At 43.8% G+C, this 144,179-nt stretch overlaps 6 protein-coding genes across 19 annotated transcripts in view; 3 read left to right on the top strand and 3 right to left on the bottom strand.

The window, feature by feature from the left end:
* Positions 1-11,146, bottom strand: part of maco1b (macoilin 1b) — a 96,573-nt gene extending 85,427 nt beyond the window's left edge. Inside the window, exons 1-2 of one of the 3 annotated variants that reach the window (XM_078237937.1) lie at positions 9,760-9,875; positions 9,507-9,626 (exon numbers count right to left, since the gene is read on the bottom strand). In XM_078237937.1, coding sequence (XP_078094063.1) covers positions 9,507-9,586 — 80 coding nt within the window. In that variant the 5' untranslated portion in view covers positions 9,587-9,626; positions 9,760-9,875. Of the gene's footprint in view, positions 1-9,506; positions 9,627-9,759; positions 9,876-10,951 lie in introns of those variants that run through there. The other 2 variants (XM_078237938.1, XM_078237939.1) reach the window with 2 other exon arrangements.
* A 45,987-nt stretch (positions 11,147-57,133) lies between these two features.
* On the top strand, positions 57,134-105,451 carry rhd (Rh blood group, D antigen). Its single transcript, XM_078237936.1, has 10 exons — positions 57,134-57,419; positions 61,462-61,648; positions 71,890-72,040; positions 73,893-74,040; positions 75,762-75,922; positions 79,709-79,846; positions 82,532-82,653; positions 86,437-86,510; positions 99,907-99,980; positions 104,062-105,451. The coding sequence occupies exons 1-10, from the start codon at positions 57,278-57,280 to the stop codon at positions 104,086-104,088; spliced, it is 1,224 nt and encodes a 407-aa protein (XP_078094062.1). The 5' UTR covers positions 57,134-57,277; the 3' UTR covers positions 104,089-105,451.
* A 1,864-nt stretch (positions 105,452-107,315) lies between these two features.
* Positions 107,316-126,208, bottom strand: tmem50a (transmembrane protein 50A). Its single transcript, XM_078237935.1, has 7 exons — positions 126,115-126,208; positions 118,311-118,410; positions 117,312-117,424; positions 115,335-115,402; positions 114,349-114,441; positions 110,292-110,352; positions 107,316-110,153 (listed from the first exon to the last, which is right to left on the bottom strand). The coding sequence occupies exons 2-7, from the start codon at positions 118,407-118,409 to the stop codon at positions 110,108-110,110; spliced, it is 480 nt and encodes a 159-aa protein (XP_078094061.1). The 5' UTR covers position 118,410; positions 126,115-126,208; the 3' UTR covers positions 107,316-110,107.
* Positions 126,209-126,282: 74 nt separating this feature from the next.
* Positions 126,283-127,556, top strand: snrpc (small nuclear ribonucleoprotein polypeptide C). Its single transcript, XM_078237933.1, has one exon. It carries the CDS (start codon positions 126,327-126,329, stop codon positions 126,810-126,812), a length of 486 nt encoding a protein of 161 aa, XP_078094059.1. The 5' UTR covers positions 126,283-126,326; the 3' UTR covers positions 126,813-127,556.
* A 287-nt stretch (positions 127,557-127,843) lies between these two features.
* mgst3b (microsomal glutathione S-transferase 3b) lies at positions 127,844-139,701 on the bottom strand. Its single transcript, XM_078237934.1, has 4 exons — positions 139,483-139,701; positions 131,333-131,455; positions 130,753-130,825; positions 127,844-129,181 (listed from the first exon to the last, which is right to left on the bottom strand). The coding sequence occupies exons 1-4, from the start codon at positions 139,636-139,638 to the stop codon at positions 129,081-129,083; spliced, it is 453 nt and encodes a 150-aa protein (XP_078094060.1). The 5' UTR covers positions 139,639-139,701; the 3' UTR covers positions 127,844-129,080.
* A 3,331-nt stretch (positions 139,702-143,032) lies between these two features.
* Positions 143,033-144,179, top strand: part of rsrp1 (arginine/serine-rich protein 1) — an 11,341-nt gene continuing 10,194 nt past the window's right edge. For all 12 annotated transcript variants that reach the window (XR_013500442.1, XR_013500443.1, XR_013500446.1 and 9 more), the window contains exon 1: positions 143,033-143,110. Coding sequence is in view for 3 of the 12 variants with exons in the window: in XM_078237930.1 (XP_078094056.1) it covers positions 143,037-143,110 (74 nt within the window). In the remaining 9 variants the exon portion in view is untranslated. The remainder of the gene's footprint in view (positions 143,111-144,179) is intronic.

Below are 144,179 nucleotides of genomic sequence, written 5' to 3'. Positions count from 1 at the left end.
ATGCGCCTGCAGTATCAAAATGGTCACAGGAACTGCTGGGACAACCTTTTCCTTTGCTTTATCTTTTGAAAATGTTAAATTTACGGGTACCCTTTAGCTACTGCTTTTTGGTTTATAATAATGAGCAAGATAAAGTAGTCTTTTATAAAAGAGTAAATGAATAAACTGAACTGCTTTGTTTGTCATAAGATTCCTACTAAATGGTTTCTATAAATTAATTTAAGTGCCTTACATCACAGTATGATGTTAATAATTACCATCCATCCACAACACAATTCACAAAATATCTCAAAACATATCGCTGTAGGAACAGCAATATATTATTTCTAGAAAACACAACAGAAATATGGACAGGGACTACAGAAGAGCATTTTACAAAATATCAAAAGGATATTAATCTGAAGTGTGATATTAACATTGGAAATATAGTACACACCCTTAGTGACAACAGTGAATAGTAAACAAAATAGTTATATCCTATAAAAAGAATGTTCACACGAATACTAAAAGAACATTTCTGTCACTGGTAATCAGGGTCACTGTATAATTAAAGAGCAAAGTATTGTAGATGCTGGAAATTTGAACAAAAATGCTGGACAAACTCAGATCCGACAGCTCAGTTCTGATGAAGGCTCACCAACCTAAAACGTCGAGTCTGCTTCTCTCTCTACAGATGCTGCCTGACCTGCTGAGTAGTTCCAACATTTTCTGTTTTTATTTCAGATTTCCAGCATCCGCAGTATTTTGCTTTGGTTTTATTGTATCATTCTATTCTACCAAATAAATTAAAATAAATTTAGTTTTGAGACTTAACTCCACGCACAAAACAAAATATAGATGCCCAGAAAACAAAATTGCATTTCAAGCAGCACAGGAAGCAAAATATTAATTCTATATGACACAGTATACAGACTGCAGCAACAGCTGTAACATGACAAGACAACAGCTAATGAGTTAATGTGTGAACTCAGCATTAATGATCAAATTGTAAGAGAACTAATTTAGGACTCCAGATCATACTGAAAATGGAGGTAAGAAACAATAAAAACTGTGGTAGAACAAGCTCATCATACCTCCTTACAAAAATACAAAAAAAAGAGGGAAAATATGATGCAAGGGTGGAAATGACTGCTTTTTCGCAAGCTCTGACACTACACAACTCATAATTATCCAATCCTGGAGTGTGTACTCTGTGTTATGTTCCTGGAAGTTAGGGTGACAGGGAGCCAAGTCAAGAAAATTCTTATTTGGTCAAGGCAGTGGGAGACAGCCGGGATGGGGTCTTGTTCAGTGGCAGTTTAGCTGGCTCACACTCTGACAATGTTGTAGACATCGGGATGATGACCGTCATTGAGTAAAGTTGTGGACAACAGTCTTGGTCTCCGGCACAAATCGTTGGTATTCACATTGATGAGCTGCAAGATATCCAAAAGAAAATGGATGAAGCGGAAGAAAAATTCCTTTCAGTCGAGAGAACAGTTTCCTTGGTGGAGGCACACCATCAGTCCTTGGAAATCCTGCTATATGGTATGTCAAAGATCCTGCTTAATTCAGCGAGAAGAGGCGTCAGTGCGCCCAATCTCCTGAGGGGAGCTGAGAATAAATTCCCAGCTGAATTTGAGAACTGGCTGCCATGCTTTCGCAATCTCTATTTGAGGGCTGGATATTTCAAGTTCAAAGAGGCATACTGTATCAGGTCTTTGACACCTGGGGTCGATTATGTACTTTAAATTGCTAGTCTTGCATTGTCTTGACCTCTGCGTTCATCGAGTAGGACTGGAGGTGGCCGGATGCAATGGGACCTTGCCACCTTCCAGAAGGCCTAGGTCTCTCTCTGCTGGGGCTTCTGAGTGACAACACAAAGGAGGTATACACACCTTGGTCAAACTGTGTATGAATCCGTGATACTGCTCATCAAGGCTTTGCCTTTAACGTCTGTGGATGGCTATATTATCCTGCAGTTCATCATTAATCCTGAATGACACCCCTTATGATTATAATCCTGATTTTGTGATGCCGTCTTTCATCCTGACAAAGCTGTTTGATATATGAGCACTGAGGCGTTTGTTGCCCGTTATCCTTTGAAAGCCAGGCATATCCATTTATTTATAATGGAATTCATCCACTGGTAAGCTCTGGCGGGTGGAATGGGGGAGACCTTAGTTTAGAATGTGCAACCTTTTACATTCAATCTTGGTCTTTCCGTGCAGTATCAGGGGAGCGGGGTGGCTAAGAGGGTCTTTCTTTTTATTTATTTTCTCATGGGATGTGGGTGCTGCTGGCTGGGCCAGCATTTATTGCCCATCCCTGAGGGCAGTTAAGAGTCAATCACATGACTGTAGATCTGGAGTGACATGTAGGCCAGACTAGATAAGGATGGCAGATTTCCTTCCCTAAAGAACATTAGTTGAACCAGATGGGTTTTTACAACAATTTTAATTCCAGACTTTTATTGAATTCAAATTTCATCATCTGCCTTGGTGGGATTCGATCCCAGGTCCCCACAGCATTACCCACGGTCTCTGGATTACTAGTCCAGCAACAATACCACTATGCCATTGCCTCCCTGCCAATCCTGTTTCTAGCCCTGTGTCAAATTCAAATCTTAGGGCCTTATGTTTGTAATATGGCGATACCTCCTTTGCTTGTGGATTGATAATGGGTCACCATCACTCTTTTGGGAAGCATGTTGGGATGGTTGTATGGCATTAGAGTTGTGCGATATTTAATTTATCCACTTTTTAATATTTTAATCCTGGCATTTATAATGGAGAGTTACATTATAGGGTATCCCTTTACTTTGATGATAGATAATGAATAGTACCACAGCAGGGTGGTGGGCTAGTGGTTTGGTATAGAGGTGGTGGGTATGGCATTACAAGTCCTCATAGTGGGTGAGGAAAACCCCCTTTAGAGCTATTGGTGTCACGCTTTTCTTTTCCTTTTGGTATTTTGGGGTCAAAGAATCCTTGTTGGTCTCCTGAGAAGGTAGACAGATCATGTATCTTGGAAAAGACAGTTTTATGGTCGTTGGCACCTCTGGCATAGCTGGAGTTAAGGAACATATTTATTGGCACATGGCCCAAGCGCATTTGGGGAATCCTTGGTTGTCTAGCCTCTCTTGGGTTGGTTTCCTATATTTCTCCTATGAGGTTATGTAGCTCATGCAAGAGCATACACTGTCAAGCCATGTCTTACATCTACAGTTTTATCCCAGTGTTCCTTTTTCTCCAAGGTTTCCTTTCATTATCTGGGTAAATGATATGGGCTCCAGACTGGTTATATTTAGTCCTACAGAGTTTTCGCCATCTTGTTGGGGAGGAGGATTGTATCTCCCCATTTGTGGATGTCTTGACAATTGTTTTGTTGTGAGCCCAAGCATAGTGCGAGAGTGCTTGGCTTATGAGGGTGTCAGCTGTTTTGAAAATTCATATTTGGAAGGTGTGGAGATTATACTCCGAATGGAAGGTATCCTGTTATCTGTGGGGCCCGAAGGCGAGTTTAGATACCTGAACTCTCTTTTATCTGCATTCTTCCAGTGAGGCTGTATCACTCTGCTCCCATTATCCTGTATTAGCGTAGAATAGAATCATAGAATCCTGACAGTGCAGAAGGAGGTCATTCAGTCCATTGAGTCTGCACCGACCACAATCCCACTCAGGCCCTATTCCCATAACCCCACATATTTACAATGCTAATTTCCCTAACACTAGGGTCAATTTATCATGGCCAATCCACCTAACCCACACATCTTTGGACTGAGGGGGGAAACCAGAGCACCCGGAGGAAACCCACGCAGACATGGGGAGAATGTGCAAACTCCACACAGACAGTGACCTGAAGCCGGATTGAACCCAGTTCTTTGGTACTGTGAGGCAGCAACGCTAACCATTGTGCCACCATGCCGCCCCAAATTTTGGCAGCGGTGGGCAGCATGTACAATGTCACACAACCTCTTGAGTTTGGGGTTGTATCCTGATGTTCCCCTCTTTCGGGGTATCCTTTCATTGTTTGGCGGTTTTGGGGTTCTGTTTTAGCCTTCATTTGTTGTATTTGAGCTCACAGGGACTCCCTTATGTTATGTCGCTCGGTCCTTGTTATCCTGTGGACTTGGGAGTGCTAGGTGTTCATGGCTTTATCCTGTTATCCCCCACTCTTTATAATATCCTTTCATTATACGTGTGAATGGAGGCACCAATCAAAATGAATTGTAATTGATAATCCAAACCTATTGTTATGATATTTGCCAGTCTTTTCTGCATATATGTGTGGAATGATGATTATTCTCTGCTGTTCTGGATTTCAGGTTTGTTGCATTATTTGGTAAAATGAAAATATTCAATAAAAACATTTTGAAAAACACAGAAAACACAATCATACCATTAACATGCTATCTCACAGGAAGCCTTTCAGCCCATCATGTCCCCGAAAAACTATTCCACTGCCTGTTCTTGCCCCATAGCCCGCCAACTTTTTTCCCTTTAAGTGTATTTCCAATTCCCATTCGGTCACTACATTCCAAGCCATAACAAGTCATTGCATAAAAGAACTCTTCCTCATCTCCCTCTGGTTCTTTTACCAATCAACTACAATTGATATCTTTGTACCAGCTGCCACTGCAATATGGATAAATAAAAAAAACGTCCAATGCAAGAAGTTCAACAGATTTAAGGGTGGGATCAATAATCACTGACAAGTTGCTTGCATGTAAGTAAATAAGAAGTTTTAAAAATCAAGACTTTATTGAAACCTGCATGAGGACACGCTGGATTTGAAAAAAAATAGATTTGTAACAGGTAAAAGAGAGAAAAAAATGTTGATGGAAAGATTATCAAGCTTTTTGTTGTAAAAAAACCAAAACCTGCAATACACTCTAATGCAAGGCCCAACATCTTGGAACCATTCTACTGTGGGGAAACTATGGGTAGGATTTTACAGCTTTGCTCGCCCCAAAACCACAAGATCCTGCCTGAGGTCAATGAATATTTCCATTATCCGTCCCTCGCCCACTCCAATTCTGTGGTGGGCGGGTGGTAAACATCCAACGTACATCTATGGGCCTGGTCTTTTTCTGGAGGAGGGCATCTCACTGTGTACCCGAGTAAACTGCCTCTTGCACTTTACAAGTCAGTAACATTTTGCAGCAGCAGGCAAGGGCAATGAAACATATTGGATCATAGTGAAAGGCAGGTCCATCAGTATCTTTCATTAACCAATGGTATTTAAGGACGTGAAAGAAACAGGGTCAGAGAAGGAGGGCGAATTAGAGTCCAATCAGGTAATGAAAGAGGAAGAGAGGTGGATTGAGAAAGAGAACAAAAAGTTCAAAAAGGGAAATAAATGCAAAAGTTACTTTTACATCTCTAACAATTAACTACATGGAGAAGCAGTTCAGATTTTCCCTTCCCTTCTCCAGAGAGGTCGATTGGCGCTCTATTGACAATGATCAATTGTTAAAAGATACTTACATTCCATCTCCAACTTTCAACAACAAGTTTAAAAGGAAAATGAATGTGCAAATCCAGCAAGTGCTACAAAGTAATGGAAGTCAATGGCAAGATGCTGTTTATGCACGGTACAATTCATGATTTGCTTCTCAATCCCCAAACTTGTTGATCTATTTGCTTATTAACAGCATGCATAGTTAACATGGCTTTTTCCAGCAAGGTCCAGCCCCATCCATATTTTTTCCTGACAGTTTGGATTACAAGCAAGAAAAGGCATCTCACTATCAGTCTGAACACGTTTAACTGGACCAAATGAACAAGCACTAACTATTCTATTCTACATGTCAAGTAAACCATAAAAAGTCTGTAGACCAGATTTTTTTCATGCATTGTTTAATAAAATTTATAGTTTAATAAATAACATGCACAAAATTACAGGTCAGAAGCTTAAATGATTTAAATTCATCCCAGCCTGAGGTTAACAAGTTAAAAGTTCCAACATATGTTTACACTGAAGTTGAAAAGGCTAACTATCAACCAAGATTCAATACAGCATAGTGATATGAACTCTGTGCCATTCCAGGAGGAAAATGAATGACCTGCAACAGTGTTGAATGACACTGTAAATTGGATGGAATGAACAATTTTCTTTTCTCCATGCACACCAATAGACAAAGAACTAAAATAACCTGATGTGTCTCCCTATGTGGGGGTCCCAGGTATGGCTCTCAAAATCATGGCATGCCAATGATATCTCAATCAAGAACTGTTACAATGAGAACTGACAAGCTAGCACCTTTGTATTTGCCACAGCATGGATACTGTTAGCGGGTGAATTTGCAATTCAAAGCATGCCACAGAGTTTGAATTTTAAAGACTTAAAACAAATTTACATTGCATTACTGTGGACAATAACACCACGCTGTAATCACAGCAATGTAGATTTTAAACAGTTAATCACTTCAACATTAGTGCAGTACCAAAAAGCCTTATGTATCTGCGTGCTTTAGAATCCCTTCAGTACAGAAGAGGCTATTTGGCCCATTGAGTCTGCACCAACTCTCTGGAAGAGCACCCTATCTAGGTCCCAACCCACTGCCCTAACCCATAATCCTGTAACACTTCACATCGATCATGGCCAATTCACCTAACCTGCACATCTTTTTCAACTGAGGGGGGAAACTGGAGCACACAGATGCAACCCACACAGACATGGGCAGAACGTGCAAACTCCACACAGTCGCCCAAGGCTAGAATTGAACCCGGGCCCCTGGCACTGAGGCAACACTGGCAACCATTGTGCCACCATGCTGCCAGTATAAAAACTAGATTCAAGTTTCCTTTAAGCCAACACCAACTTTAAGCTTTATTTAAGTATTTGTTTCACTGCAACTTTCTCAGGCAACTCATAAATTAATCTTACATGAATATTATTCATTACAAACACAAGAATCTCGGTATTATATATCACTACCATCATGAAGTTTTTTGGTCAAACCTTCTAAATGCACTCAGTGTCAGTGAAATAAATAGTCAAGGTTCCACAATTTTACTGCTGATGAATTCAAAGGTGCTTTCACACACACACCAATTTAATGTTCTGCTGTGATGCTATTGCTAGGTGTCAACAAGTTCAGGACTTCCAGCACCTAGTGGCTTCACATCCAAACACTAGAATGCAGTAAAAAAATTGTCTTCCAAAATTCAGAGAGAGGAAGAGAAGGGCTACTATAAAGCCGATTCAATTTATTTTTACACTAACTTGACATAACATTTCTGTCCCAGTTTGCAATATGTTCACTACATAATGGGCTAAGCTACCAATTAATTATATGGAAAAGATGTGCAAACTGTCACTTCTAGCTTTAACTACATTGGAACTAATTGAATTGCAGGTCATCAAACTTCAGTCTTTTCTGTTCTAAACCTTCACTGATATTTTCAAGCATCAACTAAAGTTTATTAGTCACAACTAGGCTTACATTAACACTGCAATGAAGTTACTGTGAAAATTCCCTAGTCGCCACATTACGGCTGGGACACTAAAGGCAGCATGAACTTTAGTTTATCCTTTCCACTTCAATACATTGCTGAAGTTTCTAATTTCGCCCAAATAAAACTTGTTTCTCGTTCACAGAATGTGACTTGTTACATTGCTTCCAATGGGAACGCAGTCTCTTAGATGATATCAAACCATCAGCACCATTAACCAAAAATTACAACTTTACACTATTGACAATCAGCTGTTCAAAGAACGCACTTAGATTTTAAAGGCTTAACTATTAACATCCACATATGTAGTGTCAATATTTAAGAACTGCAAAAATACAATTAAAAAGATATCAGTTGAAAGATCTCATATGTTGACAACAGCCTTTCTCAACTCTTACCTTAAAAGTGCAGGTCAGAGTTTCAAGGACACTAAATGTCACCTTTGTCAGTAATAGAAATCTCAGAGTCAGAAGGCTGTTCATGCCACACTCCAGAGGCTCGAGTACTTAATCCAAACTGAGACTCCAATGCAATACTGAGGGAGTGCTACACTATCAGAAGTGCCATGTTTCCAAACAGACATAAAACTGACATCCTCATGTGTGCATAAAAAAGCCTGTGGTACTATTTGAACAGGGGAGTTCTTCTGGTGTTCAGGCCAACATTTATCCCTCAACCAGTGCCCCCCCAAAAAGTCATTCACTTGACTACTGCTTGTGGGATCCTGCTGTGTACAAATCAGCTGCCATGTATCCCTCCACCTAACAGTAACTCAAAAAGTTAAGTTCAATAATAGACTTGCACCATTGTAGTTGTCACATATAAATATGTTTGACTGTAAATAATCATTTTCATAATAAAAGACTAAAGAATCAGGATTTCTAATTCCTAGCATTGCTAGGTAATATCAATTTTACAATTTTTGAACAACAAAGTATGAGAGAATGGGAGAAAGAATAAATTGATTTCATGGTACAGTTTACATTCCAAAAGGAAAATGAAGACATTAAAACAAGACATTTTACATTGACAAAAGATTGAAATTCCAGAAAGTTATGGTGTTCAACAACACTGACAATTATAACCCATAACATAGGCCTGCCCTGTACAAAACAAAGAACCATGTACAAAATGGAATTAAACATTATCTACGGTAGAAAGAGACAGCATCAATAAAAGTTGGGGGGGGGGGGGCGGTTCTGGGACTTATCTACTGGAATAACTAACAAAGGAAAAAAAAAATCACACCGCTGTGAACATTCCAGAAGAATAAGTGCCGAGGTGAAGTTACTTTCTTTTTAAAAAAAGAGAAAACTGGAATAGTGGATATAATTGTCCAAAATTGAGCACAGCAAATTCCAACTCCAAAAGAAGTTATGCAGCGTGTAAACTTAAAACAAAAAGAGAAAAAAATCCACAATTCAGTTGAGGGGGTGCATCAAAATTTCAGCTGCCAGGTCAGGCCAGGGACCATATTATGACAGCTCTGAGTGAAGTCTCTGAGAGACAGAGAGAGCAGCAACAGTAACCTCACTCTGCTCTTGATCACAATGTCACTGGCAAGAAGAACAAGCACAACAAGAGGCAGAGACACACACATGGCTGTTAAGTCCTCAGTTCACACACACACTATATATATATATTTCACCCAAAAAAAATGAATAAAAAGGGATGTTTCCAGAAAAGGAAACCACAAAAATAAATAATAAAAAAGGGATGTTTCCAGAATGCCTCGAGGAAGCAAAAGAAGAACATAATGCTGCTCCCCCCAAACAAGAACATAATGCTGCTCCCCCCAAACAAGAACATAATGCTGCTGCCCCACATGTCCCTCACCCTCCCCACCCCCCTCCCTCTCTATTACGGGAGTCCCAGGCTTGTGTGTGGCCTAGTCCAGAGGAAACACACCCAGAGCCAAAGCCGCCAAACGCTTCTCCGCTCCCCCCCCCCCCCCCCCTGCTCTCTCAAGAGGTCCAGGGGCAGAGTGGTGGCTCCTCCCGAAATAACAATAGTCGGTGGAAGGTTTGCACTTGGTGCTGTGTTTATTTTTTTCTCTCTCTCCCTTACCTGCCGTATATCCCCTCGGTGATCCTGTTCCGTTTTAACGGCCTCCTGATCTTGCTGCAATCAGCATTGCGCCTCTTCATTGTCCTTCGCTGCCTTTCCCCTCCTTCAACACACTTTCCTCTTTATTTTTTTACAAAAAAACAAAAAGAAATAAAAATTTCACATAAAAATTCGGCGGGGGGGGGGGTGGGGGAAAGGAAAAAAAATAATTAATTTGGAACGGTTTTCAGATCCTGAAGAGAATATTTCCCACCTCCCCGGCCCCCCCTCTCCTCTCGCTCGCCATCCGTTTTCTTCTCCCTTTCAAACAAAGAATTAAATCAAATGAAACCAACCCCTTTCGGTCCAAGCCAATATTTTTTTTTCTCTGGGCTGGAGGGGGGGGGGGGAGGGGAGGGGAGGAGAGGGAGGCCGGGGGGCGGGTCCTTGTCTGCCTTGTTCACTGTGATTAACGTGGGCGCTTGGCCAATCGGAGACCGCCGCAGTTGATTGGCAGGCCGCTCCACCAACCGGTACCGCGGTCACCCCTGTCAATCATCAGGGATGACCCAATAGACGGGAGGCAAAGGGCGGGGGGGCACTGGGAGAGACGTCAAGCTGTGTGGGGGGGGGAGAGAGAGGGAGACATTACGCATGCGCCAGGTTGTTGGGCGCACACGCATAAGAGACATTACGCATGCGCCAGGTTGTTGGGGGCGCACATACACAGAGAAGGGGATATGACGCATGCGTCATGTTGTTGGGCGCACAGGCTTAGGAGACATTCCGCATGCGCCAGGTTCTTGGGTGCACAGGCATGAGACATTACGCATGCGCTCGGTTGTTGGGAGCGCAAACACACACGGAAAGACTTCACGCATGCGCGCTTAGCGTCACACACAAGCTTGGTTGGCGCGGACGCCCAGTGGTTGGCGCTGTCCGTCAGCGGTGCCCAACCAATGGGCGGGAGCACGTCACAGTGGCAGGCAGGTTCGGTTGCGGTGTCGCTGGGAGGTGCATTGCCTGGGGGAGTGTGCGCAGGCTTCCACGTATGCAGATTGTGCCTCAAGTTACAGGCCGGGGGTTGGTGGGGCTAAAACTCAGTGTATGCAGCAAAATCAAATTAAATTAGTTCCCTGAATAGGAATGAATATTCATGCAATAATTAATTACATTTAATTTATAAATAATTTCATTATGCTCAACTATATCACGATGTGGAGATGCCGGCGTTGGACTGGGGTAAACACAGTAAGAAGTTTAACAACACCAGGTTAAAGTCCAACAGGTTTATTTGGTAGCAAAAGCCACACTTTTGGTAGCAAACGCTTCTCCGCTCCCCCCCCCCCCCCCCCCCGCTCTCTCAAGAGGTCCAGGGGCAGAGTGGTGGCTCCTCCCGAAATAACAATAGTCGGTGGAAGGTTTGCACTTGGTGCTGTGTTTATTTTTTTCTCTCTCTCCCTTACCTGCCGTATATCCCCTCGGTGATCCTGTTCCGTTTTAACAGCCTCCTGATCTTGCTGCAATCAGCATTGCGCCTCTTCATTGTCCTTCGCTGCCTTTCCCCTCCTTCAACACACTTTCCTCTTTATTTTTTTACAAAAAAACAAAAAGAAATAAAAATTTCACATAAAAATTCGGCGGGGGGTGGGGGAAAGGAAAAAAAATAATTAATTTGGAACGGTTTTCAGATCCTGAAGAGAATATTTCCCACCTCCCCGGCCCCCCCTCTCCTCTCGCTCGCCATCCGTTTTCTTCTCCCTTTCAAACAAAGAATTAAATCAAATGAAACCAACCCCTTTCGGCTTTTGCTTTGGCTTTTGCTACCAAATAAACCTGTTGGACTTTAACCTGGTGTTGTTAAACTTCTTACAACTATATCACACCAGAACCTGATCCAGGAGGTGGCATGGGTTGCTTGAACCTTTTTGTCAAAAGCAGCCTGGCAAACTATTTTTCTGCACCAACTACTTGGATATTATGGGTGGCACGGTGGCACAGTGGTTAGCACTGTTGCCTCACAGCACCAGGAACCCAGGTTCAATTCTTGGATCACTGCTTTTGCAGAGTCTGCATGTTCTGCCCGTGTCTATGTGGGTTTCCTCCGGGTGCTCCGGTTTCCTCCCACAGTCCGAAAAGATGTACTGGTTAGATGCATTGGCCATGCTAAATTCCCATTCAGTGTACGCGAGCAGGTGCCAGAGTGTGGCAACTAGGGGATTTTCACAGTAACTTCACTGCAGCGTTAATGTAAGCCTATTTGTGACACTAATAAGATTTTTAAAAAACTTAAATATTGGTTCACAAGTGAAATTAAAGCATAAATTAAAGGATAGTTTTATTTTAACAGTGGTGACATCTGACACAAGCTGTAGCTCTTCCAACTAACCCTTATTCTGCATTTGACACCCACATTTCTAAATCATTGCCTACACTTTTTAATGGGTAGTTTCAGGTGTGGACTGCAGTCTTCTGCATCTGCTACTTGAGCTGATGCCATGTTTTTTTTGTTTTGTAGCAGGTGTTGCTGACTTTCCTGGGGATGGGCAGACCACCAAAACTGTATTTAGACTTGTTTTGTGTGTGTGCTGCTTCAGGATTGTTTTGTGCATTCTGAATTGTGATTATTGAAAAAAAACAGAGGACACAGATTTGTCACTGGCGCCATGTGATTATTTTGGCTGCGTCTAATATGCATATCTATGCCAGGAAGTTTGGGGTTCCCTAAGGAGCCATTATATGGTTTCCCATGAGTATATTTTAATTGCTTTTCTCTCCATTGAGTCAATCTGTCTGTTATTCATGCAATGTGTGTCTGTTTCTCTTTTTTCACTGCATCAGCTGTAATTTGTTTAACGCTGTTCTATGTATTTTCTGCCCTAATCTGTTATTCTCTCTCACTGTCTTTTTGGAATCAGAAGTAGCTGAGGAAGTGAATACAGAGCAGCCAGAGTGAGCACCAGGTGATACGGAGTAGTGGAATCATCAGCACGAACATACATTTGGTCTACTGTGTTTGCACATGTTTTTCACATTCATCGCACAGTCTTCTGTTGGGATAAATGTTGGCCCGGCCTTGATTACAAGAGGTGTGGATAACTGTGGTGGTCAAAAATTTAATTGGAAAAATGTAAGGGGAATTAATGAAGAAATTGGAAAGAGTTAATGACAGAATTTTGTATTTATTAATCATGTAATACACTGGTTAAGAAAATGTTATACTGGCTAAAAGAAGACAACATTTATTTTCAAATGATCTGATTGGTGCAAGGTACCATCTAGTTAGTGAACGAATATCAGAAAAAGGCTCAGGGTATGCTTAACAGAGACTACTGGAAACAAGGCATCCAGGAACTTTCAAATGTTCGTTAACTATATGCAACTATTTTCAGGAATAGACAGGCTCCCTTCCAGGGGCACCTCCTTCTGAGTTGTACAGACATGTGATCTGACATCATTGATGATGTATACTGGCTATTAGCATAATAGCTATTAAGCCATTGTACTACATCCAGGGAGGAAATTGCGGGTCCCCTAGCAGGGATATTTGTATCATCGATAGTCACAGGTGAGGTGCCTGAAGATTGGAGGGTGGTAAATGTGTGCCTTTGTTTAAAAAGGGCTGCAGGGAAAAGCTGGGGAACTACAGGCCGGTGAGCCTCACATCTGTGGTGGGTAAGTTGTTGGAAGGTATTTTGAGAGACAGGATCTACAGGCATTTAGAGACTCAAGGACTGATTAGGAACAGTCAGCATGGCTTTGTGAGTGGAAAATCATGTCTCACAAATTTGATTGAGTTTTTTGAAGGGGTAACCAAGAAGGTAGATGAGAGCAGTCCAGTTGATGTTGTCTACATGGACTTTAGCAAGGCCTTTGACAAGGTACCGCATGGTAGGTTGTTGCATAAGTTTAAATCTCACGGGATCCAGGGTGAGGTAGCTAAATGGATACAAAATTGGCTTGATGACAGAAGCTAGTGGGTGGTTGTAGAGGGTTATTTTTCAAACTGGAGGCCTGTGGCCAGCGGGCTGACGAATGGCAGATGGAGTTTAATTTAGATAATTGCGAGGTGATGCATTTTGGTAGGTTGAACCAGGGCAGGACTTACTCAGTTAATGGTAGGGTGTTGGGGAGTTACAGAACAAAGAGATCTAGGGGTACAGGTTCATAGCTCCTTGAAAGTGGAGTCACAGGTGGACAGAGTGGTGAAGAAGGCATTCAGCATGCTTGTTTTCATTGGTCAGGACATTGAATACAGAAGTTGGGATGTCTTGTTGAAGTTGTACAAGACATTGGTAAGGCCACACATGGAATACTGTGTACAGTTCTGATCACCCTATTTTGGAAAGGATATTATTAAACTAGAAAAAGTACAGAAAAGATTTACTTGGATGCTACCGGGACTTGATGGTTTGAGTTATAAGGAGAGGCTGGATAGACTGGGACTTTTTTCTCTGGAGCGTAGGAGGTTGAGGGGTGATCTTATAGAGATCTATAAAATAATGAGGGGCATAGATCAGATAGATAGTCAATATCTTTTCCCAAAAGTAGGGAAGTCTAAAATTAGAGGACATAGGTTTAAGGTGAGAAGGGAGAGATACAAAAGTGTCCAGAGGGGCAATTTGTTTCACACAGAGGGTGGTGAGTGTCTGGAAAAAGCTGCCAGAAGTAGTAGTAGAGGCGGGTACAATTTAGTCTTTTAAAAAACATTTAGATAGTTACATGGGTACAATGGGTATAGAGGGATATGGGCCAAATGTGGGCAATTGGGACCAGCTTAGGGGTTTAAAAAAAAGGATGGCATGGACAAGTTGGGCCGAAGGGCCTGTTTCCATGCTGTAAACCTCTATGACTCTATCTCTCCCAAGTCTTTCATTCTTTCATTTCTTTCATTCTACTCGTTAACATTAACCATTTACACATCCTACTACCCCCTTCCCCCCACAGTCTCATGTGCGAATGGCGTAAATTTCCAACAGTATTCTTGACTCTTAGTGGATGTGTAGGATGTATATTCTCCATATTCTTCCTGGAATACACTTGAATCATAGAAACATTTGGCCCTGCTCCACCATTCATTTTGATCATGGCTGATCATCAAATTCAGTATCCTGATCCTGCTTTCTCCTCCAGTAGACCCGATATATCTTCCTTGAGTACAGTGTATGACCGTTTGTCTATTCCCTGTTTCTTCTTTTTTGTACCCTCTCTAAAGGTTATGCTGCTGGTTGCACTTTCTTGAGTGTAGGAGACCTGGTCAGCTTCTGTTCAGGTTTGCATGGCTGTAGTGTGTCTGCAATCTTCTGGTCCAGATGTTTCGTTGCTGTTGCTTAGGGGAGTTCGATGATTCCTGTGCCCTGAATGAAGTGTTGTGCACTCCCAATTCATTCAAGAATGAATCCGATGGACAAACAGAAGAATGAAGATTATCCTCAAGTGGAGTTACTGATACTTGAGTCAATACTGTGAGGGTTTGACTTTCTGCTTGTGATTGCTCAGCATGTGCACAGACTGCTTTAACGTCAGCGTGAGCTTACTGTTCGCTGGGCAATGGCATTTTGAGAGCTTCAGCAATGACAGCAACTGGAATAGAGTTGAATGTCGCCTCAGGTTTTGTGACTATATTGTGTTTAAATCAGTCAGGTTGTTGTTATGCTGTCTGAACTAGATTCAGAGAAGTTACACTTCCCCGCACCTCTGAGGTGTGTGAGAGACCAGTGCCTAGTACATCAACAGTGTCTGTCACCCCTTCATCAGTCCTGATGTCAGTGTTTGGCGAGTAAGCACTTTGTTCTGCACTTGTCTCACTGGCCATTGTCAGAGCTTCTGTTCCTGGTTTCTCTTGATTAAAGTCAGTACCCGCATCAGGTTTTACTATGTCATCAGTGTCTTTATCGGATTAGTCAGGTGAATTGGCATCCTGGTCACAGTCGTATGTGATATCTTGGGTATGATCCTCATCGCTCTCTCCTCAAAAATTGTGTAAGATTCAGAATTTCCTCCTCTGGCTGGTTCAAGCCTTTTTGAGTTGCCTTGGATTTCCATTGCATCTGGTACATAAAGAAGCTTTCTTTTTATTCATTTGTGAGATATGGGCATCGCTGGCTGGCCAGCATTTATTGCCGATCCCTACTTGTCCGAGGGCAGTTGAGCCTCAACCACATTGCTGTGGCTTTGGAGTCACATGTCGGCAAGACCAGGTAAAGACAGCAGATTTCCTTCTCAAAAGAACACTAGTGAACCAGGTGGATTTTTCCAACTATTGACGATGGTTTCCTGGTCATCAGTAGATTCTGATTCCAGATAATTTGGAATGCACATCTATACAGTCTATTATGAAAGTCAAACCTAACGTTGAAGGTGGAGGTTTTGAATTTCAACTCCTGATGGGCCTCAGAGCTATTGCACATGCTCATATTAACATTTTCGCCCAGCACAGCAGTGCAAGAAGAAAAAAAATCAGCATGAAAACTCAGGCCAGGTAACTGGGAGTGGAGCACCATTGAGATAAAGAGTCCCAGGCAGCAGACAGGGAGAGGTCCCAGAAGAAGACTCCTCGAGTGGGGGGACAGGGACAGGAAGAGATCCCAGTTCAGTTAAAAAGTAAGGAGCAAAGAAAAAGACCCCAAATAGGGAAAGGGCTGTCGGCAGCAGACTTTAAACGAAGGGAGTTCCAGGGAAGCCCTGGGAATTGAAGAGAGCTCAGGAGAAGCCCCGAAGATTCAAGATTATATCTGAAGATTGGTGACTCAGGCCATGAGGGCTGATGTACCCCTACGAAACAGTAGTGTTCAGCTCGGCACATCCGGAGAGCTTAAGTTGTGCTTGTGCATTGGTGTTTGAGTGTATACTCAAGAATCCAGGTGAACAGAAACTCAGAAGATGAGATTGAAATTCTGCGAGGTGGGCCATTGTTGATGCCATCCAATTTGGAGTGACCTTTGAAAAGAATTCCAAAGTTAGATCTCCAAAGGTTTAGAATGGAATCCTACATGAGAGAGAGAGAGAGACATTGTTTTAGTGAGATTGATGACTCACAGTGTTTACTGATGTCTGGTGAGTTGTTGAGCAATCCATGGACTCTGTCTTTGTCACATCTGCCATTTACTGTCTAGTATGGTGTGTTTGGCCACTTTTGGCTTGTTAATTCGCATGTAACTCATACTGACCCTAAATGTTACTAGATGGATATTGTAAATTGTTTATCTTTTTGACCTTGTAGAGTAAAGTTTATTTTTGTTTGTACAAAACCCGTGGAATCTTGTGGCTTTATTCACTGAGCAAGTGTCTTAAATCTCAAACTTTGTCACACTTAAAATGAAATGTTATTGGTCCCTAACTAGATCTTACCAACAGTTTGGGGGTCTGGCCAAGAACCATAGTTATGAATAACACTGAGAGTGTTGGAAAGCTCGCTTCCATTACATCAAAGTGTAGCAGGCATCTGCTCTTGCCCCTGCTTCTTGCTTTCAAAGCACAATCTCTGTCTCACTAATTGAACTGTCTTGGATAAAGTTAGCTCTTCTTTGGACTGCAGGAAGTCAGATAAACCATAATCAAGGATGATGTTCCTCCAAGGATTAAAATATGAATCAAAGACCTTAATAACCTCTTCATAGTTTGCTGTGCTCTCATTAATACCCTGTCTTTCTAGAATGTCATCTGCACTGCTACCAATGATATAAAGAAGTGTAGTAACCTGCTCTTTATCAGGGTTCTGTGCTAACCTGAAACGGTCCTATACCTGTTTATTCTGGGACATCAGCTTTTCCAGTGAGCTGCTTGGCCAGGGCCTTCCACCTGGTCAAAATTTGAGTAGAGGTCGGGATTTTTCCATGGTCATCTGTTACTTTAATCGATTGATTAGGATTCCGTTGATACTTTCCATTTTAATTCCTTGCTGCAGTCATTCCCTCACTTTTACATGCTCGATGACTTTTCCTTTCCAGACACCGGTAATTTCGTCAGGGATCCTTGTGATTCGGCTACTTTACCTCTGCCGCCATGAAGTAATATCAGAAACAGGCCCAGCGTGTGTTTAACAGAGGAGAGGGTACAGGAGACAAGGCATCCAGGAACTTGCAGATGTTTATTAACTCTATACAGGAACAGATAAACACAAGGTTCTTTTCAGAGGCATCTCTTTCTGAGTTCTAGAGACAAATTAGTAACATTACTGATGATGCATACAAGCTATTAACCCTTCATACTACAGTTAGCATGAACTAATATTAGGACCTGACTGATACACATAGAGCAGCAATGTAAGAACTTCATTACGTTAGTACAATTCAACCGAAAATGAGCTCCAGGTCAATATCAACTCCTTCTCTGAAGCATATGAGAAAATGGGCCTTTCACTAAACACCAGAGTAACTAAAGTCCTCCTCTAACCAACTCCTACCTTCTTACTTCAATGAGGATCAATGGCGAGTTCCTGGAAATTGTGGAGCACTTTCCATATCTTAGGACCTCTTCTAGAAGAAGGCAGACATAGACGACGAAATCTATCATCACCTCTGATGTGCCAGCTCAGCCTTTGGCTGACTGAGGTAAAGAGGATTTGAGTACGAGGATTTCTGAGGCCTTGGATTACTGTGTAGCAGTGATTCTCATGCTCCTCTATATGTCAGAAACTTGGACAATCTACAGCAGGCACTTCAAAGCACTGGAGAAGGACAATCAGCAATGCCTCTGCAAGAACCTCCAGATCCAGTGGCGAGAAAGTCAATCCAACAGCATTATTCGCTCCCAAACGAGCATTGAGGTATTAATCATTCAAAACCAGCTCCGCTGGGTGGGACATGTCACTTGTAAGCTTGATACCAGACTCCCGAAGTAACTGTTCTACACACAACTTTGCTGCGGCCAAAACCTTCCAGGAGGACAGCGGAAAAGTTTTAGTGATGTCTTCAAAGCGTCCCTGAAGAGATTAAGCATCCTCCCTGACTCATGGGAGTCCCTGGCTTGTGCCCGACCAAAATGGAGAAGGTTTATTCGGGAAGGCACTGAACACATTGAGAGACTTCGCTGGGAGCTCGCAGAGGTGAAGTTGAGGCATCCGGGAGAGAGTAAAAACCTCCAAACATCGGCTGTCAAGCATCACCTGCCCCACCTGTGGCGAGAGTCTGCAGATCACGAGTTGGACTTATCACCCAACTCAGAACCCATCGAAGCAGAGTGGAAGTGAGTCATCCTCCATCCTGAGGGACTGCCTAAGAGGGATTGCCTAAAACATTACAACAGGTGCACAGACACAATATAAATACTGACAAACAGCATTACTTAATTTGTTGGTGCATATGGTATCAAACAGAATAAATCTAAAACAATTTTTTAAAATGTCAGGGAACCTAAATAAGTTCTTAACTCCCAGCAAGTTGACATAATTTTCACCTTTAGCTCTTAGCTGAATCTTCACTCATAAAATTCCCCTCTGTTTGCAAAGTTTATAATTTGATTTGATTTATTATTGTCACATGTATTAGTCTACAGTGAAAAGTATTGCTTCTTGCATGCTGTACAGACAAAGCATACCATTCATAGAGAAGGAAAGGAGAGAATGCAGAATGTTCCCTGCCATAATGAGACTGGGACTATTTTATCAGTCACTAGCGCACATGGAGTTGGTTTTTCAGTGGGTGCTTTAAGTGACAGCAAATAAGATAAGAAGAGTTGATTGACTTTTGGGCCCATGTCTTCTTGACATAGGCTGAGGATTTGTAGAGTTTTCTCCGAGATGCAAAATCAGGCCTAAAAGCGATGTCCCAAGTTCTTGGTTGTTTGGAAAATGGCTGGCAACAGCCTCGCAAAAAAGTCCCTTCTGTTGCGCTACGGAACTAAGGTCAGGGATATACTAGAGTCCTCATTGCTGCTGACTGGGGGAAATGGTGGTCTAGTGGTAACGTTACTGGAATAGTAATCCAGAGACCCAGGCTATTATTCTAGGGACATGGGTTCAAATCCCACCAGGGCAGCTGGTAGAATTTAAGTTCAATTAAAGAAATTTGGAATTAATAGTGACCATGGAGCCATTGAAAATTGTTGTTAAAAACCCATTCGGGAAGGAAATCTGCCATCTTTTCCTCGTCTGGCTGGTCTGGCCTATACGTGACTCAAGACCCACAGCAATGTGACTGACTTCTAAATGCTTCCTAAAATGGTCTAGCAGGACAGTTGGAGATGGGCAAAAAATACTGGCCTCACCAGCAATGCCCGCATCCCGTGAAATCATAAAAAAAGCCACAAAACTTCAAGTATGGCAGGTGTTGTCAGTCTTGAAGGTTTACAACAGCAGCCAAAATTAGTACTCCACATCCAGGTATTTAGCTTTGCCATGGAGCAGGCCTGTTCCAAGCAGGGACTGGGCCATGGAAATGTCTTGGCCAACCAATTCAGATAGAGAATTTTGGACAGCTGCAGTGCAGGAGTGTGCTGGGAAAGTGTGCTAGGTGCAGGAAGATTCGTTCCAGCATTTATTTCTGAGGTGAAATAAAACAAGCAGGTACTTCATCATTTATAAATACATATTTTATAAAATAACATTAAATAAATCATATTATATGGAGATTTCGTTTCTTAAACATGATTTTCTTTAAAATTTTTATTCCATCCAAAAAACCAAAATCAAATTGAATCCAATTCATGGTCACCACATGAGGGACAAACAAGATCCAAGCTGACAAGGCAAGACATTGCATCCCATCTTGGACTCGATCAAACAAGATCCAAGCTGACAGGATGAGGCATTGCACCCCCTCCCGGGCTTGATCTAATGCTTCATTTTAGCCATAAGGCCGAGGTGGCTTTGAAAAGTTGCATCAGGCGGCGCCTCGGTTAAACCTCATCGGCTACTCTGATTCTTCACTCTACCCTAGCCTGGGGATCAACCTGCCTGATCATTGACTCTCCCCTGCCACCTGCTTGATCATGGTTTCACCCCTGCCAGCTAAGTTTCTTTAACATGAAAAATTACTGATGCATCCTATATAACAATGTAATGTAATCTTAAATTACGCCAGGTAAACTGTAATTAATGGACACATATTTACCATATTGAATTTAAACAAGTGTATATCTCTATTAAATTATTGGGCGGAGGAATTTAATATGATTGGATTAAAATAATATTTGCACTGCATAATTTCAAGGTTATCAATTACAGTTTAACTCATGCTTCCAAAAAAACTATAAATTACTGCTCATTCCTGTCACATGCTGCCAGGCAATTCCTGATCCAATGTTACTTCTTCTTGGAGAAAACTGTAACTGAGCTTAGTGCTGAATTTATACAAAGAACTTGGGAAATATATTTAACAAAATAGCCCAGTACCTTATCAGTCTATATCAGTGGAGGGCAGCCCATGACCCATCAGCGTTCTGAGTGTGGCTCATAAGACATTCTGTTGACCATTGCCCACGCACAGGGTTACCAGATTTCACTGTTTTCCACCCATGTTGCCTTTTTCTTACCGGTATCACTAAAGTGAGGGGCGTATGAAGTGAAATGTGTGCTGGATGCACTCATTCACTGTGAGAGCCATGCACTTCCTCTGCGTCCAATCAAGACACTTCCATGGTTCAATGGGCATGCCCTGCAAATTCTTGGTACGCAAGCGCAGTTAGCAAAATTACCCTGACCCGTCTTGGTTACGACACTGGTGCAACATAGAGGTTGTGCTTTTCAATGTTACTTTTGCTGGTAATTTAATTTGCCCTGATTATATAATGGATTGCTTTGTGTTGAAGTGGTGTGGTAAAGGAGAATCGAGTGCAACATTTTAAACGTTCAGAGGAAGAAGAAGTAGCCAAAAAGAAGAATATTGGTCACAGTCGATGACATTTCTATCAATATATGAACCATTAAGCATTTTCTATAGCTCCTTATGAAATATTCAGCATGTATTCAATGTTATTCATGGGGTCATAGTTAGTGCACATGGCCGATTTCAATCTTGTGACCCACTGAGATGAAGAAGGGCCATTCATGTGGCCCGCTTACTAGCCTAGGTGGCCTAGCACTGGTCTACATTACAGTGTTACGACTGCTAGGCATTATAGGGCAGTCATATTTTAAACTGTCTTCTTTAATTCAAGGTAAAATTAGTACTTGGGAGAGGGAGTTGGGATCTCATATGGGATCCGCCCAGAGACAATGCATATGACCTGCTTATTATGAGACAGAAACTCCAATTGAAAATCATTCAAAATAAGGTGCAAACTTTAACACCTGGACAAAGGCAAAAACATCTGGCCTTACAGACCCTTAAGAGGCAGTCAGACTCAAGATTTTGGGGGAGAAAACCAAAAACAGGTACTGGTATCCCAGGCAGAAGAAAAGGTCCACTTTTGAATTAACCACCAAGCAGAGAGCTGGTGAAGATGGAAGCCCTGATCAAGGAAACGGGAATTGTGGAGCATTAAAAACCTGGGAATCACCAGAGGATACCTTGCTACTTGGAAGTCCATTCAATTATACTCAGAAGATTGAGTGAAGGGAACCTTGGTTAAAAATACACTGGAAGATTCACCCTGATGGAGCATGGAGAAGAGGTCCTACTAAAGCCAGAGATCGAGATGTTGAAAGACAAAGATTTTACAATCCCTGCTGGCTAGGTATTTGTTGTGGTGGTTGGGGGGCTTGGTGGGCATGTAAAATATGTTGGGTGGCGAGCCCAGTACCTCCCACCCATCCCTGAGCTGACTCCCATAAAATGCTGGATAGGCGGGTACTGGCTCCCTGCCTAACATATTTAAGTGAACAATTAAAGGTTAATTAGGCTTGTCAGCAACTTTATTGACTGGGATAATATGCTGCCAATGCCATAATGCAGTTGGCATGGGCAGGCAGGCATTGTGGGGAGGCTGTTGTTCTGTGGCCTCGATGTAAAACCAGGGGAAGAAATGGGAGGCACCTAATTCAGTGGGAGGTGAGGGGGAGGGGGGGTCTCTGTTTGCACACCTCTTCTTCCTTCCTCGCCGCCTGCCCTCCAAAACCCTACATTTCTGCAGAGAAAGCAGTGTAATGTATAAATCTGGCTTGGGACTTTCAGTTGTTTTAAGACGTAAGTAAGGAATACCTTTTCTGTGGTTTAATGTACTAATTACCTACAAAGTAATGTTTAGTCATCAATGATTTTAGTTTTTTTGTTACAGTAAAAGACTTAAAACATGAAACCTTGGGTGAGTTTGTGTTGGAGATATTCGTACCTTCTAAAGCTATCGGTATCATCAGAGATTGTAACAATACACACTAACTAAAAGATAATACATTTTCCAAGTTTATGATATTACCAGAATTGCTCAGATAGATAACAACACATTAATTATATGTTCGTAATTTGATCTGCTATGGTTTTCACAAAGGTCGAATAGGTTGGTCAGTGGTGGGTTAACATGACCAAGAAGCAGAAGGATGTTCAGAAGAGGGGCAGGGGAAAAGAGAGCAGAGGACCAGGAGCTTGCTGAGGATACAGTTGGGAGAGAAGCAAAGGATAGGCAGGGTTTAAGGTGGTATGGAGAAGAGGGATTAGAGCACTGTGCGAAAGAACAGAGGAAAGGATTGGGTTGGAGGATAGGAGTCAACAGAGGCCAATGGAGAATGCACAGCAGTGAATCTGGGCTTGTGTTCTCACATTTGGAGGGATGGGGTGGTAGTGCAGGGGGTGAAATGGACATTGAATGGGAGCGGGACTAGTTGTTGCTATCTCTGCTCATTTGTAGGAGGTTATGATGGAGATGTATCTGGAGGCTTCCATTAAGTAAGTGTTGTTTGCTGCTATCCACTTCTTGGGGAGTAACGTTTGTGTTAGAGGGATGATGCTTAACTCTATCTCTGCTTGGGGAAGGGAGGAGGAGACAATAATTGCTTCTGTAAAGCATAAGGGTTGATTCAGCAATGTGGTTACAGTTTGATACAGAGAATGGTATCCAATCTATTCTCAGGAGTTAGGAGTCTGTTCAGTGGAGAGGTGGGAGGATGAAACAACTAATCTTGATAAGATATGTAAGCCTAGGGCTACCAAACTCAATTTCTGGTCATTGGGGCTCAGGTGGAAAAATACCTGATTTCTGCTCATTGGAGGGAAGGGGTTTGTTTTATCTACCTTTTGGTGCATGGTGCTCTGGAGAGCAGTATCTAATCTCTGCTCTAGAAGTGGCTTTGGGGTTGGATTTGTAGCTTGCCATGCTTTGCGTTTTCAAGATGTCTGTTTTTTTTGACCTGAAGGTCTGATAGCCAAGGATTATCCAATGCTGCTTGGGGAGTACAGGATTATCCATTACTTGCACCATTGCAGATTGGCCTATCTTTGTTCAATAGCGCTTTATGATCAAGACATCAGCAAAATTGTGTGAAGAGATGGAAATTTAAGCAGGGGTGAGGGGTATTTGTATTAATTAATTTTCATTTTACTACAGACTCTCTGAGCCCGTTTTAAACAATGTACCACTATCTATGTGGCTGCAAGCTTCCTGACAAGATTTTGGACTTGTTCAGTTAATTGTTTACCTAAGCATTTGTATTCAATAAACATTCGCTTGACCTTTCATGGGCAGTATCAGAATTTCTGAACCTGCTATATTTAATAGATTCCACTCATTTGCACTTATCCAAGGCCAAGTTCTGTTATTTTGTGTTTGTACTGGGTCTACTGAGGGTTTAGTAGTAATATAATGTGCGGCCCCATTAAACTGCACCATTCAGTCATGCAACGTTCCGTTCATAGAACCACCTGTAAGCGTGGTATCTTTTGAATCTTGAGACCTTGCCATGTTTTAATATATAATGACTTGTTGTTTGTGTTGTTATTTGTACTGTTTGGTGGCGTAATCATTAGGATGAATTATCACTTAAAATTCTAGAATGAATTTTGAGCTTGAAGCCAACATTATTAAAATGGAAGGAAAATATTGTCTGATCAATATTCCTTCAAATGCAGAAGCTTTTCACTACTCACTGATTATGTGTAGAAATATCAGAGGAAATAAAAATTATGGGCCTAACTTTCTGGCCCTTCCCATTGGTGGGATCTTCCAGTCCTGTTTCTTGGTGGCAGAAGGCGCGAGGTTTCCTGGTTTCCTGGTGACAGAGGGTGCGAGTCACAGAAATGCCATTGACTTTGGCAGGACTGGAATATGATGTCATGCGGGGTTGGGGGGTGCGGGGAGTGGTGGGGGGGAAGCTATATATGTTTTTCCTGGTACAGCACCACTATGAGGAAAATACCTCATCAGGCAATTTGTTCTGAATTTTCTTGACAACTTTACACATGGGTTGAACTCACATGGAAGCTTCTGGAACTGTCAATTTTGTTTAAAATGGACACTGATGAACTGTTAAGATGGCTGACAAAAGGTCAGGTGACCTTTGCTTCTTTAATACAGACTGTAAAGCTTCTGGAAAGTTCCAAATTGACGAACCATGGGTGCGGGGGCCTCCCTCGGAATGATTATACCAAAGCAAATGTTATCTGTAGAGTTACACTTGCCATTGTTTGAAACTTACTCAAAACACAGAGTCAATGAACTCCTAGACTCAGTCTCCAGGTTTGCAATTCTATAAAGAAAAACTGATGAGACCAGTTACTGATGAGACTTATCTAGATAGCCATATGAACGGAGTGGGAATGGAGGGATACAAAAGAATGATCTAGTTTGGACCAGGGTGCGGCACGGGCTTGGAGGGCCGAAGGGCCTGTTCCTGTGCTGTATTGTTCTTTGTTCTTATCCACAAGTTAAGTGTGAAAGACCACCGTATAGCTCTTATGGTATAGCAATGGCCTTTTAGCTTTAAGCCATCCTGGATGGACAATGACCACCGACAATGTGACGAAGGCTGGCTTCTGATACTGAGATCCTTTATTATCCCAAGATCGAGCAGATAGTGGTACAGACTACAGAAGAACACTAACAAGACAACAGCTGCAGTAAAAGACAGTGATATTTGCTTTTTCAGAACCATCCATCAACAGCCAGTCTGAGAACCAGACACTGAAACCAGCTCCAAGTAATCAAGCAGCCAAGAAACTTAACCTGTTTGAGTTTCAAAGTTCACTTGAGAACCAACTTCCCAGATATTTCACTGCAAGAAACATTGCAGCCTTCTGTGAACTCTTCACTTTACAAGAACCTCACTTAAATTTTATACCGTTAAATCTGTTCAAGAAACCACAGATCCGTCATGTGAGAGACCAGAAATCGTAAGTCAGGGACTAAAGTAATCTGTAAAAGTGCACTACTTTGATATATATCCAATGTTTGCCTGAGTCTGTGCATGAGTGAGACTGAGTACACAACATTGCATTAATTCAGGGTAAATGTGTGAGAATAAATGGCCCTTTATTTTTTAATTCACAAAAGCTTGCTGCTGAATTATTTAATTGGAATACACACAGCAAGGGTAAGAAAGGGAACATTTATTTCAGTACAAAGCCTACTGATTATGGGCAGTAAGAGACAAATACATTCTGTCCATGATATTGGGCTTTAAAAGTATCAATTGAATAAATATAGGGTGGGATTTTCCAGTCTCGCTCACCGCAAGGCTGGAAAATCCCACCTGAGGACCTTTGCATGGGAAAATTCTGCCCATAGTTTCCAAATGAAAATAATTTATAAGCTGCATATCTGTATAGCCTGCATGGATTCATTAGTTTCGTTTCAGTTAAAACACAAAAGTAGATGAGACGCACACATAAATAAAGATGACAATTCGGCGTAGCGGGAGCACAAATAATTTATCCAGTACAAAGGCGGCAAGTCATCTTGCATAAAACAAAGTGTCTTTACCTACTGTTAAGTTAATGGCTTAGCACACTCAGAGACCAAGTGCATGGATCAGAAGCACTGGGAGTTGGATTTGTAACCAGAAGCAGATTACTAGGCCCCAGGTAATGAGTGGCAAAGAGTCAGCAGATAGCAGCTGGAAACTGGGGCTGATCGACACAGAGTTCTATTGTATGTGCAAGTTGTTTGTGGTGGATGATGATGGGCTCAGCATGGGGTAGGCAGCAGATCAGGCAGGACCACCTCACCTAGCAGAAGGTGAAAGCTGATAACGAAAGGACTGGCATTGAAATAGAACTTGCAACACTTCCTCAGGTCCTGTCAGAGTGGTTTACAGTGCATTACATTCGAGGTGTGATGACAGTTGTATGTCAGCGGGAGCTCAGAAAGTTTCTACAAACACCAAATGAACATGTTATCTGGTAGTGATTATGTTGGTGAATGCAGGTAGATTGGGAATTCCTTGCTTCGTTTTTTGTAAAGACCATGGAGTCTTTTAAAGCTTCCTGAAAAGGCAGACATAGCCTCTGTTCAATAATATCTTCTCCCAAAGATGCTAACACCAACAGGGCCACTACTTTGTCCATCTCAATTACAGGGGCAATTTTAACTCTGCCTGCCTGGCAGAAAGCTGGCAGGCAAGGAGTTAAAATCCACCAGGGTCTTGTCCACCAAGGTCCTGCTCTCTTCCTTAGGTTTTGATTTTAACTTGCTTTTCTGAGCAGGCGGGGATAGGCATCCATTGTTAGGGTCCTTCTTGAAATACGCAGACCCAGGCTCTGATGTATGTCAAAGGTGTGGGGAAAAGAGTGTGCCCGCTTAAAGAAAAAGCAAGCTCTAAATAAAGATAAGAAACAAGAACAAATCAAGACTGCATTTAAACAGAAAAAAGGGAGAAATGTTCATGTTGTACAAGAGGATCAAGAAAAACAAAGCGACTCACAGTCTAAGGAAGAATTATCACCTAATGTGCTCGCCATTGTGAATGCTAGACACCAATACTGGGTTACTCCACTGCTGGATGGGCAGCCAGTAAGGATGGAAGTTGACACTGGGGCAGCAATCTCGCTGGTGCCAGAGACTGTTTATAAGGAAAAACTCAAACACATTCCCTTGAAGCCATCAAATAAGTATAGTGTTGACATTGTACTCAGGTGAAATGGTTCCACTAAAGGATTGCATTGAAGTAGCTGTGTGAATTAACAGGCAAATAGCAGATATGTTTCTACATGTAGTAAGGGGCTACTACTCAGCATTGATAGGCCATACATGGCTGGAGACGATTTGACTGAACTGGACCAAGTCAACACAATGACCAATGGAGAATTAGGCCTCAAAAATTTTTTAAAGAAGCACACAATTGCTTTTTAAAAAATTCATTCGTGGGACATAGATGTCGCTGGCTGGCCAGCATTTATTACCCATCCCTCGTTCCTGAGGGCAATTGGGAGTCAACCATATTGCTGTGGCTCTGGAGTCACATGTAGGCCAGACCAAGTAAGGACCACAGATTTCCTTCCCTAAAGGACATTAGTAAACCAGATGGGTTTTCCGACAATCATGGACATCAGTAGATTCTTAATTCCAGGTTTTTTTTATTGAATTTGAATTCCACCATCTGCCATGGCGACATTTGAACGCAGGTCCCAGAACATTAGCAGAGTTTCTGGATTAATAGTCCAGTGATAAGGCCACTAGGCCATCGCCTTCTCTCTTGATGGAGAATTAGGGAGCATGAAAGATATTACAGCTGAACTGAAAATAAAAGATGGAAGCCAAGCAAAATGCTTGAAGGCAAGGTATTTACCAGATGCTTTTAGATCAAAGGTGGAAGTTGACTTGGAACGATAGCGATGAAGGTTGTCAGAGAATACAGCAGGATATTGATAGGCTGGAAAATTTGGCAGAGAAATTGCAGATGGAATTTAATCCGGACAAATGCAAGGTGATGCATTTTGGTAGTTCCAATTCAGGTGGGAGCTATAAAATAAATGGCAGAACCATCAAGAGCATAAACACACAGAGAAATCTGGAAGTACAGGTCCACAGGTCCTTAAAAGTGGCACCAGAGGTGGAAAAGCTGGTGAAGAAAGCATATGGTATGCTTGCCTTCATCAGACGGGGCATCGAGTATAAAAGTAGGCAAATTATGTTACAGTTATATAAGACGTTGGTGAGGCCACAGTTGGAATACTGTGTCCAATTCTGGTCGCCACTATAACAGAAGGACGTGGAGTCTTTGGAGGGAGTACAGAAAAGGTTTACCAGGATGTTGCCTGGTATGGAGGGTATTAGCTATGAGGAGAGATTGAATAAACTGGGATTGTTCTCCCTGGAAAGACAGAGGCTGAGGGGCAACCTGATAGATGTTTATAAAATAATGAGGGGCATAGATAAAGTGAACAGTTGGAAGCTTTTCCCCAGGGCAGAGATGACAATTACAAGAGGGCACAAGTTCAAAGTAAGGGGGGAAAGGTTCAGTGGAGATGAGCGGGGGGAGATTTTTATACAGAGGGTGGTGAGGGAGTTGTCTGGAAAATCTCTTCCTCCAATTGTCCTAGTGCTGAGCCTGTTGCGAGCCTTTGGCATTTCTGAATGGTTCTGGGAGTGGCAATATAAACTCCATGCTTACCCTAACCTCTGGTTCTGTTGCTGCTTCAAATGTTTGGCTTGTAAATTGTGACCTGTACTCACTGCTGTTTGGACTCCAGGTCTATATCTAAACTTGCATAAGTTGCACTCATGATGCTCCATTTTCAGGTGGGTCTATGATCTTTTCTTTATCCTTTTTTGAAGGATTTGTACGTCTCTCAGGTCTGCAATCTTTACTTAGCAGTTTTCCCAGGTCTTTTATACACTGTTTGCTGCCACTATGTTAAGTCTCGGATTCAGGTCTTCATTGGGGCTTCCTTTGGTTTACTTGTTACCCTAAGAATACTACTGTTATTTGTAAAAGCCATTCTTGTTTATTTACAGATCTTTGTAAATCTCAGTACTGTATGGAGGTTGTACTTCTGTTTCCTATCAGATCTCAATTACTTAATCATGTGACGTTACATCATAGTTACATCAGTAACAGGTGATATTGTACAGCAGTGTTTCCCAAATTGGGTTCCACAGAACACTGGTGTTCTGTTGGATACACAAGATCAAAACAGGAAGTGCAGGAAAAGCTTGGCAGCTCCAGCAGCATCTGTGGTGAATCGGACAGTGTTCTGAAAAGATTTTGATTTGATTTGATTTATTATTATCACATGTCTGGGATGCAGTGAAAAGTGTTGTTCCTTGTGCACTATACAGACAAAACATACCGTTCATGGAGTACGTAGGGGAGAAGGACAGGATAGGGGGCAGAATTTTACGAGAATGATTCTTAGTGTCTAGCTAGCATGACAATGGGACGGTTGCAGATCCATTTTGCAGGTTTTCACGCCCAATCTTGTGCACACAGTGCATAGAAAAATGGTCTAGACCGTTACTAGCTGCAGCAGGCAGTGGGCTGGGCTTAATTCACCAGCCAGCCTGCAGAGGGAGCTATTGCTTTTGTGCAGACCTCTGATCCTGCACATGTGCAATAGCAACAGCAGAGGTCTGACAGACAGAGAGAGAGCTGTCAGGCCCCTGCTGCTGCAGGCCGCCTCAACAACCAGCCCCCCCCCCCCCGCCCCCACCCCCACTGCAGTTGCAGTGGCCCACAGCCTATTGCAAGCCCCACACTGCTCAAAATGCAGTCCCTGCTGCCTAGAATGATCACGCTCCCCCCCCTCGCCCCCCTAACGATCGCGATGCAGAGCGGACACCCCCTCCCCATACTGATTGCCTGCAGACCGGCTGCGGCCACCCCCTCTCCTTGCCCCCGATCCAATCACAGGCAGAGTGCATGGTGGCCCCTCTGCCTTCCTGTTTGGGCCGTCCCTTCAGGCTCCGCTCCCATAAGCACTGCCCCTATAAGCCCCGTCACCCATAGGCCGCCCCCATTGGCCCTGCCTCCCTGGCACTGCCCAGTGGCAGTGCCGAGGTGCCCGGCGGGCATTATCGGACAATTCAGGGCCGGGCTCACTAATGCCGTGCAAATCAACATTAAAATATATTTGAATAATTTATTTCTGGTGAGAGGGGCTGACCTCACCAGAAATCCAGCTCTCGTCAGATCGCCAGAGCTGAGAAATTGGGCGTGATCCTGATTTCTCATTTCTCGCGCGATTTTACTGACTCGTTCCGCCCATCGGTGGGTGGAGTGAGTTGGTAAGATCCTAGCCATACTGTTTCAGTTACAGGTTTAAAGTTTAAAGTTTTATTTATTAGTCACAAATAAGGCTTACATTAACACTGCAATGAAGTTACTGCGAAATTCCCCTAGTCGCCACACTCCGGCGCTTGTTCGGGTCAATGCACCCAACCAGCACGTCTTTCAGAATGTGGGAGGAAACCAGAGCACCCGGAGGAAACCCCACGCAGACATGGGGAGAACGTGCAAACTCCACGCAGACAGTGACCCAAACCGGGAATCAAACCTGGGTCCCTGGCGCTGTGAGGCAGCAATGCTAACCACTGTGTCACCGTGCCGCCCCAGGGTGAAGAGAAGAATCCACGTGGCAATCAACTCAAAACATTAACTCTGTCTCTTTCTCCACAGGCGCTGCCGGAACTGCTGAGCTTTTCCTGCACTCTGGGTTTTTATTCTCACAATTTGGTCTGCGGGTTAGGCAATTTTAATAAAAAACTTAAGAGACAACATTAATGACATTGTTAAACAAACAACTAATGATAACCGAGGCTAATGGTTTATAGTTTCCATCAAATACGCACAGTATCTGAACACTCTTTCTAAAAATGCAATTTGGTGCATTCAGTCAAGAAGGCACTCGGAGCAATGCCTCAAGAGATTTACTAATAATGGATAAACTACCAACAATTGATAATATATTGATAACTGATTCACAAATATAGTGGCTCGATGAAAAAGTCCTATGCTAACGCACCGTCTAAGTAACAGTAAAGCAAAAGTATTTATATGTGAATCCTTTTTGTTGACCTTGTATATTAGACAGCTGGTATTGATGTTTGCTGACAAGAAATTTGATGATAACTATAATTAAGCTTTAAGTTATGTCTCATTTCAGTCAGTTATTATTTGGCTGGCTAGCAGATGACACATTCCAGATATTGTCCCAAAGATCATTGATGTAATAAATAATCATTGTCAGTGTGCTACCAAGGTTAATTCATTTACATTTTGCTTTCCTATTTTATAGACTTCCATAGGGTACAGTTGATGAATTATCTCAGAACTTCAGCAATTTAATTGGATTGGTTTCCAGTGTGGTTGCGCAGTGTGGTTACTGAGTCCATTGCTTTTTGTGGTATATGTGGTTTCACCGGGGCTACCCAGCTCCTGATACGTCACAGCCTTGGTACAAACATGGAGAAAAGAGCTCAGTTCTGAAGGTCAAATGAAAGTGACCGTCCTTGACATTAAGCCAGTGTTTAACTGAAAGTGGCATCAAGGAGCCTTAGCAACATTCAATTCAATGGGGATCGGGGGAAAGTCTCCACTGGTTGGAGTACTACCTAGCACAAAGTAGTTGGAGGGCATTGTTGGAGGGAGGCCAGTCATCTCGGCCCCAGGACATGGCTGCAAGAATTCTTTGTGAGACAATCCTCGGTCTAACCATCTTCAGTTACTGCATCCATGACCTTCCCTCCAACATAAGGTCTGATGGAAAGATGATTGTTGATGATTGCTCAATGTTCAGTACCATTTGCAACTGCTCAGATACTAAAACAGCAAATGCCCAGATGCAACAAGACCGGGACCACATTCAGGGTTGGGCTGATAAATGGCAAGTAGCATTCAGGCCAAACAAATGCCAGGCAATGACCATCTCCAACAAGGAGCAATCTAAGCAGCTCTGTTTGACATTCATTGATATTACTGTCACTGAAACTCCATCATCAACATTCTGGAATCACCATTGACTAGAAATTTATCTGGAGCAGTGATATAAATATTGTGGCTGGCTACAAGAGGATGTCAGAGACCGGGAATTCTGTGGACAGTAACTCATCAGGACTCCAAAGCTTGTCCAATGTTCACATGTTACAAATCTGGACTTTGATGGAATACTCTCCACTTGCCTGGATGAGTGCTTTTCCAACAACACACAAGAAGCTTGACACATTCCAAGACAAAGCAGCCTACTGTGAGGGACAGTGGCATAATGGTAATGTCACTGGACTAGTAATCCAGAGAACCCAGGGTTATGCTCTGGTGACCCGGGTTCGAATCCCACCTGGGCAGATGGTAAAATTTGAACTCAGTAAAGATCTGGAACTAAAAGTCTAATGATGACCTTGAAACATAGTCGACTGTGGTAAAAAACCATCACTAATGTCCTTTAGGGGAGGAAATCTGCCTTCATTACTCCAGACCCACAGCAATGTGGTCGACTCTTAAATGCCCTCAGGGATAGCCAAAAAATGCTGGCCCAGCCAGCGACGCCCACATCCCATGAACGAATAAAAAATGCCTGCTAGATCAGCATTCCATTCGCCACCATAAACTTTCACCTCTTCCATCACCAGCAGGCAGTGGCAACAGTGTGCACAAGATACACTGCAGCAACTTGGCTAGATTCCTTTGACAACACATTCCAAACCCGTAACCTCTACCATCTAGAAGGACAAGGGCAGAAGATGCATGGGAGCACCACCACCTGCAAGTTCCCTTCCAAGCCACACATCATCCAGACTTGGAAATATATCACCGTTCCTTCACTATCTCTGATTCAAAATCCTGGAACCTCCTCCATAACAGTACTGTGCGTATTCCTACAACCCAAGGACTGTAGTTGTTCAAGGAAACAGCTCACCACTATATTGTCATGGGTAATTAGGGATAGCCAATAAATGGTGGTCCTGCCAGAATGCTGACCTCCAAGAATGAATAAAAACATGTCAATAATTTAGACTTCAATGTAGGAGGGGGTATGATTAAGAAGTTTTCAGATGAAACAAAAAATTGACATATAGTTAATAGCGAGAAAGAAAGCTGTAGACTTCGGGAAGATATCGATAGACTGCTCAGGTGGACAGAGATGTGGCAAATAGAAGTCAATCCGAGAAATGTAAGGTCATGAATTTTTGGATGATAAAGTAAAAGAATGCACTATACATGATAAGATTCTCAGAAGTGTAGCGGAACAGAGGGACCTTAGTGTCTAAAAATCCCTGCAGGTAGCAGGACAAGTTGATAAAATAGTAAAGAAGGCCTGCAAGATACTTTATTTTCTGGAGCCGAGAATGTAAGAGCAGGAAGGTTATGCTAGAACTAGCTGAAATATTGCATACAGTTCTGGTCAGTGCATTACAGGAAGGATCAGACTAGAGCAGGTACAGAGGAGGTTTACCAAGATGTTGCCAGGAATAGACAATTTTAGCAATGGGCTATGGATATGTTGCGGTTGTTTTCTTTGAGAGAGTGCATTGAGAGATTTCATTGAGATGTATAAAATTAAGAGGGAGCCTAGATAAAGTGAATGAGAAGGTTCTATTTCCATTGGCAAAGAGATCAATAATCAGGGACAACTGATTTAAGGCAATTTGCTAGAAAGATTAGGGTAGAGTTGAGGAATAATTGTTTTAAGAGCAGACGACCAAAAACCTTATCAAAGAGGCATTCTAAAAAAAAGGAAAGTGCAGCAGAGAGATTCAAGGAGAAGATTACTAAGCTTAGGGTCATGGCAACGAAATCAGGGATGCTGGTGATGATTACAGAGATAGGGAAGGGTGAAGTCATGGAAGCATTTGAAAACAAGGATGAGAATTTTTAAATTGAGATACTAGTTCACTGGGGGCCAATGTAGGTCAGCAAGCACAAGGATGGTGTGTGAACGGGACTTGATGCAAGTTAGGACCTGGACAGGAGAGTGTGGGATAACCTAAGTTTACAGAAGGTCGCTTGTTGGGAGCTGGGCAGGAATGCGTTAGAAGAGTTAGGAATGATGAAACATAAGCACGGAAGATGATTTCTGCTGCAGGTGAACTGGGCCAAGAGGGTTTGCCCTTATGGGTTTATAAGTAACTATTGTTACTTGGATTAATGAGAATAGCAGATAAGTATCACAACATCTTCTTTATCAAACTATGAGTAATGTTAGCAACTTAAGGGTGGGGTTTTCTGGCCCTCCCGCCAAAGGTAACCTGCCGTTCCCCTGGCACAGGATGGGCGAGCCACAGAAAATGCCATCGGCAGGGCCAGAAGATCGCCAATAACCAATGGCAATCCTCCTCCGCCTATGGAAAACTCACCATTGGGAAAGGGGGGTGGCAATGGGTGGAAAATCCCGCCCTTAACATACCCCGCCCTTAGCATATATCCCGCCCTTATAACAATAAATCATGATCATTCGGTTCAGTCTGAAACTAATCTATATCATTGTTATCTAATAAAATCATTCTAATGTCAATATTTGTTTACAAATGCATATTAATTTTAAACTATTTCTGCTTTATACAAATCTCTCTGCTATATATTTGCATTGAAAAATAAAGGAAGTTATATATTTCTTGTTTTCACACTTTGGGCGGCATGGTGACACAGTGGTTAGCACTGCTGCCTCACAGTGCCCGGGACCTGGGTTTGATTCCCGGTTTGGGTCACTGTCTAGGGGACTAGGGGATTTTCACAGTAACTTCTTTGCAGTGTTAGTGTAATACTACTTGCGACAATAATAAACTTAAGGTTTATGGTGGCACAGTGGTTGGCACTGCTGCCTCACAATGCCAGGGGCCCGGGTTTGATCCCCAGCTTGGGTCACTGTCTGTGCGGAGTCTGCACGTTCTCCCCCGTGTCTGCGTGGGTTTCCTCCGGGTGCACTGGTTTCTTCCCACAGTCCAAAGATGTGCGGGTTAGGTTGACTGGCCATGCTAAATTGCCCCTCAGTGTCAGGTGTTTCATAGGATAAATAAGTAGGGTTAGGGGGATAGAGCCTGGGTGGGATTTTGGTTGGTGCAGACTCGATGGGCCAAATGGCCTCCTTCTCACTGTAGGGATTCTATGATACATATTATTTTGTTCAGTGTATATCACTGTTTCAGAAGATGGTGACACTTAACAGATCTCTGCACCAACTTTCAAAAATTAGTTGTGGTAAAAAGATGTTCTTGGCTGATTGCAATTCTTCTCCACTGTGCAATCATACTACTTTTGTTTAACAACAGAGACACTGAGAAATGTGTGATATACTCATTGTACACCATGGATGGAATTTTCACAAAATAATTCCAAGTGTCATAACAGCGTGAAAACGGGAGTGTTGTACAACGGGCTTTTGGGTGAGTCGGCATTGCAGTCTTCTAGCAATCTGTTAGTTTTCCTGACAGCTGGGAGATTTGCACCAGCAGTGAGGAGGTGGTTTGGGGGAGTTTGCCTAGGTACGCCAGGGAAGCTGGCTTCAGAGCGCTCGGGCACAGGGTGCCCGATCACATACTGAACCGGGAGACCTCCTCCCAACCTCACCACCTCCCCCCAACCCCCAACCCATTATTGGCGCAGCATTGCTACCCTGTCCCCCCCACACCAATGGAGGTTGCCGGCATCGGGGGCATCAGGACCCTCCTGATGAGTTCCCTAGCGGACCCCGACGTGTCCCTCCCCAAGTCACGACCCCCTCTTCGGCCCACACCTGCACACACCGCCCCCCCTTCACTCCCCCCCTCTGCACTGTGGGCATTGGCCGTCCATGCCCCCTACCATGGGGGCGGGGGGGGTGGCCTTCAATGGCCTCCGATCCCCCCCATGAGACCATGGCGCCTGGTCTCCGCTACTGCAGAGCAGGAGTGATTCTCGCCAGCATGAGGGCGGGAGCATCCAGGAGGGTGGAAGTAGCCGGACTGAACCAGGTAAATATATTTAAATGTTGCCATTTTGATGTTAATAAGTTTTGCGTGGCCATTCTCACCGGTACAAAGGGGCTGAGTAAGAATCGGATTTTTGGTCTCCCACACTATCTTCCAGGCTTGCAATGCTTTTCGACCGGTGCAGTGAGGTTATGTGCATTGAATCATAGAATCCTACAGTGCAAAAGGAGGCCATTCGGCCTATCAAGTCTGCACCGACCACAAACCCACCCAGGCCCTATCCCCATAATCCCATGCACTTACCCTCGCTAGTGCTTTGTGTGTTCCTGATACATACTCCCTGAATATATCATATGTGAACATTACTTATTCTTTCAGCCAGGTTAAAAACAAAAGGATCTTGACAAATATTACCTCATGCAAAATGCTGTTGATCAGGCTGATAGTCAAGCTACTGGGCAAAGGACAGTTACTGCAGAAATTGGGCTATGAAAAGAGATCCATCGTTTAAGATCGAGAGATGTCAAATAAATTTTACAGATGGGCACATCATTGAGAGTTAGATTTAATAAACAGATAGTGTATGACCTGCATAAGGAATTAAAGATGCGGAGTGTCAAACCATCAAGATTTATTCGGTGCAGTACTGATCAGATAGGGATTCTATTAAAGATTTGTAAAAAACAGATCAAAATCCATTGAAAATGAAAGGGGAATGAATCAGAAATAAACTTAAAGTGGAAGAGTTCAATATAACAAAATAAAACTATCTTGTATCGTTTTGGATCAAGGTAGTTTATCAGACACGACAATGCAGCTTCTTACAGTTTGCATAATATCTAATACCTAATGCAAATGTCATTATTTATTGTTGTGGCTATTTGTCCCCTGACGAATGTGTTGAGTTTTTTTAGTGGGAAAAAGAGATTAATTAATAAAGTTAGACCTTCAAGAAAGTCCTGAATCCCTACTGAAGTTAGGGGGAGGCGGTGGCCGAGAGGTATAATCGCTTGACTATTAATCCAGAAACTCAGCTAATGTTCTGGGGACCCGTGTTCGAATCCCACCACAGCAGATGGTGGAATTTGAATTCAATAAAAAATATCTGGAATTAAGAATCTAATAATGACTATTGTCAGAAAAACCCATCTGGTTCACTAATATCTCTTTACGGAAGGAAATCTGCCGTCCTTACCTAGTCTGGTCTACAAATGACTCCAGAGCCACAGCAATGACTCTCAACTGCCCTCCAAGGGCAACTAGGGATGGGCAATAAATGCTGGCCCAGCAAGCGACACCCATGTCCCATAAATGAATATAAAACAAAGTTAGGTACTTAAATTGTATCCTAGGAATAGGCAGACAGCTTACCCCATTTATTGCTCTGTGTCTGTTTGCCCTTCCATGTTATATTTTTACTCTCTGAGTAATATAACATTGGTGGGTTAGCGATTAGGCTATGGTAACTGTCGTATCTGTGGAAGCAATCTCTTAGCAGGACAAAAAAGCTTTGACAAAAATTAGCCGGGATTCTCCCAGAAAAAACAAAGCGCCCAACCAGCAGGAATACAGGAGAAAATCCCACCTATATTTTGGGTATACCTACCTGAATGAATCTCCGACACTCTGTGCTTCACAGAGTGCCTCAGAGAGATTTAAGCCGGAAAGGGGGAGACAGGGCCTCATCCTGTCCGAGAGGCCAGCAGCATAGTGCAGAGCAGGTTATTGTGCAAGCACCAATTTGTCTGCGGGGAGATTGACGCATGTGCACTGACTCTCCCCCAATCACTGGCCTCCTGATCGCTGGCCTCCCCCTTCCGATCACTATCCTTCCTGACCGCCCACCCCCTCCACCCTCCCCCTCCCCTCCGCCCATTAGCTAGCCCACCGGAACCACACCCACCAGGCCAGCCTCAACCCTCCCATGGCCAGCCCCGACATCCCCCCCTCCCCCCACCGATTGGCAGCCCCAATCGCCCCCTCACTCCCTCCCCCACTAATCCCATTGCAGAGCGGCAGCGGATCCCTCCCCACTACTGATCACCCCACAGTAGGCCCTGCCCCCAGTAGGCCCCACCCCGTCTGGCCCCACCCTCTTGGATCTCCCTGATGCCCGGTGGGCAGTGCCAGCCTGGCACCCTGGCACTGCCCAAGGGGGTCAATCACAAAGCAAAATGGCAACTTTCAGTCTAATTTCTTCTGATCAACCTATTGCAAACAGTTTTAGGTAAGATTAACAAGTGAGGACTGCTTTATGTAACACAATGTATTGGTTAAGGACAGTTTGCCTCCTTATTGAGGAATGATTCCATCTATACTGCCTGCTTTTACGTTACCCAAGCAGCAGCGTAATTCCTTTTTGCTCATAATTTAATCACCTCAAAAACATGCCTGATCCCATCCTCAACAGACACCCACATCCACATACCACGGGGAAGTGACACTGAGTAATAATGGCAAGGAGGATATCTGTCCAATGTCACCCCACTCTGCTGGGGGAGGTGGTCAATGGCCTCTGTCCTCACCAGTGGGGTGATCACGCCTGTTCTTCATTGGTGGGGGGCAGTTGTAAACCCCCACTGGTGAGAACCTCTACCGGCGGTGGGGGGGGCAGGGTGGGGGGTGGTGTAGAAAGACTAGCGGGCCCAGAGACTACCATCTCAGGCCCACTAATCGTATGGAAATAGCTATTTCCATCCATATGGTAGTCAGACATGGCGATTTCCGGCATGGGGCTGATTATGGACTAAAGCAGGCCTGGGAGGCTCACGATCATCCGGACACCGGTCACGAGTCCTGCTAAAGGCCCCCCGCCCCGCTGATGTCTCCCGGCCTGCTGCGTTACTCGAGCAGCACAGAGGGCTGGGAGAATCCCGGCCATTTTCCTCCTTCTGAAATATTGCACAAATATCATCTCAAAGATAATATTTATCCTAAAAGCAATAGCCAAAGAATATTAACTCATCTTAAAGTTCGATTGCAACAAGTCAGATCCATTTCAGATACTGATTAGAATAACATGTGCGTTAGAATGTAAGAGAGGATTTGATGTTTAACTGCTATAAACTAAAATGATTTGTTTATCTTAATATGTTAAAGTTTATATGGCTGCCTATTCAGTCAGTACACTAGCTATCACATATCAAATGTCATCATTTGTTTTGATGCAAAACTATTTTACAATGTTGCCTGTTTCTCATCTGCAATCTGAAGCTGCCAAATATTTTCTAATTTCCAAGTACCTTACCAAACGAAAGCTATTGGGCAGGATTCTAGCCTCATAAGCCGATCAGCTGGAATCCCGCTGCCCCCTGAATGGGCCAAAAATCAGGATTTCTGACGGGTTTCAAGACAATTGGGATTCACCCCACCCATTCCACCAGCCCTGATCAGGTTCCCTTTCCCTCCATAGCGGGCAGCGACCCTATAATTATGCAAACCCTCTCACTGTAATACAATTGGCCACTTCAGAATTCTCACAGCTGACGGGCAGGAATGAAGATGTTGATCACAGGGCTGCCTGAAATCACCATAAGAGTTTTAACAACACCAGGTTAAAGTCCAACAGGTTTATTTGGTAGCAAATGCCATTAGCTTTCGGAGCGCTGCTCCTTCGTCAGATGGAGTGGAAATCTGCTCTCAAACAGGGCATACAGAGACACAAACTCAAGTTACAGAATACTGATTAGAATGTGAGTTTCTACAGCCAACCAGGTCTTAAAGATACAGACAATGTGAGTGGAGGGAGCATTAAGCACAGGTTAAAGAGATGTGTATTGTCTCCAGACAGGACAGCCAGTGAGATTCTGCAAGTCCAGGAGGCAAGCTGTGGGGGTTACTGATAGTGTGACATAAACCCAACATCCCGGTTTTGGCCATCCTCATGTGTGCGGAACTTGGCTATCAGTTTCTGCTCAGCGACTCTGCGTTTATGTCACACTACTCAGGTGCCTGCTTTATAAAGGGCTCAGTATACGAGCTCCACCTGGTGAGTTAATTACCACTCCCCAGGGAGCTTGTATTCAATGAATCCGACAGAGACGTTAATCAGTGATACCCCATGTAAGTCCTGGGGGTTATCACAATTTGATAATGTGTTCTAAATTGACAAAAATGGCTCAAAATGTGCCAGGATGGAGAAGCTCCTTCATGGTGAAAATAGCCAAAATGGTAAAAAGTCCTAAGTCCCGTTGCAAAGCAAGGCACTTCCTATTTTTGCTAGGACAGGGCTGGAGATGAGTCAAGGTTTGCACATACTCCATGGCAGCTGGCCACTTAAATCATCAGCTGCCTCCACAGAAGTGGGAGTTTGGTAGAGCAGTGCTGTGATTTGAGCCCGCATTTGCCATGAGTGCAAGCAGCACCTTGGGTGCAAAATCTCATGAGGCTCGGAAAAGAGAATCTGGCCATCTGGTGACATAATGAGGTTCCTGCCCAGGAAGGTTGGTAGGGTGAAGAGCATGAGCTGGCATAGGTTGGCATGAATGAGGCATGGGGAGTTTTCGGGGTTGGGGGGGGGGTGTGAGAGATGATAGCTTGGGGGCTGCTTTTGTTTTAATCATTTTTTTAAATTGAGTTCAGCAAAGAGCTGGGGCACAGAGGCAGACCTTCTGCTCAGCACTCATTCTGAAAGTGGCAAGCCCAACTCCTAAACCAGCCTGCACTCCAGAACAACAATTGGAATTGCAGGCAGACATTTTTGGAGGTCGGGTAAATAGAGCTGGGAATTCTTCCATCTTGGTGCACCTGACCTGGGAGCAAAAACCTGGGTCTGGAGTTTACGGGTTTAAAGAGATTGACATGCAGTGTAATCTACTCTGAAAGGATTGTGCCATTAGTCAAGTTCAGAGTGAATAAAGTCATTTATTTCTGAATTTCTAAATCTAACCCTGACCCTATGTCTAAATTGTTTTTTTCAGACCGGAGGAAAGTTTACAGTGCAGTTTCCAACTCAGAAAATTTCACTCTCTGGGGAAATCATTAAGATTTTGTGTTTTCGAAAGCATGGCTACGGTATGCATTCCTCACAAGCTGCATTGCGGCAACTCCTCAATGCTTGTTCAACAACACTTTCCAAACCCACGACCTCCACCACGAAGAAGGACAAATGCAGCACTTTCCTCTGGGAACACCATCACCTTCAAGTTCTCATCAAAGTCACACACCATCACCAATTGAAGGAACTGAACACTCTTTCTTCATTGGAACTGATTCAAAACCTTCAGACTCCCTACCTAATTGAACTGGAGGAGTACCTTTGCCACACAGGCTTCAAGAAGAAGGCCCACCACCATCTTCTCAAGTGCAACTAGGATTGGACAATAAATGTTGGCCTTGCCAATGGCATTGGCCCCCAGGGAGCCAATGAAAATAAAACACCAGTATCAATTTATTAAATTGGTTAAAATTATTTTCTAAATTCCTACTTTACAGACCTATTTATCTGCCAGAATTTCACTGCCCCACCCGCCACAAGGAATTGGAGCGGACGAGGGGTGAACAATGGGAAGGTCCCTTGACATCCGGCAGGATTTTCTGGTCTCGAGTTGTGCGAGGCTGTAGAATCCCACCTATATTGTTTAAATTAAGTTATTAATCTTTTTAATACTATCTGTGCATCAGAAAATTACTTTATCAGGAGTAGACAGTACCGAGCTGACGGAAAGTATCAAGGCATCAAGTATCAAGTGGATTATTCCAGTAAAGAACCATCATAGACACAATGGTCCTAATAGTTACAGGGAGGTGGGGAGGGTGGAGAGGGGAGGCAGAAGGACCTGTCATTGGTCAGGATGTGAACCATTTTTTTTGATAATGGGCTTGGTCCCTAGCAATCGGTTGGGGGGGGGGGGTGCGGAGAGGGGGGGGGGGGGGAGAGGGGGGGGGGGGAGAGGGGGGGGGGGAAGGGGAGAGGGGGCGGGGTGCGGTCGGCCACCAGGGGGTGAGCAGAGATTGGCCATTGTGGTAAATAAGGGAGAGAGATTCTGACAGCAGATAAAGGACAATGGCTTCCTTGAAATGCTGGGTTGGGGGGAGGGGAAGTGATGCACTCATGTTCCTCCTGACCCACAAAGAGCGCTGGGGAAAAAAAAATCACTTATCTTGTGGTGCCAACAGCTTAAGCCTCCCTTCTACCATTGGGTTTCCTAATCCCTTGAAAAGCCATGTTGCAGCAGTGAATTTTACATTGGGCTTCTAATCGCACTATTGTAGTCTCTCTTGTGATAATCAAATGCCATGATATCGGTTGTCAAAAAGGAGGTGGGCATGTGTGTGGCAAGTTGGCCGTGCGTTTCCCATATTCAAGTCTTTGACTTTCCCAATCCTATCTTGTCTGTCATAGAGGTTTTAACATCGTGGCCAATAGTGCAAATAGGCTTCTTCTGTGTTTTAAACTTTCATTCTTTGACAGAAGTGTTGGCCATGTAACAATAAAAGGAGGCATGAGATACTCAGAGCAGTATGAATGAGTGTGGAAGAATACATGAGTGTTAAAGGGGAGTGAGCAAAAAAGGAAATATTGAATACGGTACACCATATCAGTCATCCTAAGAGTATGGCTGCAATGGAAGTGACCAAACCATCCTCATGTTTTCAGGAGAATTTCTTTGTCTGTTTTGTTCAAAACAGAATTATGTATGTCTGCATTATGACAACAGATCAATAAAAAGAATTTGAAAAAGCTGCTGTTCATAATAGTTTATATTACAGCAAATTAAAATAGTTTGGAGTAAGCTATCTTCAAATTTTAATTTTGATTTGATCCGATCATTAGTTGCTTCTAAGTGAATGGAACTATATTATTACTGCCTGATGTACACTGAGTGGTGAGTGCAGTAAGTTTTCATTAATGTTTGTCGGCCTCCACTATTTGCTTGACTCAAAATCTACTCAGATGAACTGCCTCATAATCTTAACTATTATCTGTGAAATACCTGCACACTTTATTGTTGTCCCACAGTCACCTCATGTAGGCTGCTTTGCTCTTCAGAACTGTTGGAAGCAGACATTTTGGGTAGAACTTGTGTTTCCAGTGACATCAAGAATGGAGAGTTCTACCCACAATGCATTTTGCAATTCATGATGGTGCTGGGATGGAACTTTATGAAAATTGCAGGAGGAAACATTTGGCGTTAAAAGGTCAGCTGCTAGGTTGCCTGCAACCAACAGATTTAACGCACAACAAGGGGCAACGAGAGGTAACTATGAGACATAGGGCTGAATTTTCACTTGGAGTGGTTCCACCACTGTCAGAATGACTCTTGCCCGCTGTGGTGCCATTTTCCTACGTTGGGGATACAGGGTGGACTCAAGGTGGGATCTCCACCACAGAGTGTGCACTGGCCACTGCCAGGGAGAGTTATGTTCTGTCAAGACATCCACTGCAGAGCCTGAAAAGTTGCCACGTTTAGAGGGGCTCAGGAGAAAGCGCAAGAGTCAATGACCTCAAACAAAAGTGTAAGGGGCCTTGAATGAGGAAGAGGATCCCACATCTGGAACTTCTCCTAAAGTTTAGGGAGATGAGCATGTTGACACTGCCCCAGGATTCACTGCCACTCCTTGCCTGGTGGTCACCAGGACCGGCAACAGTTGGGAAGCAGGGAAATTTGTTCAGTGTCTCGGCCCCTCTCTGCCACCATTTAAGTGGGGTGCAATGAGCTACACGGATCTCTACAGTGAGGCTAGCATTTACACCACCGCTGACAGGGGTGAAAAAAACATCAATAGGCATCTTTGTTCGAAGCTCCTTGATTTTCCATCAATGTTCCACTCAACGTTCTTCAGTGTTCTCCTGGAATCCTTTTCTTTCTTCATTAAACTCCTTTAAGTTTCAGCTTTGCAACCATACACCCCTAGAATCCCGGAAGCTGCTTGGCGCGTCATGGGAATAACACCGCCGGATTGCTCACGGCATCATTTATGGTTGGAACTATATCGGTATCTGATCGTCTTCGAACCTCTGACTTTCATTCTTCAGCACATACTCATGATAGTCTTTGGTTCCATTAATACCAGGGCTTTCCAGTACACTTTTCATCCATCCCTGCAACATATCACGTCACCGATGAATCCATCCCAATTAAAATCTACCCTTGTTGAATCCATACCTCTGCAAAGTTTCCGCAATGAATTCACCCAAGTACCATGTCCCACTCTTTGGGTGTCCATCTGGTTGCCATCTCTCCATTGCACATGTATCCTAGTATTGAGTCTGCTCTCTCCAAATTATCACTCCTGCAATAAGACCATAAAACCATAAGACATAGGGGCAGAAATAGGCCATTCGGCCCATCGAGTCTGCTCTGCCATTCAATGAGATCACTCATGACTGATCTGTTGTGATAATCCTCAACTCCACTCTCCCACTTTATCCCCATAACCCTTGATTCTCTTTCTGAATACAAATCTGTCTGTCTCAGCCTTGAACATACTTAACAACCCAGCCTCTACAACCGTCTGCAGTAAAGAATTCCACAGATTCTCAATCCTCTGTGAGAACAAAGTCCTCTTCATCTCTGCCTTAATTGAATGGCCCCTTACTCTGAGAAATAAAGTCATGTTAATCCTAACCAAAGTAAACATTATTCAAAAATTAAATGATTGGTTATTAAAAAGGATTAAATTTTCATCGAAAAGGGAATTAATTTATTTTGTGTCACCGTGCCTGAACTCTTCATCTGCAAGCTATGATATAGAAACATAGGGCTGGGGGAGCGCAATTCTCCAAACAAAATGACCAAGTGTAATCTCTGGTCGGAAACACGGTGTATTTCCCGTTTTGTCAGTTGGTGCGATCCTGATTGCAACCCTCCCCCACTTACACATTATTTTGGAGAGTGAGTGAATTGTCCTGTGAATGAGAGGGGTGGGGCCTAAAGATGCCGAAAGGCCTGCTCCTCGGAGATCGGGGTGCCATTTTTAGATGGTGCAGGAGTGGTTGGGTGGGTGAGGGAAGGGAGTCCTTCCCCCACTCCCCCCTCTCCACCCATACCCGCACCATTTCTGGCATCAAAGGCCCTCGCCCCCTCTTAATCACTGGCATTATCGGGATGCCCTTATCACCAGCATCAAAGGAACCCCTCCCCCCCACGTGAGTGAATGCACGCTATGGGCTTGCCCCCTATAGGCATTGCCCGTTGGGAATGCCAACCTGGCCGTGCCAGGGTGCCAGGTGACACTGCCATGGCACTGTCCAGCCATGTCCCTGACCACCTGAGGGTTCCAATGGCCTCCTTGCTCCCCTGGCAGGGTCATCACGCCTGGTCTCTGTTTCTGCACACCAATAGTGATTCCCACCGGCTGATGGGAGAATTTAAGAAGGCTGGAGAATTCAGCTGAAAACTGATTTTGAATAGTTAAATTAATAATTTATGTATGTAAATCGAGGCTCCCCACCTCACCAATCCTTGATGCTTTCCCCCCTCTCCCCCCACTCTTGCCAAGTCCTTCTGGACTGGGGCAACACCAAAACCCTGCCCCCATTAACTTTGACTCTGGCAAAATCTCAGCAGGTCTAGAAAATCTTCCAGATTTTCCAGCATTTTCTGGTTTTGTTTGAAATTCTAGCGTCCGCAATATTTTGCTTTTAACTTTGACTCTGACCCGGGCTCCTGCTGATTGGGGCTGGATGCAGCCCAGCATTGTCAACCAGGGAGGACAGAAGCCCCTCTTTAATCCAATTATTTAGATTATGGATGATCTGCACCTCAACCCGGCATGGTAGCACAATAGTTAGCACTGCTGCCTCACAGCGCCAGGGACCCGGGTTTGATTCCCGGCTTGGGTCACTGTCTATGCAGAGTCTGCACGTTCTTCCTGTGTCTGTATGGGTTTCCTCCGGGTGCTCCAGTTTCCTCCCACAGTCCAAAAGATGTGCTGGTTAAGTGCATTGGCCATGCTAAATTCTCCCTCAGTGTACCCGAACAGGCGATGGAGTGTGGCGACTCGGAGATTTTCACAGTAACTTCATTGCAGTGTTAATGTAAGCCTACTTGTGACACTAATAAAAAAGCTTAAACCCCCTTTACCCAGTTTAGTTTCATATTGCTTGATACACTTACCAAGCAAAAATCTATCAATCTCAAGCTTGAATTGTCCCAACATGCAGATCCTTTTTTGAGAAAGAATTATAAATTTCAATTACTCCTGATATTCCCCCTAAATTGCTTGGCTCTAACTTTAATTCTGTCCTCTCATTCTCGATTCCTCCACCAAATGAAATTATTTTTCTGTCCTATCGAATTCTTTTGATGTTTTAACACCTCCATCAGGTCACCTCTCAATCTTCTATACTCAAGGGAACTCAAGTCAAGTTCATGTAACCGCTCCTCACAATTGAACCCTCCAAGTTCTGCTATCACTGCAGTCAACCTTCACCGCATCCCCTTCAAGGTCAATACCACCTTCCCTGCGGTGCAGTGAACAAAACTGAATATAACACCCCGACGGATATGTGAGAAAGGTTCTATTCACCTGAAGCATAGCTTCCAGCTCTTCGTAACCCAGGGGATGATCTTCCGACTTGCCGCACCTGCTGCAGATCACGCAGATCCAGGAATATCGCGTGCAGGCCTAAAAATCGGTTCCACGCCTGGTGCCAAACAGTTTGCAAACGTCCCGGTCCCTTTCTACTGGTGCAACTGGATCGTGCCCAAAAAGGGCTCAAGGTGGATCAGCATGACATTGACCTGATTTCAATCTCATTAGCGAGATCGGCACGCGATTGTCCCCCCTCCTGGAATTTCCCACCTCTCCGATGGGACGCCACCCCAGCGCGAATCAGTATTCTCTCCATTAGTGGAGGCCGGGAACGATGACCATGCCAGGGGAATCAGAGGACACTTAAGCCCTTGGGTGTTTGGGGCCATGGCCAGGCAAATACCCATCTGGCGGTGTCCACCAGATACCCTGGCACTGCCCACCAGATACCCTGGCAGTGCCAGTTAAGCACTGCCAGTGTGCCGGGACAGTGCCTAGAGGATGGGGCCTGAGTGGGGATGCAACCTGAGTGGGGGTGGGGCCTGAGTGAGAGCGTGGACTGAGTGGGGGTGTGGCCTGAGTGGGGGCTATGACAGCAGGGCTATGCAGTGGGGGGTAACCAAGAAGGGGGGGCATGACAGGGGTGCACGTTGGGAATCATGATGGAGGACCTATTGGGAGGGCCCCGATACCAGCGCACTATGTCATGGAGGGGGTGGCCATCGATGTGGGGGGAAAGCCCTGATGGCTTTGGGAAAGGGGTGTCTCCCAGTGCACTCTGAGATCGGGACGGTGAAACAGCATACGAGTTCTCGGCATCCAGGCTCACTGTTGTGTTTAGGCCCCGCCCCCTCAGTACTAGCGCGTAACTCACCAGTCTCCAAAAAGTGACTGAGTGTGGGGCGATTGGGATCTGGAACATGCCCAATGGAACAGTGCAAATCGCTTTTGTATTCTCCCTCTTCTGACACTTAGTTATTTTGGGGGAAAATCCGGCCCCCAGTATCCTTGAGATAAAAGCAAGCATTCCATTTGCCTTTTTAGTGCTTTTTGCATCTGAATACTAGTTTTAAATGGTTTATGAATCTCTCAAATCTCTTTGTTCCTCTTCACTACTTAGAAAGTTCTCTGATTTATCTTTCTTAAGTCCCAAAGTGGACTTCACTTTATCCACATTAACCTCTGATTACCATGGTTTTTCTTACTCATTTAAACTGTCTATATCCCTTAAAGCTTTCGGCTTCCATCTACACTAGTTACTGTCCTTCCTAATGCCTTCCAGGAGACATTCCATAAAGATTATTGGCAAAAAGGAAGGCACAGACAAGTGGAGGTTCTTTGGGTTTGGAAATTAAATTATATACTGCCTGGCTAACTGGCTTTCCATAGTCATGTGACTCTGCCCTGAGGCAAGCACTGTAGGCTGCTACTTGCAGCTAGTTCAATAAAGACTTTCACTGAGACAATGCATTGACAAACACTGCTGTCCTTATATGTGAAATAGAGGTATCCTTTTCACTTGTGTTGGAAGTTGTTTGGGACAAACAAGACATTGCTTCCAGGAGCTTAACATCGGTTTACAGGTCTCACCTATTAATCAGATGGAAGCTTTGTTTGTTACAGTAATTCTAAGCATTGACGGTAGGTCGGATAGAGGCATGATCATTCGAACCTTAAGGGATTTGACACTGCAGTAATGGAAATTATAACACTGTTACCTTAGCTGTAGTTGAGATCAGTCAGCTCTGTACAGATAACAAATCAAATATATTCCACTACTATCTGCTAGTTAAAGAAATGACTCATCCATGCTTGTGAGACTTCCAGACTCAACTGCTCTCATGTGTTCCTGGCCAATCTCCTACTTTACGTGCTGTGTAAATTTGAGCTACATCAAGGGCCTGATTTTACCAAAACTTCGCGCCCGAAAATCGCGGTAAAATTGATCTGCACCCGAATCCGAGCATGCATTTAAATCGACTTAATGAACCCCGTGCCCAACTCTACCACCAAATCCCACTTTACCGTCTTCTGGCCCGATCCGCGTCCGCGCTGTTACCGACCTGCAAAATAAAAGTCTGAAGTCGCCGTTGCAGCCTCCGAAGAGCGGGGTCAGAGACTGCAACGGCTCTCTGACCCAGGTCATCCTCTGGTCGGGACGGGAGGGGGGTGGGAGGAGGAGAGGGGGTGTGACGTCTCATCCTCTGGTTGGGGGGGTTCCGCTGCCTGCGGGTGCGAGAGAGCGGGAGAGATGGCTGTGGCTGGTAGTGTACCAGTGATGGTGCCAGGAGGGATCGGCCACAGACAGGCAGCGGAACGCCCCCCCGACCAGAGGATGAGACGTCACACCCCTTCTCCTCTCCCACGCCCCCCCCTCCCCCCCCAGGGGATGATCGGTCACACCCCCTCCCCTCCCACCCACCCCAGAGGATGAGATGTCACACCCCCTCTCCTACCCCCCCAGGGGATGATCGGTCACACCCCCTCCCCTCCCACCCCCCCCCCCCAGAGGATGAGACGTCACACCCCCTCCCCCCCCCCCCCCCCACCCCACCCCGACCAGAGGATGATCGTCAGAGAGCCGCTCTCTCCGCTTTCTGCTTTTTTTTTCACGCCCGGGCGCGCTGTCAGATTTTTTTTGAACTGTGCATGTGCAGTTCAGAGCTCGATCGGTCCACCAGCGCTAAGCCCCGGCCACAGCGCGGATCGGGCCGGAGCCGGCAAAACGCGTATGGGCGCGCTGCAAAGAGGATTCCAGGCATGGATCTATTTGACGTCCAGATTCGGCACTTAGACTCAAAATGGTAAAATTCCCCCCCAAGACTCTGCTGCCCATACACTAAGGCAGAGCAAGTTCTATTCACCCTGTGCCATTGACCACTGGCAGTGAACCAACGCAAAGTGAAAATTCTCACCTTGGTGCTCCAATCCCTTCATGATCTTACCCCTCCCTATCCCTGCAAGCCCCCAAACCCTTACAAGAATTCTGTGTTCCTCTAATTCTAGCCTCTTGTACATCCCGACTTCCTTCACCCTTTACATGGTGGCCATGCTGGATAGGCGATGGCCCAGTGGTACTATCTTTAGACTATTAATCCAGAAACTCAGCTAATGTTCTGGGAACCCGGGTTCGAATCCCGCCACAGCAGATGGTGGAATTTGAATTCAATAAAAAATATCTGGAATTAATAATCTACTGATGACCATGAAACCATTGTCAATTGTTGAATAAACCCATCTGGTTCGCCAATGTCCTTTAGGGAAGGAAATCTGTTGTCCTTACCTGGTCTGGCCTACATGTGACTCCAGAGCTACAACAAAGGGATGCGCAATAAATGCTGGCCAGCCAGCGATGCTCATGTCCCACAAACGAATAAAAAAAAATATCTTCAACTGTTTCAGTCCTGAACATTGGAATTGCCGCTGTCAATCTTATCTCTCCATCTCACTCTCCTTGAACTCCACCTCTTTGACCAAGTTTTCAGTCACCTGTCAATTTCAGTCAAACTGTGCTCTTTTGTTTGATGATGTTTGATGATGTTAAAGGTGCAATATAAATGCAATAGGTTTTGTGTTTCACTGGACAAACATCTTGAGCCTTTTAAAAATCTCCAGGTACATTTTTGATTCTCTGTTGGTAAGTTGATCTAGCAAGGCATTGACCTGAGTAAAAGATGGCAATGTTGACTGAAGATTACTGTTTGATTGACATCCATAGTTGCTCCATGGTGTGAAAGGACTGATAGTTTTAAAGATGAATGCAACAATGCATGGGGATTTATGGGCCTTCTTTCAACAGCAGTAAATAGTGTATTGATTTTGCAATTAAGCAACTGGTTAGCCATACTGGAAAATGTACAGATGATATCTAATGCTAGGAATATCATTGCAAACACGACCAGCAGTTACACGAGTAGCATTCATTGTAACATTACTCATGAAATTCTGGCCTATGCAGTAAAATTACACAATTAAAGTGGTTGTTGGTTGCTAAGTAAATGCTCAAGTTATGAATCTGTACCTGCCTTCAAAAGAGTTGCAAGTTCCTATTTGAAATTTAATGCACGCAATAGGCCAAGATTTAAATTCCTCAAAAATCATTCACTTACACATGGTCAAAAATCAGGTCCCATAGCTTTCTAATCCGACCAAAATAGAGGCAGAATTGGATATACACCACCAAGGAACTCAATTACAAATGAGCTATTCTGAGATTTTATTGTTTAGGCTTCACAAGATCAAAGCACATCTCTGAGCTAAGCTACAATTGTTTCCTGATCTACCCTGTACTTCGTGGTAACAGTGTCTGGCACTACCATCAACATGCCAGAGGTTACAAGTGAATGTGGATGATGATGTGGGGGACACTGACTGTAGATAACACTGGTTAGATTCTGGAATGTGCGTAATCACTTTTTGTTCATAATTAGCACTTACATAAGGCTTAGATGTTCATTTAGTAGAAAGATAAAGAAAAGATCATTTGTGTTCAATGTAATTTGAGGACTTCCGACATAAAGATTTTTCGTTTAAATTATAGAGCAGTAAAATTTTAAGTATTAGCTAGGGTATCTTTGTTGACACTCTACACTAGACATTTTGTGAACGAGGGCAGCATTTTCCATCCTTCCCGCCGGCGGGATCTTCCAGTCCCTGCCAAAGGCGACAGACACTCTGTGATGGCGGGACAGGTGAGACATGCAAAACGCTGTGGATATCAGCAGGACTGACAGGTCCCTCTGGCAACCAGTAGCAAGACACCTCCGCCACCGGAAAACATGCCCCGGGGGGGAAGGGGATGACCAGGAGCTGGAAAATCCCACCCTAAGACTGCAACATTGATGTTTGCAGTCCACAGGGCAGGAACTTGAGGAGGGAGATGAGGGTCAGCTTTTATGTGAAAATGCCATTGAAGAAGCAGGATGTGGAAGATCTGCCCGTGCCATACTGAGAGCCACAGTATCCCAGGAGGTGTAATGTGCAGGCAATGGGACATAACCACTTCTCTTCTGTCCTTTAGAGCTATGTCAGTGCACGAAAGACCTTCACAACCAGCAACATCAAGAGCAAGGTCAACATTTGGGCTTCCACCTTCAATCCTCGTGATTCACCAGGACCTAATCTTTGGAAAGGTCAGTTGCAAACCCTGTATCTGTGTGCTCTGGGAAGTGAAAGTCAGCAGGGGCTGCCTCAAAGGACTTGGTGCAGTTGTCGCCACCCTAATCAGAATGAGATGCGCATATGGTTAGAGATACCATCATGGCTGCAGGTCTTGTGCTTTGGCGCTACCAATGAAGATAGCTTTCTCGTTTTGAGAAACAATAATAGCTAACCCTCCAAGACTATTGAGCACGCCTCGCTCCATGTTGGCTTGTAAGCAGTAGAGATTACTAATATGTTTTGTGCCAATTTACAGTAAGGAGTTTGAAACGTCTCGCTAACATAACACAAGAACTGAGTAACTAACATGACTCAGCTGTGCATCACTGAATGGGAGCATGGCTCACCCTCACAAAAAGAGGGCACATCGAAGCATTTGCACAATGCTCTCAAAGGACGAGACCATTCTCATGAACAGCAAACATATTGACAAAGGTGCATGCAATGTACAGTGATTGAACACCCGTGACTCAGAAGCAATGTCAAAGTTTCTTAGTTTTTCTAACCCTATCACTTTGGTGCCTCTGTGACATCCACAGCGGAGGTGGAGACAACCTGCTGACTGCTGTGCCCTGTTATCTTTGTAACGTTTATGGATGAACTCTAGAGGGCCAAGGTCTGGAGGGCCCTGGCCTGCTTTAGGTGTCCTGCTGGAGCAGGTGCACCCTCGCCGGTCTGTCCAGCTGGAGATGATGGGATCCTGCGCAGAGGGGATTGGCTGGACACTCTTGGAATCACCTGAGTGGATAGCCCCGATCTGTCCAGCTGCTGGTCCTTCTCCCTATGAATGCCCGTGGGCCCCTGCGTAGTCAGAATTCTCCCATCTGGGGACTAAGTCCCATGGCAGTGAACGGGAACGTGGAGTGATTCCCGTTGCAGATGGGAAAACACGCTAAATCTTCTGGCCCTGACCTCATTAATTATGCAAGTGGGTGTTTTGCGCCATATTGCGAGGCAGGCCTAATGGCGTGTATTCCACCAATCTGGGCGCGGCATTGAAAAGGCGCACAGAAGAAGGTGGGATCGACTGAAAATGAAGATGGATCTCTGGGAGCACTCTGAGGCCAGAAGATGGAATCCCTAAGAACAAAGAAGGAGCTCCAGGAACATTCTGAGGCTGAAGGATGGATCCCCCTCCAAGACACCAAATCTGGGAGGTCCCCTGGCAGATGTATCCCCCCCCCCCCCCCCCCCCCCACCCAACCCCCCCACCCCATCCACTGTTGCTGGCAGTCACCATCCTAAACTCCAAACACAGCGCCAGGCATGGTTCAGGTGGGTCCCAACATCTGTACACCACGTTGTTCCAGACTTGTTTCGCACCGGCGTGCTTTCGCGCCGGGGAATCAGGCATGGGGGGGAGGGTCGAATCTTCATCCACAACCATTATTGGGATGTAAATGAGGTTCATGCTGGCCTCTGGCGAGTTTCCCGATCCACCATGCTGAACACCAGCGGAAGAATTCGCTGTAAATTCACACCTGTGTAAAGAATCATAGAATCCTATAGTGCAGAAGGAGGCCACTTGGCCCATCGATTCTGCATGGACCACAATCCCAACTAGGCCCTATCCCATGGGAGGAAACCGGAGCACCTGGAGGAAACCCACACAGACACGGGGAGAATGTACAAACTCCACACATACAGTGACCCAAGGCCGGATTTGAACCTGGCGCTGTGAGGCAGCAGTGCTAACCACTGTGCCACCGTGCCGCCTTCAAGCCAATTTTTGGGTCTCATGCTGAATTCTCCATCCCCATTCCCCCTGCCCCTCTACCCACCATTGAACCCACCAGCGGGAGCTTAAGAGAATTTTGCCCCCTGAGGAGAAGGGGTCCCTGGAGAAAGATCAGGTACCTCGCCCTCCTCTTCGCTGAGCTACTAATGGGCACACATAGGCACCAATGTCGATAACGATCGAGTGCAGATCCGAGTGCAAATCTGGCAGGTTCTGCTGGACCAAGGTTTCCAAGGTAGCCACCACCCTTCCAATGGAGACCTCAGGGCAGTCACTTGTCAGAGCCCCAACATCAAACTGGACGCAGACAGACTCCCCCATCCTTCGTTCTAGTCTGTCAATAGCCTCTTGCAACCTTACCTGATTTTCTGCTGCCTGTCATTGCATCTCCAGCATCTTCAAGACAAACCACGTGCAAAGGTTCATCATCCAACTCTGACCCAGCAGGTGCCAGAAAGCAGCAATCCTCCGAGAGCCAGAAATCTGGGCTGTCACCGCCTCTGAATGCTTTGGAGACGTGTCAGTGAGGTGTTCCCCAGAATGTGACCCCAAGCCTAATCTGGGTCAATGACGCACTGGAGAGTGTGTGTCTGCACTGGCGAGAGTGCAGGAGAACAGTGATGTGTCTTCATCCTGCTCTGAGGGGGCTTGAGGACTGGGGCTTGTGGTTGGTCTGTGATCTGTCTGGCTCTGCTGGTTCCTGTAAGAGAGAAAAGATAGAATTTGTTTATAAGTAGGTATTGTGGGCCACTCACTGTGATTATTAGGATGTAACCAACTCATGGAGGGCTCATTCATACTGGCTTTCTGGGAAAGGCTGATCTCGCCTACCCTACAGGAGTGATCTTTGACTTTACCCAGTGGCTCAGCAATATCCTCCTCAAACTGGGACAGTTTCTGGATGTCTGTCGTGCCTCCTGCTGTCTGTGATATCACCCTGTGGTTGTGGCTGAGCTTGATCTGCACGAAGATGAATGGAACGCGATGAGAAGAGATGGAGGAGAGGTTGGGAAATGTGTATGCCTGCTCTATGTGCTGAGCCCTTCCTTAAGGGCTGAGGGTGGAGGTGACGCAGCACGATAGCTGTGATGTTGGTAATGTTAAAGTGCCCATGAGACAATAAGTGATGGTGTCTATCTACCCTGACAGTATTGTGTAACCCTTTGAGTGCATACTGCCATTATGAGCATGTGAAATAAGAGAGAACTGAAGGTTGACTTACCCTGGCGGAGCGGATGAGATCATTCATCTTCTCCCTGCACTGGATGGCATTTCTTGAGTGAGTGCCCGATGAACTGACCTCTGTTGTAACTGCCTCACAGGCCAGCAAGCTGAGGCTGGTGGGCCCCTGGAGTCATCCCTCGGATAGTGGACATCCTGGTGCTGGAGGACTCCATAGATGAGGGCCTCAAATGGGGTCATTGCTGAAACTGGGAGCAGCTTTTTTTTTTTGGTGGGGCCATGCCAAGAGGTTTCCTGCACCTGGTTGGCCTGCTGAAAGTAACGTGTATATTCAGGTGATGTTCAAAAATGGCGCTCGGACCTTCGACCCCATTAGGTAACGGTGGGTTGAATTAGTTCTTGTCCCACCATGTGATTTGGAGAGCGACTCATCAGTGCATAACTAATGAGCTTCCAGCACAAAATCGGGCACAATTTCCCACCATGCCACCCAGCAGGAAACATGCGGCACAATCCTTCCACTGCACTTAGATCTCCGGATTGGAAAACTCTGCCCTCTCGTGCAAGGAATCCTTTTTCCGACGGATGTTATGAGTTCCTTCGTGTTGTTCCTTTGGTTCACCAGGATTATTGCTGACAGTCAAAGGACAGGAATATGGGAAGAGAAGCAAACCATTCCATCTTCGATGAATTATAACATGAAAGAACACTGAACTACATGAACTTCATTTGAAACAGACACGCATCACCACTTGTACCTTTGCAATTAGTAATGGGCAGATGTTCTTGCTACTGGCATTTGGCCATTGTGTGCTGTTTCCCAAGGCATCTTATTTGCTTGAATGATCAAGGGATTATAAATTAATTTACTGGAGATTTTAGTCTGGGGTGCAAATTGGGCGGGGCCACTGCTTCATCAAAGGATCTGGGGCTCCGAGCAGGGAGCTGTCAATACTCTTCATGCTGCTAAAAGGCAGCTTACCATCTGAGAGGGCAGAGATTCCCCTGGGGCAGCATCTGAAAGGGGGAGGGCTGAAACATCAGCCCCTATGCAGAAGAGCAGGTTTCTCTGACAGGAAATTTGACAAACACACACAGCAGGACAATGAACTTTTTTGAGGCTAGGAGGGTTCAAAACCCTTGAGACATGAAGAGAAATTTCAGCCAGACCTTTCTTGCAGTTAAGGATCCCTTTAAAATATTGCCATACACGGCAACCTTCCTCGGAAGTGGCAGTGGTGCTGATGGATGTGAAAAAGGCATGGGGGGCCCAAACAGCATGATAAACTCAGCTAATGTTCTGGGGACACAGGTTCGAATCCCGCCATGGCAGATAGTGGAATTTGAATTCAATAAAAAATATCTGGAATTAAGAATCTAATGAAGACCATGAAACCATTGTTGCAAAAAGCCCATCTGGTTCACTAATGTCTTTTAGGGAAGGAAATCTGCCATCCTTACAAAGTCTGGCCTACATGTGACTCCAGAGCCACAGCAATGTGATTGACTCTCAACTGTCCTCGGGCAACTAGGGATGGGCAATAAATGCCAGTGACACCCATATCCCATGAATGAATGAAAAAAAGATGATCATTCAAAAATTTGAATTAGGCGTCTGTGTATTTGGTGTGGGATCCCTGGCTATCTGAATTGGGAATGGGCAAACCTCCAGAAGTCAGTTGTCATTTTGCTTTGGTTGTTTTCCAGCCTGTTTACATCTAAAAATGGGGCAGCAGTGAGAGGAACATCTTTTCCAATGTTTGTTGGGCTCTGAGATCTATATGAAATATCGGAGGAACTCACCCGTAGCTGTGCGTGCAGGGAGGCAGAGCCTCACTTTTTCTCCTAAAAATAATACCCTGGTGGCCAATCAGGAAGATGGATAATTGCCGCACGGATAATGGACGTTTTCAAACTCAATGAAAAGTTTAAACTTTTAAAAATTTAAATATTAGTGTCACAAGTAGGCTTACATTAACACTGCAATGAAGTTACTGTGAAAATCCCCCTAATCGCCACACTACGGCGCCTGTTCGGGTACACTGAGGGAGAATTTAGCACAGCCAATGCACCGAGTCAGCATGTCTTTCAGACTGTGGGAGGAAACCGGAGCACCCGGAGGAAACCCACTCAGACACGGGGAGAACGTGCAAACTCCGCACAGACAGTGACCCAAGCCAGGAATCAAACCCGGGTCCCTGGCGCTGTGAGGCAGCAGTGCTAACCACTGTGCCTCTGTGCTGCCCCAAGTAAAAGCATGTGGAATTGCAGAGGAAAGTCAAATATAAATGTGTACCGACAGATATTAAAGAAGAGGTTTAACATGAAGAATAGTTTGAAAAAGCTCTTAAAGGTGGTGGGAAATATATGTTGCCGGCAAGTTGATCAGGCCAATGTGATTGGTAGCTTTGCATCTTATTAAGTCATAGCACCTTGAAGATATAGGTGTGTCCAATGGAATTGATCTGATAGCAGCTTTTGCCCGTGACTGCTTAATTGCAAGCTGAACAAATACTAGGACTTTATTCTTGTTTTATTAATATTTAATTGATAGGAGAAAGTTCCTAAAATTTTTAGAAAAGCCACAATGTCGCAGAAACTAGCTCCAAGCATCAGGATTAGCTTTACACTCCTGGCTTTATTTTTACAATGCATAATTATAGTACTATTTGCATTGTTTTCTGATTACAGTGGAGATAGTCCAAAGAAATACTATGCCACATACCCAGGTAAGTGTGCTTAAAACTATTTCCCGTAGCAATCAAAATGTTGAGTGTATGTTTGTTTTTAAAGATTAATGGAGTTAATTCCCACCCAATAGGAAATAGATTGTGCCTAGCGAGACTTAGTTTCATGCAGGAACCTTCATAACGGTGAGGCACAAGGAACTTTCAACCATACTGTCCAAGTTAGCTTTGGATTTCAATGTCAGAAGGCAGTGCTCGAACAGTCTGCAAATAGTCTTTCGCTATCACTTAATCACTAACAGATCTTCAATAAATTGAGCCTACTATGAGTGAAGCTCATTGTAACAAAGATGTTCTCTACATCTATAGGTACATTTGTAGAATTATTGCAAGCCATTCAGTAAACAGTGGGGAATGATTGAATGTTTTCTAGTCATATGCATCAGAAATACAGGAAAAATTTAAAAAGCTGGTTGCTCTGGGCAAAAGATACTTAATTGTGAGCTGTGTTAAAATGGTGCTTTCTGTTTTAGGCCTATGGCCACTTTTACGTTGTAATTAGTGAATATGGCACGGCGGCACAGTGGTGAGCACTGCTGCTTCATGGCGCCAGGGACCTGGGTTCAATTCCAACCTTGAGTGACTGGCTGTGTGGAGTTTGCACATTCTTCCCGTGTCTGCATGGGTTTCCTCCAGGTGCTCCGGTTTCCTCCCACAGTCCAAAGATATCCAGGTTTGTTTGATTGGCCATGCTAAATTGCCCCTTAGTGTCAGGGGGCCGAGTAGGGTAAATACGTGGGGTCACGAGGATAGAGCCTGGGTGGGATTGTTGTCGGTGTAGGCTGGATGGGCCGAATGGGCATTGTAGGGATTCTATGATGAAGGAAGATTTTAGTTTCAGAATGAAAGCGACAAATTGAAGATACAGAGATCGAGATGACATTTCCTGAACTTCAGAATTGCCTGACAAAGGTGCCATTCAATAGGGTGATTTAATGCAGTGATGCCCCAAGTTTATTTTTATGTAACATCAGCAAAATTTCACTTTTGGTATTTTCTATTTCCACTTATTTCCTTTCCCCTTCGTTTTAAAGTTATTTTCCCCCTTCTGTAAGATTTCTTTACACTTCATACCTTCTGTGAGTGACGTTTAGTAAAAGGTGCATCACTGCATGGCTCACCCACTAATTTCTTGCCACTTACTCTGGGGAGTAACCCAAAGTATCCCCCAGTGTATGACTAAATGAATTTTTCACGTTACCGCCACCTTCTCAAGGGCAGTTAGGGATGGGCAACAAATGTTGGCCTCGCCAGCGAAGCCTGAATGAAAAAAAAAAGTTCTGAATCATAGGCAAAAACTTTGTTTGCAATTTGTTACTTTGAAGACCTTACTGGAGAAAAACTTCCTGCACCATCTGATTGCTCATTTTCTTTGTGCTTCTACCATTACAAAGGAGGGTAATATATCGTATTCCAGCAATAATTCTCAATCCACAATATCAATACAGAAGGAAAATCGCACGTTAGCTGAATATATTATTAACTTTTGAATTAGTGAAAGTGTTACATTTGTGAAGTGCCTTGGGATATTTCCTTACATTAATTATTTAATCCCTTCAGTTTAGTTAAAGAAAACTACAACGTGTATATAATTAAATAAAGTGAGCCATGATCTCCAGTGACTAGAATTATTTATAAACTAGAACGCAAACGTTAACTACTATAGGATAAAACACGGGAACCAAACTCAGATGATTTGAGTCATATTGCCCAGTAATTTTCGGTAAATTACATGTTTCATGGTGTGTTCTGTAAAGCAACATGTCACCGACAAGCCAGATCACTATGGAATGTGAATTTTCTCCCAGTTATATTTAAAAGACAATCGGGAAAATTTATGGTAATTCAAGCAGGATTTAAGATGCTTTTACATATTTTTATATACTCAAGCCCAAATGTTAGCATTTTGGTGTTGGCTTGATAACTAGTGGCGTGATTTTAAAACAATTTTGTTGAAACATAATTCATCTGTAAGAGTATATTTTGTTACTCGTCACTGTGGGCAACAAAGGTAAAATGCACAAGTGAATGTGTCTTAAACCCAGGAGTAAATGGAAACCTTTGAACGTTGTGTTCTGACTGTCCTGATGCAATATGTTTGGGTGAGGCTATCAAGATCAGTAGCTCACAGCAGCAACTCTTAAGATACGATAAAGCCAAGCCACCAGTTCCAGTGTCAAAATAATTGGGCGTTAAACTCTGACAGTGCTGATAAGGGAAACCCATAACTGTTTCGTCTTAAAAGTCACTTTGGTATTCTATTGAGCTTAATCTTGACTTTAAACTAAGACACTTGACATAGGCAAAATACAATACAATACAATACTCCGTTGAATGTTCGCATTTGCATTGTTACATGTTACTGTAAAAGATTTGCAGTTACTTATCACCAAGTCACTTCTTGGAAGTATTTCTGAGCACTTCACATACAAGCGAACCCAACAGTCAGTTTGCACAAGTGAAATCTAACAATCTGATGAAAGAGTTTGTTTTGGTGGTGTTAGGTTGAGGGAGGAATGTTAACCTGGACATTGGGAGAACTCTCTACGTTAAATAGTGACATTGGGATCTTTAATGTCCACCCAACCCACCAGATTGTGGAAGATTATCAACACAAAGTGTTTGCCGTTGCAACAATTAACTTTGGTACTTGCAGCATATTCAAGTCACAATGAAGTACAGATTCTGTATTAACTAGTGTAGATCAATTACTTCCATCTATTTTTGTTGTGAAACCTGGGAACTGCATTGAGCAGATGTTAAAGGATATTTTGGTTACCACACACCAGTGAAGAAGGAAAGAACGTGCACTGGCATCGCACTTTGATGATGTCAGGATATCTCAGAGAACTATATAGCCATTGAAGTACTTTTGAAGTGTTGTAATTTAGGAATCCTATAGCCAAGGTGCAGACTTATAGCCAACTCTGAAACAAAATTGCAATTAATTGAAGTTGTTTGAAAGTCTTTTTATGTATTAATTAATTGGACATGGGTGTCGTTGGCTGGCCAGCATTTATTGCCCATCCCTAGTTGCCCTTGGATGGCAGTTGAGAGTCAACCACATTGCCTTGGGTGCATTTGGAATACTGCGTCCAGTTCTGGTCGCCACAATACCAGAAGGACGTGGAGGCTTTGGAGAGAGTACAGAGGAGGTTTACCAGGATGTTGCCTGGTATGGAGGGCTCAGTTATGAGGAGAGATTGGGTAAACTGGGGTTGTTCTCCCTGGAAAGACGGAGGATGAGGGGAGACTTAATAGAGGTGTATAAAATTATGAAAGGCATCGATAGGGTGAACGGTGGGAAGCTTTTCCCCAGGTCGGTGGTGACGTTCATGAGGGGTCATAGGTTCAAGGTGAAGGGGGGAGGTTTAACACAGATATCAGAAGGACATATTTACGCAGAGGGTGGTGGGGGCCTGGAATGCACTGCCAGGCAAGGTGGTGGAGGCGGACACACTGGGAACGCTTAAGACTTATCTAGATAGCCATATGAACAGAGTGGGAATGGAGGGATACAAAAGAATGGTCTAGTTGGACCAGGGAGCGGCACGGGCTTGGAGGGCCGAAGGGCCTGTTCCTGTGCTGTATTGTTCTTTGTTCTTTGTTCTTGGCTCTGGAGTCACATGTAGGCCAAACCAGGTAAGGATGGCAAATTTCCTTCCCTAAAGAGCATTAGTGAACCAGATGGGTTTTCCCTACAATCGACAAAGGTTTCATTGTCATCAGTAAATTCTTAATTCCAGATTTTTTTTATTCAATTCAAATTCCACCTGCCGTGGCGGCATTTGAACCTGGGTCCACAGAACATTAGCTGAGTTTCTGGATTAATAGTCTAGCGGTAATACCACGAGGCCTCACCTACTACATGTAATCACTACAGCGGAGGTGTTAGCTCAATGGAGTAATAGTGGAATACAACCAATAAGGTCATCTATCATTTTAGATTATGATTTAATTCTTTTTCAATGATTAAAATTTCAGTTTTGACTGCAGTTTCCTTTTACTTTTATTTCAATAATAGTATTTCAAGATGTCAACACAATGGTCTTTATTGGCTTTGGCTTCTTGACTACATTCCTCAAGCGATATGGGCACAGCGGCATTGCCTTCACTTTGCTCATTGCAGCCTTTGGACTTCAGTGGGCCACGATCCTAGAAGGTGTGAACTTTGACCTTAAGAAATTAAAGATACAAATAAGCATGGTCAGGTAAAGTTTTCTTGATACCTCATTATTAGAAAAGACCTTAAACTTATTCGGTTGTTCAGAATGTGAATATCTCCAATCAATCTATGTCTAGTATTTTTCTTTAGCATAATCTGTCACCTGAAGTGAACTGCATTGGAATAGTGAATCATTCTATGGGATTACTTGAGAATGCAGCTGTTATGATGGCCGCAAAGGACATGGGGGCTCATTGATAGATCTTCCCGTGGGCTTTGCGGTGTATGAGCTGCCTTATTGAGCAAGCAGAGGCTTACCTAATGAGAAGCGGTTGGAGGGGAGGGGCTTTTAAACTTGCTGCTCAACCTGGACTGGCGGTGTACATCCTGAGGAATAGACTGTCTCGCTGTAAGCCGTGGGGTGTTGCCTTTTTCGTGACCTTTCTCTTTGGCACAGGAAACTGGCTTTTGGCTGAATTACTACAGCAGCCATTTTGGAGAGCCCTTTCACAGAGCTTCTTGGAGATTTGACAAGACCTTTGAAGTCCTAGGAGTTCAACAGTATATAAGCTAGCCAGGACTGTGAATCCAGGTTGGTTCCTCAGGGCTCTTTGCAAGCCGGGAGATATATACTTGATACCAGGATAGATGAATGGTTAACTGAGATATTTATGACTGCAGTTTTTAAATGAGTCATATACTGGATCTGCAGAAACTGCCACACAATAGGATCCTTATTAAAATGTCTTGAACGGTCTCTCTACTTTCAGGTTTATCTTTTAGGGCAGCTGTGCAATACACTGGGAACAAGTTGTTGTACCACTGAGAAAATATGCTCTTTCTGGCACATGAGGCTAGAATATATTAGCTTCACTTGTATGACTACAATTTAAAAATGGAGTAATCTTGGCTTGGAATTTGCTGGTCTAATAACAACATGGGTGTCAGCGCCTGTCATTATTACACAATAAAACTGACACCAACGTTTGGCATCTGTACATGTGCAGTTAAATGCGGAAATCTAGAAGTGATACTGCATCTTCACAAGCTGTGCTATGTTATGGACGGGGGGGGGGGGGGGGGGGGGGGGGGTTTAATTTAAACAGCCCTAATTTCTCCTCTCACTATTCGTCCATAAACAGAAAATTGTTTTTGATTCCCCCCCCCCCCCCCCCCCCCCCCACTTTTATAAGCAGTGGCCTATTTCCCAACTCCTCAGTTTTAGCATGACCTAATTCTCTATTTAAAAGACCCAACAGCAAATGTGAGATAGGATGAACTAAGGGGTGAGTTTATTTGCGCACCATTCGAATGTGAGCGGAGAGCAGCGATGTGCCCTCCTTACAATAAAGGTGAGACAGAGAAAAGAAATTGGTACAGGACAAACACCATAGAGGGAAATAAGAATTATTGTTCCACGTGAGTCCAGAATCAATGGTGAATTATTTCACAGAGTTAGCAGGTTGAAAACTGATGCTGGATAATTCACCGTTCCAATAGAGAAAGCTTCTACAATGGGATAGGCACATAAGGATGAATTAGTCTTGCAGGCACTGGTACAGAAGTTCAAGTAGAAACAGTGCAGCTGGAGAGACAGGGAATCAAACCTGGACAGGGCCCTTTTTCTGAGCTGTCTCATGATTGATGGAAAATGGCAGCCTGAGCTTTGGAGCTCCAGCAAGACAGGGTAGCTGGTTCTCCCAGATAGGAGGGTCATGTGATATGACTCCCACTCCTCCACTTTGGTTTGGACAAATGATTTACATTTCTTTATCTGGATCCTTGAGAATGGTTAATGTTTCAACCACTCATAATTTCAACAGAGGTTTCAGGGTCCTTTGTCCTGTCAGGCAGGAAGTCACCATTGGCCAGATCTGGCCTTAGAAATGTAAATGGCCTTTGTACAATTCCCTTGGATTTGATCTCTACAGTCACAGGGTCCATTAGCATCTCTTTAGAGATAATGAGGTGTCGGCTCCTCTGAATGCCAGAACATTTATCTTGTTTGAGTCAAAGTCAGCCATGGCTTCAGTCACTTTAAAGCCTTTGTCCAGTTTTGACATCTGATTCATCCTTTGCCAATGGAATCTAGACAAGAATCTGTGATGGTGGGAATATAGAGGTTACCCAAAATTCACACCCCATAGATTTGTGAAGAACACCTCTGGTCCTGAAAAATTAATTTTACAAGTGTCATTTCCTCAGAAGAAAATTAACGTTGCAGATTTTAAAATAATGCAGAAGTTGTTTTTTTTTTGCCCTGTTTTTCTCATTTATATTTCTCTCTTAATCCCAGATGTATATATCACAATCTTTATTTGGCAGCCTGTGCAATGATTTAAATTTCATTTCCTGTTCTTTGAAATTCTTGTTTTATGGTCTGTATGTCTTTCTGAGGATGTTTCTATCTTGATAAAAGAGCTGCCTTGCTATGTGCATATGGAGGTTACGTCGGACTGGATAAAACACTCTACAAGCTATAAATTTCTGTAGAAAAGCTCAAAAAGACTCTCCGAGCGATGCAAGATGATTCCTTCATTGCTTACAGCAGAACCCAAGCCATAGTGATCTCTAAGTTTAGCAATTGTATTTGTAATTCATGTGCCAAAACTACCCGACACTGGATTTAATTTGCCGCAGTTAAGATGCCTTGTTTTTAGTTTTAGGCAACAAAAGTGGAGTGTATGAGAATAGGAAATCATTCAACCTCCTGCTGATGCATTCACGTTGCACACAATACTGTTGCATCCATGGTGGTTTATCCAATTAGTCATGTAACTTACTGTTTTTTTTCTGTCTGTAAAGCAAAGCTGCAATTCAGGACATGATTTAGACTTGCAGCTGGAGAGCAGTTTGGCACAGAGTACTTGGCTTTATTCATTAGCTTGGTCAGAATTGTTGTTTCTTAGATTGGATCCTGGTCTGCGATCAAGAAATGATGGCATTCAACATGAAGGAGTTTATGCAACAAAGGATTGTCCTTAACCATTCTTCATGTACGCTGACAATATGAACTGCTGCCACTTATGATTACCATATTGTAGTTAGGTTCAAACAAAGAGCTCAGATGGATGGCTATAGACTGATGGTGTTCTAACTTATATGGCACAGTTTGTTAAAGTGCTTATATATTGTACCACACAGTAGTGTGATGTGGTTTTGCTTTCTTTAATTGTTATAAATGCAAGCAGAGAAGAGCAGTGTTAAGGGCCGGAATTTTCACCACTGTAGGCAAGGACGGAGAATTTGGCGCTCAGCCAAATCTCCGTTCACTGCAGCGGGACCAGAGAATCCCATTAGCATGAACAGCTGGAAAATTCTGGCCAAGGTATTTGCCACAAGCAAGAAAATGAAATCAATTCACATTCTTCTTGGTAGACAGTCTAGAATCATTGCGGCTAAGATCAAGCATCTGATCAAGCCCAAGATGGGGTGCAATGCCTCATCTTGTCAGCTTGGATCTTGTTTGTCTCCCTTGAGTTGGATTCAATTGGATTTCGAGTTTGGTTTTTGGAGCAAGCAAGGAATGGATTTGAGTTTTCCCGGTCCATCCTGATCAATGGCTTTGTAACTTTAAGAACGGAGTAAATTTTTTCTTTAAAAAGCCATGTAAAAGCAAGTTTACCACGTTTCGGTCAGGATGTAATATTTAATGAGAGAAGAACAAAAGATGAAAATAGAAATACGTATGGAGACAGGAATAAAAAGAGCAATTGCGATAGGATGTTGGCATTAAAGAATCAGCATGTACTGCGCTAGGAATTCAAATACATCCTGCAGTTTAGGCATGAAATGTAAACATTTCCAGCAAAGTGTCAAATTCTGAGAAATTGCAGCATTCCTTTGGGCTCACTGGTATTTTTATTCCTGCTAAACTCATATCTATGTATAATAAAAAGAAAGTGAACCTGCAATCTTTAATCTCAATGAGAAACACTTGACTAAATCTGGTACCGGATACATGAATTCTTTGCAGTTGAAAAAGTCTAAGTGGGAATACTTTTAATTGGCAGAGTTTTAAGCAGTGAGGCGATATTTAATCAGTGTTGGAAGTGTGTGCAGGGATTTTAAAAGGTATGCTGTACATGGAGGGAGTTCAAAGGATGCATTTTGTATAGATGATTTCAGTGGCCAGACTAGCTTAGCTTTGACGTGCTATCCCCTTGCAGTTCCTGTCTAATCAATAAAGGGGATAGTTGAATCCTACCAGGCATGGTGAAGGACTCCAATATAGCTGCTACTTCTGGGGATAAATTGGACATACATCAAAGATAGAAGCATGTGTAACATTGGATCTTGGGCTTGATTGTGGGCTATCCAATGAGGTTTATTTATCCATATTACTAAATCTGTGAAATTTTCTACTGCATATTATGCATTTTTTTTTCTGAATATCAAAGAACAAAGAACAAAGAAAATTACAGCACAGGAACAGGCCCTTCGGCCCTCCAAACCTGCACCGACCATGCTGCCCGACTTAACTAAAACCCCCTACCATTCCGGGGACCATATCCCTCTATTCCCATCCTATTCATGTACTTGTCAAGACCCCCCTTAAAAGTCACGATTGTATCCGCTTCCACTACCTGCCCCTGCAATCCACTACTCTCTGTGTAAAATATCTGCCTTGTACATCTCCTTTAAACCTTGCCCCTCGCACCTTAAACCTATGCCCCCTAGTAATTGACTCTTCCACCCTGGGAAAAAGCTTCTGACTATCCACTCTGTCCATGCCTCTCATAATCTTGTAGACTTCTATCAGGTCTCCCCTCAACCTCCGTCGCTCCAGTGAGAACAAACCAAGTTTCTCCAACTTCTCCTCATAGCTAATACCCTCCATACCAGGCAATATCCTGGTAAATCTTTTCTGTACCCTCTCCAAAGCCTCCACATCCTTCTGGTAGTGTGGCGACCAGAATTGAACACTATATTCCAAGTGTGGCCTAACTAAGGTTCTATAAAGCTGCAACATGACTTGCCAATTTTTAAACTCAATACCCCGGCCGATGAAGGCAAGCATGCCATAAGCCTTCTTGACTACCTTCTCCACCTGCATTGCCACTTTCAGTGACCTGTGTACCTGTACACCCAGATCCCTTTGCCTATCAATATTCTTAAGGGTTCTGCCATTTACTGTATATTTCCTATCTGTATTAGACCTTTCAAAACGCATTACCTCACATTTGTCCGGATTAAACTCCATCTGCCATCTCTCCGCCCAAGTCTCCAACTGATCTATATCCTGCTGTATCCTCTGATGGTCCTCATCGCTATCCGCAAATCCACCAACCTTTGTGTCGTCCGCAAACTTACTATCAATCCAGTTACATTTTCCTCCAAATCATTTATATATATTACAAACAGCAAAGGTCCCGGCACTGATCCCTGAGGAACACCACTTGTCACTGCCCTCCATTCAGAAACACACCCTTCCACTGCTACCCTCTGTCTTCTTTGACCAATGTGGAGATGCTGGCGTTGGACTGGGGTGAACACAGTAAGAAGTCTCACAACACCAAGTTAAAGTCCAACAGGTTTATTTGGTAGCAAATACCATAAGCTTTCGGAGCGCTGCTCCTTCGTCAGATGGAGTGGAAATGTGCCACATTTCCACTCTATCTGACGAAGGAGCAGCGCTCCGAAAGCCGTATTTGCTACCAAATAAACCTGTTGGACTTTAACCTGGTGTTGTGAGACTTCTTACTGTGTTCTTTGACCGAGCCAGTTTTGTATCCACCTTGCCAGCTCACCTTTGATCCCATGCGACTTCACCTTCTGCACCAGTCTGCACCAGTCTGTACCAGTCTGCACCAGGCTGTACCAGTCTGCCATCTCTCGCCATCCAAATGACGAGGGCTATTCTCCCAGCCCACCCAGTGGAGGCCATTTAGCGGGCTCCCCGCTGGGCGCCATGGCCTCCGGGCGCCGTCAGCTCTTCATTAGAAATCGGTGCGGAGCTGTATAATTTAATTAAATTAGCATTTGCATCTATTTAGCGGGCCCAGGACTTAAATCTCTGGTCCCCTCCCCGTCGCACCCCCAACGCCAGGAGTGGGGATTACTTGCGGGGAGCTGGCGGCCTGACCCGTTGGAGTGAAGGGGGGTCACCGAGGCCCTCCAAGAAAGAGGTCAGGGCTGAGGGGGGTGCCCCTTGGGCATTGCCAGGTTAGCAGTGCCAGCCTGGCCCCTGACACTGCCCAAGGGGCAAAGTGGCAATGCCCAAGGGGGCACCTTGGCACTGCCCACCAGGATGGGGTCCCAGGTGGGGGAGGAGATCAATGGGGGTGAGGGGTCCCGCTGCCACTCTGCATAGGGAGTGGTTGCAGAGGGAGGGAGGCCATCGGGGTGTGGTGGTGGTGGTTAGTCAGCCTGCCAGGGTGGGGGGGGGGGGTCAGTAATTCAGCGATGCGGGGATCGCGGGCCTGGCCAGCGATCAGGAGGCCGGCACTGTGGGCCACTGCACATGTGCTGATCTCGGTGCTGACAGATCGGCACATGCCCAGTGGCCGGCTCAGCGCTATGCTGCCGGTTTCTCCAGCGAGAATAGGCCCCACCCACTGATTTTTATTGTGATGCCAGGAGTGTGGGAATCCTGCTGAAAAGACCCAGCAGGCTTTACTCCAGTTGTTACGCACATTCAACATTTAGAATTTTTTGGGAGAATCCCACCCGACGGTTTTTACATTTTGTTTTAATAAACTGCTCTGTGAAGAAGTAAATTTAGTAAGAGTTTTGATAACACCAGGTTAAAGTCCAACAGGTTTATTTGGTAGCAAATGCCATTAGCTTTCGGAGCACTGCTCCTTCATCAGATGGAGTGGAAATCTGCTCTCAAACAGGGCACAGAGACACAAAATCAAGTTACAGAATACTGATTAGAATGCGAATCCCTACAACCAACCAGGTCTTAAAGATACAGACAATGTGAGTGGAGGGAGCATTAAGCACAGGTTAAAGAGATGTGTATTGTCTCCAGACAGGACAGCCAGTGAGATTCTGCAAGTCCAGGAGGCAAGCTGTGGGGGTTACCGATAGTGTGACATGAACCCAAGATCCCGGTTTAGGCCGTCCTCATGTGTGCGGAATTTGGCTCTCAGTTTCTGCTCAGTGACTCTGCGCTGTCGTGTGTCGTGAAGGCCGTGGAGAACGCTTACCTGAAGATCCAAGGCTGAACGCCCGTGACTGCTGAAGTGCTCCCCCACAGGAAGAGAACAGTCTTGCCTGGTGATTGTTGAGCGGTGTTCATTCATCCGTTGTCGTAGCGTCTGCATGGTTTCCCCAATGTACCATGCCTCGGGACATCCTTTCCTGCAGCGTATCAGGTAGACAACGTTGGCCGAGTTGCAAGATTAGGTACCGTGTACCTGGTAGATGGTGTTCTCACGTGAGATGATGGCATCCGTGTCGATGATCGGCACGTCTTGCAGAGGTTGCTGTGGCAGGGTTGTGTGGTGTCGTGGTCACTGTTCTCCTGAAGGCTGGGTAGTTTGCTGCGGACAATGGTCTGTTTGAGGTTGTGTAGTTGTTTGAAGGCAAGAAGTCGGGGTGTGGGGATGGCCTTGGCAAGATGTTCATCTTCATCAATGACATGTTGAAGGTTCCGGAGGAGATGCCGTAGCTTCTCCGCTCCAGGGAAGTACTGGACGACGAAGGATACTTTCTCCACCGTGTCCCGTGTTTGTCTTCTGAGGAGGTCGGTGCGGTTTTTCGCTGTGGCGCATCGTAACTATCGATCGATGAGTCGAGCGCCATATCCTGTTCTTATGAGGGCATCTTTCAGCGTCTGGAGGTGTCTGTTGCGATCCTCCTCATCCGGGCAGATCCTGTGTATACGGAGGGCTTGTCCGTAGGGGATGGCTTCTTTAACGTGTTTAGGGTGGAAGCTGGAGAAGTGGAGCATCGTGAGGTTATCCGTGGGCTTGCGGTACAGTGAGGTGCTGAGGTGACCGTCCTTAATGGAGATGCGTGTGTCCAAGAATGCAACCGATTCCGGAAAGTAGTCCATGGTGAGTCTGATGGTGGGATGGAACTTGCTGATGTCATCATATAGTTATTTCAGTGACTGTTCACCATGACTCCAAAGGAAGAAAATGTCTTCGATGTATCTAGTGTATAGCATCGGTTGAAGGTCCTGTGCGGTGAAGAAGTCTTGTTCAAACCTATGCATGAAGATGTTGGCATATTGAGGTGCGAATTTGATCCCCATGGCTGTTCCGTGTGTCTGGATGAAGAAGTGGTTGTTGAAGGTGAAGATATTGTGGTCCAGGATGAAGCGGATGAGCTGTAAAATGTTCCTTTGTCTTGTCTGCTTGGCAGAGTTTCGCAGTTGGTCTGCGTCCTGAGCGCAAGTTGAGAATATGGATTCTATCTTGGTTTCCAGGCTGCGGCGTTTGCTGTAGAGCTGCTGTATGAGGTGGTTGAGGAGGGTGAGAGAGGTGCAACGGCAAAGTCTCTCAGCGTCGTCTGTGTTATAGGTTGACCTGAGTGGGCTCGTGATCTGTAGTCCTTTCGGTATCTTGTCTGCTTTCTTGCATGTTTGTAGAAATTTGATGTCGATATGCGCGCTCTACTTGGAGATCCTCTCCACTTCGAGCCAGCAGTTTGCGGTGTCGATAGTAGTCATGATGTGGAGATGCCGGCGTTGGACTGGGGTAAACACAGTAAGAGTTTTGACAACACCAGGTTAAAGTCCAACACGTTTATTTGGTAGCAAATGCCATTGGCTTTCGGAGCGCTGCTCCTTCGTCAGATGGAGTGGAAATCTGCTCTCAAACAGGGCACAGAGACACAAAATCAAGTTACAGAATACTGATTAGAATGCGAATCTCTACAGTCAACCAGGTCTTAAAGATACAGACAATGTGAGTGGAGAGAGCATTAAGCACAGGTTAAAGAGATGTGTATTGTCTCCAGACAGGACAGCCAGTGAGACTCTGCAAGTGCAGGAGGCAATCTGTGGGGGTTACTGATAGTGTGACATAAACCAAAGATCTCGGTTTAGGCCGTCCTCATGTGTGCAGAACTTGGCTATCAGTTTCTGTTCAGCGACTCTGCCCTGTCGTGTGTCGTGAAGGCCGTCTTGGAGAACGCTTACCCGAAGATCAGAGGCTGAATGCCCGTGACCGCTGAAGTGCTCCCCCACAGGAAGAGAACAGTCTTGCCTGGTGATTGTCGAGCGGTGTTCATTCATCCGTTGTCGTAGTTTCTGCATGGTTTCCCCAATGTACCATGCCTTGGGACATCCTTTCCTGCAGCGTATCAGGTAGACAACGTTGGCCGAGTTGCAAGAGTAGGTACCCTGTACCTGGTCGATGGTGTTCTCACGTGAGATGATGGCATCTGTGTCGATGATCCGGCATGTCTTGCAGAGGTTGCTGTGGCAGGGTTGTGTGGTGTCGTGATCACTGTTTTCCTGAAGGCTGGGTAGTTTGCTGCGGACAATGGTCTGTTTGAGGTTGTGCGGTTGTTTGAAGGCAAGTTTACCAGATTGCTCAAAAGTAAGAACAATCTCAGTTGGTTTTGTTCTGGTGTTGCTATTAGGAGCAGAATTCGCTACTCAGGCACTTTTAAAATGCGAAACACTGGAGTGGATTTGTACCAGAGCTGAAGCAAACTAGAAGTGATAACATTATGAGAGGTATGGACAGAGTGGATAGTCAGAAGCTTTTTCCCAGGGTGGAAGAGTCAATTACCAGGGGGTATAGGTTTAAGGTTTAAAGGAGATGTACGAGGCAGGTTTTTTACACAGAGGATGGTGGGTGCCTGGAACTCACTGCTGGGGGAGGTAGTGGAAGCAGATCTGATAGTGATTATTAAGAGGCGTCTTGACAGATGCATGAAAGGGGTAGGAATAGAGGGATATGGTCCCTGGAAGCGTAGGGAGTTTCAGTTCAGATGGGCAGCATGGTCGGTGCAGACTTGGAGGGCCGAAGGGCCTGTTCCTGTGCTGTAATTTTCTTTGTTCTTTGTTATCTCACACCATTTTCCTTGAGTGAGCTTCGTACCAAATGAGGGCCTGAATGGTTGTGCAAATATTTGCATTGATATGCACATGAAACTGCTTCGTATTGGTGCAAAACTGTGTACTTGGAACCAAAAATGAGACTGATGGTCAAAACGTGATATTTTATATAGCTATGTCTACATATTTACGATGCTTGGTTCGTACAGATATATGTCAACAAGCTCTGATACCACATTTCATGTTATACCCAAATGGTTCTGTTTGAATTTGGCTCATTCTTATGTCTGTCTGTCACAACTAATGGGACTTGTTATGATTTTTAGTCTAATCCATGCGGATCTGAGTGCAGTCTCTGCACTGGTCTCAATGGGAGCAGTTCTGGGAAACACCAGCCCTGTGCAGTTACTCATGATGACCATCCTGGAGGTGACATGTTTCACTGTTAACAAATGGCTCCTGAATTACTTGCTTGAGGTAAGCGAACAAGAGAGAAGGCAAATACTGTACTGGGGCGGTGGGTTTTGATGTAGAGATTAATCATGTCCAAGTGAAAAATTTAGAAGGGCAAAATCCATCTATTACAAATGCTCCCTAAAATAGTATGTCAGCTTTTTCCTATATGTGACATTGTCCTGGGACTATTTCTGCAGAGGTAAAAACAGGAAACAATGATTCACTTCCATATTCGTACTCACAACTTCATATATTACCCACAGACTAGCATTCTTTCCAGTTATCTTTCCTGGCTTTTCTGCTCATCATTTTAGATCCATTCTGATGTTTGGGTACCATCCAAAGATGTGTAGGTTAGGCGGAATGGCCATGCTAAATTGCCCCTTCATGCCCCAAGATGTGTAGATTGGGAAGATTAGCCATGGTAAATGTGTGGTGTTACGGGGATAGGGCGGGGGACTGGGCCTGTCTAAGATACTCTGTCAGAGAGTCGGTGCAGATTCGATGGGCTGAATGGCCTCCTTCTGCACTGTAGGGATTCTATGATTCTACGTTCTTCATCTAAGTGACCATGGAAGTTCAGGCGCAGAGCGCTGGCAGGTGGATTGACTCTGGGGGCTTCACAGATAAGCTCAAATCTGTCCTTACCTGAACTGTTTCAGTCAGAGGTACGTGGGTAATTGGAGAGGAATAGGAACCAGCACTGATTACTCACCATTTGATCGTGTCCCCTCTGGCTACCCAATAGAGTCGACTAATTCAGGGACTTTTCTTGTTGGAGTGGCCCAATACCACATCAGGTCATGTTTCTTGCCCACTGAGCAATCAGTGAAATTCTACAGCTGAGTGCTAACTGAGGAAATCATTTTGCAGCAAAACTTCTAGGTCTGGAAATATAGTTTGGGTCCATTTTCCGATGAAGTAGAGTCAGCAATGCACATGGTGCACACTAGAAGCTGGAGGCCTGAGGCACACCTAAAGTTGGGCCTCGGGTCTTACTTTAATTCCAGCAAACGGTCAATTAATGAGCGATGATAAAAAAGGGACCCATGAGGGTAGAGTCGGAGAAAGTATTTCCTCTCGTGGGGAATTCAGAACAAGGAGACCTGTCGGCACAAAATCAGGAAATACTTTTCATAAAATTATAGAATCCCTACAGTCCAGAAGAGGCCATTCGGCCCATTGAGTCTGCACTGACTCTCTTACAGAGTATCTGACCCAGGCCCTCTCCTCCATCCTATCCCTCTAACCCCTACACATTTATCATGGCCAATCCACCTAGCCTGCACATCTTTGGACACTAAGGGGCAATTTAGCATGGCTAATCCACCTAACTCATACATCTTTGGACTGTGGGAGGAAACTGGAGCACCCGGAAGAAACCCACGCAGACACGGGGAGAACATGCAAACTCCGCACAGTCACCCAAGGCTAGAATTGAACCCGGGTCTCTGGTGCTATGAGACAGGAATGCCAACCATTTTTTCCATACAAAGAGTAGCAGAAAGCTGGAATTCTCTCCCTCAAAAAAGCTGGAGAGGATGCATTTTCAGACCGAGATAAAAACTGTTTTGTTAGGCAGGCTATCAAGGGATATGAAGCAAGAGGAAGTAACTGGAGTTGTGGTACAGATCAGTCATAATTGAATTGAAAGGTTCAGGTGCTGAATGGCCTGTTCCTGTTCCCATATATTGTTTCAAACTGATGTGGCAAGTTGTCTGGCTACATCCCCAGGTGAGCCTTGGGGAAGGCTGCAAGCAGATCCAGTGTTGCTCAGTGAGCAATTTGGAGTGAGAAAAGTAATGTTCAAATATTAATTCACAATTTCACTGAAATGTAGCCAGATTTAAGCTCTTGTGTTGTTCCATTACAGATTAACTACAAAATTAGTGGCATGTACCTGCATCTTTTTGGAGCTGTTTTTGGACTGATGGTTTCACGAATTCTCCATCGCCCAGGACTGAAAAGCGGCCATGAGAAAGAAGGATCGTTCCCGATATCTGATCTCTATTCTATGATTGGTATACATTGTCTTTGCAATTCTCCGCTGCCCATAAGCTATTTCACGGTCAATCTTTTATCCCGGCCTAAGTGTCATAACACCGAGAAATCTGGAGCAATCCACGCCCGTCTGTCCGGTGCGGTCCAGGCCACAATCATCCAACACTTAGTCATTTTTTGGGAGAGTTCTGGGAGCGACGGGGCCTAAACACATCGATGAGCCCAGCTGCAAAGCGATCGAGCGCTGCTTTGAAAGAGCACCCTAATCTCACAGTGCACAGGGAGATCCCCTCCCTCCTCGCATGGACATCGGGACCCCCCCCACAACCGTTCGGCGACATGTTTCCCCCATCCACTCCCTGACATGGATTGCCGGGCATTGGGGTCAACCCAATGGGTCCTCGTTTATGACCCCCGACATGCCCCCCCTTCATGACCCCTGATATGCCACCCTTCGTGCTCCACCCCTGCATGACCTCCCCTCTGCTCGACCCCCCCTCCCCCCATAGCTCCCCCCTATATAGCCCCCCCATTAGAGCCCTGTTCCCCCCCCCCCCCCCCCCCCCCAGGGTTATAGCCCTGCTAAGGCCCTACCCCCTTAGGGTGCCAGATGCACATTGCCATGTGGGCACTGCCAAATGCCCAACCATGTCCTCCACCATCCAGGGGTTTCAATGGCCTCCTGGCCCCCCGACGTGGTCATCGCACCAGGTCTCTGCAAGTGGAGACCAGTAGTGATTCTCGCCAGTCTCGCATCACACCCAAGGGTCAGAAGGTCTCGGAAGCTGGGAAAATCCAACATTGAATGGGCTCTGCATATTTAAATGCTGCATTATGCTGATTGACTGTTTCTGGGCACGATCCAGTTTGCACCATTAGAAAGGGACCAGATCAATTGCAAACTGTTTGGCACCGGGCACAAAGCTGGTTTTTAGACTTGCACATTATTCTCTGGGATCGGCATGATCTGTGCCAGGCGCGGCAAGGTTGGCAAATCGCCCCCATTGTAAAATATCTTTTAAAAACTCGAGTATTATTATAAGTCAAAGAAACAGCCAAACAGATGGTTCAGTCATTGTTTTAGGAAATCCACAAAGACGTGTGTGACATTCCTTTTGTAATAATGTTTTGTTGAAGCAGAAAATGCTGGAAAATCTCAGCATGTCTGACAGCATCTGCGGAGAGAGAATAGAGCCAATGTTTGCAGTCTGGATGATCCTTCATCAGGGCTAAGAGCAAAGAAAATCAGAAGAGATTGATACTATGAGGATGTCTGTAATTGGACAAAGGAAGTGTAAATGATGACAAGGCTGAGAAGGTGCTAAACGTGTCCAATAAGTGATCAGAATGTGTGAACGGCAGAACAGAGGTACAGATTGTTAAGGGACTGCCTGAGGAATGTGGAAAATGGATGAATGAGATGAAAAGAAAAAAATGAAACAAAATAAATGGAAATGGGGTGAAGGTGGAGGATGAAGAGTCACCCAGACTCGAAACATTGGCTCTATTCTCTCTCCACAGCTGTTGTCAGACCTGCTGAGATTTTCTAACATTTTCTGTTTTTGTTTCAGATTCCAGCATCCACAGTGTTTTACTTTTATATTTTGTGAAAGGCTTTTTATAAGTAGCTAGAATTAAAATATGTATTTACCATTATTCTTTGCACTTTTCCCATACAACATGAGTGCTTAGATGTATTGCAGTTAAGTGCATTGACTAAAACTCTTCCTGTTGTCCACAGGCACTCTCTTTCTGTGGATGTTTTGGCCCAGTTTTAATGCAGCACTTCTTGATGTGAATAGGACGAAAGCTGTTATCAACACCTACTATGCCTTGGCTGCTTGCACTGTTGCGGTGTTTGCGATTTCCAGTCATATCCATACGAAAGGAAAAATAGACATGGTAATAGAATACTTTTCATCTTACTTCACTTAATTTTGTTTATCAGAATTCTCACAGTGACAGCTACCCTGCTTCCTCCATATAATTACTGCGCTACCGTTGCCAAGTTATTATTCTGGGTTGTAAATAACGATCTTGAGTGGGATTACAATGCCTCATTATTCACTCAAAGTGAAATATATATACCATTAAAACACTGCTTAAATAATAGATCTGTTTTAAACTTTTGTGATAAGTATGCAATTCATTCCGGTGTTAAACAGACTTGCGACTAAGGTGAACTGTATGATCCATGTATTTGTTGGAGCCAAGTATGTTATTACTGTGCCAAGATACTACACACTTGTATTGTTTATTCACAAAAGTTTAAGTGCTTAAGTTTGACCAAAGTAGGACATTCTTGTTCACTGGGAAACAAACTCGGTTTAATGTTTCATCTGAAAGGTTGTGCGCCCATCACTGCAGCACTCCTGTTTTTCAAACTATTTGTATACAGCACACAGGCATCCTATTTGATGCACAAAATTCAATGGGAATTGTTTTTCACACAATTCTTTGAAACAATGCACAAATAAAATGAACTGGAAACCACCTGAAAGGTAAAGATTGGTCAACACCTGGTTCCGAGGAAGGATCTCAACTAAAATATTAGCCTCCCTTATCTCTTCAGATTCTGTCTTTCTTTCAAGTCTCCACTGTTGGACTTTGCTCTTTTTGTAAACTGGATAACATTTCTAAACTTATTTAAAGAGTGGCAAATTTTCAAAAGAAAAGAAAATCAGTGGGTGGCATGGTGACACAGTGGTTAGCACTGCTGCCTCACAACTCCAGGGACTCAGGTTCGATTCCAGCCTTGGCGATTGTCTGTGTGGAGTCTGCACGTTCTTCCCCATGTCTGCGTGGATTTCTTCCGGGTGCTCCAGTTTCCTCCCACTGTCTGAAAGATGTGCAGGTTGGGCAGATTGGCCATGCTAAATTGCCCCATGGTGCCCCAAGATGTGTAGCTTGGATGGATTAGCCATGGGAAATGTGTGGGGTTATGGAGATAGGGTGGGGAAGAGGGCCCTGGTAAGTAAGTTACTCTGTCAGAGAGTCACTACAGACCAGATGGGCCAAATGGCCTCTTCTGCACTGTGGGGATTCTATGATGATTTTATTCCAAGATGAAATTTTATTTTGCATCAGTTTCAGTTGCTCCTGAACTGAGTTGGGGTCACGTGGCAAATTCTCAATGGATCACACTCATGTACTACAATTTTGCTTAGAAAGGATTTTTTACCTTCTCCACATTCTGAAATGAAATAGATTCCTGAAATGGGGTTGCAGGTTCCAATAATGATTAGTTGAGCCACACAGATTATGTATGGTCAGACCTTTAATTTTCACTCTATGAGTTACCATAGAATCCCTACAGTGCTGAAGGAGGCCATTCAGCCCATCGAGTCTGTACCGACCACAATGCCACCCGTGCCCAATTCCCGGAACCCCACACATTTACCCTGACACCAGGGTCAATTTAGCATGGCCAATCAACCTAACCTGTACATCCTTGGACTGTGGGAGGAAACTGGAGCACCCCGAGGAAACCCACACAGACACGGGGAGAAAGTGCAAACTCCACACAGACAGTGACCGAGACCTGAATTGAACCTGGGCCCCTGGCGCTGTGAGGCAGCAGTGCTAACCATTGTGCCATTGTGCTGCCCGTATTAATGGTCCTATACTTGGTTCCGGTGCCTCTGCATCAGGATTGAGGCAATTGATTGAAGTACATGCTGGTGACTGCTACCCGACATCACCACTGGAAGTCAGGATGTTGTACAAGGGCAAGATCCAGGATGGGCGGAATGCCTCCTGTGTTCAAACAGCTTGCTCACACTCATGTGTTGAAACTCATGCATAAATTTAGTTGAGGTATCAGAGAGCAGCTGGTGCCTTAGGAACTGTACTCCAGCAAGGAGTCAACGCCTTCTGTCAATGAAACAAAACAGAGGAAGAAAAATTAAAGTTCGCAACTGAAAGTGTCCACTCCAGTTTTGGGAGTGGAAATGGGATGTTCCAGAAGCAGAGCTGCTGGTAAGTGGGGCAGAACTTTCAATTATTATTCATTCCTGATAATGACGTGAGTCTTCAAATATAAAACAAAAACAGAAAAATGCTGGAAAATCTCAGCAGGTCTGACAGCATCTGTGGAGAGAGAATAGAGCCAACATTTTGAATCTAGATGACTTTAGTTAGAGCTCCTGATGAAGGGTCATCTAGACTCGAAACGTTGGCTCTATTCATTCCCCACAGATGCTGTCAGACCTGCTGAGATTTTCCAGCATTTTTCTGTCTTTGTTTCAGATTCCAGCATCCGCAGTATTTTGCATTTATTTTCAAATATAAAGAACTTATTCAGGGTAGCTGAAAACTTTTACCCAAGAGAGAGGCGAGGAGTGAAATATTGCATATAGTTGAGTAATGGTCGACCTCGTGGATAAGTCAACCCCTGATTTTTGGCCATAAAATCCAAATTCTTGGTACTTACCACCTTCTTGCCACTGAAGTCAAATATACTCTGCTGGAATCCCACTCATTGATAAAATCATTGACTAGCAGCATACCATTGAAGGTCCATGTGTCTGTGCATGTCAATACGCGCTGTCAAGGCTTACCGCCTCACTGGAGTGTGCTGTGTTCCCTCCAGTCTTGCCCTCTGGTGTCAAGAAGGAATGTCTGGAGACAATACACATCTCTTTAACCTGTGTTGAATGCTCCCTCCACCCACATTGTCTGTACCTTTAAGACCTGGCTGGCTGTAGGGATTCGCATTCTAATCAGTATTCTGTAACTTGATTTTGTGTCTTTGTGCACTGTTTGAGAGCACATTTCCACTCCATCTGACGAAGGAGCAGTGCTCCGAAAGCTTATGGTATTTGCTACCAAATAAATCTGTTGGACTTTAACCTGGTGTTGTGAGACTTCTTACTGTGTCAAGAAGGAACACAGCCCAGTTCAAACTTGAAAGTCATTGAGATTGCAGAGCAGACAAGTAACGGTGTGGCAGTAGCTAGTGAATTCAAGATAACCAAGAAGAATATTAGTGATTGGGGGAAGCTGTCTGCACAGCGTAGCAGATGCTTAAGAATAAACATGCAGACTGAAGAAAACCAAGCATGTGGCCACAGTTGGAAAATTAAGTTGCAAATATGTCAGTGAAAATCTGAAAGGACACTAGGGTGGCACTGTGGCACAGTGATTAGCACTGCTGCCTCACAGCACCAGGGACCCAGGTTCGATTCCCAGCTTAGGTCACTGTCTGTGTAGAGTCTGCAAGTTCTCCCCGTGTCTGTGTGGGTTTCCTCCGGGTGCTCCGGTTTCCTTCCACAGTCCAAAAGACGTGCTGGTTAGGTGCTGTGCTAAATTCACCCTCAGTGTACCCGAACAGGCGCCGGAGTGTGGCAACTAGGAGATGTTCACAGTAACTTCATTGTAGTATTAAGGTAGGCCTGCTTGTGACACTAATAAATAATCTTTAAACTTAGGCTTCATGTGGACATATCCGAAACTTCACTTTGAAAAACACAAGAAAATTAGGCAGTGCAGATTTCAAAGCCAACTCTGGATGGTGGACTAGGTTTATAAAGAGGGGCAATTTTATACTGCGACCAACATTTCACAGCGTTTCACAGATGAAAACTTGAAAAATAAACCCAGGGACTGGACAACAATTTGACCTGTGTGTATAAAATAATGGTTCAATAATTGGTGTTTTACACTAATATTTCAATTGTGTCCCTACAGTCACATATCCGCAGTGCTACGCTGGCAGGAGGAGTTGCTGTCGGGCTCTCTGCTCCTCTGATAAGATATGCTTATGTTGCAATGATAATCGGCTTAATTGCTGGTGTTATCTCTACTCTTGGGATGAAATACATGAAGGTAACACTGAAAAAAACACTAAAGCGAACCCATTTATTATATCTTTTTTCATTTCCCATTCCCATTCCCTGTGTGGAGTTTGCACATTCTCCTCGTGTCTGCGTGGGTTTCCTCCGGGTGCTCCGGTTTCCTCCCACAGTCCAAAGATGTGCGGGTTAGGTTGATTGGCCAGGTTAAAAAATTGCCCCTTAGAGTCCTGGGATGTGTAGGTTAGTTGGATTAGCGGGTAAAATATGTGGGGGTAGGGCCTGGGTGGGATTGTGGTCGGTGCAGACTCGATGGGCCGAATGGCCTCCTTCTGCACTGTAGGGTTTCTATGATTTCTATGATTCTTTTTCTTTGACGAGAGGGAAATATAACTGGAATGGTCTGAAGTATAAACACCAAGGGTAAAAATCAAACATGCTGGAGCAGTTGCAGACTTGCAGTAAGACCAGTGGTTTGCAGAAGTCAATGATCTACAGCAACAAGATGTTGTAAAATCCAGTCTGTGAATCCAATCATTTTTGCAGGGCCTGTATTGTTAGGATGGCAGGGGACGATCCCATCCTTGCTCACTCTGACAGGCCCACTGCCATCACACGCTCAAGCGTGCATTGATTGGCAGAAGGCAGGAACTCCGTTCTCGCTTGGGCAAAATTCCAATCTTGGAGAGCATCCGGCTAATCAGATTGGCTGGCAGTTCTCCAACCACTCCAGACACAGCGCTGCAGTGGCCGGAAGGGGCACTGCAACAACACACTTGGAACTAACTATGCGCAGGGAGCCAGAGTGAAAGTTGGGGTCCTGGGGAGGGGAGGGTAGAGGACGCCTGTGACGTTCTCGAGAGGGGGGGTGGGGTATTTGGGGTCTTGGGAGAGAGGCCTGGGATCGGGGAGGAGGGTGAAACAAAGTTCCGGAGGTCTCTGGGCCCTGAAGGGAGGGTGTGCCCCAGTCTTTAGGGGGCTTCTGATGGATGTAGGTTTGGTTATTTTTCTATTTTCCCCCTCTGATCTGTCATCTGTCCAAGTGAATCTTGAGTCTAACAACATTAGAAATATGAAAAGTTCTGGTCACTATATTTTATCAAGGATATATTGGCCTTAGAGGGAGTGGAGCGTAGATTTGCTAATTAATATCTGTACTCCCAGCTGTCAAGCTATGAGGAGGGATTAAACAAATGAAAGTTGTATTCCTCAGAATTTAGAAAGTTAAGGGTGAGTTGATCAAAGCTTTCAAAAAATATTAAGAAAACAAATGGCGTAGATTGGGAAAAACTGTTTTTGCTTTTTTGGTGAGTCCAATGCCATGGGGTCACGGTTTAAAAAATTATGCCCTGAGTTTTCTGAAGAGAAATTAGGAAACATTTCTCCAAGCAAAGGATGTGGAACTTTCCATGTGGCAACTGATGTTAGATCATAGAAACATAGAAGATAGGAGCAAGAGGAGGCCCTTTGGCCCTTCGAGCCTGCTCCGCCATGCATTACGATCATGGCTGATCGTCCAACTCAATAGCCTAATCCTGCTTTTTCCCCATAATCTTTGATCCTATTCGCTCCAAGTGCTATATCCAGCCACCTCTTGAGTACATTCAATGTTTTGGCATCAACTACTTCCCGTGGTAATGAATTCCACAGGCTCACCACTCTTTGGGCGAAGAAATGTCTCCTCACCTCCGTCCAAAATTTTCTACCCTGAATCCTCAGACTGTGCCCCTGGTTCTGGATTCCCCCACCATCGGGAATATCCTCCCTGCGTCTACCTGGTCTAGTCCCGTTAAAAGTCTTTATGAGATCTGCCCTCATTCGTCTGAACTCCAGATCAACCCAGATCCAGATCAATCATTAATTTTAAAACTCAAACTGATAGAATTTTGTTGGCCCAAAGTAATAAAGGATATGGAGCGATGGCAGGTATATGGAATTAAGTCGCAGATTAGCCGTGATCTCACTGGTGATGGAAGAGGCTGAAGGGGCTAAATGGCTTCCTACTCCTGTTCCTACTGCGTCAACATGGCTGACGTTCCATTCATTTGCTGCCCCACATTAATTCAGGAAAGTATCTCTGTAGACTGATGCAAACAATTTTCTGGGTTTGATAACAATTGCTTGTTTACACACAGATGGTTATCAGGGCAGTTTGTAGAAAGTCTGCTCAAGGAGTTCTTTAGCTAAGCAAGCCAACTGCCGTGAGCATATGCCAATGTCAGAATGCATTCATCCATGCAGACTGCAAGGTCCCAGGCCTGATCTCTGGTTTGTGCTGATAGTTGGCTTATCGTCACTGAGCTGCTACAAAAACTGCAGCCAAAGTTTCAACTTGCTGACCGATGTCCAGTGACTTGCATTGGTGAGCGCACAAGTGCGTAGAGTGGACATATGCTGTTCTTTGTTGCTCGCCCAAGGTTGAGCTACCCGCTGATACTCACTGGCTCGCATGTGAAGACTGGACAGTTGGTTCATATCACAGAGGGTTGCAGGCATATGTGAAACTCTGTACCAGCAAGAATCAACATGTTCAGGATATGAGGGGAGAAAACGTTTAAAAAGATACATATATATATATTTTAATGCTTCTGCTGTCAAAGATCCACTAATGCATTTGTCAGTTTTTATTTGTGGCTGTCTTTTTCAGAGTGCTCTAAATATTCCTCACTTGTTTGCTTATATGTATAGACAATATCTAACAATTTAATATCTTTTCTAGGGCAGATTGGAATCACATTTAAGCCTGCACGATACTTGTGGTGTTTTGTATACCCACGGGTTACCCGGAATCATAGGAGGCATAGTATACATGGTCCTACTTTCAGTGTCGCCTGGGGACAGGTATCTTTTCAAACTCTGCACTAAATTAAATGCCAAAGGCCTTTTGCTGTGCGATATAGGCATCCAAACATGTAACACGTTCACACAAAATGATTCTGTCCAACACTTACATCAAGGGTTAGTCATATAAATGGTGTGGAGATGCCAGCGTTGGATTGGGGTAAGCTCAGTAAGAAGTCTCACAATACTCAGGTTAAAGTCCAACAGGTTTATTTGGAATCATGAGCTTTTGGAGCGCTGCTCCTTCATCAGGTGACTCACCTGATGAAGGAGCAGCGCTCCAAAAGCTCGTGATTCCAAATAAACCTGTTGGACTTTAGCCTGGTGCTGTGAGACTTCTTACTTAGTCACGTAAATGCAGCAAGTATTTTTGAGCTCCTAATTCGCGGTGTAATTTTTGCATTCGTTATCATCTGCGTAGTTTTATAAGTGAAAGTTAACTTTCATTTTCAACAACTTCTGTTCTCTAGAAAAGGTGCAGAGGAGATTCACCAGGATGTTGCCTGTGCTGGAGTGTCTCAGCCATAAAAGAGAGACTGGTTAGGCCTTAGAACAGAGAAGGCTGAGGGGGAACCTGATTGAGGTATACAAAATTATGAGGGGCAGAGATAGGAAGAAACCTTTCCGCTTGGTAGAGGGGTCAATAACCAGGGGGGCACTAACTTAAGGTAAGAGGCAGGAGATATAGAAAACATTTTCACCCAGAGCGCAGTGGAAATCTGGAACTCACTGCCTGAAAGGTTGGTAAGAACCCTTACAATATTTAAGAAGCATTTAGATGAGCACTTGAAACACCGTAGCATACAAGGCTATGGACCAAGTGCTAGAAAATGACGGGTGCTGACAGTGGCCAGAACTCTACCGCCTTGCCTGCCACGGAATTAGCACGGGCCAGGGTCCAACAACGGAAATTTCCGTTGACCTCGGGCGGGAATTTCTGGTCTCCCCCGAGTGAGGCCGTAAAGTCCCACCCAATGAATCAAAGGGCCTCTTTTTGCATTGTAAAACTACGACTCCCTCATTTCATATTTTTTCCAAATTTATTTTTAGTCTTGTTTGCCCTTAAGTTGAGAAAAGCTTCCATTTCTTTTCCCAATTCCCTCCTTTTTCTGTAAAGTCATGTTGAAAAATTGAACGTTTCTGATTTTAGCATCTGCCCCAGAGTGCGTCAGAATCTCACTTTAAACAGAATGTGGCAAAGTTGCTTTCTGACTGATACAAGTAAGGATGTCAATCGCCGTGACAGCGTTTAAGGGTATTTTTAATGAGCTATTTCACTTTTTTTCATTAGTCTCCCTCTTCTCCGTAAGTGACCCCATTTCCCGTGTGCGCCTGAAACTTGTAGCTTTACAGGAAGGCAGGAGGACAACGTTAAATTGCCTCACTCTGTACGAGGTGCTCGGTGAGTTAAGAAGGTGCTAAGCCGGTGGGCAAACACCTACTCCTTCCAGGTACACAGACGCCTCTAGCGATGTGCAAGGCAACAGCCTCAGCTGAAGTATATCCACCTTTGCTAATCCGTACACATACGTGTGGATGAAAGGTGCGAGTTGATTTCCTTCACGGCCCTGAAATTCAGCTTTGCTGCTGTGAAAAATCAAGAAGAATGACATGAGGTTCCTCCCCTGAGCTTTGGGTTAAGATACATTGTTGTGGCAGAGTGCAAGGAACTTCACTATGTATACATCCCCAAGCATCAGTACCCAGTGTCGCCATAGAATTTCTCCTCCACATTGATCTAGTAAGACGTAGGGAGGGATTTTCTGTCCGCGCTCGCTCCAAAACTGGAAAATCGCGCCCGAGGTCAGTGGACCTTTGCATGGTCTGTCTCCTGCCCGCTATGATTCCTGTGACAGGCAGGACGGGAAAATTCCACCCATTGTATTTGAGTCAGTGCCGATGATTCTCCCATTCCTATTGGTGGAAGCCAGTATTTCTTCCATTCCCAAACCAATGCTACTAATTTGCCTTTTTTATTGTTTCGTCTTTGATTTGGTTATTCAGTTACAAATTAATGGTTGAAGTAACTCCTCAGAGGCCGGTGTCCCATTACCAGATTCCCTTTATTTACAAACTCAGTTCCATTCCAAGAGTGTTTCAGGTACAAAGTCAGAATCCGGAGTGTCAGTAGCCCTGACACTCCTCAGGTGAGAGACTCCCTGATTGGGCAGGCAATCATTGACTCAATCAGGGAGCTCATACTCCAAGAGGCCAACCTCATGGGCCTCGCTGAAGTCATTACCACGGCTCAGCCATTGCCAATTAGGCATAGCCCAATGCAGCACCCAACAGGTTTTCTCTAAAAAAAGAGGGAGTGTAGTGGCTGTGGGGAGAATCTCCATCAGTACTATGGGCTGAAGTGGGGGGCAGTAAATGGAGGATTCCATTTCTAAATTTAGCTGCAATAGTCTTGGAAGGCAGTAATCCTCGTTGCAAGCACCACACAAACGTTGGTTATAACCATCACAGAGTGGGTAGTTGACTAAAAGAAGGCCACAGGAAGCTGGTTGACCATAAATTGATCGGTTGGCAAGGTGGTTCCAGTTCTGCTGGTGATCACTGTAGTCTCTGCATTAGCACTTGGTCAGCTGCTGATTGCTATATCATCCCCTTCTCATTGGGGACCATAAATCTAAAGTTCAAGAGTTGTTAAATCTGTAAGTATCTGCTGTTACACCATTCATAGCACATAAGCATATTTAGCTCACTTTGCAGTGTGCTACAGTATCATAAGAACATAAGAAATAGGAGCAGGAGTCGGCCATCTAGCCCCTCGAGCCTGCCCCGCCATTCAATAAGATCATGGCTGATCTGAAGTGGATCAGTTCCACTTACCCGCCTGATCCCTATAACCCCTAATTCCCTTACCGATCAGGAATCCATCTATCCATGATTTAAACATATTCAACGAGGTAGCCTCCACCACTTCAGTGGGCAGAGAATTCCAGAGATTCACCACCCTCTGAGAGAAGAAGTTCCTCCTCAACTCTGTCCTAAACTGACCCCCCTTTATTTTGAGGCTGTGCCCTCTAGTTCTAGTTTCCTTTCTAAGTGGAAAGAATCTCTCCACCTCTACCCTATCCAGCCCCTTCATTATCTTAGAGGTCTCTATAAGATCCCCCCTCAGCCTTCTAAATTCCAACGAGTACAAACCCAATCTGCTCAGTCTCTCCTCATAATCAACACCCCCTCATCTCTGGTATCAACCTGGTGAACCTTCTCTGCACTCCCTCCAAGATACCTACATATCTTTGCTAAGTTGCCTGAATTGGAGAGCTATTTTTGCCGTGCCAGCATTGTCACGATGGGTCAAATAGCCTCCTTGATGCTGTAAGATCACATGAGCCAGGTCCATCCTGCAGAAATTGTGGCAGGGATTGGCTTTGACGTGTTGTAGGACTCTAGGGATGCTAGTTAATACAGACACTCACACCAAAGGTGAGGAATTATCCTATTCCCCCACACTCATCATTTCAAGAAGCACACAAGATTCTGTATTTTACCAAGAAGCAGCCACTATTTTGCAGTCAGGATTTTCCTGCGATCTGCGACTTTGCAATGTAATTTTACAAGTCCACCCTATAGCACAAATTGGGAAGACAGAGGCGTGCGCCACTCACCATTTTCTCTGCATTGGTTTTAATATTGTGCACCCGAATGGTTTGTATCCGCGGCCGGCGGGTTCGATTCCCCGCTGTCGCTGCAGACTTGTAAAAAGTGCACCTGTAGTTTCCTTCCTTCTTGGCACGATTTTAAGCTTTGTGGATTTTTTTTTGTTTTCAGGAAGCATGCTGACTACTGGCAAACAGCTATGTTTATCACCATGGCGATGAGCATCCTAACAGGATTAATCACAGGTGAGAGACAGCTGTCATTTCTGTGGTGATGATATGAAATCTGTGTGCAGGAGAATGAATGTCTTAACTAACTCTGATTGATGTCAGGCACTTAAAAATCAAGTCTTCTCCCACCTAATGATATTCTAGGTACTTTACACCAGTTGCCAAGCTACATGATGAGCAGATTTGTCACTGCCAAAACTAAATTAGCATCTTAGAATGCTTCAAATGCAGCTCTTTGCCTTTTGACGCAACAACAACTTGCATTTACATAGCACCTTTTGAGATAATAAAATCTCCTGAGGTTCTTCGCAGGAACTATCTATGCTGATGACATGCAACAATTGCAAGTGGAGCCTTCGGCAGATAGTCTGGGAATGGGTCATCAGACTTTGAGCATCAGTCTGCATACCAAACTGAACGTCAACAGAGCAATAGGCCCACCCAATTGTTTTACTGACGAGAGACTTGGCCTGTGTACCAGCCTCATTCCAAGAAGCCCAACCACCTTCACCTGAGCTGCCTTCAGAAACTTCTGAAGATCAGATGTCAGCACAAAATACCATCCATTGAGGTGTTCAGCTGAGCTGGCATGCCAAGTGTCCACACCATATCGAGACAGTCACAACAGAGTTGGGCTGGTCCTGTAGCCAGAATGCCTGACACTCGCTTACCAAAGCGAATCTTCTATGGAGAGTTTGTGTCAGGGTGTGCTCTCATGACAATCAAAGGAAGGCCAAAGACATTCTGAAGGCTTCCTATTAGGAGCTTTAATATCGACTCCGGATCCTTGGAGAAGTTCATCCAGGATCACTGCACATGGCTCAACCAAATAAAAAATGATGCAGCCTCCTTTGAAAGCAAGCACATAACAAAGGCAGGGAGAAAGTACAAGGAGCCAGAATCCCAAGCCAGCAACTCATCCAGAGCTCAACTGTCTGTTGTATCCTGTCTTATTTGCAGCAGAATGTTCCAGGCGCAAATCGGCCTTAGCAATCGCTTATATACATGCTGCAACCCGACCTAACAGCACAGATGGTGAACATGGTCATCTTCACCTTGAAGTCGGAACAAGAACAAAGTTTGATGTTGTATCTCATGAGGAGATACTAGAGTCAATGACCAAAAGTTTGGTCAAAGAGACAGATATTAGGGAATGTTTTAATTGGGGAAAAGTTGGGGAAAACCTTAGGCAGAGAACTCCTGAGCTTAGGGCCTAGGCAGCTGAAAGCATAGCAACCAATGGCCAACCAGGAGTGCATTGGAACGGTCAAGTCTAGAGGCCGCAAATGGTGTGGAGTTTCAAAGGGCTTTCAGCCACAGATCAGTTGAGGTGGGCCAATGTTACTGAGGTGGAAGTAGGTGGTTTAGTGATGGTGGGGAGATGTAGTTTTGGAAGCTCAACTCGGGGTCAAATGTGACACCAGGTTGCGAAGAGTCTTGTTCAGCCACAGACAGTTACCAGGAAGAGGGATGGAATTTTTATTAAGGGCAAATGGCTTCTGTCTCCCCAGTGGTTGGTTGGAGGTTCAACATTAGATGCTGGGCAAGCAGTTTGACAATTCAGAGAGTGCAGTGAGGTAGCGGGGTGGGGGGGGGGGGGGGGGGGTGATTTAGAACTGAGTGTTGTTAGCGTACATGTGGAAACTGTTGCTGTATTTTCAGATGATGTCATTGAGGGGCAGCATGTGGATGAGAAATAGGAGGGAGCCAAGGATGCATTCTTGGAGGACACCAGAAGTAAGTGCAAGGAAGCAGGAAAAGACGCCTTTGTAGAGGATTTGTTTGGCTGTGACTGGAAAGATAAGAATGGAATCAGGCGAGTGCACTGCCAACCAACTAGCAATGGAGGAGAGACTTTGGAGGAGGATGGTTAAGCAAGTCAAAGGCTGCATACAGTTCATGTAGGAGGCAGAGAGAGTTGATAGGCAAGTAAAGGAGTCACATTAAATTCAGTTATATATTTTGCTGGTCCATATTAAGGAGAATAACATCAGTCTTGTGAATGCTAGTGGTGTCCACACAGACAGTGGCGACATCTTTGAAGAGGATGTTAGGATCGCAACATCCATCCAGGTGAGGGAGAATTTATCATTGATGGTGGAACTCTGGGAATTGGTTTAGTCCTGTGGCAGGAATGAAACCCATTGCCCTGGGGGTGCGCTGACGTCTGTGATGGTGGTTTGCCCAGGCTAGGGTAGAGAAAAGGATCAGGGTAGCCAATGAGATTAAACTGAGGTTTTGACCAAAAGAGAAAATGCTGGAAAATCTCAGCAGGTCTGGCAGCATCTGCAAGGAGAGGAAAGAGCAGACGTTTCGAGTCCAGATGACTCTTTGTCAAAGCCTTTGAGCTTTGACAGAGGGTCATCTGGACTCGAAACGTCAGCTCTTTCCTCTCCTTGCAGATGCTGCCAGACCTGCTGAGATTTTCCAGCATTTTCTCTTTTGGTTTCAGATTCCAGCATCCGCAGTAATTTGCTTTTAAACCGAAGCTTTACCTGATGCAATTTTTCGATGTCATCTCAGGCCTTTTGGCTAAGATGAAGTGTCAGATCAAGCCCGGGAGAGGGAGCAATGCCTCATCCTGTCAGCTTGGATCTTGTTTGATCAAAATGGGATGTAATGTCTTGCCTTGTCTGCTTGAATCTGGTTTGTCCCTCATGTGGGAATCATGATTGGACTTATTTTGAATTTGTTTAAAATATTGAAAGGTGCCAATAAAAAAAAGTTTGCCTTGACTTGGGGATAATCAAGAGTGGAGGCAAGCTGGCTACAATTGCTGTGGAGTTTGGCAGACACAGTAAGAGTTTTAACAACACCAGGTTAAAGTCCAACAGGTTTATTTGGTAGCAAATGCCATTAGCTTTCGGATCGCTGCTCCTTCGTCAGATGGAGTGGATATCTGCTCTCAAACAGGGCACAGAGACACAAAATCAAGTTACAGAATACTGATTAGAATGCGAATCTCTACGACCAACCAGGTCTTAAAGATACAGACAATGTGAGTGGAGGGAGCAGTAAGCACAGGTTAAAGAGATGTGTATTGTCTCCAGGCAGGACAGCCAGTGAGATTCTGCAAGTCCAGGAGGCGAGCTGTGGGGGTTACTGATAGTGTGACATAAACCCAACATCCCGGTTTAGGCCATCCTCATGTGTGCGGAACTTGGCTATCAGTTTCTGCTCAACGACTCTGCGCTGTCATGTGTCGTGAAGGCCGCCTTGGAGAACGCTTACCCGAAGATCAGAGGCTGAATGCCCGTGACCGCTGAAGTGCTCCCCCACAGGAAGAGAACAGTCTTGCCTGGTGATTGTCGAGCGGTGTTCATTCATCCGTTGTTGTAGCGTCTGCATGGTTTCCCCAATGTACCATGCCTTGGGACATCCTTTCCTGCAGCGTATCAGGTAGACAACGTTGGCCGAGTTGCAAGAGTAGGTACCGTGTACCTGGTAGATGGTGTTCTCATGTGAGATGATGGCATCCGTGTCGATGATCCGGCATGTCTTGCAGAGGTTGCTGTGGCAGGGTTGTGTGGTGTCGTGGTCACTGTTCTCCTGAAGGCTGGGTAGTTTGCTGCGGACAATGGTCTGTTTGAGGTTGTGCGGTTGTTTGAAGGCAAGAAGGGGTGTGGGGATGGCCTTGGCGAGATGTTCGTCTTCATCAATGACATGTTGAAGGCTCCGGAGGAGATGCCGTAGCTTCTCCACTCCAGGGAAGTAGTTTGGCAGAGGCAGTTTAAGTGATCATAGGGAGGTGGGAAACACATTTGTGAATTAGGATAGATGTCACTCATGCTTAAACTGTGACAGTGATCTCAGAAGGAATCATGGTGAACTTTGGGTGGCATTAACCTAGAACAATATATAGGCTTAACAAATTAAATACATTCCAGAACGAAACTCCTGGAATTTGATTATACAGAAACTAAAACAACACATTACAGTTAGAAGTACAGAAGTAATGAAAGTGTTATTTGAATATTCATCGCAACATTGTAAAAATAAAATGATTTTTTTTAGAACTGTCAGTGATGTTCAACTTTACAGATTGAGAGATAAGGAATATAGCACCTTCCGCATTCAACACTTCTCAGTGTATTTAAGAACTGAACCACATTGGGAATGCAACTTTATTTCAAGGAGCACAATCACTCCATCTACAGGTCATAGAGGTCATTGCACCAAAGACTCTTCCAATCATGATGGGTTTGTTAATAAAAATGACGTTTCTTTAAAATTATTTCACATTCTTTATCGAAGTTTGGAAGAAGAAACTTGAAAGCTCCTAGTCTGCTGTAAACGCCTAATTGGTTCACTAATGTCCTTGTGGGAAAGGAGTCTTGATCCAGTCTAGCCTACATGTGCTTCTAGTTCCACTCTTGGTGATTGACTCTCAGTGCCCTCTGTAGTGACAAAGTAGGTTGTGGGTAATCACTGCAGAATAAAATGATATAAAGAAAATTGGACAGACCTATCAGTGATGACTCAGCCATAAAATCAGACTAAGATTAAGAAGAAGACAGGAATAAAATGCTGCCTTCAATTAAGGCAGCATTTGACTAATATAGTACCAAAGATCCTTAAAAGCTAAAGTCAGTGAAGAGCAAAGGGAAAACTCAGCCCAGCTAACTGTGCGTTATCCTCTTCAACAACATCTGGGATCCAAGCTGGAAGAACTGTTCCATAGATTACTCAAGGAACAGCCTGATGTAGTCATACTCACAAAATCATATCTTTCAGCCAACATCAAGGCAGAAACACATCCCTGGTTCAATGTGAAATGTAAAGGGGCCTGCAAAGAGCAGCATGGGGCATCCTTAGAATGAGATATATTTCACATGAAGATACTGCACAGGGCTGGCTGCATGCGAAACACTTAAAATAACAGGCTGTAGATAGAGCTCAGCAGTTCCACAATCAATGGATCAGAGCAGAGCTTTGTAGTCTATCACATCTGGTCAAATGGAAGGTATTCAAACAGGAGGATTGTACATTAATGATTTGGACCTGAGCCACATGCCAGTGAGGGCAGGAGTAGGATGCTTGGGCGGATGAACACGTGGCTGAGGAACTGGTGTAGGGGGCAGGGTTTCCAATTCTTGGATCATTGGGACCTCTTCTGAGGCAGGTGGGACCTGTACAAGAGAGACGGGTTACACCTAAACTACAAGGGGACCAATATACTTGCAGGGAGATTTGCTAGTGTTATTGGGGAGCGTTTAAACTAGATTTGCAGGGGGATGGGAACCAGAGTGCCAGAGCAGATAGTGGAGCTGGGGTAAAAAGACAGGTTAGTTCAAGCAAAATCACAAATGGAAGGGTAGAGTGTGGTGGAAATAATCTTTTGAGGTGTGTCTATTTCAATGCCAGGAGTATTGTGGGGAAGGCAGTTGAGCTGAAGGTGTGGATAGACACATGGAAATATGACATTATAGCCATTAGTGAAACTTGGCTACAGGAGGGGCAGGACTGGCAGCTCAATGTTCCAGGGTTCCAATGTTTCAGGCGGGATAGAGGCAGAGGGATAAAAGGTGGGGGGGGTGGCATTGTTGGTCAGGGAAAATGTTACAGCGGTACTCAGGCAGGATAGATTAGGGAACTTGTCTACAGAGGCCCTATGGGTGGAGCTGAGAAACAGGAAAGGTATGACCACATTAATGGGGTTGTATTATAGACCACCCAATAGTCAGCGAGAATTGGAGGAGCAAATCAGCGGAGAGATAGCTGACAACTGCAAGAAACACAAAGTTGTGATAGTAGGGGATTTTAATTTTCCACATATAGATTGGGACTCGCATACTGTTAAAGGTTTAGATGGGGTAGAGTTTGTAAAATGTGTTCAGGAGAATTTTCTACATCAGTATATAGAGGTGCCAACTAGAGAGGATGCGATATTGGATCTCCTTTGGGAAATGAGTTAGGGCAGGTGATGGATGTGAGTGTGAGGGAACATTTTGGATCCAGTGATCATAATGCCATTAGTTTCAACCTGATCGTGGATAAGGATAGATCTGGTCCTCGGGTTGAAGTTCTGAACTGGAAAAAGGCCAAATTTGATGAAATGAGAAGGGATCTGGGAAGTGTGGATTGGCACAGGCTGTTCTCTGGTAAGGATGTAAATGGAAAGTGGGAGGCCTTCAAAGGAGAAATTTTGAGAGTGCAGAGTTTGTATGTTCCTGTCAGGATTAAAGGCAAAGTAAATAGGAATAAGGAACCTTGGTTCTCGAGGGAGATTGTAACACTGATTAAGAGGGAGAGAGAGTTGTATGAAATGTACAGGCAGCAAGGAACAGATCAGATGCTCGAGGAATATAAAAAATGCAAGAAGCTACTTAAGAGGGAGATCAGGAGGGCTAAAAGAAGACATGAGGTTGCTTTGGCAGACAGAGTGAAGGAAAATCCAAAGAGCTTCTATAGGTATGTTAGGAGCAAAAGGATAGTGAGGGATAAAATTGGTCCTCTTGAAGACCAGAGTGGTAGACTGTGTATGGAACCAAAAGAGATGGGGGAGATACTAAATGGTTTTTTTGCATCCGTATTTACTGAAGAAACGGGCATGGAGTCTACGGAAATAGGGCAAACAGGTAGGGAGGTCATGGAACCTTTACAGATTAAAGGGGAGGAGGTGCTCGCTGTCTTGAGGCAAATCAGAGTGGATAAATCCCCAGGACCGGACAGGGTATTCCCACGGACCTTGAGGGAAGCTAGTGTTGAACTTGCAGGGGCCCTGGCAGACATATTTAAAATGTCAGTATTCACGGGGGAGGTGCCGGATGATTGGAGGGTGGCTCATGATGTTCCGTTGTTTAAAAAAGGTTCCAAAAGAAATCCGGGAAATTATAGGCCAGTAAGTTTGACATCGGTGGTGGGCAAGTTATTGGAAGGTGTGATAAGGGATAGGATCTACAAATATTTGGATAGACAGGGACTTATTAGGGAGAGTCAACATGGCTTTGTGCGTGGTAGGTCATGTTTGACCAATCTATTAGAGTTTTTCGAGGAGGTTACCAGGAAAGTGGATGAAGGGAAGGCGGTGGATGTTGTCTACCTGGATTTCAGCAAGGCCTTTGACAAGGTCCCTCATGGGAGGTTAATTAGGAAGGTTCAGTCGCTAGGTATACATGGGGAGGTGGTAAATTGGATTAGACACTGGCTCAATGGAAGAATGATGTGGAGATGCCGGCGTTGGACTGGGGTAAACACAGTAAGAAGTTTAACAACACCAGGTCAAAGTCCAACAGGTTTATTTGGTAGCAAAAGCCACACAAGCTTTCGAAGCTCTAAGCCCCTTCTTCAGGTGAGTGGGAATTCTGTTCACAAACAGAGCTTATAAAGACACAGACTCAATTTACATGAATAATGGTTGGAATGCGAATACTTACAACTAATCAAGTCTTTAAGAAACAAAACAATGGGAGTGGAGAGAGCATCAAGACAGGCTAAAAAGATGTGTATTGTCTCCAGACAAGACAGCCAGTGAAACTCTGCAGGTCCACGCAACTGTGGGAGTTACAAATAGTGTGACATGAACCCAATATCCCGGTTGAGGCCGTCCTCGTGTGTGCGGAACTTGGCTATCAGTTTCTGCTCAGCGACTCTGCGCTGTCGTGTGTCGCGAAGGCCGCCTTGGAGAACGCTTACCCGAATATCAGAGGCCGAATGCCCGTGACCGCTGAAGTGCTCCCCAACAGGAAGAGAACAGTCTTGCCTGGTGATTGTCGAGCGGTGTTCATTCATCCGTTGTCGCAGCGTCTGCATAGTTTCCCCAATGTACCATGCCTCGGGACATCCTTTCTTGCAGCGTATCAGGTAGACAACATTGGCCGAGTTGCAAGAGTATGTACCGTGTACCTGGTGGATGGTGTTCTCACGTGAGATGATGGCATCTGTGTCGATGATCCGGCACGTCTTGCAGAGGTTGCTGTGGCAGGGTTGTGTGGTGTCTTGGTCACTGTTCTCCTGAAGGCCATCGCCACACCCCCACTTCTTGCCTTCAAACAACCGCACAACCTCAAACAGACCATTATCCGCAGCAAACTACCCAGCCTTCAGGAGAACAGTGACCAAGACACCACACAACCCTGCCACAGCAACCTCTACAAGACGTGCCGGATCATCGACACAGATGCCATCATCTCACGTGAGAACACCATCCACCAGGTACACGGTACATACTCTTGCAACTCGGCCAACGTTGTCTACCTGATACGCTGCAAGAAAGGATGTCCCGAGGCATGGTACATTGGGGAAACTATGCAGACGCTGCGACAACGGATGAATGAACACCGCTCGACAATCACCAGGCAAGACTGTTCTCTTCCTGTTGGGGAGCACTTCAGCAGTCACGGGCATTCGGCCTCTGATATTCGGGTAAGCGTTCTCCAAGGCGGCCTTCGCGACACACGACAGCGCAGAGTCGCTGAGCATAAACTGATAGCCAAGTTCCGCACACACGAGGACGGCCTCAACCGGGATATTGGGTTCATGTCACACTATTTGTAACTCCCACAGTTGCGTGGACCTGCAGAGTTTCACTGGCTGTCTTGTCTGGAGACAATACACATCTTTTTAGCCTGTCTTGATGCTCTCTCCACTCCCATTGTTTTGTTTCTTAAAGACTTGATTAGTTGTAAGTATTCGCATTCCAACCATTATTCATGTAAATTGAGTCTGTGTCTTTATAAGCTCTGTTTGTGAACAGAATTCCCACTCACCTGAAGAAGGGGCTTAGAACTTCGAAAGCTTGTGTGGCTTTTGCTACCAAATAAACCTGTTGGACTTTAACCTGGTGTTGTTAAACTTCTTTCAATGGAAGAAGCCAGAGAGTGGTTGTGGAGGATTGCTTCTCTGAGTGGAGGCCTGTGACTAGTGGTGTGCCGCAGGGATCGGTGTTGGGTCCATTGTTGTTTGTCATCGATATCAATGATCTGGATGATAATGTGGTCAATTGGATCAGCAAGTTTGCTGATGATACAAAGATTGGAGGTGTAGTGGATAGTGAGGAAGGTTTTCAAAGCTTGCAGAGGGATTTGGACCAACTAGAAAAATGGGCTCAAAAATGGCAAATGGAATTTAACGCAGACAAGTCTGAGATATTGCACTTTGGAAGGACAAACCAAAGTAGAACGTACAGGGTAAATGGTAGGACTCTGAAGAGTGCAGTTGAACAGAGGGATCTGGGAATACAGGTACAGAATTCCCTAAAAGTGACATCACAGGTGGATAGGGTTGTAAAGAGTGCCTTTGGTACATTGGCCTTTATAAATCGGAGTATCGAGTATAAAAGTTGGAGTGTTATGGTAAGGTTATAAAAGGCATTGGTGAGGCCGAATTTAGAGTATTGTGTACAGTTTTGGTCACCTAGTTACAGGAAGGATGTAAATAAGGTTGAAAGAGTGCAGAGAAGGTTCACAAGGATGTTGCCGGGACTTGAGAAGCTGAGTTACAGAGAGAGATTGAATAGGTTGGGACTTTATTCCCTGGAGCGTAGAAGATTGAGGGGAGATTTGATAGAGGTGTATAAGATTTTGATGGGTATAGATAGAGTGAATGCAAGCAGGCTTTTTCCGCTGAGGCTAGGGGAGAAAAAGACCAGAGGGCATGGGTTAAGGGTGAAAGGAGAAAAGTTTAAAGGGAATATTAGGGGGGGCTTCTTCATGCAGAGAGTGGTGGGAGTGTGGAATGAGCTGCCGGATAAAGTGGTAAATGCGGGGTCACTTTTAACATTTAAGAAAAACTTGGACGGGTTCATGGATGAGAGGGGTGTGGAGGGATATGGTCCAAGTGCAGGTCAGTGGGACGAGGCAAAAAATGGTTCGGCACAGACAAGAAGGACCAAAAGGCCTGTTTCTGAGCTGTAATTTTCTATGGTTCTATGGACGAAGGAATTGAATGCAATATCTCCAAATTTGCCGACGACACTAAGCTGGGTGGCAGTGTGTGCTGTGAGGAGCATGCTAAGAGGCTGCAGGGTGACTTGGACAGGCTGACTGGGCAAATTTACAAAATACTGTGGATAAATGTGAGGTTATCCACTTTGGTGGCAAAAACTGGAAGGAAAATTATTATCTGAATGGTGGCAGTTTAGGGAAAGGGGAAATGCAACATGACCTGGGGGGGTGTCATGATGGAACAGTCGTTGAAAGTTGGCATGTGGTTACAGCAGACAATGAGGAAAGCTAATGGCATGCTGGCCTTCATAGTAAGAGGATTTGAGGAAAGATGGCTTGCTGCAGTCATACAGGGCTTTGGTGAGTCCACACCTTGAGTACTGTGCGCAGTTTTGGTCTCCTAGTCTGAGGAAGGACATTCTTGCTATTGAGGGAGTCCATCAAAGGTTCACCAGACTAATTCCCGGAATGGTACGACTGACATATGAAGAGAGACTGGATTGACTGGGCTTGTAGTCAAAGGAATTTAGAAGAATGAGAGGGGATTTCATAGAAACATACAAAATCCTGAAGGGACTGGACAGGCTAGATGTGGGAAGAATGTTCCCGATGTTGGGGAAGTGCAGAACTAGGGGGTCACAATCTAAGAGTAAGGAGTAAGCCATTCAGTACTGAGATGAGGAAGAACTTCTTCACTCAGAGAGTTGTGAACCTATAGAATTCTCTACCACAGAAAGCTGTTGGGGCCAGTTCATTAAATATGTTCAAGAGGGAGCTGGATGTGGCCCTTGTGGCTGAAGGGATCAAGGGGTATGGAGAGAAAGCGGGAGTGGAATACTGAAAGTGCATGATCAGCCATGATGATATTGAATGATGGTGCAGGCTCGAAGGGCTGTATGGCCTACTCCTACACCTGTTTTCTATGCTTCTATGTTTCTAACACCATTCACAACCATTGTAGAGCCCAGCACCAGTGCAAGAGACAAGGCAAGTGTTTGCCGCACCTTCACACAAATGTACCATGTGCAGGATCTTACTTTACTTCCTCCAGAGGACTCCAGCAACATGGATATCGGTGTCCAGCCAATTTAGTTCAGGCCACTTCACATTATGGAGCAGCTGAGTTCATTGAGATACAGCAAACATTATGGGCCCTGAAACACCCTGGCTGTACTCCAGAGGATCTGTGCACCAGAGCTAGTTGATCCCCTAACCAAGCTGTTCCAGTTCACCTATGACACTGGTGTCTGCCTGGAAGATTGCTTGAGTATGTCCTAGCTACAGGAAACAGAATATATCTAACTTGCCCAGGTAGCATCTGAATAGTAATCTTCCAGTCATTTGCAAAATAATGGTAAAAGTAATCAGTTTTGTGACAAATGGCACCTTTACCTGTTCAGTAATGCTTAGTTCAGATTCTACCAAAGCTACTTGGTGAGAGATCACCTTGACTGGGACATAGAAGTTCCAGAACACAGGAATAAATAGCTGCTTTCAATTAAGGCAGCATTTGACTAGTATAGCACTAAGGATCCTTAAAAAAACTAAAGTCAATGAAGAGCAAAGGGAAAAGTCCCCAGTGGTTACAGTCATACTTTACTCAAAAAAAGGTGGTTGTGATTGTTATCACAGCACCAGACTATCACTGCAGGCATTCCTCAAGGAAGCAATCTCTGTTAAGCCTCTCAGTTACAGTCCAGTAATAAAAAAATGATGCAAGTCCAACTTCTTCACACTCACTTTATTCTCTTTTACAACTTCACATACACTCACACCAAATACCCAGTGCCACCTGTAACCCCTTTATGTATCCCAGTGAGTACTATTAAACAATTAACATACAAATTAGGTCAAAAGTGCAAGGTTGCAGTTAACCCATTCCTAACAATCTCAGCCTACCTATCTGCAATTGGCTTCATTAATAGTCCTTTCTCTGTCAGGACTACATTGAGTGGGAAATAAAGGTAGCCTTGACAATGTTCCCCACATCCAGCGAACAAAGAAAGTAACTATCAGTAGTTGGGCACATTTAGAATTTCCTGATGGGTTCAAATTTGGATTTGGGTCATCTGAAGATGAATCTAAGCAACAGACTCCCATTCCTCAGCATAAAGCTTTTCCTAAATGACATGTTGCTTAGAAAAATACATGATGTATGCTATTCTTTTATATTTTGAATATTAAATTTGCATACGATTTTGCATTAATTTGCATTAATTTGCATTAATCATGCATACGATAGAAGACTTGATTGACTAATTTATTTTTGTCACAGATTTTGGGATACAGTGAAAAGTATTGTTTCTTATGCACGATACAGACAAAACAAACTGTTCATAGCATACATAGGGGAGAAGGAAAGGAGAGGGTGCAGAATATAGTGTTGCAGTTACCAATAGGGTGAAGAGAAAGATCAGCTTAATATGTGACAGGACCATTCAAAAGTCTGATGGCAGCAGGGAAGAAGCTATTCTTGAGTACGTTAATATGTGATCTCAAGTCTTTTGTAACTTTTTCCTGATGGAAGGAGGTGGAAGAGAGTATGTCTGGGCGGCGTGAGGTTTTTGATTATGCTGGCTGCTTTCCCAAGGTAGCGGGAAGTGTAGATGGAGTCAATGGATGGGAGGCTGGTTTGCGTGATGGACTGGGCTACATTCTCCTGGAACAACTGTTTTGCAATGCAGATTCAAATAAAACCAACCATTTTAGTTTGATCAATGGCAAATTGTGAAGAGCCTAATGTACAAAACTACTAGAGTGCAATGCTGCAGATGTAAATAAAACTGAAGGGACTTAACAGTGCTTACAGAATTATGTCACTTGGTGGGGGGAAAGAATTGAGTTATAGTTTTCAGAAATGTCTCTTGTTCTGTGACCTGCTATAAAATGCAATGACTTGATGTATTGGGCAAATGTTGTAGGCACTTTGAATACTGAAAGATCTTGCCAACTGTAATAAATGGCCAATTAGTCTGGGTTTGGTTGATTTTGGTTGAGAATAAATGTTGACCAGAATATTAGGAACCGGCTATCTGCTCTTCCTGGAATACCGGCATGGTGGCCCAGTGGTTAGCACTGCTGCTTCACAGCACTAGGGACCTGGGTTCAATTCCGGCCTTGGGTGACCGTTTGGAGTTTGCACGTTCTCCCTGTGTCTGCCTGGGTTTCCTCCGGGTGCTCCAATTTCCTCCCACAGTCCAAAGATATGTAGGTTAGGTGGAATAGTGGGGTAAATACGTGGGAGTATGCGGATAGAGAGGGCATGGGTAAGATACTCTGTCAAAGATGCAGATGAGCCAAATGGCCTCCTTCTGCACAGTAGGGATTCTATGAATATATCATACGCTTCAAGTATCAGAGAAGATAGATGGAGCCTCAGTTTAACATCTTATCCAAATTCTGGCACCGCTGACAATGCAGCACTTACCCCTTAAGTCCATAAGTGGAACATGAACATATTTTTAGTGAATCATGTTTGTGCCTTTAAGAATGCAACCTTATAACTTTGCCTTTGGTTTTATTTGCAGGTTTCATTCTGAAGTTAAATATTTGGAAACAGCCCCCTGATTTAAAATGCTATGATGACCAAGCATATTGGGAGGTAAGGAGAAAACGACTTGTGCGCAACAGGAGTGCCCAATTTCCCTTTGGGAAATGTTACTATTATTGAGTTAATTATTCTAAATGAGATTTTACTCACAGGTTCAAATGATCTGTGAATGAACTTTTATGAATAATTATTGACTGGTAAGCATAATGTATTGTGGAGCAGCACTGTTTTGGATATGAATTTTCTATTCTCTTTGGTTCTTTTGCTTGAGAAGACACCGATCACCACCAATATTTTAAACAATATCACTTGGACAGAATTCTACTGTTTTATCTTCTTATTTCTTTTTTGCTTCACTGGGTGTTTTTTTATTCATTCGTGCGATACAGGCATCGCTGGCTGGCCAGCATTTATTGCCCATCCCTTGTGGCCCTTGTCCAGAGGGCAGTTGGGTGTCAACCACATTGCTGTGAGCCTGGAGTCACATATAAGCCAGACCAGATAAGGATGGCAGATTTCCTTCCCTAAAGGACAATAGTGAACCAGATGGGTTTTTCCGACAATTGGCAATGGTTTCGTGGTCATCAGTAGATTTTTATTTCCAGATATTTTTGATTGAATTCAAATTCCACATCTGCTGTGGTGGGATTCGAACCCAGGTCCCCAGAACAGTAGCTGAGTTTCTGGATTAATAGTGTAGCGATAATACCACTAGGCCATCACCTCCTAGAGAAGATGATGTACCTTCTCTACCAAACAATGGGCAGCTTGGTGGCAGGTTTCAAATGCATTCCTCTTGAGTCAGATAGGAGATAGCTAAATATGATTGTTTCTCCCTCCTTCTGGGGAGTTACGTTGCCTCATTTAAAATCTTGCAATGGTAGCGCAACTGAGATCAAGAATTCTTTGGGACTCAGAAATGAACCAGCATCCTCCGATGTTCACGAGTACTGTAACCATTTTTTGATTTGATTTGATTTATTATTGTCGCATGTATTGGGATACAGTGAAAAATATTACTTCTTGTGCGCTATAGAGACAAAGCATACCATTCATAGGGAAGAAGGAAAGGAGAGGATGCAGAATATAGTGTTACAGTCATAGTTAGGGTGTAGAGAGAGATCAACTTAATATAAGGTAGATCCATTCAAAAGTCTGATGGCAGCAGCGAAGAAGCTGTGCTTCAGTCAGTTGGTACATGACCTCAGACTTTTGTATGTTTTTCCTGATGGAAGAAGGTAGAAGAGAGTATGTCCGGGATGCGTGCAGTCCTTGATTACGCTGGCTGCTTTTCCAAGGCAATGAGCAGTGCAGACGCAGTCAATGGGTGGGAGGCTGGTTTGAGTGATGGACTGGGCTACGTTCACAATCCTTTGTTGTTTCTTGCGGTCTTGGTCAGAGCAGGAGCCATACCAATCTGTGAAATGTCCTGAAAAGATGCTTTCTATGGTGCGTCGTCTATGATGCAATGAAAAACATTTTCGCTTGGGTCTGCTGTCATTCTTAACCAAAGTTGAACAAGATTGACTGATTCAGTAATTCTCCAACTTTGTTAGGCTAGGCCCACAAAAAATGTCTAAACCTCAAGTATACCTACAGCAATCTTTGCAAAAATGTTGGGTAGGATCTTCAGCCTGCACTCTGTGTGTGAGATCACCGGAGCGGGCTCAAAATCCAGTGAAAACCAGAAATTGCAAATCTCACTGACGAGATCGTGATCTCCGATTTTCCCAGACCCTTGCCGGCGATGTAATCTTGCCCACAATAGATCACAATACATTTCAATATAATTATACACCCCTCTTGCCAAATCACTCCCCCTTACTAAATTTTCAAACCTTGCTGACATGATATCACATCGACGAAATTCACAACAGTCCAAAGATGTGCGGGTTAGGTTGATTGGCTATGCTAAAATTGCCCCTTAGTGTCCTGGGATGCGTAGATTAGAGGGATTAGCGGGTAAAATATGTAGGGATATGGGGGTAGGGCCTGGGTGGGATTGTGGTCGGTGCAGACTCGATGGGCCGAATGGCCTCTTTCTGTACTGTAGGGTTTCTGTGATTCTATGAACAGGTTCACCCAGACATGGAGCTGTCGAGGGAATCTCTCTTGGGGTGCAAAGATCAGCATAGCCCCCAGAGGGAGAGGGACATGGCCAGGCAGTGCCCTGGCAATGCCGTCTGGTACGGCCCCAGCACAGATTGACACTGCCAGGTTGGCACAGTGCCAACCTGTGCCACCTGGCAATGCCAGGACAGGCCCTAAAGAGAGCCTCATGTGCAGGGACATCTGTTTGTGGTGGTGGGGTGATAGCAGACGGTGAGGGCTTTGACGATGGTGGGGATAATCTGGTGGGGTGGATGGGGAGAGGGGATGGGGATGCAGCAATGATTGGAGGGTGCAAGGGAGGGGGGTGAGGGGAGGCTGTGGGTGTGATGGGAATGCCAGGGATGATCAGGAGTGGGGTGGAGAGGGGATAGGGATGCAGCAGATGAGCAGAGGGGAGTGGGGGTGAAATGGGAATGCCCTGGATATCCGGGGTGGGGGGTTAGGAGAGTTAATTGTTATTTGCGATTGTGGTGTAGCGGGGGCAGGGGGAACTTGTTCCTGGCTCCAAGAGTTCTCACCCCACCAGAGACAGCAAATTCCGCCCACTCTTTTAATTGGCTCTCAAATTGTTAGGATCTGAGTTTGACTGCTTTTCTCACCAGAACTGACACTTTGACAATTTTTAATTTTATTTATTCATGGGACATCAGCCTCGCTGGCTGGCCAGCATTTATTGTCCATCCCTCATTGCCCGAGGGCAATTAAGAGTCAATCACATTGCTGTGGCTCTGGAGTCACACAAAGGCCAGAATAGGTAAGGACAGCAGATTTCCTTCCCTAAAGGATGTTAGTGAAGCAGATGGGTTTTCCGTCAATCGACAATGGTTTCATGGTCATCGGTAGATTCGTAATTCCAGATACTTTTTATTGAACTCAAATTCCACCATCTGCTGTGTGGGATTTGAACCCAGGTCCCCAGAACATTAGCTGAGTGTCTGGATTACTAGTCTAGCAATAATGCTACTAAGCCATCGCCTCCCCTAATTCTTGTTAGATTTCCCCCTCCAAAAGGGGATGAAATTCGAGCAGCACAGTGATTAGCACTGCTGCCTCACAGCGCCAGGGACATGGGTTCAATTCCCAGCTTGGGTCACTGTCTGTGCGGAGTCTGCACATTCTCCCTGTGACTGCGTGGGTTTCCTTTGGGTGCTCTGGTTTCCTCCCAGTCCGAAAGGCATGCTGGTTAGATGCATTGGCCATGCTAAATTCTCCCTCAATGTAGCTGAACAGGTGCCGGAGTGTGGCGACTGGGGGATTTTCACAGTAACTTCATTGCAGTGTTAATGTAAGCCCACTTGAGACACTAATAAAAAACTTTAAAAACCTAATCTTGAGTCGCAACAAAAACTAGACAATAATGCACAATCCAATGTTCTTCCCATTGACTTTAATCTTTCTGTCAAATCTCTCTCCTTCACTAATCTTTATCTCTCTCTCTATTTGCACTTTTCTTTCTCTGTCCCATTCCTCCACTTGGAAGGGATGGGAGAGCCATGCAATACTTGTTATCTGTTAGATCCCGCCAGTGCCCAATGTGAGCCGCCTCCACTGCTGCAAAACATGCCATGGGGTGCGGGTAGGAGGGAGGCAGGCGAAGATCCCACCCCAAAGTCTTTTAAATAATTTCCTTTGGCTTTAATCTAAAATGTAACATCCGTTCTCATTTGAAACAACAATGACACAAGCATCGGGTATTTTAAATAAACACTCACTTATCTTCACAAGCTCAAATCTTTCAAATGATAAGTATTATTAAAATGTACACAATTTTAAATGACACAAAAGCCAAAGAGCTGAAGTGATCAATATAAGTGAACTGTTGTTACATCAGCCTTTCATTAAATCTATTTTTTTTCTCTTTGAAAAGAGTTGTCTCCAAAGCAAAACTTCCCTCAGGTTGAAAGCTCTGTTAAGAGGCTATCAATCTCAGGGAAGTTTTGCTTCGGAGACTCACATCTGCTATAAACTGCATCAAATGGAGTTAACGGTGAAGCTGATTCAATGTTTTTTCCTAATATAGTTTCCACACCTCGTAACTACGGTCTGAGAACGTTCACCAACATTGTTCCTATTTGGAAATGACAACAGAGGCAAGAGATGAAGAATCATTTCAGAAGGGTGGAACTAATGTCACAAGAAGTGTACAAAGAAAAAGAACAAATATCTCTTGAATTTTAGCATTGGATTAATGTAAAGTATGTCCATACATGTTGAAAACCCACAAGGTTGGAAACCCTTTGTCAAAATGTTATAGCTTATGCATTAATTGTTTTCTGTTTTTTGATTAAATGTTATATTGAATGTGTACAAGTTTGCATTGCCAGATAATGTGAAAATTTTAACCTAGCATTAATAGCTGGAGAAATGTTTAATATGTAAATATTCAGAGACAGTGAGCGCCCCTGATGGAGCATAGAGCAAATGTATTGCGCCCTTTTGAACAGCCATACAGACCAGGAAGATCCAGGTTCTACAGTCTGTGCTAAGTCAGGTAATGTGAGCCAGGCCAATTATAGGGTTCTGCAATGATCTCTGTGTCCTTTGTAAAGGAATGAGAGAATCAGATTTGGAGGTGTCCATTCCTGACCACCGCCCAATGTTCCTGATGGAAAAATGTCTGTGAATAAAATCGAGGCTGGCTGTTACACATTCTCATGCAGGAAGAATGATCTTTCAGGAATATCACTGGGGGCAATTATGAAATTGTGTAGGTTTCACAAAAATGTTGTGTGTAAAGCTTTGTTTGCCAACAGCACTACTCAAAGATTTAGGCATGAAGGTCGGCATACACCAAGTGTTTTTCAATTCATTTTCTTTTTAAATAGTTTCTTCTGGACTGAAAGTCTAAATTTCTGACACATTCTGTTGTATTTGAAGCTCCATGCCAAGCATAAAAATTTATAAGATTTACTTTAATACTTCTACCACTCCAAATCCAATACCATCACTGAAAATTGACGTCAGCTTTTCTCAAAGTTCCTTTCAAATTAATTTTTTTTTTTAAATTGAAAATATTTTAAATGTTATAAACATAATCAGAATAGGGATAGGATTCAGTCATTTCTATCATTTACTAATCCATTTTTCCAACCAACATAATTTTTACCACCTAGCATCACTCAGAAACATTTTTACCTAATTTTGATCGACAACATACCTCCAAAATAATTTAGTATCAGCTACAGAGTATTTTTTTTTAACCTTTTTAAACATAAGGCAAGGTTGTCATTCTTATGCAGTGGAACACATTTTTGCAACAGACCACAATTTCCTGAATTGCTTATCTGTGAGGTAGATCGTTTGAAAATGATTAAAAGGCATATTTTGTCTGATGCAAATATGTATTTATTACAACTCAAGGTTTCTTTGGAGCAAATATATTAAACCTATTTGAATTGCAACATGGCTACTATAGAGGTTACTCTTTGTTTTTGTTACCGCGATGATTCAACTTACGATTTCTTTTCGTTAGCCAAAACTCAGTGACGGACACGCAGGGCACTGTCTTTCTGCCCCATTGTGCTGGTTGCTGTCCCTAACCACCTGGGGGCTTCAATAGCCTCCAAGCCCCTTGGCATGGCCATCGCGCCTGGTTTCCACTGCGGGAGACCAGTACTGATTCTCGCTTGTCTCATGCTGCGTCCGAAGGTCTGAAGATCCCGGGAACTGGGAGAATCTGGCGTCGAATGGGCTATGCATATTTAAATGCCACTTTAAATATGCTAATCGGCCTCATGCCCTTTCTGGTTTGCGCCATTAGGAAGGGAGCTGGATGATTGTGAACTGTTTGGCAGTGGGCGCGGAGCTGACTTTTAGGCCCCACACACTATTTCCCAGGATTGGCACGATCTGCAAGGTCAGAAAATCACTCCCCAGGTACCACATTTCCCATTTCTCTCTTCCTATGCTAGCCCTAATAGAAGCATCGATGAGAGTGGTTTTGCCAAACCACCTCTTCCAAAATACAGAAGCAAAACATTGAATGCTGGAAATCTGAAATAAAAAACAATACTGGAAATACTCAGCGGGTCTGGAAGCATCTGTGAAAAGGGAAAAAACCCAGTTCTGATTGATGGTCACAAGACCCAAAATGTCAACTCTGTTTCTCTATCTGCAGATGCTGCCAGGCCTGAAATTTCCTGCATCTTCGGTTTCATTTCTTCCACATCATTGATTGCCCTGTAAACTTTCCCAAATTACATTTTCCTCTCCCAAACCAGGACCGGTGGAAAACAGTTCACGCTGATCTGCCCATGAATTGAAGTAAGAAGTTTAACAACACCAGGTTAAAGTCCAACAGGTTTATTTGGTAGCAAAAGCCACACAAGCTTTCGGAGCTCTTAGCCCCTTCTTCAGGTGAGTGGAAATTCTGTTCACAAACAGAGCTTATAAAGACACAGACTCAATTTACATGAATAATGGTTGGAATGCGAATACTTACAACTAATCAAGTCTTTAAGAAACAAAACAATGTGAGTGGAGAGAGCATCAAGACAGGCTAAAAAGTTGTGTATTGTCTCCAGACAAGACAGTTAGTGAAACTCTGCAGGTCCACGCAACTGTGGGAGTTACAAATAGTGTGACATGAACCCAATATCCCGGTTGAGGCCGTCCTCGTGTGTGCGGAACTTGGCTATCAGTTTCTGCTCAGCGACTCTGCGCTGTCGTGTGTCGCGAAGGCCGCCTTGGAGAACGCTTACCCGAATATCAGAGGCCGAATGCCCGTGACCGCTGAAGTGCTCCCCAACAGGAAGAGAACAGTCTTGCCTGGTGATTGTCGAGCGGTGTTCATTCATCCGTTGTCGCAGCGTCTGCATAGTTTCCCCAATGTACCATGCCTCGGGACATCCTTTCTTGCAGCGTATCAGGTAGACAACGTTGGCCGAATTGCAAGAGTATGTACCGTGTATCTGGTGGATGGTGTTCTCACATGATCTCCACATCATGAATTGAAGACCAGGGCAGCCTTGAGTAACTCACTCGGTGACATTTCCACCCCTTCTTGTGAGGTAACAATGTTTAATGCTGACCCAAGCATATGACCAAAATAAAGCAGTCACAATGCAGAGAATTATTGGACATATTAAGTGCAATCTTACCGGCCATTTACACCCACCGCCACACTCAACCAAATCTCCGTTCAGTGCAGTGGAACCAGAAAATCCTGCTGGCGTGAACAGCTGGAAAATCCCCCCACCCCCAAGGTTTACCTTCGATGGCATAGCACATCAAAATTCTAAATATTATAATAAATAGATTCAGTCACTTTTCCACTATTTTTGAAATTTACTCATTTATTGAACAGATTTTAATACTTAGCAATTTTGCAATTATTACATTGCTTGTACACTTCATTATTAAAAACACAAATGAAAAATATTGAATACTCAAAATAGCAAGTCATTAAAATACATGATTGAGCCCCGTGGCAACTTTACCAAAGCAAGAGAGAAAGTCATAACTGTGCACTCAAGTTTGCTTTATATGTCTGTGCAAAACTGAATTATATACAAAAGAATTATTTTAAGAACATTTTTATGGGATTCTTTTGCACTTGTTATCAGTGATGCAACAGTTACAGCACTACATACAAAACATAATTACCAGTTAGCTATCAAGTGTGTGTGTGTGTGTGTAGATCAGCATGGCTCATAGTGGACATGGCTGCCAACTTAGCCATTTATACTCAAGATTTTCAAATAAACGAAAGTTTTAAGGATGCCACCGTGGCTGGAGTTTCCCTAACATCAGCATCAAACATGTGGTTAGGTACAGTTGATACAATGACCTTCATTTTAACTAATATAAAACTCTACTTACAAATCAACAATTACTGCATCAACATTGCTCCCCTACATCTGGCAATGGTCCTCTGAATTACCCAAGTCATGTATTACTACTTGCTTTTCCAATAATAGATTCAGGCAGCCTGGGTTTGGCAGATCAGAAAAGAGGAGAGCATAAGAGAGAACTAGTCAAGTTAAAGAGAAACTGTCGTCAGGATTCTCTGACTTATGAGCCCTGAAATCTTTGCTGCAACTTTGCAGTATTCCCTAGCTCATCAATATTGTTTAAACAAACAATAGTTCTAAAAGGTTGAGTATTGCAGAAATTTAACCCATTGCCGTTTATGGAAACTTGTTTAGTAGGCAAGCGTACAGCAATTGTAACTACCCAAGATGAATTTCATTAGCTGTAAAGCTCCAAGACATCTTGAGCTTGTGCAAAGCATCATACAAATTAGTTAGTTTCACATCCAGGAACTTTATATTTAAAATACATCGGTTCAGAATTTCCTGAAAACTTCTATTGCAGCAATGGTGTGTCTACATTGGAAACCTGTTTCCCAGGGTAAGAGCTGGAGGACGATATGGTGTGGGGCAAACTGGCTAACCCTATTCTAATTTACTAGAACATTTGTCAATTTGGTCAAAGCGCTCTTTACCGAACAAAGTCCTCCAAAACTTAGTAACAGTTGTGACTCTATTTAAAACAGCTGCAAGCACAGCTTTCTTGAAGTCATTCTATTTTGTGATATTCAGTTATCTCAAGAAATCTAGGCATAGATGGGCCCGATATTACCTTCTGGTGGAATATCACTCAGGAATCTCAGTCATGCAGGACTACATGCAGCTTGTTTTTTGTACTTTAGAATGATTTTTTTCCAGTTATTTGGTTGTTACTTTGCTTGAATTCATGTTGCACATCCAAAGGCTAGTTGATTCCTGATACTAGTACAGTAGGAATCTCACTCTATACAATGCGTTCAGAGTGGCAAAGTAGCTCCACTGGCACACATTTTCCTGTTATTCTAGAGGAGGGTGACCGAGGCAGGAATAATGGTGTGTGACTAACCACGGCAGGAGACAGCAGCAAACATGCTGTTCCTCCCCAACCCTGAAAGAACGGATTTACAATCTCTAGATTTGCAAGTGAGATTGTGAAATGGGTGGAGCAATTTATACATTTGGGATCACTGATTCTCAAGACACATTGAAGCAAAGCAGAAATACAATGTGCAATTGTGCCAAATAACAATGAAGTAGAACAAGAGCATTGTTGTTGCACCTCCCACATCCAAGAGAGTTTTGCCTGTACAATAGCTGCATCGTTTGAATTCTCTAGTATGTGCTGGAGACTTGGATTGTCTCCCCAGCAGCACTGCAAAGGTTAATGCAGCAAAACCAGTGATGTCTTTGCTGCATTTACCAGTATGACCATTTATCGGCTCAGAAAACTCCTTCACGTGTCAGAATTGCCAAAAGATGTTCATTGCTATTTGTGCCTCAGTGGAGCAGTCACATGACTCCTCCAGGGCACTCATTCCTTGTCTTCTGAAGATATGAAAATGACCCCCTAAATGATCATGAAGCAGCTGATTCTTGGAACCTTACAACTGGTCCCAGGTCCTACGACATGAAGATCTTCTCTAGGGCTGTGAAAAGTGGATACATGTGATCCACCAAGCAATGTTACAAAGAATGAAGATTACAAGGCGCAAAGATCATATAGGGCGCAAAGATCATATCAGAGTTCACCGAGGAACTGTGCATGCACAGATTTGACACTTTTTGAGATAAATAATTGAGCAGTGTGTAAAACTGTGCCCAACCTTGGTCACACTTCTTGCAAGGTCCATTGAACGTCAAGTTTGCTGCAATGTGTGCAAATAAGTTTTACAGGAAATTATGGAACACGCTCACATTGGGGAGATTGGTGACAAAAATCAGTGATTCCTGACATGGTTTGTCAGGAAATTCCCACCTATTGTTTAAAAAAACAAATCATGTTATACTTCATTTACAATCCTCCATCATTCTGAATTCGGCCACTACTGGGGATAACAATTTAATCTGTTCTATATTATTTGTCACTCATCCTAACAATGTCCATTAATTAAAAAAAAAACATATATCAAAGTCTGATATGAGTGACAAGCTCCGAAAGGGAAGTTGTAGAATGGTGGCAGCATGTAAACTTAACAGCAAAAGTTACTAACAAATACAGCAAGACAGGTTGTGTGAGAAAATACAAAATATGGTTCATACATTGCAATGCTTGGATATTTACTGCCACAGGTCTTCTGTACGGCCAAACTTGAAAACCAGACCCCTGCACAAGAGAGAAACAAACTTCTTCAGTAAAAAAGTTAAAAGGTTTCTGTATTTCAGTTGCTTAGAATTGCTGTTCATTTTAGTTTTGTCTTTATAAAAAAATTTCAGAATATATTACCATTACTTAAATGCTTACCCAAAGAAGATAAATGCATTTTGGAAGAAGACAGCTATTCCAGGGTAAACATCTGGCTTCTCTAGAAAGAGAAAAGTAATAATCAAATAAATATATATCTTTTAAAAACCTGGAAAAAATGCAAGTTTAGAAAAACAGAAACAGACAGCACCTAAAACTTGGAAGAAATCTCAATTTTCAACATAAAACATTTTGTCTAATCAAGACATAATTATATTCCAAAGATTATTTTAGTAGAGTTACAGAAAGGAGGGGGATTCATTTAACAGCATGAATTTCTCCTCTCACCACCCATCCATAAACAGAAAGTTGTTTTTGATTTGCTTTCCCCTTTATAAATGATGACATATTTCCCAATCCCTCAGTTTTGGGGTGATCCAGTTTTCCATTAATAACCCCACAGCAAACACAAGATAGGATAGGCTCATTTGCCCAAACAAAACGTGAGAGGGGGATGATAACATTACCTCCTTTGCACTCATACACAAGAGAGGAATAGAGAAAGGAAAGATTTAAGGGCAGAGACAAGATGTATTGTTCCACGTGGGTTCCAGGATCCAAGTCCAACATGGTATTCTTTCACAGAGGTCAGTGAGCTGAAATTATCTTTTTCAGTGGGGTTGACTTCACACAAAGGGATAGGCATGCAGAGATAAATCAGTTTTGTCAGCGATGGTACAAACTTTCCAGTAGAAGCTGTGTAGATGGGGCCAGGTGTCCAACCTGGGCCAAAGCTCCTGGTCTGTGATGCTGCTAGTTAGTTGGGAAAATGGCAGACTGAGAGGTTGCAAGGTAATATTACTGGTCCATGTCACATGCCTCCCAGTTCTTCATACTGTCTTTGACAAAGGATATGCAACCTTGTCTGGGTCCTCTCAATTGTGGAATGCCTCAATCATAAAGAATCAAAGGGAAGGTGGCGGGGCCCTTTGTCTTAGCAGACGGGCCGACTCCTGTTGGTCAGCCTGGGTTATGAAATTAGACAGCTTTTGTAAAGCTTTCTTTGAACTTGGTCTGTGCAGCCCACAAGGGGTCATTAGTGGTTTTTCAGAGACAACCATGTGCAAGTTTCCCTGATACTGACAGGTGGCTTATTTTGTTCAAGAGTTACAGATATAAGATTCAGCCATTATAGGTCTTTATCCAGTTTGAAAATTTTAGCGATAGCAATGAGCTGGCCTCATAAGATTATTATATTGGCGACGAGGAGTAAAGCGAGGTTTTTTTCTTCCTTCAGGACCATCTTTACTGTCAAGACAAGTAATCCTCCGGTAAGAAAAATGCTTCTTTTTGGTCAACTTGAAGCCTACGATGCAAGCATAGAAAACTGGCCCAATATGCAGAGTGCATGCATTACTTTTTTTGGGCCAACAATATTGAGAGGGATGAGAAGCAGAAAGTGATCTTGCTGACAGCATGCGGGGTCTCGACCTTCAGTGGAATAAAAAGCCTGACTTACCCGGATGACCCTGACTCCAAAGTCTTTAATGAATTGGTGGACTTGGTTAAAGGCTCTTATGACCCAAAACCTTCCATAATGCTCCAGCGATACCGCTTTGAATTGCAGGGTGAACCCCTGCGGAATCTGTCACCAAATTTCTGAACAGGTTGCAAAAATTGACAGAACACTGTGAATATGGGCCACCCCTGAATGACATATTGCAACATATTCTGGTCTGGAGAATTAACAATGTGACAGTCCAAAAGAAATTATTGGCAGAACCCAATTTGGATCTAAAGAAGGTCATTCAGAAAGCTCTCTCATTGGAGAATGCAGAAAAAGGAGCTCAGGAACTACAGGGGACATCAGACGACAGTGTCCTCTGATTGGGGAGAGGGGCATGCAACATTCATCCCTCAACTGAGAGCGACGGTGTTGGTGAAATATCTCTGAATGCCTGACAGCGGTGGAGCCTGAGTCGTATCACCAGGCAGTCAAAGTAGGTCAGGCACAGCCTTCAAACTCCTCAGGAGCAAATTCCAGAAGGTTCTAGATGCCAAGACAGCAGACTATTGGAAAGGCTGCAGAAGATCAGAACTGAGGCCAAGATGTACGGACAGTCAAAATACATGCTATTTTGAAAAAAGACCAAGGTCAGCACTGGAAATATAATATTACATGAGGATTCAAAGGACAGCCCTCAGATGAAATGAAACACTACTTGACGAAGGTGAGCTCAGCGTTGAGGATGGCATCATCCTCTGGGGTTCCCACGTAGTTATCCTTCACCCAGGGTGATGTCTGATACTTATGGAATTACACCATGGCCACCCTGGGATTTCGAAGATGAAAATGCTATCCAAGAGCTAGGTATGGTGGCCTGACCTTGATGTGGACATTACTGACTTGGTCAGACAGTGTGAGTCGTGCCAAGAGAATCAAAAGCTCCTCCCCTCAGCCTCCCTATATCCATGGGAGTGGCCTGGTACGTCCTGGGTGCGAGTGCATTTAGACTTCACCAGGCTTTTAAAAATTATGGTCAACCCGCACTCCAAATGATTGGATACATCGCATGGGTTCCACCATTTCCCATGCTACCATTGAGAAACTACGATAATGTTTCTGCATGCACAGGATACCCGAAGTCCTGATCTCTGACAATGTCACCGTCTTTACGAGTGCCAAGTTTCAGATCTTCAAGGGAGACTCGCCTTGGAAAGATTATTACAGTCTTCAAGGGACTCCATGTTTCCTCATCATACCAAGAATAAGTTTAAATAAAAAAACACTTTTCCCCTTTTCATGCAGACAGTTAAGGGAAACCATTAAAGTGACATTGCGCTCAGAACTATCAAATTGGAGATCAGTAAACATGGCAATTGTGAAAATTTTCTTTCTTGTCCTTGTACATTGTGTTGAAAATGCACACCCTCTCCCAAAATATATATGTTTAGTTTTAGTTTTGTTTATTTATTAGTGTCACAAGTTGTCTTACATTAACACTGCAATGAAGTTACTGTGAATTTAGCATGGCCAATGTACCTAACCAGCACGTCTTCTGGGCTGTGGGAGGAAACCGGAGCACGCAGAGGAAAGCCATGCAGACACGGGGAGAACATGTAGACTCCGCACAGAGTGGCCCAAGCTGGAAATCGACCCGGGTCCCTGGCGCTGTGAGGCAACCCCTAGTTTTCCAAAGTCCTGTATCGTACCGTAAACACTGTCTCCATTACCCCAAGTGCAATTTTTTTTAAAAACATGCAAAAATTGAATACTCAGGAAATACACAAAACAATGATGAAGTCTAATCTTAAAAGCTCAACCCTGGTTAAATGGCAAAATGTATTAAAAATAACAAGAATTCCTGATATATTGTCTATAAGTGTTGAGAACAGCGGTTAATCAACCTGTTTGTGCCGTTACTTTATTTTAAACCTTTAGGAAGCATTGACAGAGAAGTAACCTAACACAAAAACTAGCAACAAATCACAGCTAATTGTTTGGGTTTCAGCATCAGTTTCCGAAGACTAAGGAAATTTGGCATGTCATCTACGACTCCCACCAACTTTTGCAGATGCACCATAGAAAGCATTCTTTCCAGTTGTATCACAGCTTGGTATGGCTCCTGCTCTGCCCAAGACTGCAAGAAACTACAAAGGGTCGTGAATGAAGCCCAGTACATCACGCAAACCAGCCTCCCATCCGTTGACTCTGTCTGCACTTCCCACTGCCTCAGAAAAGCAGCCAACATAATTAAGTACTACATGCACCCCAGACATACTCTCTTTCACCTTCTTCCGTCGGGAAAAAAGATACAAACGTCTGAGGTCACGTACCGATGCAGGAATAGCTTCTTCCCTGCTGCTATCAGAGTTTTGAATGGACCAACCTTGCACTAAGTTGATCTTTTTCTACACCCTAGCTATGACTGTTCATTCTGCACTCTCTCCTTTCCTTCTTTATGAACGGTATACTTTGTTTGTATAGCATGCAAGAAACAATACTTTTCACTGTATATTAATACATGTGACAATAATAAATCAAATCAGTCAGGCATGGGACTAAATAAATGGGTTTCAAGAAGGCCAATTAGAGGAATAACTTGCATTCACTTACGTGGCACAACATAACCCCCAAAGAGGATCCACATGGATGCAATGAGAGATCCAAATGCCAACATAAAACCAATGAAGAGCCAGATTCGAGCACCTGTAAAATAACAGTACGTATTAGGGTGTGCAGTATACAATTTAACTGATAGCAAGTCATCTGAAATTGATTAAAATATATAGTAGCAACTTCAAAATCAGTCTCGGGAATCTTTCAAAAAGTATGCAGGTTAGCATTAGAGACAGGGTTTTATATTCACAAAGAAGTTGTAAACCATGTGGATTATAGAACATTGTGGCAGATTATTTACCAATCATATTATTTGCCGTAATGGTACTTTTCCGCTATGATAAAAGGACACAAATTATTTTTAATGGACAAGCAAGTTGTAGATGCAATGACTTTCCTAAGCTAGAATTATGTCCTCCTATTACTAGTCCAGTGGATAAGTAAATGCGCAAGAGACATATTCTCCTCTGGCTGACTAAGAGGTGATGTGGAGATGCCGGCGTTGGACTGGGGTAAACACAGTAAGAAGTTTAACAACACCAGGTTAAAGTCCAACAGGTTTATTTGGTAGCAAAAGCCACATAAACCTGTTGGACTTTAACCTGGTGTTGTTAAACTTCTTACTGTGACTAAGAGGTGAGCAGATCCACAAACCTATCCTCTTATGGATAACAGAACTAAATTCTAAAGAAAGATGGTCAGAGAAGAGCACACCCTTCATTAGTTACAATCGTGGTTGGGAATGCTTGGTGCAGGGGCATGTGGTAACTGATATAACAATTCACCAACTTCTTCACAGATTCTGTTAAAGCAGATATCAAACTGAGAGGATTCAGACAGACTCACCTTGATTACAGGGAATCATAACCCATACATTAAAATAGAAACAAAATGTCGAACAGCCAAGAACAGAAATTAACTAGATGCCAGCTCAGAGATCACTTAATTCACTTCATATTATTGATTAGAATGAAACAAAATACCTGTCTGGCCCATACAACCTTCACTATAACCATCTCCACGGACCTGTCCATTTGAAACAGCATTTATCCTAAAAAGAAAAGACATTTTCAAGTAAAGCTTCATTATATTACCAGCATGCGGAGATGGCAACGTAGTGATAACATCATCTGGGGACGTGGGTTCAAATCCCACCTCGGCAATTAGTGGAATTTAAATTCAATTAATGAAAATCTGGAATATAAAGCTGGTCACCGGAATGGTGGCAATTGTCATTGAAACCCAGTTGTTTCACTCATGCCCATTTGGGAAGGAAATCTGCTATCCTTACCCTGTCTGACCTTCATGTGACTCCAAACCTACAGCAATGTGGTTGACTCTCAACTGCCCTCTGAAAAAGGTCTAGCAAGCCACTCGATTCAAGGGGAATTTGAGACAGGCAGCAAATGCTGTTCTTTTTAGTAACATCCACATCCCAATAAAGAATAAATTAAAGAAATTAATGGCATTGAGAATTTGCGTAGTTGTATAGAGTTTTGGTGAGACTACACAGGGAGTATAATAAAGGTTCACCAAACTAATCCCTAGGATGGTGGGATTGTCCTTTGAAGAAATGTTGAGGAGTCTGGGCTTGTATTCTCTGGTGTTTAGAAGAATGAGAGATGGTCTCACTGAAGTATTGATGCAGGAAGGACCTTTCCCCTGGTTAGGGGGTGTCTAGAACCAAAGGACACAGTCTCAGAATACAAGGTGGCATTTAGGACCATGATGGGGAGAAATTTCTTCAGGGGATGGAGAATCTATTTGGATGTCTTTAGCCTAGAGGGCTGTGGAGGCTCATGTCATTGAGTATGTTCAAAGTAGAGGTCGATAGATTTTTACATATCAATGACATCCAAGGGCATGGGGGTAGTGCAGGAAGATGGCGTTGAGGTAGAATATCAGCCATGTTCTAATTAAGTGGCAGGGAAGGTTCGAGGGGCCGAATGACCTACTCTTGCTCCTATGTAGAATAAGCAGTCCTGATGATGCAGATTATATGAGGACAAAAAGGTCAGATCAGAATCAAATAGGATACTGAGGTTTCAAACAGTCTGGTTAGCCCACAAAAGTGACCAACACAGATAGAGAAGCTCTCAGATTCAATTCCTCCTCTGTCCCCAAGTTAGTTGCTCTAAGCCAAGGCAGCAATACCAATGTAACAATTTACCTCAGTCCCATAGGTTGGGAGGAGTATTGATTTATACAATAACCTCTACGTGAAATATATATGTGCAATATTGGGCAAGAATGGGATTAGGCTTGACGATGACTGTCCCATGTTAAACAATCTGTGCTAAGGCTTACATATGAATATTAGCTTGAATGAAGTAACAGAGGCCATTCAGAATCTATGCAATTGTAAACTGCAAGATACTAATGTCTTCAGGAGAGAAAGAGAGGGAATAATAGAATCAGTGGCTTGTGTGGTAGGGGCTGCAGATAATGAGTGTTTTCAGTATTTAATTGAATGGCGTTTTAGCCTATCCAAAATTGAATGGTGGATAGCCAATATGATAACAAAGAGGCAGTGGAGGGGTTGAATGTTGTTAGTACATATCAGGAATCTAATGTCAAATTATTGGATAGAATTCACCAACAAACAACATGTAGATGAGAAATTGGCTGGGCTGAGGATAAATGCTTTCAAGTTCCCAGAGAAAAAAGTGTGGAAAGAAAAGCCATTGCAGGATATTCTCTGGCTACGACAGATTTGAGTAAGAGTGGTACCAGGTGAAGGTCATTCAGATGAACAACACTGGAGGAGGATAGCATGGCAACTGGCTGTAGAGTAGTGGAGAAGGATGATGAGGAGAGAGTGCACTGTGTCAAAGTCAGTGATGTTAAATGTGACTTTGCAGTTCTGTGGCAAAGGCAGAAGATAAATTACAGGAAAGATAGAGATTGATCTGGGTGGGCCCACACCATGTTCAAGACTGTGAAAGCTCATCGTTACTTACATGAGAAATGCAAGTGTTGCTATAACGCCACAGGTGTGGTAGGAGTGGTTGAATTTGTCCATTTCAGGATACTTCACAGCAGCATCAATGATAACCCACCAGCCTGTGAAAAACTAGAGAAACAAAATGCTTCAAAATGCCATAAGCGGATAGTTAAGCAAAATCTAAAATCCATTTTTCCACATTTTTATTAGAATTGGCATATTTCCAAGCACAAATACAATACCTTGGGATAAAAAAGGCGAAGAAGGCACAACAAAAATTGTTCACCCAAAGAGAGCACGCCAACACAGACAAAAGCTCTCAGATTAATTTTCTCCTCTGTCCCCAAATTAGTTGCTCTAAGTCAAGGCATTAATACCAATGTTACAATTTGCTGAGGCAAAAGTCCCATAGGTTGGGAGGAGTGTTGATTAATACAATGTGAAATATATATGCACAACATTGGGGAAGAATGGGATTAGGCTAGGCTATGTTATCCCATGGTTGAACAGTCAATGCCAAGACTTCAATGTGAATATTAGCTTGAGTGAAGTACCACCACCAGAATCTATGCAATTGTAAACTCTAAGGTATTAGTGTCTTCAGGAAAGAGAGGGATGAGATTTTGAAGAGTGGAGGCAGAAGATTTTGTTTTAAAAGATCTATGCATTATGGATGTGAGTAGGCTTCAGGCAATAGTCAACATATTGGACTCGAAACAAACCCGTGAGCACCCTGCATTTAATCTATAACTCTATTTAATTGTAGCAACACAATCATGCACATTAATCTCAGTGATAAGGATGCTACTTCAGTGTGGAATGTAACAGAATAATTTAAACAGATAGCATTAGAGGGATTAAGCAGGCATATTAGAACAAGATTTTCTAGAGCTTGGTTATATCAAGTAATTAGTGCCTCCTCATCACATATAAATCTTGTAACTAAGCTGAATTATCACTTATATAATTATCTTATTTTCAAAACAAAAAAATCAAGATTTGCAGGGTTACATACCAACACACCAGCAGCCATTGACGCAATGGCATTCCGTTTCTCACTCCAGTCAATACATTCACAATCTGGACATCTGATATTATCTAAAAATCCCGACATCCTATAAGGCCAAAGAAAGACAAGCCATACACGTCAAGCCTTTATTTTTTTAAAGAAAACATATACCTAGATTCAGACTTAAAGAAATTACAGAATCAGAATGGTTACAGCATGGAAGGCAGACATTCAGCCCCTCAAGCTTGTATTCGTTCCTTTGAAGAGTAATCCAATTAGACCCACTGCCCTGCTTTTCCCCATATCACTGCAATTAGAACATAGAACATAGGAAAGCTAGAGCACAAACAGGCCCTTTGGCCCACAAGTTGCGCCAAACATGTCCCTACCTACTAGGCTTACCTATAACCCTCTATCTTACTAACTTCCATGAACTTATCCAAAAGTCTCTTAAAAGACCCTATCGAATCCGCCTCCACCACCACGACCGGCAGCCGATTCCACGCACCCACCACCCTCTGAGTGAAAAACTTACCCCTAACATCTCCTCGGTACCTACTCCCCAGCACCCTAAATCTGTGACCTCTTGTGGCAACCATTTCAGCCCTGGGTAAAAGTCTCTGAGAATCCACTCTATCAATACCCCTCAACATTTTATACACCTCTGTCAGGTCACCTCTCCAAGGAGAAAAGACCTAGCTCTCTCAACCTATCCTCATAAGGCATGCCACCTAATCCAGGCAACATCCTTGTAAATCTCCTCTGCACCTTTTCTATGGCTTCCACATCCTTTCTGTAATGAGGCGACCAGAACTGGGCACAGTACTCCAGTTGGGGTCTGACCAGGGTCCTATACAGCTGCAGCATTATCTCCCGATTTCTAAACTCAATTCCTCTATTGATGAAGGCCAGTATTCCATACGCCTTCTTAACCATAGCCTCCACCTGCGACGCTGCTTTGAGCGTCCTATGAACCCGGACCCCAAGATCCTTCTGATCTTCCACACTGCTAAGCGTCTTACTCTTAATTATTTTCTCCTTTAAGCATATATCCAATTTCCTACAAAGGTTGTTATTGAATCTCTACTTTCTTATTAGGCATTGCATTCCAAATCCTAACAACTTGTGTAAAAAAATGTCCTCATGTTGCCTCTGGTGCTTTTGACAATTCTCTAAAATCTGTGCCCTAGTTGGTAACCAGTCCAACGCCGGCATCTCCACATCATGGCTACCAACCATAAGACATAAGAGCGGAAGTAGGCCATTTGGCCCATCGAGTCTGCTTCGCCATTCAGTGAGATCCGATGTAATGCTCAACTCCACTTTCCTACTTTATCGCCACTAAGGGGCAATTTAGCATGGCCAATGCACCTAACCCGCACATCTTTGGACTGTGGGAGGAGCACCCAGAGGAAATCCACACAGACACGGGGAGAATGTGCAAACTCCACACAACCAGTGACCCAAGGCTGGAATCAAACTCAGGTCCCTGGCGCTGTGAGACAGCAGTGCTAACCATTGTACCGTCCTCTGGCACATTTCCTGAATTTAAGGAATCTGGAAAGATTACAACTACTGCACCCACCATCTCTGTTGCTACCTCCTTTAATACCCAGGGATGCAACCCTTCAGGTCCAGGGATTTATCAGCCTTTAGCCCTTAAAATTCTTCAGCACTTTTTCTCTAGTGATAATTATTGTATTTATTCCTTTTCCCCCACCCCCTCCCCTTACCCTTACCTTCTGCCCCTTGATTATTTAGAATTTTTGGAATGTTATTAGTGTCTTCCACCGCGACGACTGACACAATTCTCCTCGTGTCTGCGTGGGTTTCCTCCGGGTGCTCCGGTTTCCTCCCACAGTCCAAAGATGTGCGGGTTAGGTTGATTGGCCAGGTTAAAAATTGTCCCTTAGAGTCCTGGGATGCGTAGGTTAGAGGGATTAGCGGGTAAAATATGTGGGGGGAGGGCCTGGGTGGGATTGTGGTCGGTGCAGACTCGATGGGCCGAATGGCCTCCTTCTGCACTGTAGGGTTTCTATGTTTCTATGACACAAAGTATTTGTTTAATTCCTCTACCATTTCCTGCTTCCCCATTATTATTTCCTCAGTTTCATTTTCTAAGGGGCCTATGCCCACGTTGGCCTCTCTCTTCCTTTTCATACTTTAAAGAAGCTCTTGGTGTCAAGTTTATCCTCAGTTTATCTTCTCCCTTTATTTTTGGTCATCTTTTGTTGGTTTTTAAAACTTTCCCAATCCTTTGGCTTACTACTACTCTTTGCCACATTGTATGCTTTTTCTTTCAGTTTAATACTATCCTTAATTTCCATGGTTAACCATGATTGATTTAACCCCTTCATAGAATCCTTCTTCCTCACTGGGATACATCTTTGCTGCGAGTCATGAACTATTTTCATAAATGCTTGCCATTGCTAATCAACTGTCTTTTCTGCTGAACTCCTTTCCTAGCCCACTCCAGCCAACTCTGCCCTCATTCTTTTCTAATTACTCTTATTTAAGTTTAGCATAGTTGTTTCAGACCCAAGTTTCTCACTCTCATTACCTCATTGTCTATTTTAAAATGGGACATGTTATTAAATTGCAAAGTCTTGTGCCACCTAAAAGCAAAAAGGTTCAGAACAGTTGGCAGCATCTGCGCTCTACTCTGGCATGCAAACAGAACCCAATACAGACCAGACACCATCTGGCACAGTGGTTAGCATTGCTGCCTCACAGCTCCAGGGACCTGGGTTCAATTCCAGCCTCAGGTTACTGTCTATTTAGAGTGCATATCCTCCCAGTGCCTGCGTGGGTTTCCTCTGGGTGCTCCGGTTTCCTCCCACTGTCCAAGGATGTGCAGGTTAGGTAGATTAGTCATGCTAAATTGTCCCTTAGTGTCCCAAGATGTGTAGGTTAGATGGATTAGCCATGGTGGATGTCAGGAGTTACAGGGATTGGACAGGGGAAAGGGCTTGGGGAAGACACTCTGTCAGAGGGTCAGTGCAGACTCAACGGGCCAAATGGCCTCTCCTGCATTGTAGGGAATTGTATGATTCTATGACTGTTATTGAGGCAGTGTGACTCAATATGGAGCTTGCTTGGCCTTTTACATCAGTGTATCAGTGCAGAACGAAAGGAAACCAACAGGGAAATGATCAGGAAAAATTAAATGCATCTGACAAAAATGTGTTTTTTAAAAAACAGGCTATGGCAGCTGTGGAAATTTCTTCCAATAAAATTATTGCAACCACACCATGGCAGATGCTCAAATTTGAACTCAAAAATCTGCAATTAAAAATTTAATGGCGATCGTGAAATCATTGTTGATTGTCGTAAAAACCCATCTGGTTCACTAATGTTCTTTAGGGAAGAAAATCTGCCATCCTTACCTGGTCTGGCCTACATGTGACTCCAGAGCCACAGCAATGTGATTGACTCCTAAATGCCCTCAGGGATGGGCAATAAATGTTGGCCCAGCCAGTGATTCCCACATCCCTTGAACTAATGAAGACATCAACACAGGTGATGATCATTGGCTTAACCTCCAAAAGAGTATAAATGGACGCAGCTAAGGTAGTTGGGGGAAACTACAGGGGGTCTGTAATGCTACTGAGATGTATGAACAATAAACTTGGAGGTCAAAGAAAAGTTGCTGTATCATTCCTCCACCATTTACTATTATTGTTCTAATCAATGACAAATTGTAATGAACTGTCCAAGGGTAAATCTAAAGACAAACAGAATATTCAGAATGATACAAAATCAGTATCAACCTTTAATGGCAAAGACCCCACTTGTGTAGTTAATCAACCAGGTTAGCAAATGAGGGTAAGGGTGCACGTCATGCCAACTGAAAAGATGAACAAAAACACAAGGGAAAAGCAGAAATCCAGTAGACTGGGAGAGCTATAAAAAGCAACATCAGGGTACTGCGGATAGTTGGGAACCTGTCTCGGGGGCAGGGAATTCATATGGTGTTCGTGGAAGTGGAAATGACTAGGGTTGGGAAGCATTTTCCGATCAGGGCCGGTGTGATCTCCTGGACTCGTTTTGATCGCCTCAGGGGGTCGGAGAGGAATTTCCCAGATTATTTTTTTCCCCATATTGGCCCTGGGGTTTTCACTCTGGGTTTTCGCCTCTCCCTGGAGATCACATGGTCTGGAATGGGGGGGTGGGGGTGAGTTAATAGGTTGTGATGAACAAAGCATCGTAGCTGTGAGGGACAGCTCGGTGGATAGGATATTGGTATGTAGATAGGCTGGAAAATTGGGCGGGGATCCTGGATTCAGGATTCAATCCTGGACCAGGGAGCGGCGCGGGCTTGGAGGGCCGAAGGGCCTGTTCCTGTGCTGTTTTGTTCTTTGTTCTTTGTTGTTGATATAATTTGGGGAATGAAAAAGTTGCAAAGCTAACAGCAACTTACAAAAATACACCCAAAGAGTGGTAAAAGGGAATGTGGGCAAGGTTATAATGGAGAAGAAAATGCCACTCTTTTTCATGAGTACTTTATATCCATTTTCACAGCAGAGGAAAAAGACAAGTTATTAGCGACATAAAGAAACCTAAAAATATGAGGTGAGGAACTTAATTGATTTAATTAAATGTTAAAAAATGGTAGTTCGGAAAATAATTGGAATCTAGATAGGCAAACTCCCATTACCCCAATTGTCTACAGTAGACCATATCTGACTAATTGAGCTGACATTTTTTGATGAGGTCACGAGAATGGATACTGGAGTTTGTATATGGACTTCCAGTAGGAATTTGTTATGGTTCCACTCAAGAGATTAGCAAAAATAAGATTGCATGGAATTGGAGATAATTTTGTGATATACATTGCAAAATAGAAAACAGACTCGGGATAACAGGTCCACTTTGATTGATGGGATGATGTCACACAGGGAGCTGTACTAGGGCCTCAGTTCTTCACCATACATTAATGACTTGAATAAAAGGAGTTGTGTATCCAAGTTTGCAGGTGATAGTAAAGGGGCACAGTAAGAAGTGTGGATGTGAGGAAGAAGTTTCACAGGGTGGCACAGTAGCACGGTGGTTAGCACTGCTGCTTTACAGCTCCAGGGACCTAGGTTCAATTCCCAGCTTGGGTCACTGTCTGTGTGGAGTTTGCACATTCTCCTCGTGTCTGCGTGGGTTTCCTCCGGGTGCTCCGGTTTCCTCCCACAGTCCAAAGATGTGCGGGTTAGGTTGATTGGCTATGCTAAAAAAAAAATTGTCCTTAGTGCCCTGAGATGCGTAGGTTAGAGGGATTAGTGGGTAAATCTGCAGGGATATGGGGGTAGGGCCTGGGTGGGATTGTGGTCGGTGCAGACTCGATGGGCCAAATGGCCTCTTTCTGTACTGTAGGGTTTCTATGATTCTTGGGATGTAGATTATGTGAGTAAAATGGAATTGAATGTGCAGAAGACTGAAAAACAAATGAGCATATTTGCCTAATGATGACATGCAGTGGAGAAATGAAGGGATTTAGATGTTCATGTACATTTGTGGGCAGCACGGTAGGCAAAGTGGTTAGCACTGCTGGGTTCAATTCCTGGCTTGGGTCACTGTCTGTGTGGAGTTTGCACGTTCTCCCTGTGTCTGCGGTGGGTTTCCTCCCACAGTCCAAAGATGTGCTGGTTAGGTGCATTGGCCGTGCTAAATTCTCCCTCAGTGTACCCGAACAGGCGCCAGAGTGTGACGAAGAGGGGTTTTTCACAGTAGCTTCATTACAGTGTGAATGTAAGCCTACTTGTGACTAATAAACAAACTTTTAAGTCACTAAAAGCAAGTCCAAAAAGGAAAAACAAAAGGGCCAATGGAAAGCTCAACTTTATTTCAAATTGAATCAATTTTTAAAAAAAAATTCTAACTTGTGCAGACTCTTTGCCAAATCAAACTTGGACACTGACCCCCTTTAAAATGATTAAATATTTGATCGTTTGTCTGAATCTACCCTCTTTCCTCTGCTGGTGAAATCCTGAATGAGGGGGCATAATTTTAAAATTAAAGCTGGACTATTTAGGAATGAAATCAGAAACTGTCTTTCCACACAAATTGTAGTAGATCCCTGGAATTTTTTCTCCCCAAAACTTTGTGAATGCTGCATTAATTGAAATACAACTGATTTTTTCTGATCATGTATATTAACAAATAATGCCACTGCAGTGTAAAAATAAACATACAATAGAAAATTATTACAGGTGTAAATGCCAAGACATAGTGTCATTGATACCTCATACTACTTTAAAAGAAAGAACTTGCACATCAAGTGGCTTCATCACTAGCTGAATGATTAGTGGGAAAGGAGCTACTCAAGGCCACTTTATCCCCACAGCCCCAACATCTCCTTTCACTGCCACAGCGGGCCACACCACTTGAAAGAAAAGGTATAGAGAAGAAAAGAACATAGGGAAAGAGGGAAACAGATAAGAGAGGATAGGAAAAGCAGACAAGATAGGAGAGACAACAACAAAGTTGCATTTACATGGCACAATTAACATTGAAAAATTTCTCCAATGTGCTTTAGAAGCAGTCAAAAATAACCAAGGGATGACCAAAAGCCTGGCAAGAGCTGGCTTCTAAGGAGAGCCTCAAAAAAGGAGAGAGAAATGGAAGCAGTGAGGTTTGGAGAATTACACAAGTGAGAGCCCAAATAATAAAGGCACAGCCACCAAAGCGTCGGTGAAATCATGATGTACAAATGAAAGGAATCAGAGAAGGGCACCAGAAGCTTGCAATTTCAAGGAAGATTGTAGGACTGAAGTAAGTTACGCAAATAGAGAGTGTCAAGGAACTGAAGGGGTTAAATACACATTAAAATTTTAAACTGGTGGCATTGGAAGACTAGGAGTAAGTGTAACCAAACAAAGACAGGGGTGACAAGCGTAGGATGCAAACAGAGTCTTCAATGAACTGACGTTTACGGAAGGTGTAAAATGAGGTACCAGGAGGGAATTAGAATAGTGAAATATAGGAACGTGACAAAAACACAGATGAGGATTGCTGTGACAGATGGACTAAGGGATAGACAAATAGGTCATATTACAGAGAATATGAGATCATAAACTCAGCTCAGGATTGGATAGGATACCAGGATTGCAATAGTGTGTATCAGCCAGAGACAGAGACAAGGGAGCAATCAGTAACAGGATGCAGGGTTTAGCGGAAACACAGGCAGGTGATAAAGAGTGATCATGCTTTATGGTCAATGAGGTAAACTAATTAAGATTATAAAAATAAAAAGAATATTTTCAATGCAGCAATGCAAACATTATTCAATAGTTTGGCATCTGGCAATCTAGAATATTTTAAAAGGTACATACTGTACTCAAAATAAATCAATACCAACTTCCTCCACTTTAGAATCAATATTCCTAAATATAGTGAAATGACTTCAACCTTAAATTAATCTGTGCCTACATGCAGTCAACAATAAAGACCACCAATCCCCACCTAAAGAATTATCTTTTAGATAAATTAATGGCAGCCACATCACTGGAGGATGGGTGTAAGGATGTAACATTACTGAGCCGAGCCTCGAAAGTGAAAGGCTAGGCCCTACGGTGTTGTTGGGATTTATAGTCCTGCAGGACTCCCACTCCTTCCCTAAGGCTAAGCCCAGTCGTGCCCAAAACTACATCTCCCACTGAGGGGGAGGGGCGCATGCGCGCACCCCAAAGCTGCGACGAACCCTATGGCAACGGCTCAGAATATCGCCGTGAACAACAAGAACAAAATGGAAATCAAACACGCGAAATGAACACGTTATACACTTTAAAGGAAACGACCCCACTACGACGAAACGAATCCATACTTGCTCGGTCACCAGTAACTGCGATGGCAAAAAAAACACAACGCTCAATCCTCCCTCGGCAGCGAGATGGAAATGCGCATGCGCGTTCGGGGCCGGGTCGTCACGTGATTCGTGTCTGACGTCACGGCCCGTGACTCAGCCGCCCCGCGGGGTATATAAGGCGCGGCTGAGCAGGTAGCGCATGCGCGCAGCCCTGCCGCCGAGCCGACAGGATGCCCAAGTATTACTGTGACTATTGCGATACTTACCTGACGCACGACTCCCCCTCCGTCCGCAAGACCCACTGCGAGGGCCGCAAGCACAAGGAGAACGTCAAGGACTATTATCAGAAATGGATGGAGGAGCAGGCCCAGAGCCTGATCGATAAGACCACCGCCGCTTTCCGCCAGGGCAAGATCCCGCCCACCGCTCCCTTCCCGGCGCCGGCCGGTCCGCCTCCCGCCGGCGCCGCCATCCCGCCGCCGCCCGGCAACGTGGGCGTGCCGCCGCCGCGGCCGGCCATCCTGCCGGGGCCGCCGATGGGGGGGCCACCTATGATGCCGATGATGGGCCCGGCGCCTCCTGGCATGATGCTGGTCGGGCCCGGAATGAGACCGCCGATCGGGGGCCCGATGCCCATGATGCCGGGTCCGATGATGGGGCCTCACCGGCCCATGATGGTGCCTTCCAGACCCGGATTAGTTCGCTCGGGAAGATAATCGGTGACTTTGAGGAGGGAGGTTTACACAGTGCAGCTTTTCATACCCCCCCTGGAGCGAAGGTGGACAGCGCCGCCGGTTGAAGATCAGATTTGTAACTCTCTTTTTGTTAAATGCAGCAAGTGGCATGTTAGCCGCCATCTTCCTCACTTGGCTAACGTGAGCTCTGCTTGGCCATCAATGATTCCAGCTCAAATTACCCTCCTGAAACCTCCATTCTCATCTGGAGATGAATGCCCAGTTTCCAGAGAGTGGCTCACTAATTCCGATTTCCTCTAGATATTACAGAAAAAGGCTTGTGTAACATTGTTATGGCTGTAGGCATATTGCTCCATTGTATTCGGCCAGTTGAAAAGGCATTTTGGTTTTCTAATTGTCCATTTTGATTTCTAACCTTCCAGTGCCACATGTCATTCTTTGCTGGCAAGCAGGTGGATAGTTGGAAATCCTTTCTTATTTGTCGGTCTGAATCTTTTATAAATACTAAGAGATCCCAAAGCCCATTGTTGTGGTTGACCCGTTCCACTGTACAATAGCATTGAGCCACTGCATATGGGTTACATTATATATGGAACTTTATGATAGTTTTGGATAACTGAATTAACCAGTTGAAAATCTTCCCTTGAGAAATACACTGATGTTGACCACAACTTGTTTTGATGCATTTTTTTTGCAGTCCTTAATTTAGTGCTACAAATAGTACATTTTTAAAATCTCTGTAATAAATGCCATACTTTGGACAGATTTTGGTTTCTCTTGCTATCTTTGAGGATGTAACGAAGCTGCTGCTTTATGCCTGAAACTTAGTGTATAATTTTTATGGCAAGACTTGTGCATTTCTGGTGTTTTGAAATCTTAGTGGGCTAAAGCTGCCATGTCCCATTTATTATGAACTATCTTATACAATTTATGAAGGGCAAGCTTCATTTTCATAAAGCCCTTGGACAATTGAATCGAGCATAACTATATCACCAGTTAGTTTATTTACCAAAATTTTTGCAGAGGTCCAGATAAGCACAAAATACACTGCATTTTGAAACCAAATTTGCTGATTATCATTTTGCCTTTTAACTTATCATGTACTCTTTGTAACTCAATAATTAATCAGTCAGATTATTTTTACCTGCCAATATCTTTGCTGCACTGTGAAAATGTCTACCATTTGATTTTTAATCCACCCCTAATGCGAAAAGTGATTTATTGTTTGTAGATGGATTGACCTATACAAAAAAGTTCATTGTTATGTGATTGTTTCCTTTTGTGGATAAAGGCATTGGTTTTTCCAAAATGTAACTTTAAAAAACCTAAAATGTTGTTTTTAAAACTATTTTTAATTGGAAAATAGTGACATTTTTGAAGCTACATCAAGATTTGCACGTTCCCCCTCCCAAAACAAAATGAAAACTAATTATAGTAGGTTCCTGATAAATGGTTACATTAAGATTGCCTTGGAAAATTAAGCAAGACAAAATTATACCTCAAGACATCATTATTTAATCTGCATCTGAATCAAATTTAAACTGACAACTTTTAATAGTTTCTGAAAAATCTGATTTTACAGATGCTGGAAATGTACAAGCTGAGTTTTTCTCAAGTATTCAGTGAATATTCTGATTGAAGCATCAACTTCCCCAACGTTCTCCTCCAGATTCCGGTCCGCTTGATGCACATTTTAACATTATCTGTTCATTACCTTTTCAGTTGATTTAATTTCAAGACATCATAATGCATGCTGATGCTAAGAGGTCAAATTGAAAACAGCTTGACATATTGAGCACCCTCGTGACTGGCAATACACGTAACTTCGGTGGGGTGGGGGGGGAGAGGGGAGAGAGAATCTTACACATAGTTCAAGATTACAAATTCAGTTTAAGCTACCAAGAATTACACATCCTTGACTGATGTACAGATAAATTTTATGTTTATGGCAGAGGATGTAACAGCCAGTTGCCCAATTATTTGGAATGGGATTTTTCTGCTGGGGTTTAAGTATCCAGTTTATGAAATGTAGCTTTATGATTTGCAGTGCATCATTTTCTGTTAAATGGAACAGAACCTATTTTGTCCCACAAAACGTAATCAAAATGGGATGCTAACATGTTGAAGAGGACACCATCAATGGCTGACACTAATTAAACAACTGGCAGGAAGTGGCTAAGATGATATTCCAAAATGGCTGAATATGTACAATACCAGAACTATTGCTCTGTGGTCAATCAATTATTTTCCTCCATCCGTCATAGTGGTAGAAGGTTCAATGGATGTTTATCATGCTAAAAGGAGGATTTTAAAAGCGACCACTATAGACAGAAAAATGACTCCCAGTAGACCAATGTATCCATAGGAACCCTTCATTCTTTTCTCTGGCACTATAAAGAAGCAGAGATAACAGAGTGCATAATCTAGAACAAAATGTGGTTTCATTGAGATAGCAAAAACTATATGGAACAATTTTTAATAGCTTTATACAGTATGCTGAAATTAAATATAACTTTTGGACCATGTGCAAGTAGGAGTTTCATTGTTTGATATAATATGGTCCAGTGAACTTCCTAGATGCTTATTTGCAGTGGGTGGAAAAACTTCAGGAAAGTTTGATCAATGTTTAGGGGGCAGAGACGGGGGAGGGGAACAGGTGTCTGTATCGATAAGAATTGAGCAGGAAAGGGAAAACTGATTTTAGGTAGATTAAAAAGATGAACACAAAAACAAAGTGCTGCCAATACACAACTGGTCAGCCAACGTCTGTAAAATGAATTGGGTTACGACTTTTTGGATGTATCAGACAGGATAATTAACACTCGGTAAAAAGGGAGAAGCAACGAATACATCAACTGGAGAGAGAATTATCGGATTAAATGATCTGTAAACTGCTAAAGGTTCTAATATAAAAGGTTATCTGACATGCAGAAGTTGGAATGTGTGAAAAGAAAAATGTGAGAAACATTGAGAGAGGAATAAGACTGCAAATGCAAGAAAATGAAATTCCTACAGAAAATGCTAGCTTTTAAAATTGTATATTCATTTACAGGATGTGGGCACCACTGGCTAAGCCAGCATTTATTGCCCATCCCTAATTGCCTTTCAGAAGGTAATAGTGAGCTGCTGCCTTGAACTACTGCAGTCCTTGACGTGTCGGTACACACACACTGGTGTTATGGAGGGAGTTCCAAGATTTTGACCCAGCGACAGTGAAGGAATGGTGATATACTTCCATGTCAGCATGGTGGTTGACTTGGAGGGGAGCCTCCTCCAGGTGGTGATGTTCCCAGGTATCTTGCCCTTTTCCTTCTAGATGGTAGTGGTCATGGGTTTGGAAGGTGCAGTTGAAGGAATCTTGGTGAGTTCCTGCAGTGCATCTTGTAGATGTACACATGCTGCCACTGTTTCAGGGATTGAATGTTTGGAAGGGGTGGTAATCTGGCAGCTGTTTTGTCTTGGATGGTGTCAAGCATCTTGAGTGTTGGAGCTGTATTCATCCAGGCAAGTGGAGAGTATTCCATTATGCTCCTGACTTGTGCCTTTGAGATGGTGGACAGGCACTGGGAAGTCAGAAGGTGAATTACTCATTGCAGGATTCTTAGCCTTTGACCTGCTCTGGGAGCCACAGTATATGGCTACGCCAGTTCAGATTCTGATCAATAGCAACCTCCAGGATGATAGTGGAGAAAACAACTTGCTTTATGTAGTGTTTATAACCAAAACATCCATAAGGCACTTTAAAAAGCTGTAATCAAAAGGATGGAGAGGTGACGAAAAGCTTTGTAAAAGTGTTCAAGAAGGAGATGGAAGAGCGTGGTTGGTAATGAAGGAATACAGAAATTAGTGTCTTTCCCAACAATATTATGGGAAATAACATTTAAAATAACATTGAACACTTATCTCAATTTTCTTCTAAAGTATAAAAAGGTGTAAACAAAAAAAGTTCAATACTATGTACCTCCTGAGTAATATCCCCATGCGTATGTAAATCGGCTGGTTACCCAGATTATACCAAGCACAGAAGCAGCAATCTGTAAAGTATGAAGTAAATTAGATTTCATTATACAGTGCATGTAATATGAACAAACATTAAGAAGCCACAATGAAGGATATAATTGAGATGATAAAATCCATTGAAAATACTCAGACTAGGCTTCCTGTGCGAGTCTTAAAATTAATTTCTGTGCAGGAAACAGCCACTCAACATTCCCTGCTGTGAAGCTGAGGCATGCCGAGTTGAGTGACAGTGAACATGAAGATCAATTGACATATTTGGCAAGCTGAAATTAATGTCAAACAGGTAATAGTTTGTTGAAGAACAATTTTTGGCATCACTGGACATTAAAAATCAAGTTGAATTGGGTATTAATTTAGTTTGTGGAAACAAGACAGTGATAAACATGAATTTTACAATCCTTTGGATAAAAGCTTAATCTCACTTCCAGTAGGAAGGATTTGTCTTGCTGGCTAAAAGGCAGCATGGAAAAAGATGGCACACATTATTTATGACTGTTTATTGAGCTTTTCAGCATCTTTACCGGGTAGACAGCTCCTGCTATCAGTTGGAAGATCACCCATTGAGGATATATCTCCAATGTGTTTAGATGTGCTCGTTGGATGCAGTTGAATATTGGGTCCTTTTCACTGTACATGTTTGGATACTGGAATGAAATATAATGCATTATTACAAAGTTAGAATTTCAGACATTGAGTGTTTCAGTTTCAAAAATCTCTTATTTAAAAACTGTTTAATCTCAGAAATTCAGCTAAACAGATCTAAAGCTTTTCACAAATGCTTGAAATTACATGGCACAGCTCATAAACTAATGCTGTATTTTAATGGCCAGTCTGACTGCCATGCTGCTCCTTTCTACTTGCCCAAGTCTGGAGCTGCACATTTCTTTCCTGATCTGTCCCAGGTCTGGTGAGAAATGTGCAGCACAGCAACTTCAAAATCCTTTCAGTGCAGGGTGGCAGTGTTTAGAGAAAGTACAGCCATGACCCTCTTCTTACAACACCAACTGTTGTGAACTAGGAAGTTAAGGTCCCAGCCACGTTTGACAATAGAGAAGGTAAGTCATGCGGTGGTGGGGGGGGGGGGGGGGGGGGGTTGGGGTTGAGGTCAGTACCATAACCCAGAAGTTAAAAGTGGTTTTAATCCTTCCAATTTTTCTGCTTGGCGTGTTGGAACCATCATTCCCAGCAGTAAATTTGGATTGGATGCTTCCTGCTATAGGGTAATTGCCCAATGGAAGTTTAATCTTCCCATCCAATCTTTACATGGGGTTGTCTAAGGGAGCTGTCTGCTTGTGTATCTTCTGGGACACCTCAGGTTTGACCATAGGAGATCATAAATTCTGGGCTAGCATTTTCCAATATATTTCAGACCAAAGAATTCAGGCAATATTTTCCAACTGAAACTTTTCCTTTGATTCTAAATTAACAATTCCTATTTTTATAATCCCCACCCCCAGGGGAGCTGTAAACCAAAATAACCAGATTTACTGAGTGACTGGCAAGGGAGTTACCAACAAGATTTCACTCTTTGTAACTTTGCTTCGAATTCATGTTAATGTAAATTAAACATGAATTGATATGTTTTACCATTATTCCCTCCTGTAAATTCATGCTTGACTTGCTATCTGTTGTTTCATTATCCCTTGAAGATTGATATGTTTCTACATATTAACAACATAAAGGCATATGCAGATTATGTGGGGATAATCATGAAGTAGAAGATCAGCATGATTTCATTGAATGATAGATAGAGCAGGCTGAATGTCCTACTCCTGCTCCTACTTTTGATCTTAAGCAAATTATGCTTCAAATAAGGCAGTAAATTTCCCTTTTAACTAAGATACATCCCACATAAGCATTTGCATCACTGTACAAATGTGGCACTAGAGCTACATAGTTCCACAAATATGCTGTTCTTTATCCATGTGGGATAAGTCAGGAGTTTTATTCTACAACAGCCTTCCACCTTAGAATTTCATGCGTATGATAATTATCACAAGGTAACAACAGTCCAAATGGTGTAGCTTTCCAGGATTCCTTTTCAACTGACACCACCTGTCTCAGTTTGGTCAACTCTGGGGAAAGTACCAAACTCTTTGCCTCTGAGCTATTTATGCAGCTTTCCAGGTTTTAGATGTTCACAGTGCCTCCAAGAGTTCCTGTCTCCTTTTCTATAAAACAAAAACAACCTCACCCCAAGAGCAATTTACTCTTCTCTCAAGAATTATTTCTGTCTCCTTCTGCATCTGGCCTTCAACATCCAACGTCTCTGCTTGTGGCTCTCCTTTGTGGCAGTAGCTCTCTCTCAGCTGCACAGCTTCTTAATGTCCTTCCTGAATGTACTGGTTCTAGGGTTGCCAAATAACTTGGATAGGTATTTCTTGGATAAGAAAATTACATTTGATGCACTCCATGTCATTTCCAAACATTCTTAACTTAGATTCTGTAGACATTTTAAAGAAATTACAAATGTTACCTTATAAAAAGCACATATCAGAAGCTTGTGGTCTGAAACTATTGTGAAATGCCATCCATTGATATACTGATGAAACTTTGACTACATAAATGACCTCTCAGCTTGCTTTTAATCTAGCTGGGTAAACTTTTTCTTGCATCTGATAATGTTGACTCAAAGGCAATTGGCCATTTTATTCCATCCGGCATCCTGCTCCAGAACTGCTCCAACTCCATATGGTGATGCATTGTAGGTTACTACCAATGACTTGATTGGAGCAAAGTGCATAGGACACTGGTGCGCCCAGATTCAGAAAATGTTTGGCTTTATCTCCCCTTATACATTCTAGTTAATTTTGGAAGACCTCAGAATATTGACACAGCAGCTACTGAAACCTCCTCGCAGGATGGCATAGTGCTCTGCACTGCTACCTTAGTGCCAGGGACCCAGGTTCAATTCCGCCCTTGGGTAACTGTGTGGAGTTTGCACATTTTCCCTGCGTCTGCATGGGTTTCCTCTGGTTTCCTCCCACAGTCCAAAGATGTGCAAGTTAGCTGGATTCCACCGTAGTGTTATAATCTAGGTCAGAAACTCCAAGGTGTTTTATGAATTCAGCCTAGACCATACATTTTGCACTTTGAATTTGGTGCAGGTAAGCACAATGTTTCGCTCCAGATATGATTCAAACAACCTATTAGGGAGCTTTTGTCAAACAAAGTTTATTTAAGAATACAGTTAACATATTGAAAGAAAATTAGCAATATACTTTTACTAATTACAAACAAGAAAAAAAACATGATATTGTATAAACCTTAACTAAATGCACTGTTCCAAAGCAACAATCCTTTCAAACATACACCCGTCCCTGGATTTAGCACAGAACATAAGAATGCTCATGTGGTTTTGCAACTCTGCAACATCCACTGTGAATTAGTCCTTTGGTTGGAGAATTGAAACTCTGGCTTCTCTTCTGGAAATCCCAGCTCGAGGTAGAGATAATGTCACTGCTGACCTTTAGCTAGCAATCCAACAGTAGAGAATTTTCACTCCAGGAAGACAAGAAAACCTGCTTCTAGCTAGCCAGCAGGGAGAGAGACAAATACATTGTCTCCAGCCTGGTGTCCAAACACCACCTACGTAGCCTGCAACCAAAACTGAAAGTAAAAGCAGTTTTGGGAGAGGAAAAAAAAACTGCCCCACGTGACCTGTCAATCAGTCTTCCCACAACAATTCAAAGAGGGTCGTGAACCCGAAATGCATTAGACCCATATTAAAAATAAACAAAACCCTATTGAAACCTTTTAAGCAGCAATAAAATAACTTATAATCAAGCAGGTTAGCAACAAGCACAAAAGGGCCTCTTAAAAGAACTGCAGAGAAACATGATCAAAATACATTTCTTTAAGGCACAATTGCTTCACAGTGTCCCAAGGTGCGTAGGTTAATGGCAGAGGGATTAGTGGGGGGGGGGGGGGGGGGGGGTGATAGGGCCTGGGTAAGTCAGTGTAGATTGATGGACTGAATGCCTCCTGCATTGCAGGGATTCTATGAAATGGGATTCCATTCTATGAAAGATGTATTATTTCCAACCAATTTAAGTTTATCTGCTTGAGCCAATCATGACCCATTAAAGGAGGTCTATGGCATGTAATTAACAAGACACATAACTGTCATTTGATTCTTGTAGGACATGGTGACTGTTGCTGCCTCTAAGGTCTGCAATGTTTTTCCTGTATATGTAGACAATATGGCCCGACTCATTCAATGTCAATGGGTTGGAGGTCTTTTTGAAGGTAACAAAATGCCTGCTCCCCTATGACTGTGGCTGTAGCTCCTGTGTCGCCTTCTATTTTAAGAGATCTGCCATTTACTATCGAGGCTATCTCTATAGGAGGCACTTAGTTGCACCTAGTTTAGAGTAAACACTTGGGTCACTTGTCGGGTTCCACATCCTGTTTTTTTTTGAAGGTGTTAAACTAACATTGTGGGGTTTTTTTTGCACATTCTGTCCTGACTGCTTCACTCTGCACCATGCTTGTAAATGACCCTTACCGTTGTATCTGAAGCACACTATTTCTGCATCGGCAAGCTTCTTGGGAGTGTTTGATTTGATTTATTGTCACATGTATTAACATACAATGAAAAGTATTGTTTCTTGCGCGCTATACAGACAAAACATACTGTTCATAGAGAAGAAAATGAGAGTGGAGAATGTGTTACAGTCATAGTTAAGGGGTGTAGAGAAAGATCAACTTAATGCAAGGTAGGTCCATTCAAAAGTCTGACAGCAGCAGGGAAGGAGCTGTTCTTGAGTCGGTTGGTATGTGACCTCAGACTTTTGTATCTTTTTCCTGAAGGGAGAAGGTGGAAGAGTGTGTGTCCGGCGCACGTGGGGTCCTTAATTATGCTGGCTGCTTTGCCCAGACAGCAGGAAGTGTAGACAGAGTCAATGGATGGGAGGCTGATTTGCATGATGGATTGGGCTACATTCGCGAGCTTTTGTAATTCCTTGCGGTCTTGGGCAGAGCAGGAGCCATACCAAGCTGCGATACCAGAAAGAATGCTTTCTATGGTGCATCTGTAAAAGTTGGTGAGAGTTGTAGCTGACATGCCAGATTTCCTTAGTCTTCTGAGAAAGTAGAGGCGTTGGTGGGCTTTCTTAACTATAGTGTTGGCATGGGGGGACTCCCACATCAAAGACAAGCTTCTGCCCTTAATGCTGTATTCCTTTTTTAAGCTCTGGTGCACCCATACTCAGGCTATTCTTCACAACAGCTGTTTCCTGGCACAAATGGTTTATCTTACTTGGCACGTCTTGCAACCCGCTTTTGCCTTGGTCAGCACATTTAAGGGTCAGACAGAATTAACTATACAACACTCCTCCCTAGCTCCAACTGCGGATCCTCCCCAACCTGGGATACACGCCCTTGTACCTGATTGTCTTCCTGATTTGCCATTCCATAGTGTCCGGCCCGATCACATGGCCCTCAGTGAACATCCCCTTAAAGAAGCCACATTACAACACTAACAGGAGGAGGAGGCTTCATGAGTTTACAATCCATGAATGTCCAAAAGGTAGAACAAATCTAATCTGGCCAATTGCCACCTCATGAGTCTGATCCTAATCATCAGAAAATGATGCACAGTGTCATCCACTGTGCTATCAAGCAGAACTTACCGATCATATGCTCACTGACATTCAGTTTGCATTCTGCCAGGATCACTCAGCTCCAGACCTCACAGCCTGGTTCTAACCATGGACAGGAGAACTGAATTCCGAAGGTGAGGTGAGAGTGACTGCCCTTGACATCAAGGTATCATTTGAAAATTGTGGCACCCAGGAGTCTTCATAAAATTGAAGTCAATGGGAATCAGGGCAAAATCCCCACTCGCCGAGGTCATACCTAGCACAAAGGAAGATGTTTGTGGTTGTTGGAGGTCAATCATCTCAGCTCAAAATATTACTGCAGAGGTTCCTCAGGACAGTGTCTTAAGCCCAACCATCTTCAGCTGTTTCATCACTGACATTCTGTACATCATAAGCTAAATATAGAGATGTTCACTGATGATTGCTGTATTCCGTTTCATTTGCAACTTCTCAGCCAATGAAGTAGTCTGTGCTCATGTGCAGAAAGACCCAGTCGACTTTGAGGCTTGGACTGTTAATTGCCAAGAAACATTTTTCTTAAATATTAATTCCTGGGATGTGAGTGTCACTGGCAAGGCTAGCATACATTGTCATGAACAACTCTCATGTTATCGGCGAGGGTGTCCCAACTTGAAACACAGGTTTGTGGTGTTGTATAGATTTTTTCTGAATATTGTGATTAGTCATATAAAACTCAGTGAAGAACCAGTCCAGTTGTCGTATAACAATTATTGAAGAATATTTATTAACTTAAAAGAAAATAAAAATACACAACAAAAGGACTACAATACTTTAAGACACATAAGTACGTGAGTAACATACACACAGTTTATGTAGAAATTGCCCTTTGTTCCAAAATATATCTATGATCCTTGAAATCACTAAGATTTCTCTTTCCCAAACAACATCCAAATCAAATAAATTTGTAAGTCAAATTCAGCTTACAGTTACCACACAATACAGGGCTGATGATCAAGTCTGGGAAACGTCTTTTCCTGGTCCAGCGAAGATATTTGAACTTTACGAAGGTTTTCCTGGTTAGAAGACTTAGATGCAACACGAGAGCATCTCTGAGAAGTTACAGGACCTCTTGGTTGTGAAATTGGTCCTAGCCTCTTGGCTGTGAGTTGCGGACTGACCTGTCTGCTTCTGAGGGGGGTAACAGTTATACTGATTCACCTTTTGTTATTTCAAACTCAAGAGTTGGCTGTCTACCTATCTCAAATTCTTTCCATTTGTGGAGCTTAGCATTGCTATAGCCCTGAAATCAGCCGTCACTTTAAGTAAACTTAACATTTCTACAGCAGTCATCTAAGTAATCTGTTTCTACTCCTAGAGCAATTCTGATCATTTTTAGATGCCTTTTGAAATACCCTGATCACTTTTAGAGTTTGTCTGCCTCTGGAAATACTGGCTGTTACTGTTGCAAGGCAGATTTTTATCTTTCAGGTCTTTTTAAATTTCCCTTACAGTTGTTGCTAGGCAAATCCTTGACAATGTATTCCATCCTCTAACTGCTCCTGGGAAGGTGGCAAGGGGCTATCTTCTTGAATTGTTACAGTCCATGTGGTATAGTGCTGTTAAGAAGCATTCTTGGATTTTGACAGTGAAGAAACAACTATACACCTCCAAATCAGGACGGCATGTGGCCAGGAGGGGAACTTGCAGTCCCAGGCAATTACCACTTCCAACAAGAGAGAGTTTAACCACTTTCCATCAACATTAAACAATTACCATTGCCGAATCCCCCACCATCAGAATCTTAGAGGTCACCATTGACCATAATCGTAGTTATACCAGCCACATCCTTCAAAAAGTATCTGGATGAACACTTGGCACATCATAACATTCAAGGCTATGGGCCAAGTTTGGGGATTAGGTGGGAGTTCAGGTGTTTCTAATGTGTCCGTGTGGACTCGATGGGCCTCTTCTGCGCTGTATGATTCTATGATTCCGTATAAATACCATGTCTACAAGAGGAGATCGAAGGCTGCTTATCAGTAGCAATTAACTCACTTCCTTACACCCCAAAAATTGTCCACCATCCAGAAGGCACAGTGGCTGATTATGGATTGTTTTCTTGGCAGTAAGCTGCCGTGCTATCAATAATTATATATTCAAGTGTCTGTGACAATTAGAGAGTGGGTTTCTTCATCTTAATTTTCCTGATCACCTAATTTCACCTATTTTCTTTGTTCAGAATGATAGTTAGCTAACAGGGTTCCAATCCTCTTCCACTGACCCTTTACCCGCACAGTGATTATTTTCCAATGAAGCGCTAGTAATATGGTTTTCTGAATTATTTTGAAATCAACCATTGTCACAAATTGTCACAAAATAGGTTTGCCAATGTTTCTTCCTCAAGTTTTTTTTTCTGGCTGTAACTGGATGAGGGGAGATATGGCAGAGGTGCACTGTATAAGATTGTGGCAGTTTTTATAAGGCAGACAAATCAAAATTATTCCCATTACTGATAGTACAAGGGCTAAAGGGCAAATTTATGGTTTTGGGGAAGAGATACAGGAGGGGCGGGCTGATGTGAGGAATAAAGTTTTTTATAGAGAGAGAGGTAATGACCTCGAACTCTGTGCCTACAAGAGCAGTGGAAACAGAGACCCATCAATTATTTCAAATAGAAATTGGATGGGCATTTGAGGGAAATAAACATAAGGTTAAAGGGATATGGGACCGACTGGATTGCCCAACAGAGAGCAGGATGTGCCAAATAGCCTACCTATGTGCTGTAGTGATTTTTAAGAAAATGTTTTATTCCATCCTTAAAGTTACAAAGGCAATGCCCAGAATGGGCCAGGCAAACCCATATCCATTGTTTGTTTGCTTCAAATAATAACTCAGCAGAAAGTGTTCATTAAGAAAAGGCCTCAGCAGGGAATGAAATAAAAACAAAGTGAGGTGGCTTAAACCTGGGGAGGATGGTCAGGAAGTGTGGAAGCTGTCATCTGGATTGGAGTCACACAGAATAATGATGAGGGTCTGATGCTGGTGACTGAAGAGGAGGGAGGCCTTTGCTGGTGGTGGAGGGCGTTTCCTCTCCCTGTCCCCCTTACCTTGACATTGTACTTCTTCCTGGCAATGCCCACCTTGAGAGCCAGGTAAGCCAGCATGACCCAGCTGTAGATGAACACCAGGATCACATAGCCGAAGTGCGGGTGTATGGTGTGAGGCGGGTGCGGCAGAATACTCTGCGGGGGAACGTATTGCATTAGAGACGGCGAAGCCAGGCCGGCTGACAGTGTGTGTCCCTGGAAAATGGGAGCGGGGAGCCAGTCCTCCCGGGCGGGGGGAGCCGCCAGCGCCACCTCACTCGGCCTAGCGGCACTGCAACTCCACTCCCCACCTCTCCCTGCACCACCTGCAGCAAAGACATGGACCAGAGACAGGTGGAGAGACTATGATGACAGTGCATGGACAAGAGTGTTCATTGAAAGCTGTACAAATCCACAGGGCCCTCAGCCAGTCAGGAAGCCTGAGTGGATCTGATGAAAATTATTTTTTTCATTCACTTGTGGGATATGGGCATCGCTGGCTGGCCAGCATTTACTTGGTAAGAAGTCTAACAACACCAGGTTAAAGTCCAACAGGTTTATTTGGTAACCTGTTGGACTTTAACCTGGTGTTGTTAGACTTCTTACTGTGTTTACCCCAGTCCAACGCCGGCATCTCCACATCAGCATTTACTTGCCCGTCTCTAGTTGCCCGAGGGCAGTTGAGAGTCTGTGGCTTTGGAGTCACATGTAGGCCAGACCAGGTAAGGATGGCAGATTTCCTTCTCTAAAGGACATTAGTGAACCAGATGGGTTTTTTTCCCGACAATCGACAATGATTTCATGGTCATCATTAGACTTTTAATTCCAGATATTTTTTATTGAAGTCAAATTCCACCATCTGCCGTGGCGGGATTCGAACCCGGGACCCCAGACCATTAGCTGAGTTTCTGGATTAATAGTCTGGCGATAATATCACAAGGCCATCGCCTCCCTATATATGCCTATACGGGACACATTACAATACAAAATGACCAAAATATTGTGGATCCTGATTCAGGTGAGCGACACGGTGGCACGGCAGTTAGCACTGCTGCCTCACAGTGCCAGGGACCCCAGGTTCAATTTCAGCCTCGGGTGACTATCTCTGTGGAGTTTGCACATTTTACCCTGTCGGCGTGGGTTTCCAGTTTCCTCCCACAGTCCAAAGATATGCGGGTTAGGTGGGTTGGCCATGCTAAATCACCCCATAATGTCCCAGGGAATAGATCCTCTGTCAGAGAGTCAGTGCAAACTCAATGGACCAAATGGCCTCCTTCCACGCTATAGGGAATCTATGAATAGAAGAAGATTCACATTTGATTCAGTTAGCTCTCTCCACTGATCCTGCCAGACCTACTTAGCATTTCCAACACTTTCTGTTTACTGATTGGCAACATAACAATAAGCACACTCAGGAGGGTCATTTCAATTTTCTGCAGGCTCATTGCCATAAGAAAAAGGCCCCACTCTTTATATTGTTTACAAAAAATAAACACCACACGCCTCTAATATTTAATGGAGACTGAATTGTAGGTACTTGGTTCCAGTGGCAGAGAGTGGAATGTGCCTGGGACATGAGTTTGAGTTCTGGCTCAACTTTAAACATGGATTCTGGGGACAGCATATCACTTTATGGTTTATGACATTGTCTTAATGACTGTTTCTGGAGTCCAATAGGGCAGAGTGGGAGCAATGCTCACTCCTCTGTTATTTATTACAATCATTTTATCAGCTAATTTTATATTGCCCACTGCAAAGCAATCTTTAGTAATTGCATGAATAAGGATTTTTTCTCGCCACATTAAGGGAGTAGTATAATTGTTTAGGACTAAGGTGAGGAGAAATTTCTTCACCCAGTAAGTGGTGAATTTGTGGAATTCATTACCATAGGAAACAGTTGAGGCCAAAACATAGTGTGATTTCAAGGAGAAATTAGATATAGATCTTAGGGCTAAAGGGATTAAGGCGGGGGGGGGGGGCAGTGGGTGGTGAGGCAGGGTCAAGATATTGAATTTGATGATCATCCATGATCAAAATGAATGGTGGAGCAGGCTCGAAGGGCCAAAAGGCCTACTCCTGCTTCTATTTTCTGTATTTCTATGTTCAGTGACATGTAGGAACCCAATAAGGTAAATGGTAGGTGCAGTGGCTATGCTAAATTCTCCCTCAGTGTACTCAAAGAGGCACCAGAGTGTGGTGACTGGGGGATTTTCACAGAAACTTCATTGCAGTGATAGTGTAAGCCTACTTGAGACACGAATAAATAAACTTTAATGATCCAGCAGAAGGGATGAGGTTGGGTTTTTTTTTGTGGGGGGGGGGGGTTAGTGGAGATGGATGATCATTGTGTTTTGATGAGAGGTCACACGACACAAGCTTTCCCAGCGCTACTCCTTTGTCTGAATATATATAAGCGGACTCCACCTATATATTCTGTGCCTGCAGACCTCGCTCCACTTCATGAAGGAGCCAGTGGCGGATTAACCATTAGGCTGAATAGACTTAAGCCTAGGGGCCCGGAAGGGAGGGGGGCCCCCGAGAGCAAAAAAAATCACCAACTGTTCAGGTGAGCGTTCATTTTCGGCACTAAAGAGGATCAAAATCTATTTGCGCTCAACAATGAGCTATGAGAAACTTAGTCATCTGGCACTCATGCACATTGAATCAGACATGCTTCGATCTGTTGATTTACATGCTGTTATCGACACTTTTGTAAAGCAAAAAACACGGAAGCTTTTTAAAGTACAAATGTAAAGAAAATGAAAAATAAATGAAAAGGGCTGTAATTGATTCATATAAATTTATGATATTATACATGTAGCACATTATACATAATACAACGATATAAGTTATCTAACGTCACTTAACGTCACTTTATTCTATTCAACGAAGGGTGGGGCAGGGGGCCCACCCACCTGAAGAAGGGACAGCGCTCCGAAAGCTAGTGGCTTTTGCTACCAAATGAACCTGTTGGACTTTAACCTGGTGTTGTTAGACTTCTTACTGCAGGGGACAAGGTCAGGGGGCCTCACTAAAACTCAACCTAGGGGTCCGGGTGGTAGTAAATCCGCCACTGGAAGGAGCAGCCCTCCGAAAGCTTGTGATTTCAAATAAACCTGTTGGACTATAACCTGGTGTAACCCTGTAACCTCTCATCGTCGTGTTTCGAGAGGCAGGGAGACAATAGCAAGTGCTGAAAAAAAACAATGAAGAAACTCCTCAGGTTTCAGAGTGTAAAACTGAGATAAGGTTCCAGAAGCTTCACTTGACAAAGCCTTCAATCGCAGGTTGCCGGCAGTTGTTGGTTGATTGACAAACGGCTGCACCAATGGGGCGTCGAGTTGGCGGCGGCCGCCGAGCCCAGGCGGTGACTGACAGCTTGCTTGACCAATAGGAAGCGGTGCAGCCGAGGTCCGCCGTGTCCTATTGGCCAACGTTACGGGTGGCATCCAGGTAATCCAATAAGAATAGGGATTTGGGGAAGCGGGCGGCCAATGATAGAGAGGTAGAGGCGGGCTCTTTCCGGGGTCAGGTTATAAAAGGAGCGAATCGATTGCGTCACTTTCACTCAGAAGATGGTGATAACTGGCGGTGATCAGAGTGGCGGCCACTCAAACTCGCTACCCAACCAAGCCAGCCAGTGTAATCGGTGAGTATTGTAGGACGGAAAGGACTCGGGTTACTAAAATTATTTGAAATTTGAAAAGCATTTCGGGGGGGCAGGCGATCTGATTTTTATCAAATAGTTTAAAGTCTTGCCCTTGGGTGATGACGCACTTTTGACAGGAAGGCGATGGAGATTGGGCTGGGATCAGGGTTACAAGAAGGGGCTGGGATCAGGGTTACAACAAGGGGCTGGGATCAGGGTTACAACAAGGGGCTGGGATCAGGGTTACAACAAGGGGCTGGGATCAGGGTTACAACAAGGGGCTGGGATCAGGGTTACAACAAGGGGCTGGGATCAGGGTTACAACAAGGGGCTGGGATCAGGGTTACAACAAGGGGCTGGGATCAGGGTTACAACAAGGTGCTGGGGCATTAGGGGAGAAAGTGAGTCTGAGACAAGATGTTGGGAGCAAAGGGATTATAGTCTAAGTTTGATTGTTGGGGGTGAAGGCGTTAAAGTCATTGGGTTTGACTCATAGAATCATAGAATTCCTACTGTGCAGAAGGAGGCCATTCGCAGCCCATTGAGTCTGCACTGACAACAATCCCACCCAGGTCCTATCTCCACAACCCCAAGTGTTTACTCTGCTAGTCCCCTTGATACTAAAGAGCAATTTATCACAGCCAATCAACCTAACCCACACATCTTTGGACAGTGCGAGGAAAGTGGAGCACCTGGAGGAAAGCCACGCAGTCACCCAAAGCTGGAATTGAACCAGGGTCCCTGGTGCTGTGAGGCAGCAGTGCTCACCACTGTGCCACAGTGCTGATTGTTGGGAGATGGGGGTTAAAGTCAGTGGGTTTGATTGATTGATTGTTGGGAGCGAAGGGATTAAAGTCAATGGGTTTGATTGGCGCGAAAGGGTTAAAGTCAGTGGGTTTGATTGGGCGTGAAGGGGTTAAAGTCAGTGGGTTTGATTGGGCACGAAGGGGTTAAAACCAGTGGGTTTAACTGGGCGCGAAGGGGTTAAAGTCAGTGGGTTTAATTGTTGGGTGTGAAGGTATTACAGTCAGTGGGTTTGATTGGGTGCGAAGGGATTACAGTCAGTGGG

This window comes from Mustelus asterias, chromosome 21 (genome assembly GCF_964213995.1).
Source record: "Mustelus asterias chromosome 21, sMusAst1.hap1.1, whole genome shotgun sequence".
Taxonomy (NCBI): domain Eukaryota; kingdom Metazoa; phylum Chordata; class Chondrichthyes; order Carcharhiniformes; family Triakidae; genus Mustelus; species Mustelus asterias.
The sequence above is the reverse complement of the archived record's forward strand: the minus strand, read 5'-3'. Positions and strand labels throughout refer to the sequence as shown.

Excerpts from the sequence above, each read along its gene's own strand:
- rhd (XM_078237936.1), top strand. The coding sequence starts at position 57,278 with ATGTCGCAGAAACTAGCTCCAAGCATCAGGATTAGCTTTACACTCCTG. Across the intron at positions 82,654-86,436 it reads TCAGTGTCGCCTGGGGACAG|GAAGCATGCTGACTACTGGC; the intron begins GTATCTTTTCAA and ends TTTTGTTTTCAG. Across the intron at positions 99,981-104,061 it reads ATGACCAAGCATATTGGGAG|TTTCCACACCTCGTAACTAC; the intron begins GTAAGGAGAAAA and ends TTCCTAATATAG.
- tmem50a (XM_078237935.1), bottom strand. The coding sequence starts at position 118,409 with ATGTCGGGATTTTTAGATAATATCAGATGTCCAGATTGTGAATGTATT. Across the intron at positions 115,403-117,311 it reads GCAACACTTGCATTTCTCAT|GATAAATGCTGTTTCAAATG; the intron begins GTAAGTAACGAT and ends TTTTCTTTTTAG. Across the intron at positions 110,353-114,348 it reads TGGGGGTTATGTTGTGCCAC|AGAAGCCAGATGTTTACCCT; the intron begins GTAAGTGAATGC and ends TTCTCTTTCTAG.
- snrpc (XM_078237933.1), top strand. The coding sequence starts at position 126,327 with ATGCCCAAGTATTACTGTGACTATTGCGATACTTACCTGACGCACGAC.
- mgst3b (XM_078237934.1), bottom strand. The coding sequence starts at position 139,638 with ATGCAATACGTTCCCCCGCAGAGTATTCTGCCGCACCCGCCTCACACC. Across the intron at positions 131,456-139,482 it reads GGAAGAAGTACAATGTCAAG|TATCCAAACATGTACAGTGA; the intron begins GTAAGGGGGACA and ends ATTTCATTCCAG. Across the intron at positions 129,182-130,752 it reads ATGGGGATATTACTCAGGAG|TGCCAGAGAAAAGAATGAAG; the intron begins GTACATAGTATT and ends GCTTCTTTATAG.